Consider the following 121,896-nt stretch of genomic DNA (forward strand, 5'->3'; position numbering starts at 1 on the left):
ATGGATTCCGTACCTCATTCAAATCCCCCATCCAGTGAGAGCCCCTCATACACGTCAATTGATCCTGGAATAGAATGATAATATTTTGCAACTGGAAGACGAAATGTTCGGCATCATCTAACTTTGTAACTAGTACCAAAGATTGATAGCTGTATTTCCGAGTACAGAAGGGTAAATTCCACAAAAAGTGAGTCAATCTTGGGTCTTGGAGTTAACGTCTGCCAGTATAATAAAACGATCTCACTGGGAATTCACGCTATCGCCTGAATCAGGAATGTCGAGTCCCAGAGGTAGTTCTGGTTCCCGCCCAAATGAGCGATCTCGGATACCCCGTGCTCCTCGATTCCTCACCGGGGTTCAAAGAATGGGGGTTTTCGTTCACGTGATAAATTCCATGTTTAAGAAAAGATAAATCCTGTGGTATAAACTCACACCGATGTGGCTGCACACAGGTACCAATGGCTACATTCGCCAAATCCACAAAAGCATGAAATGGCGGCTATCCTGATCCCTTTCCACAAACGAGAACCCTCATAGTATACACCAGAGTCTCAGTGCATTGCATTTCCTCCCTCTTTTCTGCATCCCTTCATCTTGAATAAATTGGAAGGAACAATTTACGAATTGGGCCTGCGAGTTCAAGGTGATCATATTGGTAATTCTTTCTGTGAGTGAACGTAACAAAAAACAACTTCATTTTGAATTTTTTATTTCGGATTTCTTCAAATGTTTTCGATTTTTTATGCCTTCCATTCTATGGAGACCCCCAATTTTAGGAAATTCCATTTCCACAGTAATTTTTACTGGATATGATTGTCACTGACAGATTATGGAACAGGAACGTAATTTTTAAATAATTTTTCTCTCCATGCAGTGGAATTGGTATTATATGATTTGACCACGTTGAGTTACCATGAAATTCCCCGAATAAATATTGAAAAATAAAGACGAACTGAGTGGGACGAAACTCCTGATAAACAAGTGGATCGAATGTACGTAGTTGAGAAATATCAGTGTCTTGACCTTCGAGCGTGAAAAATCGAGAGATTGAATTGTTTGAATCCGTCCTTGACGAGAGAATAGTGTGGTGGTTTCCGGATGATATTTCTCCAGCTCTCGTCTAGTCGGATTAACCAGAAAGAGAGAGGGTATTAAAATAAAAATGGATTATGATTCGATGGGTATATAACAGTGGTGATTCCGTGATTAAACACAGTCATAAATCAATCAACGCACCGTGATGACTGATAGAGTAATTATTTTTGCTGCAATCCTGGCGGTGGCACGGGCGGGTGTCATTGCACCGACAGTGACAGTACTCCAGCCTGCGGAAGTAGTGGGAAGTACGACTTATGATCCTCAGCCGCAGTATAGCTACAGCTACAGTGTTGCTGATGATGTGACTGGTGAGACGTTGACCTCATTCACTTGCCCACCACCACCATATTAGTGTCGTGATATTTTCTTTCCATTCCAAGGGGACCAGAAAGCCCAGGAGGAAACCCGAAATGGAGATGTGGTCCAGGGTAGCTACAGTCTTGTTGAACCCGATGGCTCTAGACGACGGGTGTCCTATGCATCTGATTCTATCAATGGATTCAGTGCTGTTGTTCAGCATGAGCCAAGTGTCACTGTTGTTGCACCATCACCTGCTTATAGGGCTGCTGTTGTCACTGGTCCTGTTCATATAGTTCGTCAATCTCTTATCACTGCGGCTAATGCCAATGTTCAACGATCGGTGAGAAGCTCCAGCAAAATCACAACAAAAAATCAATTAGACGGAAAAAAATATTCAATAAAAATTACTTGTCGTTCCCACAATTCCCGAGAGCAATAACAGAACTGTTACGATTTTTTTTCATAACGTTCCGTAATTTTTAATGAATATTTCTCTCTGAATTTCTCTCTGTACAGGTTCACTAGAATTTTTAACAATTTTTTTTCTCGTTTTATGATATTTAAATTTTTAATTCTATGATATCTTCAGACTTCGGTCGCATCTCTCTCGCCCTATACATCCCAAGATCCTGTTGGACTCAATGTACAAGCCGGTGCCCTCTACGCAAATCAACCTGTCCGTGGACCCTTTGCCCAACAAGCTGTTTCTGAACGTGTGCCAGGACAACAATAGATGATGAAATCTCAATTCACGATGTTCTGGAGAGTCCGGTTGTTAGAGAGTAGATGTTGATGGTAAACCCATAGATTGTCAGACATTAGAAAACACTTCATTAAAATACCCTGGACGGTACCATTCACTCCGAAAAAATGTTCTTTTGAAAAATATATGAAGAGATATCCCCTATTGATCCCAATATTTTTTATTTTATTTTTTACGCGCATATTCTTTATTTTTTCTATGAGTGTAATTAATTGATTTTATTCGCATTCATCAATGTCGAAAGCAATAACCGCCTGCGATGAAATAAATGCAGAAATAGCATACAATTCGAAAGCTCGATCTTGGTGCGACGGTGGCGATGAAATTGGCGGAATATTTTCTCATAAACTTGCTGTAGCCGTTGTAGACACGTCGTACCGAGGGGAGCAAGACTTGGCTGGAGGAATATTTATGGAGATTTATGGATTCGATGTTCAGAATTGTACAGTGCACTTGCTCAACCAAAAAAGTATTTCTACAGAGTTTAAAAATGAATTGTCGATTTACAGCATCTGCTCCAGAATAGCTGTAAAATCAATGAAATCGATTCAATTAAAAGAATTTTTTAATGAAAAAAAATCGAGGAAGTGGAGCACCGATGTGTGAGCCTCGACAACAATTTCCACTTGGTGTGCGGTTTGTGGTCCAGCCATGAGGGACCAGTGCATGAATAAGTGAGCCTGTAACTTCAATTGAGAGAACAGTTCTAGCGCAGATGTCCACTGTATGATGGAAATTTCAACTTGATATCTTTGGTCTATTTCGAGAGTTGATTAATTATCGAGCGAGTGGTATTTCACTGATGGCAGTGGGACATATAAAAGCAAAGTGCCAAATTGTGGCCGGTGGTATAACATTGATATGAATAAATGAGGTTATTCCGAGAACTCGTCGCTCAACTGCACCTCTAACATTGGAGACAATGGGAGAGTAATTTTTAAATCAATGGGTTAATTTCTCAGACACTTTTTTTTCGAAAAATATACCTGGAATACTCCAATACCAGATTTAATTAGATGCATCGGACTCGGATAATTCCGATGTTCAGTGAACAATCTGGCGCCTCTTCCATGAGCCTGCTAATGAAATGGGAACCCCATGCCGCTGGATTTTGCCATGCCATTTATAGTATATGTGTGGAATACGTGGACTTTAATCCGAACGAACTATCTCATTTGAGTGGGAATATTCCTGGGGATGCGCGGCCCACCAGGATTTTCTCATGCGCGTGGACCCGTTCTACCGAGGATTCTCAATTTCTAAGATTAAAATGAAATTGCTGAGAAACGACTTATTAAAAATACTTTTTTCCGGCGTAAAAGGAATAGACAACCTCATTTGAGTATTCGCCAAATGAATTGAATCAAATTTTCCCGAGAATTTTTTTTTTACCGCGTCTCTTTTATTCGTATTATCCGGTGAAATTGTCACAGAAGATTACAGCTCGAGATTGTCTGTTCCCTCGTATGGGATAAACAGGCTTCAATATTTCATATCTTCTATTCACGGCTTCATTTAAATTTATGAGCCGGAAAAAAACGGGCTGTCTTCAATTTTCATTTGTGTAACAAGTTGCAATGTTGAGGCAAGCCAATCTTTACTATCTGAGCAACATAACAGCGTCTTTCCTCTCGCCATTTTTTTCGTACACTTAAAAAATATAGCAAAGAATTGAAGAATTTAAAATTTCCAACAGCGCATGAATTCACATTTATTTTTTTCTTCAAATAAAAATGAATGCCTTCAAACTCAAATAGCCCCTGATTAACGAAACCGTAAATTCTAAAGTTTTCTTATTCCCCCAAGAGGGTGATTCGAGAAATAAAACAAATTATCGAATCACTTTGATTAAAAAGAGTGCCAGCGGCAGAGATTTTTTAAAACTTCGCTGACTTATCGGGAATAAATTTTAGGAATATACGTGATCACCGGTGGGTGACACTTGTGTGAAACTCGAACTAAATCGGAATTACGGGGAAGATTAATGCTCAGTAGGTTGAGGGAAAACAGAAGGGGAAACTGCGAATGGCGACATTCTCTTAATGTTTCAAAATCAATGATAAGTTTTCCTTCCTCTACGTGACTAGGCAAACTTTTTAAAACTCGGAATTATTATTGAAAAAACAAAGAACTCCACAGCAAAAGGAAAGAAAAAAAAACTCAGTTTATCATTGTGGCTGGGGCTGGGGTGAATTAAGTGAGTACTGAGGAACGACTACTGGAAAAAAAGAGAGTTGCCCGAGAGAAAGAACAAAAAGCTCCTAAACTCTTGTATCTATTTTCAGCTATTTATCCTGAAATGTAGTCATTATGGTAAAACCAATTCGACTCCAGTCCAGCCTCCCCTCCTCCTCCCCCCCCCCTTTCTCACGAGCCATAGAGAATTCTGGCGAAAATCCTGGGGCTCTATAGTAGCCGTAACTCTGAGTAAATCCAAGCTCTCTCACTGGACCCCATTTACCTACATCAGCTATTCTCCACTGAAAGCACCAGTATTCATTCGTTATAGCAGCCTCCAACTACTTTTTTAGCCCCCCCCCCCCTCCTTTCTTTTTAACAGTAACCCAGCATTGTATCCTAGGAGAAAGAATTATTCTACCTCTAGACACCTGCACACATTAACCATTGCCCTCTTTTTTCGTTTTAAGAAAAAAGAGATTTCACTTGGAAGGCCAGTGAGGGCAAAACGGGTCCTGAAAAAAAATTACCTAATAATAAATAATGTTTCTATACCATAAAAAATAGAGGAATCCATTAAATTTCCAGTGAATCTCGAATTTTTTGTCTGAGATCATGAAAATATTTTTTAAAAACTCAAAAAAACATTTTTTTTGCCACATGAGACATTCCACCCCTACCTCCCCTCGTCATATATCTGCATTTGAGTTTTGTCATCGAAGATAGTGTCATAAACAAATTGAATTTTTTTTAATACAAAATTTCCTGTCGCTTATGGAGTTGTCACGGGTCACAAGAATGTAAGCACCAATTTCTGGTATGTGAAAGGTAAGTACTACGAATGAATGAAGCCATGCGTTAACTCAATTATTATACGACTGGACGAAATTCCACCGTGACGAGTGAATCCCCTAAATGCACAACAGACAGAGACAGTACCCCTCATCCCCCCCCCCCTGCTTCCGCCTAATTGACAGTTTCCCTGACTAACAAAACTGTCTGTTTGTCGCCAATTCGCACGGGCGACCGCTGTTCGAATAATTACACCGTCGGTTGCACAAAAAAAATACCACTAAATGAAATACATCGGGATCACGAGGAGTGCAGAAGGAGGCATGTCGAGTTTGCAGTTTCAGTTTTTGCACGTCTCCTGTCTCCAGAAATTAGGAAGAGGATAATGACTTTAACTAAACCAATTAAGTGGTGTAAGGTACGCCATCACACCTTATTATGTCATTTGAAAAATTTATGCAGTTATTAAATTATTTATTGCATTATTCAAAATATATTTTGCGAAGGGTCGATAAGATCAATTGCGATCGATGACGAAGGAATCAAGGGCATTATATGCTCTTGGAAATGGGATTAAAACATGATCACACGGATAGTCCCAATTTAATGTTAAAATATAAAACGATTGAGCCATTATCTATATTCTAGTATATTCATTCTACCATCGACCGAAGCACGGATTGCGGTTTTAATTTGTTCGCGCACGTACGTGCTTCTACCTCGAAAAGGCGGGTCGGTTTAGCCCAGTGAAATTCACTATATTTCAACGTATTTCCAGTCTTGGTTCTGTGTTCTATGCTAAGCATTACGAGCCAATTGTGCACTCGCACCGTGAGTGATAAATATTCACCGCAAGCATTGAAGAGTCAGCACAGAGTAAAAGTATTGCCGAGAGCAATTCATCAGGGATGATAAATAAACAGGAAAATCCAAGTTCCAGTTCATCCACTTGCAGTCGTTTGGAAAATGTCTCATTCTGTATGAGAATATTGTGGAACATGTGGATGATGAGTGTTATGAACGCACAGAACCATTGAATAGGGCCCCAGCTTCTGGCTATCCCCGGAAAATTATCATTTAATTGTAGATTATTATCTTCGAGAGTGTAATTATCCAGCTATAGGCATTACTGCACTCCTGCCGCAGGTCTTATGGTTGAGTTACATAAATTCGAGCACCCACATACCATCATTACGAGTCACGAAGCTGAAGTTACTCTGGCCTCTAGCGTATACATTCATCGGGAAACATAATTTGCAATTTGATTGTGATAATGACGTTTTATTGGCGTTTCAAGTGCCGGAGATATAAAATTTAAAAAAAAATATGAGGTAGAAATTTAAAAAATTACGTGACAACTTCCACTTTTTTTTTTGACTTCTCTCAATTTCCCGTTAAAACTGTAATTTTACGCTGAAGATTAGCGGGAAAATTCAAATACCAATATATCTATTGGGAAGATTTGATGGGATTTATCTGCAAAATTTTCAATTCTCTCTTCCATTCACCTTCTGAAATGGAAATAAAACCATGCTATTGCTGTGGATTTATAAATTTTGAATGAGTATACGGTCTTACTCCGAGATGGACTTTTAAAGCACAGCACGTGCTTGAGAGCGGTTCGTCTTCGGCTATTTCCTGGCTTTCCCCTCCGCCGGAGTGCGCAACTTTCTCCATTATGCGGATTTGAAATAGGATCATTAATTCAAACGAAGAAGCCGCTCTCTCCTTTTTCTCATGCCCTTCGATTTCAAATGCTCCATGTTTCGTATTCTCAATTTGCGATAATGGGCTGTGCCACAGTCTCTATTTTAGAAGGATCACGATCTCACCTGCAATACATCAACAACTCTGATGTTGAGAAGAGTAAAAAGGATGACTGTCCCTCGGTTTTTTTTCCCCTCGGGAATTGAATAGTGAATTTAATCTGAGCCAAATGGCACTGCGAATAAAAATGTCACGAGTGAAAAATCAATCACTCGCGACATTTCAAATGGATATATTTTTAAAATAACCGGTGAGTTTGCGATATTTATTAACACTTTGAAAGAGTATCTACTCAAATAAATGATTGAATGAATTAATATTAATTACTGGAAAAAAATCGTTTGACTGACAATGATTATTTTTGTTGTGTCCTTCAACCTTTGGAAAAAAATCTCATTTATATTACATTTATGGAGAAAGTAATTGCCATTAAAAAAACATTATCCAGATAAATTCCAAGCCCTTGAATTATTATACTCACCTGAGGCGACTATCTTCACACTTTGAATGGCTTCAATTTCCGTTAGTTGTTTTTCTCCCCTATTTATTTCTCCCAACGGCCAATTCGCGACTATTTTCTCATTCCAATTTCCGGTCACGCTGAAAATCTCGAGATCTCGCCAATTGAATACCAACGAATCCAGACGCTCGAAGGTATCGGATTTTAGTTCGAATAGCAAAGGTTAATCGCACAAACCTCAAACTCCCCAAGTTTGATAATAGTATAGGATTATAGACCTGTAACTACTACTTTTCAGTCTATTTGAAGAGCCGAGTACTTTTTATCGTTCGATAATTTACGAAAAAACATCATTTTTATGAAACGTTAGATCGACATGCCGTCTGGCCCTTGAGATATCTCCGTCAGGGGAGCACATACGAGACATTAATAATGCAAACCGCACTCAAGTTCAGAACGACAGCCACGTACGTATCCGTCGACCCATCGGTGCGTGAGGCATCAGGTGTCGTTGAAGATTGGTAAAAAGTTTCCCTCTTTCGCCCAATTGCCGACTCCAAAATGGAATGGCCTGAGACAATTTTTTGTCCCGAGTCCCTTTTACACCCTCCTTTTATCTCAGAAAGACGATTGACGGCGAGTAATGCCCTATATCCAGTGATATATACAGTAGACACAAAAGATCAACGCAATTCTTGTCTAAATCTTATCCTGATATAGGAGTTTTGCTCTACTAATGGAACAGAATAGCCTAAATTATTCAACAATTCCTTCAACTTTCAGTTGACAGGGTCAATAAAGCGCAGAGCTCAGTGTAATGGGCACTATCAGGGAAAAATTATTTGTATTTGTTTATGTGGAAAATATTGATTTATTGTGTCTACTTTATAGGCAGCAAATTTCATGTATTTTTAATGCAATATTCATCTCCTCCACTGGTAATCTTTATAATTTTCTCGTCCAATTTCGCGTTAAATATTTACTGAAATCCTTTCTTGCCAATCCTTAATTTAATAATGCCGTACAAAATGTATAATTTTCTTGTTCCATTACTTCTAACTCCTAAATAGGTACTGCTAGTATACACCTGTAGTCTTCGTAATTTCCGAGTGAACACTCGTGTATACGCAAATACAAAGCGAGTAAATTACCCGGAAAACTACCGCGGAAAGTTTGAATTCCTTCCATTTTGGCGAATGGAAAATAAACGAAGGGATGCGCAATAAGAAGGGAGAAAGACTGTCCTTCAAGATCTTCCAGATGCCTTTTTTTCCTCCTCCAGAAGTGCCTGTTTCATTGGGCATGAAGTTGCACGCATCCATCCGAGACACCCAACCCATAGAGGATTTCAGACGAAGTTTGAAAATTCGTTTTTATGTCACAAGATACAAAAATATTTTATTTGTTCGCGTCAATCCCACCGTAAATTTGCCAAAAAAATTTGTTTTTAATGTGACTTTCAACATCAATGACGTAGAACATACTTAAAAATTTGTAATTTTTAAACTATAAATTTTAGGGGCAATTTGTACGAAGCTAGAGGGTCACGAGGCCCCAAAACACACGTTCCAATGATGCAAGTCACAGCCCCTCCATTCAGATTAGAGTCACGAAGGCAGATACGCCGTTAGAACAAAGTTTCGTTTGTTAAACTTTAGAGATGAGATATACTCACTTTGCCTTAAATCTATGTATTATAGTCTCATAATACGACTACGTGTTTTCGTTGCGAGGGCGACGAACTGCACAAGTGGATGAGAGGAGGGTGTGGAATAAGAGGGATAGTGAGGAATGGATCTTGTGCGCTTAGAGCACCTGCGCCACACATAAAGTGAGTGCGGGGTTGGAAAAGACAATTGATGATACAAAAAGAAAAGATCCTCCAGGCGTTCATCCCCTCGGTAACTGCCACTGAAACCTTATCACCCTTCGTCAGAGGGAAAAAAAAATATTGATATGTATAAATGCGTTACATTGAAAACATCTGGTGGAAATAGACATCATTTTCCCGTTTGCGGATAAAAATGGAAAATAATATTTTCCACCCTGACGGGCGCAAAGTGAAATTGCGCGAAAAACGTTTGCACCTCGAACTGTAAATATTCTAATCAAGGGATGTAAAATAGACAATTCCGACCCGCACCCTTATCAATCTCGCTTCCGCCACGTGTCCAGGAATTCCTTACTTTACCTCCAAAAAAAATACACTCGAATTCTTCCTTCAACAAAAATTAAATAAAAATTTGAACTTATTTATCTCCTGCGGCCCTCGACAGTTACCTCCGTCGATCGAAAAGAAGGACGACTATACCGACGGACGGTAGCTTATCAAAACCTCGCTCCCCCAATACCGTACCCACTGTTGTTAATAAAAAATTGGTAGGAAACTAGTTGGAGTGACCGACTACTCGCCTGCTCACCTCTGCTGATGGTCTGTCAGTAATAACAATACCATTACGGTATCGATTGTTTAAACAATCACATATAAACGTCTTGCGCGACATGCTGGTGTTTGTACCACGCAATGCGGAGGCCTGGTGTACTATTATTGCGGGACCAACTGGCTTGGGAGGTGGCGCCATTATTTCCGAAGCTGTCCACCAAAGTCGCACAGAACCAGCGTGTTCGCAAATACCGTGCGTTATTCGATTCCACGGGAGAGACGCTATTTTTGCTCATCTAAGATTATAGCAGCTTCTGAAATTTGAGGCACTTTGAATAAATCAGTCGGTTGACATTGTCAATTGAATCGTCTCTTTTCGCTGCGTTATTAATTGTTAGTGCTAGTAGCATCCGTAAGCCTCGTCTCCAGTGACTTCATGCCAAAATCACTCGTGTAGTCATACAGGCGTACGAATTTTTGCCGGTGATATAGTGCCGGCGAAATTATAACACGTGTAATAGATACCTCAGAGATATTTAGTAAAACACTCTGCTTCTCGTGTCAGCCATATTTCAAGGCTATAGATCTTTCAAGCTGTTATTTTGTGCCCTGTATACTGTGCCCTTGTGATTTTCATCCTCTGAGGCTACCCTTCGAGAGACCATATTTATTGATTCAAATCGGTCGGTGATACTGGAGAGAGAGAGGTTCTGGACAACGGGACGCGGCGTCTTCTGCAAACATGTTGGGGTGAGAATATACCTGAAGAGTCATTTATTGACAATTTATTATTATTGAAAAGGGGGTCAGCAGGAGAGGACGAGTGCCAGTGATAATTCACCACTCGAAATGTCAATTATTTTCGGCGAATGAAAATTTGGAGGTCCACTCGAGGGCATGGTGGACTCCTGAATGACAATGGGGTGGGATTCGTTTGGTGTTCTAGAGGAAAGAGGTAGTGAAGGCGATTGGAAGGATTGAGACATCGAGAGGGATCACATTTTAACGTTCAGGGAATGTGCAGAATGGTATATAGGGTAGAATATTCGTATTGGCAGTACGTGGTGGATATGGAGGAGAAATCGATGGGCTTCCCGGTGGATAACTGACGTCCTTCTGGAGAGCCCCATCTGTCCGTTTCCTAGAGCTGCATGTTATCGACATGCGATTACTCATACATTACATATATCCATTTATTGAACAGGGTTCATGTATATTCGGACAAATATACATGAATCAGTAAATGGAAAATCCATTTGGATGCGGTGGAGATAAAGAAGGAGAGATATTTTGCTGTGCGCGGAGTCGTAAACTGTGCAGTAAAAATTACGGGTCACTTGAAAAATTAATTAATGATATTTTAATGAAAATTACGTGAGAGTTTTGTAAAAATTCAACCCCATTTTGGTTCGGATTGAGAATAGAATACGTCATTTTTTATTGACCATTTCTCTCCCTGTGAAAATAGAATGAAAGCGGCCTGTAATTGACATTCTCTTTTTTCATGTAAAAATCCTTTCGGTGCAGATATAGTAGTCCTTTTGCAATGTCACTCCACTCCATAGAAAAATTCAAGTGGTACTCCCAATTGTTCAGCTACTCCTTTTCAATAACTACGTGAAAGCTATTTAGTGACAATGTTTCCATTGGTGCATCTCACTTTACGCTGAATTTCCGTCGCCATTGTGAGAAAGAAAAAAATCAATAATTGTAATTAGTAATCATCGAGTGTTGAATGAAGCGACTAGTTGTCAGCGCTTAATTTGAGAAAAATAAAGTCATAATAGAGGAATAGAGGAGGAAATAAAACGGTAGAGGAGAATTGGGGGTTCATCGTGAAACTGGTGTCTGCCCCTCCGGCAGCAATTATACCCGGCATTCATGCATTGTGGACACGCTGTCGTTCTATTCACTGTTCTCTCCCTCTCCCATTTTTTTTTACTCCTTTCATTTCACAGACAAACGTTCAAAAATCATAATTGCATCGCCACGCGCCCCCAGCACAGAAGCATAAAAGAATATTGAGTTTTGGTGAGCTTATTTTTCAAGATAATGAAACAAAAAAAAAATTGCCACAATATCGTAAGAAATATTGACCAGTGCATAGGAAACTCTTCAACATTTATCCAACATTTTCTCAGTCCATTTTCTCGGTGAAGTTCAGTCGCTCCTTAGGCTCTGGTAAATTGATTCAATTACCAAGTGCGACAATTTCACAATTGAAACTGCAATTATAACGTGTAATTGACAACAACTTTTTCAACATCGCAATGAAGAATGGGGAAAAATACTATTGAAAAGTTAAAAAGAACAAAATGTGGAACAAAGTTGAAAAGGAGAAAAGCGCAGAAAAGTCTGAAAGAATAACGAGATCGTTTAGCTGTGACTGTAATAAAAATCGCATTTCCATTTGTCCGTGTGCTCGGTATTTCCGTATCTTGTCGACAGTTTTTTTTCCTTTCAGTCGTTTTTTTGCTAAGAGCTCATACAGAAAATTTGCCTCAGGTTTTCTCTGTGAGTCCTTGAATTCGTGATGATAATATACAACATGAGACAGAAAGAGAAGCTGATGCCATGTACAGACCAGAGGGTTAAAAAATATCTAAATGACAATGCTTGGCTCTATATATTTTCAATGTTTTATGTATGCAGACCCAATGATTACAACCTTTCGGCATTCGACCATCAGAATGTATTTTTAAAGAGACTGTTAGTACAAGTGAATTATTACTGAAACAATGTTGTCATTTCATTCGCTGCAATGAATTAAAAGTTATGGAGGTTTTCTGGTCCACAGGGAAGCGACAGAGACAAAATGGGGTAGAGTAGGGAGTAAAGAAAACTGTAACTCAACGAATGACGAATTCACAGGAGGGAAAATTGCTTTCAGCGCTGAAAGAAAAATCTACATAATATCGCAAAAATAATTTCTTGACTGTCGAACAACGCGTTCTTATGTCAATCGTTCCAACGGGAGTCTCTCGATGTTTTTTCAAATTTCAAATATGACTCGACACAGTTTGCCACATATTTCTCAATTTCAACTCAAAATAGTTGATTATATTGTATCGTCGTCCATCCATCTTCAATCAATAACAAAATTACGTTCTCTTGCCCTCGGAATAGATGTTAAAATTCGTACGAGTTAAAAAAAAATCGTGCAGTGTTTTGCGGTCACACCAACCGAGCCGAGAATTTACGATGGCTAATACCACTGCTTTCGGTGCAGGCTATTCCCTCCTCCACCTCCTTCTGCACCTTCACCTGATGAATTCGCCGTTTGTTCAACTGTGCGGCTTAACCGAGTTGCGGCTCCGAGTTTACCTCAAATGCTCTCACCTAGTCTCTTTTTTAACCGATGCTTCTACAACTTCCAATCAATTCTATAACTGTTTGTTATCGATCGATATAATCCCACGTCGACTCGTTGATCCTCACTACCATTAATTTCAAGCAAACCGATATAACCGATGTGCCGTAGCTTTCCGGCGATTCTTTCCTATCCGTTTGTTCATTTTTATTTGTGCACATTCGCTGAACTTTTCAAGATTTAGAGCAACTCGAAGATATACACGTATACATATATATATATACATTTATACATATGTATTTTCTTTTGTTCGGTTACCACCCATTTGTAGTGTTTCTAGGGGAGAAGAAATCACCCTCATACATTTTTTAACGAGCAACAGAAGAATAGAGGCAAATGAAAAACAGAGGGCTAAGCAGGGGCATTAGCATTTTTATCGATAGTTCTCATTCCGCCTGGGTGAGTGTCTTAATTTCCAATGGCTGGAAACATTCTCGTGCTCTTCCTATAATCAAGTACAGCTTCGGATTTTTTCGTAAATATGTCCATCTCCGGCGTGTAATCTCGATGTCGTTTCCGCTTCGATAGGGCGCCATCACCCTCTGTACTATCCCGTAATTTGATTTTCTCCTGTCAATTTGTCCATTCCAATAATATAATAACATGGCAATTTAATCGTTTTGTAAATCCCTATATAGCCATCAATCATCCACTCATTTCGTCGGGATAATTTGGAAGGAATGGCTACTGCACCGTTAAATATTGATACAAATAAATATCTTGATGATGACTTACTGAAAATTTACGTTTAATCCACGCGCTTTCCGCCGAAATTCACGCTTTTGTCGTTTTTCTGGCAAATTTACGACGGGATTGACATGAAAAAATACAACGCTTTTACGTTTTGTCATTATTTCATGACTAGCGAAGCAACGCATGAAAATAATCGCGCCACCACGAAACTTCATGAGCCATTAAATAATAACAAAACGCAGAAACGTTAAATGTTTTCGTGCCAATGCGATCAATAACTCGCCAAAAAAAATAAGAAAAAAATGTGAATGTGAACTGAAAGAGCGTCGAACAATCTGAAAAACTCAGTTTTAAACGATTGTGGAATTTTTACTCGGAAGAACAATGTCCAAACATTTGCTAACATTAATTTCAGTCCGTAGAACTCGCCAATTTACTGCTTCGCGAATTCCCTTACCAAAATCTTAGATTACAGTCCTTTGATATTCGGAATCGATCCGACGGGTAAATAACTTTTGTTTATTGTGAACACGGAACGTTCGGAAGGTACGATGAAGTCACTTCTGGTGGCAAATCGATCCTCACTGCGCATCGATAATCTTCCGCATATACCCACTAAAACCGGAAAATCAAATATTTAACTGCAATTTGGTAATGTGGCTACGAAAGCTAAATATGCGCGATAAAGCGAGGATATTGGGGCACAGAGAACGAGAAAAGATGCAAACACATGATATCTTGTATCAATTCAAACGAAAGAAATTATTTGAATACCAATGGACTTCTGTTTGTGTCGGGGGGGGGGGAAAAAATCGTATATGACACTTGAAAAAAAAATCCAATGTCGGATGAATATACACTGAAATGAGTGAGCGGTGAAGAGAACAACGAATATTGTTAGGATGGATTCAGAGGTATCTGTATAGATAGAAAATATAGGTAAATCCGAAACATCCGCACTGAACGCCGCGGGCTAGTCTGCATCTGACGTTCTTGCCGCATACACTTGCGTGTATTTCCTGTGATGTACGTCTTCGCCTGCAGCATTGCTCTCTACATTCAGCTCATCCTTCACCAGAATGTTGCCAACATCCTTCACTTTTACCCGACTAAATTAAACAATGATAACGCGTAATTTCGATATACCCGTAATTTTTCAAATAGGATTTTATTGGTAATTTTTGATGGTAGCAAGAGCGAGCAATTTAACGAAAAAATTTAATCAAAATCACGGAAAAGAATATCAAAATAACATTCTAAAAAAGCCGTAGGAATGATAGAACGGTACCTCATACCTCTAGCATTCTTCGTTGAAATTTTTTTTCCGATTAAATACACTTTTAATTGAGTAAAAAATTCCTTCCACTGGTCAGAGAATATTTTATTCTCTAACAAGGGATGAAAACAAGTATTTTTGTAAACCCTATCCGTTCATTAATGATCCATTATACTGAAAGTTCGGGAAAGCTGAAACCACATATCCGCTTTTTTTATCGAATACCTTTTCAATCGACGTTTTTTTTTTTTCACTGGATGTATCGAAAATATCAGTCTACCAATAGTTGCGAATCGTCAGGGAATTTAATTTACATGGTACGATAGGAAAGTTGGCACCCGACTTATTAACGAGAGAACTCTCATCTGGTTATAAATGCGCTCAACGCGATGGTTCCCGATTTAATTTCAAACTCGAATATATTGACATATTTAATTGTATCCAGTGAAAAGTTGTGATCGGTTATTTATTGTGGGTATTAATTTTCCTACGTCTCGATTCACTCGCTAGTGAGGTACATTGAATGCAACTAGCCTAATGAGGTCAAGCATTCGGGAAACTTGTTGGTGGGAAAGCTCTGAATATCGTGGACTCATTGAAATGTCTCTGACATATTGGTTACAGCGCTATATTCCTCTTGTGGACCACATTTCATCCCTCTCCACGTTTATTTCATGGAAATGACGGGCAAAATTCGATGATCAGGCAGTAGAGGATTAATCAACTCCCACTAACTTAATTTAAAAAAATATATTTTTTAAATATACATAAAATTGAGTCGGTTTGTGAGACGTATAAATTAAAAATACAATTTTATTTGTAATTTTTCCTTTTCTGACAAATCATTTTACGTCATCGATGTGTTTTTTAGCATCGTTCATCCCTAGTTGTAGACTTTCATATCTAAAATCGTTCGAAAAATAGGCGAGAATACAGAGTTACAAGTCATCCCACAATTTCAAACATAAATTCAATGGTAGCACCGCACATTCATCATATCGTATCAGGGGCTTTGATCTACGCGCAGATGTCAGTGAGTCCATTCGAATTAGTTATTGTTATTGATTAATAGTCTATTCGCGATAATGTCATTTTCTAATGACAATTTAATGCATCCATTAGGCGTTTCAGTCGTACCAAACACTTTGATGTGGTTTATCAAATATCTGCATCAAAGTAGAATAATACGAGGTCAATATCGACGAAAGGAGTGGGAATTTGTATGCATTTTTCAAAAGAAATTATGATCTCTCAGGAAATATTCATTCCTGGCAGTGAATACGTATCTTGGGAATATATGAGACAATTACACTACTGAGCAATTTTTTTTTTGCTTCTTATTCTTCATCTTTTAGATATCACTGTACAAAATTCTCTGGGGATTCCTCTATCTACATAATTAAAAATGCTTTTACAGTTTTTATTTCCTGAATGTTCCGTAGAGTAGATGAAAAATGAATTTTTCATTCTTAATTTCTTGAGTAAGTCCTGAATAATAACAATTTCAGGCTTTAGCGATAATAACAGTCTCCTGAATTAGGAATTGAGATTTTCCATAATTGTATAAATATTCCATTGTTCAATAGACAGATGGTCTGAAGCATTATATTGTTCATAGAAAAGACCGGGGCGAAATAGACAGTACCATTGAGTTACGTATCTCCTTTTATTTCTGATATCTCTAATTTACATAAAATAAAATAGGATTTAATGTTTATTTCAGAACCAATAATTATCACGATAAATTTTCAGATTTTACAGGAGTCTCATTTTGCCCCGGTCAAAGAACACACCCACGCAGATACATCCAGGTAGTAGTTGCGTATCGATGAGGGGTCGGGAAATAACTGGGTGATATTAATATTCACGATAAACTGCGCGAGTGAACATGTCCCATGCGATTCTCCAATCCAATGACTTCACCAGCACCCCATACGCAACAGTGGAGGCAAGAACCACGCCTGAATGAATCCCCGTGACTCTCACCGGAAACAATCTCCCAGCTTTTCTCATTCTCCTGTCTCTTCCAATATCATGTGTATCTTCAATCAACAACATTTGCTTGCATTTGTCCCTGCGTCAAACATTTTTCGCCATCTCTCGGCATTTGCATGATGACTCTATCTATTTTCATATACCTATAATTGGACATCACTCTAACTTTGTTTCTCTTTTGCTTTCCTTTGCAGAAGCCCCCTGCACAGTGGACATAAGGTACAACACCAATTGCACGGACTTCGTGAATCTTTCTTTTCCTATATCACTAGAAACAAAACTATTAGTCTAATAGCAATCTATTACAATTTTCATAAATTTTCCTGCTTTCATCTTTTAATTCCTCTCTGATGCTATTTCAATTTCATCTGTCCTGTAAAGTTTTTATCTCTCTCACTTGACGTCCATTTTCCATCGATTATTGCACTGAAAAACAGGGGGAGGAAAAATAAAATAAGCCCCGGAATGGTTTCATGAACATTTTGCAAATATTGTTGTTGCTGTCGGAATATCGCGGTATGATATTCAATAGCAACAATTCACCCGGTAATCTGTCGTCAAACCAATGACGTTCGATTCAGGAATTACACTACTACCAACGCATATAACAAATACGTAAGTATTATTCATATATCGTTCAATTCGATGCTTAATTCCAACAGAATACCAATGAATAGTCCGTGCATACAATCGAATTATTTTACCCGCACGGGGGAGAGAGTTGATATATTATGTCTTCGAGGAGGAATGAATTATTGATTTGCTGTTTGCACGGCGTGAAATATTCCATAAAATTTTCAGGCACCTGTGCCTTCGATGCAGGTGTAAAGATACGCAAAAACGTCTATGATCATCTCTAGAATTTTCTAAAAACTCCCAGCCCTTCCGGAAGTTCGAGAAACTTCTCGTTTTCCTCGAGTTATCTCGAAATATCCAGAACTTTCAAGGAGTTCCATACAGGACATATTGGGAGGACTATTTCCCAAAATGACCATCGATATTGAATGAAACCCATAAACATATTCACGTGGAAAAAATATCACGTAATTTTTACTGAACATTTCTCTCGGTCTGAAATTGAAATTTAAAAAATTCCACAGTCAAGCGTCTAATGAGGTGTTAGTCAATATCTTGGGAAGCTAACCTTCAGCTATCAGCGGTTAGCCTGGTAATCCCAGGGCTTTTTCGAAACATCAAGACCGACGGATATCCGGATATCCGCTTGCGGGCGTCGGGATACGTTAGAATCTAAAATTCAAATTCCGTACCGTCTGCGTCGTCGCATTTTATATACAAGGAGTGCATACTTGCAGAGGGAGTGGTGGTACGTTAGCCACGGGTACTGTACAGCGGCTAGCCAGAGGGTATATATATAGAGGTATGGGGCAAAGGTGCTTTAAATATGCAGAGTAAAATACTCTTCAAAGGGCCACACGCGAGAAAAGCTAGAGAGAAACGGTAGTGAACGCGAGAAGTCGGTGAACAGTTTGGAGGCTCCTGGCTAATCCATGGAGCTTGATCTCTTCACGCTCTGCACAAGGAATATCGGAACGGACGCCAAAGCTGTCAAGAAATGGACATGACTACACATGGGTCTACCCACTGTGGGCATTTTATTTTGCATTTGGTGCGAGGGGATTACCTGCAGTATCGGCACGTGACAATGGAGCATGAAAGACTGAGGCGAAATGAGAGCTTAATTTTCGTAACGAAGTTTACATGTGATTTTCTTCGACAGAAGAAAAAAATGGGACTAATTCCTCTCATGAAAAGTCAAAGGAAACGATACCCACTTGTTCGAGTACATGCGATTTTCCGAAAACTTTGATAGTCTTGCGGCTTTCCAAATTGGCAGAAAAAAAAGTGGCAACCTCGGGGACCGGTTAGTAATTAATAAACTTTTATTTTTGTCTGAGTGAAATCGACGGGGACGTTAACCACAATGGCCAAGGCACTCTGTGCAAGTCCAGAATGTTGGTGAGTACACCGAGAAACCGCGTATCCGCAAAACCACACTGTGACTTTGACATTCGTATATTCGTGCTTTGTTTCTCAGCGACTTCCAGTTTGCTTATCTTCGTTTTTAGTCCTTCGATGACTCCTGATATGAGCAATGTAGGAGTGGATAAAAAATTCAAATCCATTAAGACATTTCATGGTGAATTTTCAAGAGGAAATTCTCCTTTGATGGAGTTACACATTCCATGTTTTATCGTGGCACTGGTACAATGGTCAAAGGGACGTAGATGATTGGTAATATACTTACGCAGGGAATCCCTTTGTTTGGTACCGAATCGAACTTTGATTTTCCCCGTTTGAATTCATAGGGAGAGAGGATGCGGTCAGTCAATCCTCAACATCCTGATTGCGCGTTCGATTTCGCTTTGTTCTGTGCATGACTTTCCAGTCCATCGTTTATCTCCGATTATGGCTGTCACAGGATCAATATGATGCATAACTGTTTGTAATTACATGCGTTCATTCGTCAGAAGTTGATTGTGCAATGTTCGACAAGCGAATTAACGCGGTTATTTTTGTACAATTCAATATGGCACATGAAAAAAAAGAAAAAAAAATTACAAGCAAGAGCTTTCAAAGGACTACAGTCCGCACAACCAATACTGCAGGTTGCGATACGTATCCAAGTTTTAATACAACAGTTTTGAATAACAACTCGTCGACAGAGTGTACATCAAAGCCATGTAAGGGTACAGGGCCCTTTTCCTAACTCCTGATTGGTTTCATACCGACATTGACAAATTTCACACAGAGAAGAGCTGCCCGTACACCGTAATACCTGTAGATATCACGCATAGAACCAGCAAAGGGACCCCAGAGTCTATGAAATTCTGTGTTATTTCGAGCGTCAAAGTGGCTTGATTATTTCTATGGTGATTTAGTGATGTGGAAAATGACATATAGCCGTGAAATTTATGCTATTTCTGGGAGGAATTTGGATATTGGCATTGCACGATACGACTGTTGGACGATGCATCCATTGTCCTTCGTTGAAATTAAATAGGAGCGTTCATAAAAAAACAACTGGGTCATGGCATGTTCAGTACACGAGTACAGCTGACGTAGATACCGACGGAACAATTAGCCTTCGAATGGCTTTCACGTTTCAAAGTTCAATTTTATTATTCCTCCAATTTTCCCCACCTCCCGAACTCCCAGAAGGCCAATACCAGATCTCCAAAATGAGATGCTGTAGGTTCACGGTGTTAAGACCATTCGTCCCCTATTCTGATGAACTCAAGCGGCCATTACTATCAATTTTTTTAACAGTTCACTTGGAACCATTAAAAAACTCCCATTCGGAGTTAATACACTGAAAATTCATCGTTGAGCCGTTCATAAAACTATCGTAAAGATACGAGATTCTTCACTCGAGTGCATTGGAAAATCCCTCACGGCTACCCAGAGTCAATGTTTTCCAGATTCGTAGCCAAGGGTGCACCTAGGATAATCCCAGTGCCTGCGTAAGATTGGGCTTCGCAGCTTATTAAGCTTCATCGTTGCTCTCTTCCCCCTCCGACGGTCCTACCTAGTATTTCACCCCGGGGCTTTCATTTTCTGCAAGAGTGAAGCCGTCTTCCTGTCGCACAATTCTGATATCTCCATCCTTTGCATCGCTTTACTGTTCTTGGTTTTCCTACACCTGGTGGAAGAACCACAAGACTTTTCGCGGCATCCGCTGTGCGATGTCAGTAGAAATACGTATGGGAGGATGAGTGAGCACTATTCCGTGAGATGAGGGTAATTTTGCGACGAGATTGTTTGTACTTCAGAGTCTTGCTTCTCGCTCGGTTTGGCTAAGAGAGTAGAGGCCTCCATCTGAAGATTCAAGATATGGCATTACATCGGGCTTGCCTGTCTGTACATTCCCTTAACCGAAAACTCATAACGCTATAATTACTTGTTCTTTGGGTATAGCTAAAGCTTGACTAGGTGCACTGAGATGCATATAATTTGAATAATCCATTCTCCTTTATGACAGGTCCTAGAATGGAAACTAGACAGGATAAACGTCGAGTTTGTCTGATGAACCGATCATCATACGGCCACACGAATGTGTTCGATACACTAATGACTATTGTTGTCTATTGAGGATTATCCCCCCAGTGCTGACCCCATCCGGTAACCAACAAGAGCCTGACCCAAATTGTCTGACGTGCAGTCACCAATGTACTGCTACACGAGATGTACGCATCTTGCCAGTCTCTAGTAAGCTCTAAAGCTCTGTTGAACATTATTTCATGATCATTGAAGAGGATATGGTATTTGCTGTTGTCTAGCAATTGCAGGACCATCTGCAAATTATCATTGCTCTACACAAAGTGAAATATTCACTAAAGGATACGGAAATGACGGAGTGCTTCGAAAAATTTTCCTCAACCACATTTCACTCCGGAAGTGACGAGCCGGTGCTTTCATTGAATATTTTACGGGGCTACAGTGGAATTAATGAGTTCACTGTTTTTTCGATGCAATGTTATCTACGAGATTACACACGTTGGGAAAAAAGCTTTCCCCCAAATAAAGTAACTTCTATCTAGAATAATCTCTAATCGTTCCATTTTAGTTCCCCTAAAATATCAAAAAATGTCCACTGGGGCAGTAAACACAGTACCAATTACTTTGTGTTTTCCACAATCATCGTTAAAAAATCGAATGACTCAGTCAATACGTGAAAATCGTGTATGTCAACGGTAACCGTGGTATGAAAATACATCTGATAATGCATTGGCCAGGAAGCTAAACCCGCATGAACTCGAATTTGTCGGCCCGGAGATGAGGCTTTACCTGCATAATTCACAACGCTTAAGTCCAGAGAGAAAACCCTCCGCTGTTAGCAGCACCGCTGCCGCGAGGGTTGCGATACTGTTGACGTATACATACACAGGATAGGGTGTTAGTGTGCAGCACTGCCCTTTCTGCAGCCCCACCGTTAAAACTGGCTCTACGTCACAGGGCGGAAATACGCCCAATACCTGACAAAGCTGTGAGCAAACTCCGATGTAACGCTTGTGCAACGTATCGAGACCGTAGTGCTGGTGGTGTTGATGCATCACCTCTTTTCTTAGATCACCTGCACAGGTGAGTCTTTATTGCACAGGCAAATGACACTGATTCCGAAATTCACTAATGAAAATCAATAAACGAGCCATTTATCCGGTGAAATATAACGCAAAGATGTATACAACGACCACAGTGTATTAGGTCAATAGAGGGGAAAAATAGTGGGTGATGGAGGGGGTGGAGTTCGACAATTAACCTCCCTTCCGCATCGAATGTACCCGTATATTCAGTGATGCATGAAATATACGAGCATCATCGACATGTACATATCGTACAAGAGTGACGCACAACTTTTTTAGATAAAAATCCGAGGGCCACCCTCAGTGCACACATGTAATCACTTGTATCCACTTGTTATCGATTACGTTGTAATTTGATGAGATTTGTTTTACCGAATTCATTCAGGAGGTAATATTTCAGCTTTGGGATTTTTCTAAGCAAGTTTACCTCCCTGTGAATGCACGAAAAGAAAAATTCTTTAAAAATTACGTACCAGTCAAAACAATATTCAGTAAAAATTACGAAACAGTTCCGCACTTTTTCTGTAAACTTTCAGGAAAATGTATGGAATATTCAATAAAAAAATGCGTAACTGTCCCGTAATTTTTACTGAATATTGTTTTGACTGGCTGATCACGGAAGAGGAACGTAATTTTTCAAGAATTATTCCCTCCGTGTGGAGAGAAATTTCATCCTGACACAGCCTACTCGGAATAATCTCACCTAGTACGATATGACCTCCGTAACGCAAAGCAATTTTTTCTCCCACGAACAATATGTCGCATTAGTGCATTGTCCGAACCTTCGAGAACTGCTATCATGCGACGTGGGGTTGAACGACGGTCTCGTATCGTCGGCCAGTAATCGATGCTTTTCATCCAGCCGGGGGTACGGGAAATGCGTTGTGCACATGGGCAATGCCAAAGGTCATTCAATGCACGTCTGCAGACGAGTCTTTGTTGGACAATCATCTTCATTTAAATATGTTGTCTTGCGTTAAAAAACACTGAAAATATTTTCAATATCACGCAAAAACTCTATCAACATCACCCAAGGGTAGTTCAACTGCCAGTGGAAAAACAATTATTCGATTACTAGGTAAACACAGTGTCGCACGTCATCAAAATTATTTACCTATGCAAATGGTCAATCAATGGGTACTGCCGTCGTATACATTGTCCAACGTACAGCAGGACACGCGAGAATTGTACGCATGAACGCGAATGGGTGACCTCCCCGAGGCCATTTAACGGGCATTCGTCCTTTCCGACAACCGTATCCATTTTTTCGCCTTCCCTTTGTACTCCTCTATTTTTTTCCTCCCCTCTGTCGTTCAGTTCTGAACTACTAGCCTCGGGTTGAACAATTTCATTGCTCTTTTTTACTCACCCATACCTGCAAATTGCCTGGTCATTTTCGAACCCAACTCAAATAGGGATGGTACAAGCCTAGTCCAGGCTTCGATCGGTGTTGCCATCATTCGTCAATCAGTATTCACTCTATACAGAACAAATTGAACTTTTTTTTTCCAGGCAATTTTTTTTTTATTTCCCAATCCTTTTTTGTTACTTTTCAAAACAGACAATGGTCTAAGTAAATAAAAGTACCGTGTGCCATTCATGCATAAATTCCACCTGATTCGACTCACAGTTACTCTAAAATAGCTTGGATAGAGCACTCGTATATTTGTCCCACTCGGTACAGTGACGCAGTAAAGTCCGTGGTAACAGAAAAGTTTTTAATGCGATTACAAAGCGCGGTTATTAGTTTGAGTTTTGTAAAGTTTTCGTTGAACATTGGCTTCCCCTCCAACGACTCTGTTATGTGTGTGATAATGGATGTGAATTTTGCACGGTTTTTTTTGGATATTTAGAACTCTCTCTTTTTTGAGATACTCCAACAGTGACCAGAGCAATATTCCGTCCTTTATTGTAAATTCTTCTAGTCAATAAATCACTCCAATCTATGTGGGTGTCATGTCGTGTCATGGCTATATGAGAACATTCAATGAAAAAGAGTAGAATGAGAAAATAACACTAATAGTTAACAATAGTTAATATCGATAGTTTGTATCGCTTAGTTTACTGAGTGATCTTCAAGATGAAGTCGAAACCCTCGAGGATCATTCAGCGACGTCATTCACGAGCTAATAGTAGTAATAACTAGACGAGGAAATAAATAGTACACAGAAGGATGATGTACGGAAAAGAAATGCATTCGGGGTGTCCGGAAATTGCATTGGTTGACTCCTCCTTGGCGAGATCCTCAGCACTATCATCCTCGTAGAGCTCAAAGAATAGTTGTTCCCTTGGTACGGAAACGTTGCTCATGAGACGGTACCAGAAGTCCATTCTGATCGGCAGGAAGTACCTCTCCATCGAAATATCCGGCGATCTCTCCTCCATTCCTAGTCTCATGAATCGGAAATCCTCTTGATATGGCCTCCAATCCGGTGTTAGCTGGGCGAATGGTGCACTGTAAATAAATGAAGTAGATCACCGGATAGCATTTGATAGATTCCCGAAATCCTAACGGAAATTCACATTCAAATATTCCTATTTAATTTTTAATTGACAGATTGGTTTATCAAAGCGTAATCACCCTCTTTTTACGAACGAAGATATCATCTCTGTCATTATATTAATCATTGTTGTGTCCTCAATTGTGTTATACAGCTGTAAATCGGCTAACTGGGAATTTAGAAAGGGAAATAAATAGTTGATATCGTCCCCATGAGATACTCCTGAAAAATAGGGCAATATATTTTTTATTGCAGTACGAAAACTCGTTCAATTTGTAATATTGCAGCAACAACTTACCCAATCTTGCTGATATTCTATTCTCTAAGGTAGACGAAAACGTTCCTTGATAGGAGAATACATACGAATAGACACTTGAATTCATTTTTTCCGCTTGTGTTACCACTCCTTCGTAAGACCAGTAATAAAATAAACCATCACCGAGGAGCTTTAAAATAGTTGCAGAATTAATCACAGTGTTCTAACGCAGGATAAAATAATAATAAATAGTCATTTACCGCTGTAATATTTTCAAAAAAATCAGTTCTGTTCGGCCGAAATCCTTCGGGAAAGTAAAACTCCATCAGCTCTTCAGTAAAAAGAGAAACATCGGCGACGACTTCCTCCATTTCGAGAATGATTGGTATTGCTTCTTCGAGATTTTCTGCTAGAGCTTCTAGCAGTGAGTTGTTAGACTGTAACTCTTGAACAGGGGAAAGAAAAGTCTCGACGATAGTGAGGCCAAATTTTTATCCGGTTTTATCTTCAATATAGCTTTCTGTGTGTGGGTACGTGGATACGACTATGATCGTTCCATCTCTCCCGTGTTAGTCACCTTCGATTTTCGTAAAAACTTCCCGAATTCTCTTAAAAGGTCGGGAAAATTCTCGAGTTATCTCCTAAAATCTACAATTCTCTCGAATTCGAATAGCGCGCCTTAATATTTGTTTATAAACCACAGACGTATCCACGTAAAAAAATGTATCATCAGATGTGTTTCATACCTATCGCCCTTAAGAGACCTTCGTCAGAGACAACACCAGTGATCCAGGGAATATCTCGGAATTCCTCATTTGCTATGATCGTTCTAGGATTTCTAGTGATCAACGCTCCGTCAGAGTCGGGCTCAAGGGTAGGGCCAAAAATTCCATGGGGACTGCCAAACCACTCGTCCTGTTTAATGGTATGGAAAAAAGTATAATTAATTGATTATTAATTGATTATTAATTGATAATCAATTCCCAGAACGTAAAACAGAAGCTTGAAAATTCTTACAAAGAGGGACAGCTTCTCAGTTATGTCGTGGGCATAGGAATTTCTCAGACATTCCAAGATTTTGGTATCCTCCGTAACTTGCTGGATATCCTCAAACAATGTGTGCGTTGTCGGCATGTAAGCGATATCCATTATTTTGTCTCTAGTTGTGCAATTCATCGCGACAGCTACAGCGAGATACCTAATTCGTGCGAATCGGGCTGGATGCATTGCCCAGGGTGCAAGTGCTGATCCTGAATGAGTTATGAGCTGGTGGAATAGACCCTCGGTACGATTAGACAGAACAAGATGGTGGGCCAGTGCTGCACCAGCACTCGCTCCACTGAGTGTCACTGAATTTATATCGCCACCAAAGTCCTCAATGTTGGTCTGTATCCATTGGAGCGCTAGGAATACATCCTTAACCCCGTAATTACCGGGTCCTGCCTCATTACCAGTGCTCAGAAAACCTTCAGACATTTCATTAAACGTGACTAAATATCCTGAAGATTATTCCGTCAATTATTTCGTCTTTTAGAATTTTTGCTTTTTTCAATTGATGATAAAACAAAGAATTATTTTAGTAGATTTGTAGGTCAATGTTTTACGACTATTAGTGCGGATAATTAATCAATAAATGTCGAAATATCGAGCTATCAACATTTAGGATAAATATGAGATATAAATATTTCATTAAAAATAATTAAACAGTCACCCAAAATTCCCAGGCGATAGTTAACAGTTACAACGATGATGCCTTGATCCATAAGATAATCAGGCGCTAGTTCTGTGCTATTGTTGCTACCAGTAATGAAATCCTCCCCGCCAATGAACACCAAGACAGAGAGTTTGGAGTCATATGGAATCTGAGAATATGAGCAGCAGAATTAGGTCCATTGCGTAAGTTATTTTGGAAACAAATAAATGCCACAAAATGAGAGACAAATAGATCGAAGGACGAAGAATATTTTTCGAAAATTCAGGAGAAATAAATAAAATCAGTAGACTTATGCGAGCATGTACATCTGCTCTTCTTAGACATTACCCGAAGTAGGTTTGCGTCGATGAATATTACATTCACACAAGACAACAATGACGAAACTCATTTCACTGCGGATTAATTGTCCGACATATGATCGTGACATTTTCACACCAATTGCGCTACGCGACCTCGTTAGATCATTTACTAGGTCTAATTTTTGTTTCTAGCCATTATTATTTTCAAGGTTTAAAGCTTGATCTATATTACTTCAGTTAGAAATTAATTCAGTTCGCTGTAATACACGAGAATAATTAATTAAATTGACCGATACTTACAGCAGGAACATAAATATTTAAATAGAGACAGTCCTCCTTTCCAATGATTCTACCATCATTGGTTGGTTGAACACAGGGCGGGCCGTCTTCAACCGCATTATGAATTTGTTTCCAATGACCAGTCCAATTCCGGGGATTCTTCAGGATAATCGGGATTTGCGTTAGGATTATGGTGAATTACTTGTTGTTGTAAAATCAATGGAGCTATATACCTCGAAACGAAGCGATCCGATTGGTGGTTCTGCATAGGGTACACCCAAAAACGCAGCAACATCGACATTCCGTACACTTCTCAGCCATTTACCCCGAATAGTACCCAATTTTGTGTGAACAATTGGCTCATTGAGCGATGCCTTTGCTGAAGATATGATGAAACAAGTTGACCACAGGTATACATACTTGTACCACATATTTGGCATATAAAAGCGAATTCAAAGCTACACTACTTCAATCACTCGCAACTGTTGATGGGCAACTGTTTGGAGGATACTGGTCATTCTGTTATTCCATCCTCTGTAATTGACGTGAACGAATGAGCTAATGCCGCACTCAAAAATACCAACAGTGCCGCTGCATTGAATAGCATATCACATAATCTGTTGATAGATGTGTACGAATTTTTTTTTCATTTTTTTTCAGACCTATTTTGCAAGTGGAATGACTGAGCTGAATAAATTTAATAAGAGGGGAGGCCGGAATAAAATGGATAACAGGGGAAAATCCGCCCTGTAGAATCTGACATTTTAGACCAATGATTGACTTCATAGGAATTATTAATGAAATTTTGATTTATTGGTTCAAAAAATTGCAGGTGGAAGGTAATACGAATAGAGCCTAATGTGCAATTTACGATGATTGATAATAATTAAAATTCTATTATGTAGAGCGAAATAAGTAATTTCTTAAGGTGCGTTACACCAAAATTGAAATTAATTAAAAACTCAGAATTAAATTGATTGAAATTACTGTGGTTAATATTAACTTCCAGAGAGTAAGTATTTGAATTTCTATAATCTTAGTAAATGATTATAATTAATCGATTTTTCATGGCAATGCGCGTCGGACATTGAATGGAGTTCTGCTTTCTACTACTCAACTTCAAATTAGTAGTATTCACCGATCGACGGTCAGGCAGGTATAGACTCGATGGTCGAGCTAATGTCATCCCTATCGCGATTATCAATTGGCCCTAAAAATCCGGGAAAATAATGGCACGAGTCATTTTCATTGACTAGTTAGCAACAACGATTGATTACTCTTCATAATACAAGAATATCAGATATCATAAGTCTTCAACTCAACTTGTTAAAGTTGGTGATACTCACAGTCAGCAGTTGTAACTCGACTGTTCTATCGAATTCTCGAGTTTCCAGCCAGATATTGGAATATGTCCGTAAATTCTCCCCATCATTGGACTTACGTGAATTTCCCGAAACGTTAGTTCTTGGAATTTTCTTCATATTACTCGTATTCCATCAAGTGGTAGAATTCCCATACATACGAATGCATTTTTCAGATTTATTCATGCGAAACAAGAGAAATAGAAGTGTAGCGGACAAATAAAGCTGAGTTTGAACAATTTTTTTTATTATTAGGATTCTTTAATGTACTAAGTGGATAAATGTAATTTTATTTTATGCCTCGTCAATTATTTGTAACTTCCTGGCACGATAGAACAGGTGCACGATCAAAAACTTCACGTTATTCCGATGTAATTTATGATTAATAACAATGGTACACCATCGTATATTCATCCACAAATACCCAAACGACTCATCATTAACCCACCCCAGAATAAATAATTCGACAAATACATTAGGAAACGGATGAAAAGGTCAACGACGGAGGGAAATATAAATCACAGCAATTCTCAATCTCAATTCTAGAAACCGCGCGCTGTACAGGACTTAACCGAGTTTGTTGACACGACCCGTCATCGAGTACCGTATCCATTCGGGGATTTAATTTACCTCCCGAGAGTCGAGGTGAATGATGCGCCTCGTGAAACGATCGGTTGGTGTGCACTGCAAACGACACAAATTAATTCCATTTTCAGTAGCCACGCGACCAGAAGCTGAGAATTTCAATCTCAGTTTCAAAAGACATTCGCCCTCGGTTTATTTTATTTTGACATCACTTTGCAAATTAATCCCCTGGGAGAGAATGCGGGAGACCGCTTCGATGGTCAACTGAACATATCTAAATAATAATAATAACTACCTACGTAATTCTATTTTCCCCGTTGGACCGCTTGAATACGGTAATGCGTCTTCATATACAGATTCTAAATGCGAAAAAGTACGATAAAATGGCTTGCAGCGGCTGCGATTTAATGAAAAATTCCATGCATCCGCGAGCGTTAACCGTACGTTCATCTCGACGAAGACCCGAGGGGGTAGTTGCGATGCCCCCACGTGCACGTGCAACGAGATGCTACCAGCGTTAGACTGAAATTAAAATGGATGAGACGTGAAGTTCTCCCTATAAATTAATGACCTCGGGCCTCCTACGAATTTTGTTGACTATTCCCTGAAGAATCAAAACACTTTTGTAGGTTCTTTTCGATCCAATTAGCTACCTCCCCCCAATCAATCGACTAATCTCAAGATTCGCCACAACTTTTTCATTGGCATTCAAAGGCTATCCAACATCACACGTGCGATCATTCTCACACTGGAAAATTAGTATTTAAAAATTTATTTAAAAATATTTTAAAACATCTGATGGACTAACTTAACTTGTGTTACGTTATATTATGGTTTATCATATCATTTGGTCGCCAAATTCGGGATTGTTATTTTTCGTTAACAGTATTGTTATATACTTTTGTCACTGGGCATTAACTGGCGTTGGGGGACTGCATGAATGAATTAATGTCAATTTATTAGCGATTAATTTCAATGAAGGCATAGTGTAAATATTAAAATAAAAACTGTGAATGGCAAGTCGTGGCAATATTTGTGCCATTGATTGCATTAGAAAATTAAATATTTTTTATACATTCGTTTCATCACAATGATACACTACCAGGGAATTATGGAAATGGCAGTCCCCAGTGTAATTGCCATCCCCACAGTCCTTTCGTTAGGTGATGGATCGTTGTGCATATGTGATATAATACTGGTTTCAGGTTAAACACGAGACTAAAGTGGAACAATCGATTCACGTTACCGACTCTGACAATCAAATAGTAATAATTTCCTATCTTCGGAGAAAAACGTTATCTGAATTCCTGTGAAGCGAGGAATACTAAGTAAAAATTAAAGAGCAAAGTTCATTGATAATTTTTATAGAAATGTCAGAGGTTAAAATTCTAGGTGGTAAATTATTTTTACCCTCTGATCCGATAATTTCTCTATCGAGAGAGAAAAATTACAGTCCAATTTATTTAATTTTCCTACGATCCCGGATCACGTTTCTTTATTGTTGAGATTTATTCCGGCAATTTTCCTTCAATTTTCCCAACGCGCAAGATAATTGATGCGAAAAGCTTTTTTATTTGACTGGGGGGAGTGCATAACTAGGCATGACGGCGGAACACTGGCACTTCTCCATAATTCCATATTGCGAAGGGAATAATCATTTCTTTATATGGACAAAGGCCGCTAGAAAGAAAGGAAAAAGACGACCGAGGGATGACAGTAGAGTCAGTGAATGGAAAATCACTTTTCACACTCATAAACTCGTTGTGTTTATCGTTCATTCGTTCAGATAGATGCCAGTATTGGTGGTTATCCGGTCCTCACCTCTCTTCTTTCTCGCTGAATCCATTGAAAATTCTAGCCTCCGAGTGGGAAGAGTCTCTTGAGATATCGGTAGACACCTGCCGATAACATCTCTCGGTATAGAGACTAGAATAAAGGACACAGTTGGCTTGTGGTGCTTCGAACAATCGCAACAACTATAGTTCTCGCACTGTGCAGGAAGTTGAAAGGAAATACAGAGAATCTCGAAGCGAATGGAATAATCGGAATATATGATAGTATATCGTTTCTGCGAAAACATAAAAGAGTACAAATGATTGAAGACTAGCGGAGGAATGATGGATGAAATTTCATATCGATCACTCCAAACAGTATTTACAAAAAAATTTTGATCTTAAAAGTTCAGAGCCGTATTTCAGAAATTATTCAAATTGGTTTTCCGCAGCCCCCACCAAATCCAGGAAAAAAATGAAAAAAAAAGGAGGGGAATAAAACCTGGTTGGTGAGACTCAAGTAGGCATACGTGACCCTCTCCCCTTCCTCCTCCTGTTCTCAGGAACGCACCTTTCCCATAGGTCCCTCCACCCTTGTATAGCAACAGCCATTGCTCAAACAACAATATGACGCATGAGAACCCTCCCTCCTGTTGCTGCTGCAGGGATCCTCATTTTCCCTTTTCATTTATTATCCCTACAGGTGCTCAACTCACTCATATTAAACATGAAATTAACATTAAATTTGCTCTACGCATACAACATACATAATTATCACGAAACCACAATTTTCAATAGACTAAAAATTCAGAAAAGTAACATTCCCCATTTTTCAAATTTCCCGCTTATCAGCGTCATACGAATTTGAAAATTCAACGGAAAAACCTTCTCCAGTTATTTCAAACGTAATTATCCAACGCTCATCTAATTAATTTTTTCCTTTCACAATAATTCTCATTACGCCCACAGTACTTTATAACTAATAATTCACGCGATAGGAACGTAATTGCAAATGTCCGTAGTATAGGGAATATAACAAGCATGTGGTGTATATGGAAAGGACGTGTGAGAGAGACCCTCACCGGCGGAAATCGTCCCCACACACCGAGGAGCGCCTGATTCGAGTAGCAACGAGGATAACCGACGCCAAGTGCCGAGGATTGACGAGGAGTCACGAGCAAAAACGAGCTGGTAGCATCCAGCCGTTGCTGACAATTCTCCCATTCGTTGTGCCCTGAAGTGAGAGACAATTCCCGCCGTGCTTCATACATTCCTCTCACTCGCACTTATTTGCAGAAATATTCTGCAGAATATTTTTCCCTCCGAACGCTCCACTCACTCTCTCTCTCTCACTCGCTCCAATACCCCCTCGGTACACAATCCAACGGCTCTTCCGCCATTACCATTTCCCCTCCGCATGCTGTCCCCCCCCCCCCCTTCACCAACCTGCCGCAGCAATCAGCCAGGGGCTTTTTCTGCTTGCCCCCACCACCAATCATACTCCTCTGTTCGTCTCCCCCACCAACGACGACTCGTGGCAAAGTTTTAGCGTCGTTCTACTCGTGGCGTGTCTACAACTTAGCCGCATCTATTACGCGCACTTTTCATCGTCACAACGTGATATTTCCCTATACCAATTTTTTATTATCATTAACGAGTGTTCTACTGCCTCGCCGGTAATCTATTACGTCTAATTGTCGAGTGAAGGTGATCGTTGCGAATATATTGATTGTTTTCCTTTCTGAATTTACAAACAAAGCGTCGTTCTCGTGTTTTTGTCGTTGAATGTACTCGTTGGATGTAAAATCAGACAGTAAAAATATTTAGTGAAACATTCGAAGGTCAGAATTAATTCGTGCAAGTGCCGATGATAAAGGACATTACAAATCGCATCATAACCTACAAAAGTTCCGCTTGAGTGTAAGTTGACAGACGCGGAATTGCGCTTTCCGTCCTGACGTCTCACTTTCTTGATTGTGTGCCTGTGTGAGTTATTCCATCGTCGTCATCAGCTCGTGTCTTTCTGTTCAGTCAGTTGAGGCGTCGCTTCGACGAGTCTCGCACGCTTAACAGTACATAGGTATATTAGTGCATAAAATCGAGCCCTCTTTGTTTGATTCTGAGAACAGTTGTGAGTAGATATTGCAAAAATATCAACAAACGGAACCGGTCTCTCGTGGGACAATAAAATTTGAAATATCTTTTTCTGTGCCTTGTGAGACAGGACGATTGCCGACAAGTGTCTCGTACCAGCGGAATAATCGTTGATTAACTTTGGTATGTATTGTCATATTTATTAGTAGGTATTCCTGGGTAGTTGATAGTGGATATAAACATTTTATTGCAACTGTAAATACATTTATAAGTGAAAAACCCGGTACCAGCAGTTGTATCAGCGTGGTTACAAAGGCGCATGTCTAGTATGCCAGGCCATTCGACACGATGTTTCGCTTCAACATGCGCAACCGCACACACGTCTAAACGTGACTCAAAATATCCACAACAATGAACGTAATTTTTTTTTCTTGAAACCATTGAGCACGTTCACCTCGACAGTATTTTTCCCACAGATCTCTAATCATTCTCATTTATCTTAACTCTAATAATTCTCAATTATCGTTACTCTTTTATTTGCTGTTAGAATGGTTATTTGACGAAATAAAACCATGACAATCGACAGTGGAAATTTGAAGTGATAAGGTCACAAATTTATCTCAATATTTGCTGATCTACGTCTGTCATCAACAAACTCACAATGTCGCGAGGATTTTTTTTATAACAAGATTGTCTTTATTTATTTTTTTATTCATTCTTTACACTTGGATTTTATTTTGTCGCAATTTTTGGGTTGAGAGCTATTTTGATGAGGAGACCAGAAGTGAAACCCTCTTATAATGTCGTTGCTCTTGTGCGGAGGCGTATAGTTAGGTGTGTCTTCACTTAAATTTACAACGTTGAAACCAGTCACATAGACAGACATAACATCGATAACGCAACACGCGAAGAGTTTGCGATTCTAGCATAGATTGTCCGGTAACGCGTTTCGCGGAATCAATATTCAGTTACATGTGAGTCTGTCACTTGCTTAGGACAACCAAACTTGATACTGCAATAATGCGATTCTCAAACTCGTCACCTTTCAGAATAGCAAAATAGTATATTTGTTAAAGAATACAGGAAGAAACGTTCGCTCCGGCAAGGCTTATAGCATACACCAACAAGTGGGAAAATTCACTTTTTCGTACGGCACGATGGAAAAAAATTTATAAATTCTATAAATTACTCCACGATACTATTTGATAACCACTGTTGGAACCGGAGGGAGCATTTGTACATTTTTTTTTCTCCCATACAATTCTCCCGTTTTTTCACCGGCGATGCTTGGACACGAAAAATCGTCGCCCAAGCCGTGATTCTTTGTGATAATATTACCTACTAGCGTTGTAAAGAACACAAGCCTCGCAATTCTACCTTCAACCGGTTTTACCGTGATTTTTTTGTACTCCAGCCCAATTCCGTTTCATTCCCCTAACTCTTTGTTCTTTCCTACGCAGTTCGTTCTTCTCCCCCCTAAGTCCCTGTTTACGGGTCTGCAGTTTCTTCTTCATACCTTGTCCCGATAATTCTTCGCATAAAAAAAATTCACCCTTCAAATATTTCGGAATATCAGTCCCTAGAAAAAAATCGGGAATCGATACGTATAAAGATTTTCAACGTCTATTGACGAAGGAAGCGAATGAAATTTTTACGCCAAATTAATTTTTCCTCCCACGTGATTAAATATACTGTATCGAGGTAAAGCGTTTTTGAATTTCAGTAAACGTTGAATAACATATTTCACGGGCTACTAATATTGGAAATTGCCACCCAGACCTTGACCAGAGAGTGAATTATTCTCAGTACAGAATATCCCTCTCTCTATAGACTCGCACACATACGAAATGAAGACGAAAGTACATGGAATGAAAGCGAGCGATGAACAAAAAGTACATGAAGGTGATTCGCGAGTAAGTGAGAACGAAGGTTAGACGTTAGGTTAGCCTTCGTTCGATAGCCGTCTGGTGTGGGTTGTGGGATATACCTGAACTCCATCCCCACCATGTTACTGAAATGCCTTCCTCAAGATGGTTTGTTAGATCTTGGGAACCTTCTTTTGCCTTTGCCATCGTCGGCTTGCCTGCAATTTCTCCCTCCTCAGCTGTCCGTTTGCCTGTCCCTTCCCTTTCTGTCCGCTTAAAGATTCCCCCTTGCCGCCCATCTGGCTGCCAATCCAAGGGGAAAGTACATGCCAAACCACGTGGAGAGTCACTAGTTTGTTCATTTTCAAGGTTAAATATTTTCTACGTGTGATTCTCTCGTAATTTGATTGAGATAATTTGAAGGTTCGTTATCTAATGAAAAAGGATATGAGGAGAGCAATTAATGCTCTTGAAAAAACAATGGCATTTATAGATTTTTTGAAAGTGGGCTAAATTTTTCTGTTACGCGGTCATGGTCTGCCGGGACTGTCCCTCGTGTAACCTTGAACGACTGAAACTTGTTTTCGTTAAGAGCTCCGTGGAAGACCGCGTGTAGCAGAGGTTCGCCACCTGAATTTTTATTCTTTCGTGCATTTTGAGATTTGGTTTATTCTACTGTGAGGAGTTTTACGCGCGACTCAGGTAGTCTCCAGGGGTAAATTTTTCCCTCCAAAGTCCCTCACCCATTATTTGTCAGAGGTTCTACTGCTCTATGACCTCGCATTTATGGTCCTATTAATAATAATGCCCATTCCCCTTCTTAAACTATTCCCTAGGTTGAAATTTCACCATTTGAAGCGCCACTTCTGGTTGCAGTGTTCAGGTACAATGGAAAATAGGATTCTCTCTCGGGTTCATTCGGAATAAGAATGTCTCCTTTGTCATGGGATTTGCAAATACCTCAGAATTTTCTGAGACAAGCGCATCATCAATCCTTGGCAGGTGCTTTGGTCCTGGACAGCTGTCGTTATATTGAAGGTTCTCATCGACTATGTACCTCAATGCTCACTTTTTTAAAAAGAAAGATATATTCTTCGTTTCATTGAGAGGTTCGATTACTTGCGCCGATCTCATGGGAAATGGAATTTTTCATTGCTACTATTCTCTCTGGATTTCTCAGATGTCATAAACATGCACGTGTGCATGCGGCAGTAACCGAAAACGAGACGAATAACTCAAATAAACGCTAAGGTCACACATAGACATTTTTTAGTGTAAAGTTAATTTTCTTCACGAAAAGAATGTTAACTTGGTCACTCGGCAACGGTTTGTTATTGACTGACAGAGGAAATTATTCGGTAAAAATGGGAGTGTTTACGGTGGGGAGACCTCTTGATGTCAGATAATGACCCTCACGTGTGGCTAACCAATCAATAATAGTTATTTTGAGGGGTAAAATGCGACCCTCTCTCTCTCTCTCTCTCTCTCTGAATTTTCATTACTCACGGTATTTCCGTAATTTCCTCGGTCTCGAACAACAATTCTCTATTGAATAAAAGATATGAGGGACAATGAAATTAAATGTCGGACTCAAAATACCTGGAATACGTTTCAGGGGGAGCACCGACAGATGGCATTGACAAAAGGGGCATTGTGCAGGCCCATCTTCATGAGCGATTTTTGCAAAGATAAGGGTGCGTGCTCAAGCGTATTCCGCAACGACAGCATAAGCTCATACGATATAATAATAATTTCTATTTTTCCACGGCCAATCCCACTCCACCCTTCTCCATAATATTAGAAACTGTTTTATTTTCGGCAGCATCGTCGCAGTGTTCCTCAATCGGATCGAAGGTATATTTATATGGCCCCCAGACATACTAACACTCCTGGTCATAGAATTCGGTTCGTTTTACGTCACACGCCCGAATATTCGTCGGAAATTTCATTCGAATGATTGAATTTCAATCTTTTGCTCTCGTTTCTGTATCTGCGTTTCACAAAGGCATTTTTTTTTGTTCCTGTTCTCCACTCACTTTTTTTTTTTATTCGCTTTTACATTCATGCACTCAAACGAATTGTCGAGAATACTTAGGGAGTCTACGGCGCATGCGTATTCCAGAACAAAGAAGATGAAGAGTAGGGGCGAAATACAAAACGAGGATAAGGGCCGGATTTGCACATTCCCACCTGCTTGGCGAGAACAATGAAAGTGAAATTTTAAGACATCCGGTGGGAAAAAGTAAGAGTTGAGAGATATGAAAATACGTGTGAGGGAGTATTAGCAGTTGATTTTAATTGATCAGGGATCTGTCACTTTTTTCCTGTGACCGAAGGCTAGTCGATTCAAGTTTCTGTCCTTCTTGTTGTAGACCTTGAAACGTACAGTGACATGGTAGGAGATGTCTGCGAAGGCGTGTGTGTATGTGTGTGTGCGTGTGTGAGTGAGTATGTAGCGCGTGATTGCGCCTGGGACCGCGCTCAGGTTCAATTTTTACACGGATAGAAATAAATTATAATGAAATTTTGATTTTCGGGAGGTTCACGCATATGTTTTATTAATGAATCAAATGGATTTTTTAAAATTTCAATTTTCTTCTGAAATTTGTATTTAATCCTGATGGGATCATGAGAGCTTTCTAATAAAATTCTCCTCTTCTGTTCGATAATGACGCCCAAAGAACGTCAATCATTCGATTCCAAATCAACTGGGAATGGCTCCATTGGTGCTCATGTTCAGTTTTGCGATTTCTTGCGCTTCAACAAATTCCTTATCCCCCGTATTCTCCCGGTACATAGCTCGTATTTCATCCGTTGGGAATTCGGATGAGTACGAGGCCAAATGACTCCCGGGGGCTCCATTCGGCGGGAGCCGTCGATATATTCGTGATCTCGCGAGAAACCGAGATATGTTCTTACCTCCATAGATGTATCTACATGAAGACTGTCGTAAATAGTTAATTAACAATACAGTCACAGCGAAATAAGAAGGGAAAAATGCGGAAATAATATTGTAGAGTTTTTATTCAGTGATGATCTCATGCCAGTGTCTCTAATGCCTACGTCAGAAATAGAATCATCAAGTATTGGCCCGAAGAGAGGAAAATATTTGGTAAAAATTCTGGAAGAATTCACGTCATTCACAGTGGAGTATCGTCTTTCGGTCATTTTTATAGGAATGGAAGACAGGAAAATTGAAACGTTTAGAAGATTCTCAGGTTCTTTACCGAATACGATACGAAATCGTCACGTAATTTTCCAGAAAATCACCTCTTTATTGCACCTTCAAACTCAATAATACTTTGATGTTTGATTCCCGTTGCGACTGACACTTTCCATTGAATTTTAAATTTACAAACGGTATTTTTTCATTAAAAAAATTTTCTTCATGTAGAAGACAAAATGCCACGAAAAATTTCAAAAATTATTTGCAGTTCGTCCGGCCCTTACATCCAATATATCGTATCTCTACAGGACGCCGGTTAACATGGCAACATTGCCCGTCAATTGACAATTATGTGCTCATTCCCGACGGGGACAATTGGACCTACGCTGTACTACTCATTCGATTTCACAGTTTCCTCACGTCTTCTACGAAATTACTGCGGTCACAGTGACACGTACGAAAATGATGAAACAATCATCAAAAGTGATTCGTCGAATGCACCGAATATCTAATATTTTTATAAAAATATTTTCAAAGCTTGAAAATAGCCCCTAAATTTATCGGAGTTGGAGTCGCCAAAAATACAGAAATACGCAAAAGCACAAGTGGCTTTATTTTTTTTTTATTTGAAAATAGTATGCGTAGAAAATTTTGACATCGCCTGTACTGAGATACGGATGTTGGGTGAGTCGCATGTATAGCGAGAACACGCACAGACTCCTACAGCGCGACGGCGACGGGTCGGGTATACACGAATCGTTCTTCAACAAGTGGTAGTTGGCGACCGAGCATGTAGAGAAAACGTATAAGAATTGAATCGGTGTCTGTCTCTGCATTAAGAAAGCTTTTGTCCGTTCTGACAGTGAAAAAAGGGCACAGGGTAAAGCGCCGATCTCGTGAAATCGCTTAAGCCAATGTCACGGTTAACCGGTGACTCCTGATCTCGAAATGGTAACATCCAAGGTTATGGTTTTGTGTGTCACGTGTATTATTATCAATTGACGAGATTTACGGTCATTCGTATTTGCACGATATGCCCGATAAATGCAATCAATTGACATTTTTACGATGCCGGGATATGACATGTTATTCTTGATCTTAAATGCAATTTTCCTGATCAATCAATTGACTCAGTTGATCGGATAAATTCGGTCAGTTAGTGGTGGAGGAATTGATCAATCTGTAATGAATAATTCTTGCTAGTATGGGGGGGGGGGTAAAAAGTCTCTGGAGGTACGATGCTGACAAAGGGGGAATAAAATTCGTTATAACTCGAGTTAACCGAGGCTAGAACAAAGTTACCTGAGAATGGCGAATGGTTAACGAGACGCGAACTCATCGGATGGGACGCCAGGATGCGCCGATTGTAATTCAAATCGCGACTCGGTATGTGGCTGCCGCCACGTACAGTCCCTCTGGAGAATATTGTCGGCTTTTTTTCACCCCAGTGGAGCTCAAATACGTTAGTCACTACAACTCAATGTCATTCAAATTTTACCGGCACTGGGTTTCCTTTCAATTATTTCTTTTTTTGTTGCTTTGGTGGCTCTTGCAACTAGTTTCGATGGTTTTCTTTTCGGAATATTTGAATGAGAAAGGCTGGGGTAAAATGGGCAGTGGGACAAAGGGAAATCTTTTTGAGTTTGATTTATTTTCGGACCAGAGATGAATAGAGAATCTCTATTCCTCGTTATGAGCATTTTTTTTTGTTTTGACGAGACTCAGTTATTTTGGTCATTGAAAAATTTAAACTGTAATGTTGTAAAATTCATTGAGTTCAATCAATAATGACAGACAAAAAGTGGAGCATTGAAATTTCAATTATATTATTTAGTACTTTAAATTCTAAGTAGTCAATATTTTGAACCTTCACTCAGTTTCAAAAATCAGTGCAGATGTATATCCTCTCGGATTTTTACATTTTATTTTCCTTCCCCTGTGGTGCCATGGGACCCCCCAATCGTACTGCGTTTACACAGGGGCAGAGGGAACCCATGAAAAAGCCCTACCATACAGTCGGTCGATAGTGCAGGGGCCCAGTGTACCCTTCCCTCACCCTCGTGCCTTCGGCTAATTGAAAATGACTATTTGATTAAACAAAAAGATCGTCTACATCAGCTGTACCTGTGACATTATTTGTTCAGTCAATTTTGGGTGAGGCTTTCAAGCAAGATATCAAATATCTTAAGAGCACACATGCATGTATAAACTGGCAGTGAGTTATTTAATAATCCAAATAACTCGAGGAACTGCAGTGTATTGTACTCCCAGAAAACTACAAAGTGGTTAGCATTCATGCTCTCAGACATTCTCGTCTTTCAACAAACGTCAACACTTATTTTTAGTCCATTGGGGACTCACTGAGTACAAAGTGATACAGCTGTCTCATTGATGCGACTTGATTTTATGTTTGAATAAACAACCGTAAAATATTAAAATTATCCGTCGAGAGGTAACTCTGGCTCCGTAAAATTTAAAGAAAAAAGTGACTCTTCCAAGCAAGTATCCCCTTATTCGTACTATCTCGTAAATTTATCGAGTGAAAACCGACGCCAGCCAAGTGTCGAAGGTGTCGACTGAAGTCTCCAAATCCTAAATAACTGATCGTACCCATGGGAATATACCGTCTATAATGCAACTCCCCTAAACTCTGACTCTGTATTTTGTTCATCACCCAGACACCGTTGTCTTCTGGGAAAACCATGAGAAATCTAGACGGCATATATACATGTACACTATAGTCTGTGGCATTACGCATTTACAAAATGAAATTGAGTTTCTCAATCTGCAGCCCACGCCCATGCCAATGATTTTTTTATAAGGTACCGCGCTTTACCCTCTCAAGTAATTCTTGGCCAGAAGTAATGAAAAAATCAGGCCTTGATGAATGTCGGTTCGTTCATATTTAAACCTGACGTATCTCCAGTCATGAAGGGGTTGATAAAAGGAAAAAATTGTTCCATGTGTTAATGTTATGTATCACCGCACGATTAATAACTGGGGTCTCGTGTTTGTACGACGAAAAATAATAATTTTAAGAGGTCTACAAGGTTGGAGAGTTTCTCTTTAAATTTGAAGTGAAAAATCGTGAAAGTTTCAATAATGAATAATTTACATGGAATTTTCATACATCTTATCATTGATAAATCTGTTAATTTTTTTTTTTAAATAAAAGGATTGATTTAAGACTGAAAAGAACTGAAAATTGTAAAAAAATCAGGTAATTGTCGTATTGTGCATTTTCCGGCTCTGGAAAGTCTTATGTTTATCCTGAAAAATTAAATTTTATTCAGCTTTAAAATTTTGAAAATTCAAATGTATTTGTCACTGAAATTTCAAATAAGTTTCAACATTTTGTAGTGTCTCAGCATTGGGGGGTAATACTATCGAAATCAGAGGTACTAACAAGTCACTGAACAAGGGATGTTGAGTACTCGTGAGTCGTTAGGACAAGAAGAAAAGTCCGAAAGTGGCGAAAATAGAGGTTAAATTCAAGCTGGTACAACCAAGAAAGCGTTAACGACCCATAACTACAGTGCTGAGTACAGCTCTTTACACTAATCGAAAAGAAACACATGTATATATGTACATAAGTACATAACTTGATGTTTTTTTTCCTTCATCCTTTTTTTTCCCACGCAAAAAAAAATCTGTTCGAAATTTTAATTAAAAGTAGTTGAGTGGGCGCTTGCACGGTGTTCGTTAAAATGAGCGGATAATAATATAGCCTGGGGTTGCAATCACTTAGTGCGCCGAAAGTTGTCGCGACGCGTCAAATTTCTCCCTCATTCGACGGCAAATTGCGATTGAAATAATTGTGACTACCGTGAAGGGGAGTGAGAAAGAGAGAGGAAGAATGGATAAATGGATCGCAGGAGTATTGCTTGTAAAGCGAGCTTTGAAGGAGCTTTTGCGAAACATTTTCTCGAATAAGGAGAAGAACAGGGAGAGGGCATCCGCAGTCTGGGGAAAGCTAAAATTTTGTATCACTCAAGTCAAACTACCGGAACTAGAACTTTCAAATTCAAATTGGAGTTTTCTCATCTCTTTTTTCATTACATTTCTTCGCGATTGATTTTTTTACGAATGAACGACTGGGATTCCCGTAAATCGATTCGCTTGAACGCTAATAAGAGTAAATAAAATCGGTGGAGCCGACGGCTTTGGCTGTAACAAGACGTTAAACAATGTTCACTTTAAAGGTGATGGGGGTGGGGGAATGTATAGTACCTTCATGATACCCCGGGTGTTCCTCTAACCACGTTGGGTTATATTGCAACCCCTGGCGTGCGATAGCTTGCAGCGGAGGTTACAATGATAAAGAGATGTGCTTGTCTAATTAAAACCTCGTGTTTCACTGCTGAGCTGATGCTTGTATTGTCCCCTGAAAAAACCACTCATGACAAGATCAATAGAGCGTTACGCTAGGCCAATTCATTTGTAGGGATTCACTAGTTGATATTTATTTTACACAGTTGAAATTTTTTGGACATTCAAGTAACAGTTGCATTTGAAGTTTTTCTGAAGCAACGAAATTCCGTAGATTCATTGTACCTCCAAAATAAAAGAATTCTTTAACGTTCAACAATTTTTATGAAGCTGGTGAGGTATTTTTGCCTCGCGTTCCCTAAAATTCTCTAAATAAAATTTGTACATTTTTGGCCAGATAAATTTTACGCTGTTTTCCTCATAATTTTTATTGGATTTGTTTTTTGCATAGTTCACACTGGTTCTGCGTATAGTTTAATCTCAACAGTTTGAGAGATAAATAAATAATCAAATGATCGGCTGAAAGCTCGAGCATTGACATCAGTGACTTTTTCAGCAGGTCTGCCTATTAAAAACTAACGTTACATTCCAAAGTACAATAAAAAACCACAAAGTTGTTTAAGTTGCTCCAGGTTATTGCAACAGTTAATTAGATCGAAATCAAAGCAAAAACCCTTTCCCAGAGAGAATAGCCATGTTAACACACCGGGCTACATCTCGTCATTAGTTGAATGAAAAAAAATTAATAGAAAAAAGGATTTTTAGTGAAAACTTTTTTCTGCGTTCTCCTCTTGAACTCTCACAATTTTTCCCTCTACTGCAACGTGCTCAGATTCGCAGAGCTTGTGAATTCATGGATAAAGTTTTTTTTTCCCCTCTTTCTTTCTCTAACCCAGTAATTTTGTATCTTCGGTCCTCGAGTAATTGTGCATGCGAGGCATAGTTCCAGTGAGAAGGGCTAGAATAAACGGAGGAAGGCTCTTAAACCAATGCAGGTGCTCTCGAAAATACCGGAAAGTAATCCAAGTAATAGCACTCAATCGCCAATGGACCTTCAATGAAGAGCACTTTAAAGTTATTGATGTATAATATTATCGTTTTGAGGCTCCAGTAGCATATACAAATATTTTCACAAAGCCGTGTGAAGTACTTTTAACTTTGTTTCAATGGTCCACGAGAATAGCCCAATACCGACCTCCTCTCATCCCCACAAAAAAAGGACTATCACGGAAAATCGCGAAAAGACAAGACTACACATCACATTAAATAAATCAATAACGCACATTAATTTGAAGACTTTCGAGGCGCACTAGACAATTAATTTTCTTTACCCACTGGCATAAAGGTATCAACAAAATAACAAACTTCCCTCATTGCTTTCCAATCCATTACTTCTCTAGTTTTCAATATTTTAGTAAAATAATACTCGATAAAATCAAATTTATTGGCTCGTAAAAACCGAAATCTAAAGAAAAAAAAATACAATCCCCGAGAAAACATAAAAAATACTCCTCTATTCATTCGTACCAACGAACCACGTCTACGTACACGTGAAATAGCTGTTCTTGGTATCACAACTGTCGGAATATGTCAAGTATAGTATAAAAGAATATCGTCTAGAGTTGGCAATTGAAATACACCCGTGAGTTATATCGACAGTTGGCTCCAGAATGGTTGACGTAATGGCTAATTGTTCGATTAACACCGGGACCGAGTCCTCTTCCCCTCGATCGGTAATTATTCAACAAGCTTGCCAGTATGGTACTTGCCTCATCCCTCACCCCCTCCGCTTCTCTCCCCCCCTAACCCTCCCCTCTCGTCCCTGTATACCAAACCACCTGCTAATTCACACAGCGTCGTCCACACTGTTTTCAAAGGGAATTAACGATGAGTCGACACGCAAAGGGTAAACGCGAACGCAGCTCTGACATACAAGCCGCTTGATCAATGCAAGCTTCTGATGGTAGCCCCCGCACTCTCCCCCCTCCCCCTCTCCCTTTCCCACCCCCTCGAACGTCAACTGTAATTTGATACACAACTGAATTCAATATTGAATCCATCCATTACCACGTGTACCAATGAGTTCTCACAGGAATATGTATTCTCAGATTAAAAATTCAGTCTAATTGAGCAAACAAATAATTGATGGAAAATTCGTTTGATCCCGTTGCTACTGAGTAAAATAAATAAAATTGGAGCATGAGGCATACAATAAATGGTTGACCCTGTTTCATGTATGCCAACTTTTTTTATTTTCATTTTTGCTTTTTTTTTTTCTCCTATTTCACTTCACTTTGGGAGTGAAAGAGGAAAAGAGCGAGGGGGGGAAAACAGAGCAGGCAGTCTGAATGGGGAATGGCGGATGAAGTGATTCAAAGATAGGTAACCGAGAGAGTGAGAAGGAGGGAAACTATGAAATGAGACAGAATGACTCGGTGAAGTGGGGGGAGAGGACCCTCACAGGCGTTTTCCATTCCCGAACCCTGAGAGCGTTGAATACGCGGCAGGGAAACAATGGCTGTCGTGGCCCGACTTTTGTAACGCTATCGTCGTTGGCCCGACGATTGAAAAGATGGCGGAGATAACGAGCGAGCCTCTCGTATAGGGACACCGCACAGAGAGGTACTCGTTGAAAACTTTTTCATTCCCTTTGCCCGTTTCCCTCCTTCCTTCATTCGGTTATTATGATTATCGTCATTAGAGTGTCTGTATAAATAGCGTGATTCGCACCGACAAGATGTTTTTTTCTTTTTTTTTTCTATTTTTTTTAGTGTTCAACGTCGACTTTGAAATTTCAAAATTACTTTTTGATTTCTTCGGGGAAACGGAAGGGAATGGCATTAAGGGGCGAGGATTCTCCACGATTTTTTGGTCCAAGTGGTCTCGTTAGTTATCAGTCAGGTTGAACATGGAAACAGTTGTCAGATTTGGTTTTTGGATGTTAAGAATGAGATTCTATTCCTCTCCTGTGCTTGGAATATAAATTGCACGGGGGAAAAATCTCTCGAGTCATTGAAACGAATGAATGCGGTGTGGAGGGTAATTTCCACAAGAATGAAGAAGAATTTTCGATGAAAAGGTCTCTAGTACCCCTGCGGGGGCCATAAGGGTTGTGTACTACAAACCCAGCTATATTTTTGCCCTTAAAACAATCCACCGTGAAGTTTGTCCGCTATACAGATTCCGATATTTGTACGAAACTTTTATTGATATTGAAGAGATTAAAAAATAGGCGCATTATCAAATGAATTACGATAGTCAGTGTGTAATGCTTTCCAAGAATGTAGAATATTTTCAAAAAATTTTCCACTTGATAGTTAGCTTCCGAAATTAAAATTTTTATACTTTTTTCTGATAATTTTTATCGAATTTTTCTCTCCGTGTATATGCAGATAAACCGATTCACTGTTGGAATTTTTGTTAAATTTCAATTACATGTGCATTTCAACTTTTAATATTGAAAAGTTAAATTTAATTAAAAACTAAAATGCTCATGCGATTTCTGATTCATTTAGAAAGTGCAGTAAAATTATTTTATTACGATTAATATTCAGGAAAATTGACTGGTTTATAACCAACGAAATCACTGATAATTTCACGTAATAACTTAATCGCCGTAAAAAATTTCCACGTTTTTTACTTGAAATTGCAAGAATAAATAATTTATCAGTAGTAGATAATGTTATTGTCCAGTTTAAATTATCTTTTATCATCTCGAATGGTGTTGAATAGCCTCGGTTTTCCCTGAATGACTCTGAAAGCCATACTCGATGAGTGTACTGCCTCCTCTCGAACTGAAGTGACGATAAAACCCCAGTGAGAATTGGATTCGCGTGTAGAATCGAAAATGTGAGCTCCATATAATCATCAGAAAATTGAAGAAAAAGAAGCGACGATCCAATAGCCTTGTGGAAAATTGATTAGTTTTAATCAATGACCAATAGAATCCATGAATGCAAGGAATCCTTGTGCCATGAATTTAATCAATTTCTGATGAAGCATGAATCACGTTCACAGAGAAAACAATCAATAAGACATGCACACCTTGGAGGGGGGGAACAAAAATTTAAAGGAATTAAAAATTTCCGCTGCAACGTGATAGACGAAAATTATTAATTAAATAAAGACCGACTACGTGCTGGCTACGATGGCTGATTACTCTTCAATCCTCTTTCTTTTGTAACACGACCTTAGTCTTATGACGATACCTTTTCTTTCCTATTCTCACCCTTTCCCTGCCCTCTTATGAACAATGCCACCTCATAAAGAGTCAAACCCGTTGCCTTATCAAAATTCTTAATTAGAAAATTTTAATTATGTTTTGAAGGTGGTTGGGCCAGAAAGGTATTGTGCATCGTATTGCTGGTTGTTCCCTGAATTTATCAAGAAAGTGCTACGTAAGAAAGCGTTGGCCCTTAAATTAAATAGAAATTTCGGAAAAAAAGTACTGTTCACTTCCTCTACCATAAATTATGTCAAATATTAAATCGAAATATCTCTCCCCCTCTGTTATCACACATTGAATATAACTAGCAACTTTAAACTAGTATTTTTTAAACTCGAAAGTGGATGACCGTCCTCTTAGGTTCTTAAGATCAACTAGGAACAGGGGCAGAAGAGGAGTGATCCCGTCAATGGCTCTGCCACTGGAACCTGACAGACTAACAACATTAACTGTTTAGTGAAGTGCAATTTATTACGTTATAAAGTCACAAGCCCTTCCTCGTACAAAAGTTGATCGCCCTGTCGTTCGGTGCATTGACGAGAGGAAAAAAGAATATTCCCATCTACCCATCGATTCATCGACCTTTCAAATTGTTACTTTTCTTTTTCGTGTCCTCCTCATCCTGGCTTAAACTTTATATAATATGATGATGCGTATTCATGGGGTATAGAGCGTAAAATAAGGATAAGTGACTGAGCAGAGAATCGGGGCAACAGGTCTCCATACTCTGGCATCACTGTCGCGTTACACCAACATGGGATGCGAGTGGAATCGCAACGGCGCACCAAACGGAAAAGCCTCTTGAAAGTATTCGAAGCACGCGCGGAATTACCTCAGGGAAGCCAGGACTCGCTCTGCGTGACAAGGGCCATACCCATCGGGGACCACCAAATGCGCTTCAGAGCCCCGGCGATTAGTGAATAGAAGAGAGATATCCCTTCTAACCTCGATTCACTCGTCCAAGTACTGTCGTGATTTTTTTTTTCTTGACGTGAACAGATCTGAAAAATTACGCGGACGATCCGTAATTCGCGGGGGTGGGGAAAGGTCCAGTAGAAAGAAGTGATAGGGGTCTGTGTTTTTTTTTTTTTCGTTTTTTGCTGATGGGATATAAAATCACCTATTGATTTGGCCATCAGCAACAGGTTAGTCATCAGCCTATAACGATGATGAAATTTGATGTTGTCGTCACACGCTCAGTGAACTATTTGTGGCTGTTCCCAATATTGGTTAAAAATGTAAATTGCCCCGACACATTTCCCTTTGGTTTTTGTTTTTCATTTGTGTTGGCGGAGGCAGGCGTCGCTTTGAGCAATGGCTGTGAAGTATAGATAATTGAAAATACGCGTTAGCCTCCTTGAATTTTTACGTCAATCCCCATTGATATTATAAAATAATATGTGTAGTTCCTCTACACGGCCAAAAGCCTTTTGCTCGACGCCCCCCCCCCCCAATTTCGAAGGAATTGTTCAACATTCAATAATGTTGTCTATCAGGTTCCTCTATAATTCGAGAATACAATTTTACTTCGTGAGGAACATTTTAAATTACCACGAAAATTAGGGGAAAACGATTCTCCCCAGCGGATGACGTGAATTATTCCGTAATATTTTCTGAATATTTATCTCGATCAAACGGAAATGGGAAATTGACATTGGGTATTTTAATTAACCAAATGGAATTTCCAATGTTGGAAACTAAAATTTATATAATCACCGAAATGATACCGGCACACAGTTGCATTTCGAATTAGGTAGACGTCGCGACGTGTGATGACTGCTGTGTGGTGGGTCGTGAGTGCGAGTTCGAAACTTAGATTGCCGTCACGTGGAAAACGAGGAACGAAGGGGAGGATATGTGTGTGTGTGTGTGTGTGTGTGTGAGACAGAGAGAGAGGTACAGAGAGAAGTGGTGTATTCCCCGCTCCTGTCAGCCAATCTCGGGTTTCTGGCGTGCAAGTGTTGACGATGGCTGGCACCACATACACCAAAGGTAGCTGTCGAGCAGGGGCAAGACATGACCGGCTTTTCCCTTCTCCTCCACCCTCCCCTACCCACCCCCCTGCAGCAAATCCGACGTAAGACCGCCGTGAAATCTCTATATTTCCCTCTCGTGTCGTCGGTCCCTACCTCGACTGCACTCCGTTTACCAAGGGCTCAAGTGCCTGGGTATCTTCCACTTACACTCGTGTAAATCGAGTAATGGATTAATTCTATAATTGGCTGCTTTGTAATCGAGGAAGCGGTGGGTAAGCACGCTAGAAAAGGATATTGTGGGTAACCTATATAGTACAATGTGACGGTATGAGTATGAAAGTTAGGTAAAGGGGTGCACGAGTCCCTAGACGCGGCTCAACTGAGATTCTTCTTACTATGGTACATAGCCCCGGGGTAGTTAGCGGTGCAGCCTGGGCAAATAGACCTCTGCAGATCCGTTGAGAATAAGTTCTAGATTATAATGCTTCTATAAACGTATACTCTGCGAGCTCAGCGTGTATTGAACTCGTAATTTAAAAAAAAAAAAATTCCGTACAATGGTTGGCCAAACTTTTTTACATAAGGTTTCATTAATATTTGATATTTTCATCTCTACTCATTGTAATGACTAAATTTGGATTTTAATTTTCAGGTAGGTTAATCTACGGGAGTAATTGTTGAGTGTGACTTGGATATTGTGTACAAGAGTTATTGACATAATGATGATGGCTAATTTACCCCCCGTTATGCTGCCGGCCCTGCATGATTACGGCATGCTGACGCCTACTCTTGGCATAAAGGTAAGTGCTTTAATGGATTATTTGAAAAACAATGCACTGAGTATTGGAATAGTTTGATTAATTAGTTGGATGATTTTTCCAACGCATCGTTCACGCAGAAATCGGACAATCCACAAGTGGGACGTATGGGAAATTCTATTGAATCGTATTTCCAAGTTCTCGTAATGCAATGGTGTAGGCCCCTCTTCACAAATACACGTACAAATTAATCGACGATAAATTTAGCTATTAAGAATTAATGGTGAATACCGTAGGGGAGGGCTTGAATTTTTTTTTCATCAACGAAAAAGGCCTTTTGGGGTAAATTGCTCTTTAGTGTAAATTGGAAACATTGTCGTGTAGTATTTTCGTTGAATTAATGAAAACCAAGCGACGAAATTTTACTCTCTTCTCATTTTCAAGTGGCACGTTTTAGAGTATAACAAAACCATCGTATGTTGGCGGTTTGTACGTGCGTCGTCGATCTCCCAGTGGAATGGTACGCGTGTGTGTTGCCACCATCCCCTCAGGTCCGTGCGGTCCTCCTCGGACCCTCGTTTGCATAGGCAAACAGAGGAGGTTTGAGAGAACACACGACGTGCCCGCAACACCGTTGTGGGACCTGTGCACTGGCACTGGCAGTATGCCCACCACTAGGAGCGTTTATTGTCGCTGGTATACATGTAAATTCAGATGGTCATCGGTGTTAATTGTTTTCATTGATCGGCTATTTTGTTGGTCATTAATCATTTCAATCATGATGTTTCATTTTTGTCACTCGGCTTGATGAAAATGGAATTAGAAACACAAATGCATTTGGAAAGAAAATTCAATTAAATTCATCGGGGGGATCTCAATGATATTGATGCTACTTTTAAATTATTACATCCAATTATTTCTTTAGTAATTGAGGAAAAGTCAATCATTCGTGCAAAACCTCATTTTATTCCGATCCACCCCATTCTCTTTGTAAGTTGAATCTTGTTGAAAAGTGCTGACCACTGTGATGGGCTATTATGGATTGGTGAAGCAGTGAGCAAGGAAAATGTTCACCTATAGAACGAAAATGAAAAAAAATGTATAAAAAGAGACTGAGATTCATCGATGAACGATCCATCCAAGTCGTAGCGTTAGGACAGGTTCACACATATCACCAACTACCAGTGAAAAATTATCTTTACCGTTGGAATTCGTGTACATTATATAACTTGTTTTTTTTTGACAAAGCAGTGATGCTAAATTCGGAAAATTGTCGGTCGAGTGAGTGTTCCATTCTCTCGTTCGAAAAACAAAATTGTAGCTCGAAAATTTCGATTTTTTTTCCCATCGTCGTGAAATAAAATAAGACACGGGAATGTGTAGAACCATTGTCCAAAAATTCCTCGAACTTTTTTACAACGGCCGAGTATTTTCACAGTGAGAGTTACCCAAGCGCGTTCACGTCGTTCAATTGGCAGTTAACTTCTCCCCCATGTACGTGAAAACGCATTTGCTCGGTTGTTCAGTGTATAGGCCAAATGGAAAATTGAGTCCTCGTACAATTTTATTATGGCACGTGCCGGGATCTGCAGGACACATATTGTATTGTTGTTACAAAATAGAGATGCTCAAAAACAAGCATTGTACTCTACAACCAATGGCGGTCTTCCTAATGCGCATTTGAATTCACATTACGATGAAATGGAAAATTTTTAATACATCCACATATTGCATGATGGCTACCGCTAATGTCACGGGATATTATGTATTTATATTTTAATGATTAAATAATAATGCTGAAACACAATAGAATCACCATAAATTTGTGTTTGAGCCTGGCTGTTGATAATGTATTACCCATACTGTTGTGCTTAATTGTATTAGACGAAATTCAAGAGGCGTTTTGAATTGCCGAAGCACAAAATTATTTGAGCTTTACTAGTCTCTTTGTGAATGTATACCTGTCACGTGTATTTGCATGTATCAGTGGAGAAGGAAGGTGAACTACGCAACATTGGTATACGCATCAGGGACTTGCCACGCCCGACTGAGTCCACCTCTACTCCTCTAATTTCGTTAGCTTCAAACAAACAATTCGGTTACAGCCATATAATTGTTGGTAATCTGATCCACTAACGCAGTTTAACGGAAAAACTATGTAGCTGTGTAGCTCTCTGCATATCCCCGTCGAGTCACTAAACTCCATTTCTCTGTGTACTCTCGCTCGAATGTACACTTGATTGTCTGCTAATGAAGAGTGCGATTGAAAAGCTCCCTCTCTCGTGTGCCCATTAAATTCAATATTTTTCTGAATTCAGAAGCAACTTTAATTTTTCCTATTTACCCACAATTTATCGTTTCTTTCAAACTACTGTTGACAATATTTCTCGAGCCTATTGAACCAGTAGAAAAAATATTTGTGCATAAGCACAAACACATTCAGTCTGTTCACTCATATTTTTCCGTTGAAATAAGATTTTTTTTTTTTGAATTGTGAGGATATGCTGTGCATGTCAATGAATCATTCATAGCGCAGGGAGAATTGCACTTCATTGCACGTCATTTTTTACGCTTTATCACTACTTCATTCAATTCAATATTGTTTTTTTATTGAAAGCCTTTTCGAGTGCACTAATCGATAGAGGACACATGGTTTCATCTTTTCTCCCTCCATCGATAACTCCCAGGGCTTTTCATATATATCTTTTTCACTTCATAAATTTAATCGGCTTCGGCTTTATTGGATTTCAGGGTATATAGTCTTGTATAGGGAAGTTCACGTTCGAATAACGTCTCCATGTGAGCTCAAGGAACATATCCTATGTATACATGATTTTTTTCTTCTTCTTTTCATTGGCAGTGTCTTGAATTTTGCTGTGGCCATTTTCCAGCCACAGATACAACATCCTATATCGTGAGCTGTATTGAAATCACTTTCATTAAGTTCTTTTCTTCGTAAATTGATCCACAATCGAAAAATGTTGTTTCATTGAAGTTTCGTTTGATTTTTAGATCGTGTGTGTATACATTTATGCATAACGATGATGAAAATAACAGAACTATTTACTATTTTGCATATTAGCAATGTGATGCTTCATATGCCGGTGTATCTCGGTAAAAAACGAGGAGTCATAAAATAAAAATAAAATCTCAGAATTCATCTTCAATAGTCACTTGAAATTCTTCATAAATAAACCTATTTTTTATAGCCTCACGCCAGATTGCGAAACGATTAGAGGCGAGTTGCTCTCATTTTTTTCATTTACCCCTTTAAACTTGGTTTACTCATAAAGACAAAAAATGACAGCAATATGAATGGATCGTCTGTTTTGTGCGCTAATACTTTGCAACTTAAAGGGTCTTTAAATATTTAATTTACATGGGGTGAAAAATGAGTCAATTTGTAAGGAAATCTTCATATTCAAAGCTTTTAAAAAGCCTCTAATGTGGCTTCCTTCCACTCCACCGGCAATTGATCGTATTAACTTCAATTTAATTTTTTTATCAATGTTTTTTTAACCTGGCGCTCTGATAATTGGCTTTTGGGTATAGTTAAATTGAATGTCACGGGAATGCACCACTCCGCGTACGGAATTAGGGGGCAAACTTAATCCTTCGAAATAGTGTAATTTCATGATCTGCATAGTGCATACGGCGGGGTAATTTGCTGAAGATGTAGGCAATTTGCCTTGAGGTGGGATCGTTTACTCATATATATTAGATGTTATCATTTCGGATATTCGTATTGAATGATCATAAATGTAATTACAGAATTATCCATCATTATTTTTCCTCTCGACTCATTAGATTTGTAGATCTGTGATGGAATGATTTTCCAAGTTTTAATTCGGTCCAGTAATTCACAATCGCCATTAGCCTCTTCTCTACATGACGAAATGCCTGTTCCATACCATTCCTTTACCCTTTCTGTAACGGGTAAATTAACGAGCTCAAAAGTTTGAAGACACGCATGGTTTGCTCGTGCAAGAAAATTTTACCAAGACAAGTTTCATGGAGGGAGAATGGCAGAGAAGTAAGAAGAAAGTAGGGAGAGATGAAGGAAGGCTCGAGGGTGAAACTACTGTGAGATATCTGCTTTCCCACATCGGCATCCCCAGGGAGCATCTTCAGGCTCTCGTAAGCCATGGCATGGATTAACCACGTTACCTGTGGTATAAAGTTACCATGTGTACGTGAAGATATTGTGTATACATGCAATCCTCAATTCAAATGAGTTATTGATAAACTGATGGTGCATTTTCATTCTGTTATTCGGTGGAAAAACTAGGGGATGATACAACCATTTTTTAAAAAATCTTCATTCAGCGCACGTGTAGAGGATATAATACCGCACTATATCGTATAATTATATTCCCTTGAAATTCACCAATGGAGATATGGCACCCTTATTTTTAAAATATTTAATAAAGTTGCGTCTCATCGGTGAATAACCTTCGGGCGCACCTGATCTTGACTAGTATCACTGTACAGTAGATCAGGCGCAAGTAGTAAGACATTGTCCACTGTTGAACAGAGTGATGTGATCTCGTCTTTTGCCTATTCCCCCATTCTCCTTTTCTCCTACCCCGTCATCCCTTCTCTCACTTCATCCCCCCCCCCCCCGCGGGTGTATATCACAGTGCGTTGTAGTTGGAGAGATGAAAGAGACCTCTATCCAGTGATAACTTCGTCATTTTTTTGTCCGACATAAAAAAAAAAAATAGCAAGAGAACCTGAAAGGAGTAACGAGAGAAATAAGAGGAGGATAATAAAACTAATGAAAAATGAAAGGATGGAAAAAGAATAAGAATGAGAGCTCGAAGGTCGCAAAGGCAGCCAAGCCTTTCGTCCGTTTCCTGCCGGTCCGAGAACGCAGGAGCCAAGTGATTACATCCGAACCCTTTTTCTTTATTTATTTTTCCTCATCATTCTTTCTTTTCATCGCGTTCTACTAGTCCTGCACTATCAAATCTTGTAGCCACTCTTCCCTCGTCATGGCAAGACAAGAGTAATCTCACTGTCGAACAAACACTTGAAATTTTTCCTTTACCCGGCGAATCTTGTCACGTATAAAAATCGGATGAGAAAATGTATGAAAAAACAAGTTGATCCATTGATCATTCTGATCGGCGAGGGCGGAAAAAATCGTTTGACTAAAAATAACGAAATATTACATCGTAAAAAGAAAGTAAAACTCTCTCATCTCCACTAATTTTCTACACGACACGAGGCAGCAGGGAAACTTTTCACAGGTCAAATCCACCTACTGGAGCAACAGTGAAAAAAAAAAAAACGGGTGGAAAAAAAAAGAGAAATGTTAGCCCAAAGGCAACACACACCAGGCGCTAGACGAAGCGGTGAATAAAAAGTACGAGGAATTATTAATTTCTTGAGAGAGGTGAGAGAGGATGAGAGGAGAGCAGAGGGTTTAGGATGCACGGGCTCGAGATTGTAAGCTGTTCCTCTTCTATATATGCTGTGTGGCCAGGTGACGTCGGTGGACGGGGTGAAAAGAGACAGGGGGGGGGGAACGAGGGTGAGTGATGGTGAGGGGGGTTGAAGGGCGAGTGAGTGTTGGAGACGGGAGTATGCGCGATGATGGGCGAGCTAGAGAGTGACAGACGTGAAGAGAAAGACAGGACCATGAAGTGGGATAGATATTGTACAGAGCACTGGTGAACGAAGCGCGAACTGAGGGAGAAGCAGGTGGAATGGAGAAGTGAAGGGAGATATATCGGGTTTAAGTACAAGTATATATAGGTTTTGCTTGGGAATGGTGTTGGTATGGAGTTGCAACGAGAACGCAGACTCGCTTGTACTCGGTAAACTCCGTTGGCCGATTGGCTGACGGTTAGTCATGAGGGTGGGAGGACGAGGTGGTTTGAAACCCGATGTACATGGCCCAAGCGATCCTCGGCTCAGCTTGCGCGGGTCACCCGGCAGTTGTGTCAAGTTAGGCGATCGAGTAGGACGCTCTTTTAATCGTTCCACATCCAAATTTCTATTGTCCCAATAACTGATAACCCGCCTATTTGCTTATAAATATTAAACGGAACTATTCATATATTGAAAATAATATTATATATTAAACAATCAATGGAATCAATCGTGTGCACAATCAAAAAATAATCTATTGTACAATACAATCGTAAATTCATAAATTCAGCTTCTATATTTTAAAATAAAAATTATCAAAAACATTTATCTATACACTGCATCGTCAATCATCACACAATAACTGAAAAAGATAATTAAACGAGAGCTATTATTAGTGGCTGCAAGAGAGGGAGGGTGCGAGAGATAGAAATAGAGAGTGAGAGAGAGCGAGAGAGAGCGATTGAGAAGTAGAAAAAGGTACAAAACTGATAGCCAAAGATTACTGAGTATTACTGACTATATTAATTGTGGAAAATTCGTCACGAAGAATGTACAAATGAATCGTGGGTTAACGTGTGGAGATTGTGTGTGATGTGCCTGTAGTCGCAATCACGTGAAAGAATACAGACAACGTTGTATGTAATAATATCCAAGGAGCCGCGCCACGCCGTCTCGACAACTGAACTGGTGGGTGTCACGAGTGAGATAACCTAGCGATTATACCGACCGAGAGGTACGTCACCAATTTGCTACCCCCTTCAGGCATACGCACGAGCAGGGAAGAAAAGAATAATCATTTTAACATAAAAATTACACATACTTTTGCTTGATTCACCAGTGAGACAAGAAAATCACTGAAACTTTTCTTCCAATTATTCGGATAGTCTCGACTCATTAAGTATAAGATAATAGAACCAATTAAATTCATCAATCGAATTATCCCGGAGGGAGGAAATCATTGCAAGACAATCAACACTTTTACTCAGAGGTGAGAACATTCACAGAACTTGAAAAAAAGTTGATAAGAAGTGAATTAGGGAAAAAAACGAGCACAAACGGAGGGAGAAAAGACGTGCGTCAGAATTTTTTTTCTTCAATTTTTATTGATTTATGAACGAGTTGGAGCTTATTGAACATGTGATATAATAAACAATTATATATCAACTTATAAAATATAAACATATCCACGTAATTTAGTGGGGGGCCTAGCTATGAAAAAAGCTCTCTCATTCTAAATCTCCTCTTCTTCGTTTCAATTGGATTCAATCGCACATCTTGGGTTTGTGTGGTTTGATGGGAAGATATTAAATAAAAAACAGAAGATAAAACAACGGGAAAAAGTACAGCCCATGCAGTGACAATCATTATCTCAGTATCATCCGTGAATACCTCATATCACAACTACTGCTCGACAATCCCGCTCAATTGCGCGTACAAACAACACTGACTTTACTCATACGAAAAGTTATACCTAAATCTTAATAATATCAATAATAATAATAATAATAATAATACACATAAATAAATTCGATGTGTGAATGTACAACGTCAGAATCACGAGGTTACATAAACGAAATCCTAGATTTTTCATCGTACCTACGTCGTTTCAATTATTGCGTGCGTCAAATCAATCAATAGGACAATTCTGTCCATAAAGTTGAAAAAAAAAAATTACTAATCTCATCTATAAGTACTGTCAATGAAAATACACTGTTATAAATTGATCTGATCGGCTGCTCTGATGATCGATGAAATTTGAATGACATCAACAAAAGAGTAGCAATTGAGGGACACAAAAACAATTATAAAAAATAAAACCACTGAACAACCAACGAGAGTGGTGAAGCAAGGACTGCAAAAGAGAAAGGAAGAAAGCTCTGAGACAGGGAGGGGAAGGAGTAGTTTGATGCGAGAATTTTATACCGAAGGTGAAAAAGAAGAATAGTAGGACAAGGCAAACAGCCTGACAAGGAGACTGAGCTTGGAGAAAGAGAGAAGGTGAGCATAACATCAAACTGTGGCGGCCAGCGAAAAGTGGATCTCCAGAAACTGACGTAACGAATAAAACAGTGGGTAATGATTGAATTGATAAATTGAATAACACTCCACTACGACAATTTGAAATTCGCACAATTGGGATCAGTTATCCCACCTGAAATAACGTGCATTGGATCGTTGTATTGAATCATTGAGATTATCAGGAAAAATAGTCTTGTATCGGTGTTGAGTATCACCAAAGACGAAGAGTTGAAAGCTGCTGAAGTAGTCCCTCACACAATCACCACGTATTTTCATTCGTATTCGTTTGTGCCGGGAGGTGTGGTACCCCTGCCACCGGCACTGCACACAGCAAATCCCGGTTTCACCAGTCATCATTTATTTGGCCAGCAGGGCTGTAGTTTAGCCTGCACCTGCACGTGTACCTGCACAGCAAGCATCGTATCAGCGGCTGCTGCTGCTGCTGTACATCATCCACAGTCGCATCATCATCCACGCACCCTAGGCTCACACACATCAGCAACAGTCTTACTCCAACCACTGGAGCACGTTAAGGACGCTATGGTGAGCTGCTCCTCAATATGTGTTATAAATTATGTTATCGGCTCGATGAGCCATTTTTACGTCTCTTTAGTTGTTCGTGGGCGAGATGAATTTGCTCTCTTCGTGCAAGAATTCATCAGATTGTGGGTGAATTTAGCCGGTGGAAACCCATTGGGATAAATTAGTAGCATCGTTTACCGTGTAAACACACAAGTTCGTCCACACCGAGTAAATCTACATTGACTATATTTACCCTTTTCTCCCATCAGTATTTGCCACCTATCACTCTATCCACTGGTGGAAACTTCTTGAACATTCAGTATCAACGTCCGCTGAATTTTTAATATCGCGATATGTCTGCCATATTTTTTATCCATTTTGCATAAGAACAATGGCAACATGAGTAAGCAAATCAATGGAATATGCAAGAAAATGCCAGGTCCTTGAAATTTAAAACCTAATTTTCCAACAGCAATATCGATAAATCTTTTTCCACCCAAACCTGCAATCTCCCTGGAAAAATATTCCTTCATCTTCTTTGTTTATCTCATTTTTTTCGTCTCTCTTCAACGACAACGACTCGCTGAATTGCAATCTTCACGAAGCTTGCATCACTTGAAGTGTCTTGCAATTAGCAATTCCTCCAAACTTACCTGCGTACTTTCCACCCAAGAATCTGTCCGTTTTATGTATACTCAACCTAGGTCGTTGTTCCTCGCTCTCTTCAAGTACCTAAATTTTCATTCCAATGTCATTTGAATTTACAAGAAGTTGCATCTCGATTTTTCAACAACGAACAATTACGGAGTTTTAAATATTTCAATTTCTCATCCACAGTTCTCCCTGATTCTTGAGTAAATTACAAGTTTTCACCACTGCAATGAATAAATCTTCATCACTCATTCATCAATAAATGTCCATCTGTTACTGTCCAACTTGTTCTCATCGTATTACATTTTTTTTCGCTTTATTCAAGTATAAAAAAGCTTTCGAGTATCAGAGGCATTCCCCCCCTCTCTCCTTTCGCGCGTGGCATTCGAAGATTAATTCCCTCGAGTGCTTCTCCTGTTTCCAACATCGAGTGCTCCAGTAAAGAGCGACTTTGAATACCTGTGAATGGGTCATTAGGTGCCTACGAATCGAAGCGAAATGCCTCCAACCGCAACACAAGGCGACACAAACCTTCCACCAAAGGGTGTGAATATTGTAGTTCTGTTGAGATTTATTTTTTCTTACTTTAACATCTCTCAGTATCTACGGTCCTTACAGTGAGACTCCCAAGTGTCTCGCTATCTTATTTTTCAACGAATATCCATTTTCCCAGCATTATCTCCAATTTTACCCTGATGCTTTTGATTCTACCGTGCACACTCAGCCAAAAATACATTGTCACCTGAGAAGTTCAAATTGTTGCCAGAATTTTCGCCCTATTATCGTGATATATCCACTACTGTGAGTGTAGGTAACCACATTTTGGAATATGTAGAAAACCGTTAAACGTGGACGATTAGAGATTTAACTCTTCCATGAGAATTTGTTGGCACTGATGCTGAGCTGGTTTTGAAGCCTGGGTCAAGGAAACCACATAGAACCTCATTATATCTTCCGTATGTACATTAATATAGTGCCTAGAGATCTGCTGAAATGCGAATTATGGTGGCATAGCGCTTTGGGTAAGGGTAGAGAAGAGGATCCACTGTGGTAAGTTAAATTAGCCTGAAACATCGCATCTCCTATCCGTTTGTCTTGGCTCATATAAACCTCTTTGGAAGGATAGAATAGCGGTTTTTTAAAGCTTTTCAAACTTTGCCACTTTACCCCACATCTTCAATGTACATTTTCAATTTCACACTGAAAAAAAAAGAATTCTTTTCCGTGAATTTTTACGGAAATCTCTTTTTTTTAATATCAATTTCTTTGTATGAGATGGAAGGGTAGATATCTGAGAGTGTAATTTCCCCCAAATGAGCGAACCTTACAGTAAATTCTCAACCGATTGCCCCTTCATAATTATAAAATCTTGAAAGTTCGGCAACGTTTATGAAGTCGGTGAATTATTTCTACGTTTCGGTCGGTAAAATTTTTCAGCCGGGAAAAAAATTACGGAACGAACTGCTTCCGCAGTGGCGGGTCATCAAACGGGTTTTCAATGTTCGCGGAACAAATTGTAAAATATACATCAGATTTTTTCATACCTTTTATTGAATTTTTGAAAGACAAGATTTTTTTTGTATTTTTTGACCATATGTTGAACAATTATTCCATCATTATCGACATTATAATTTCATTCATTCGTTTAATTTCATCGAAAAATTAACACACAGAATGTGCATGATTATGTTGTTGTATACATGAAGATAGACAAGAGGGTCAGGTTTGGTACATTATCTAAAGCCCTTTCTTTCCCGGGGCACTCGCCTCGTCCGCTTATTTCCTCGTTCACCCTGGCACAACTCTCGAGCATGCGGCTCGGCACGTATCTAATTACCTAATGACGTTAGTTAGAGTTGGATAGCCGAGGATTCACCTTGGGCCTCGCTTTTCACAATAGGAGAGTGAGAGAGTCCGCGTGATATATACGTATATCTTCCCACTCTTTATCTTCTTATCCCGTACTCTCATTCATGTAGACTCTCTCTCTCTTGCTCTCTCTGTCTTCTTTTTTGTTTCTCTTTTTCTACCAGTGAGTACTCGAGCTTGGTCTCGTTACTCGGTCATCCCTCGTTGCCCACTCTGGCGGACGAAATGGAACGCGCGCTGCTTCATACTCATTTTAATTAGGAGTCGCATATGAACATATAATCCAAACGGTATAATTATAATTTTACTTTAGCCTCCTTGTCCTTCCTCAAAATTCTAATGCTTCATTCGCTTAATTTTTTATTCCCACAAAAATAAAATGTCAATTTGGGATTTCTCCTCTCCCCGAGTGGGACAAATTGACCTCTCCCAAACTTATAAAAAGTATTTTTAATGATTCCATAAAGTATATACTTTTTAAATAAATATTCCAATGAGAAGATAGCCGATATTCCATTACTGATTAGATGAATCTTTTTACCCCTAATTTAATGTATTTTTCTCGGTGTCTCCGGAAAAAGTGGGAATATTGTCGACAACGTAATTTTAATTTAATCAAAAATAGCCGAGAAATGACGGCATCATTCTCGTGGGCATCCGCGGTCAATCGTTACGCCACTGTTGCACGGTATTACGGGTGTGCGGTACCGAGCCGTCAAGTTCATATTGCCGGTTTCCTGTCATTAACGTGCCGCAACCGAGCGCTACCGTATGCACATGCTAAGCTTTCTGTGTGTACATCGTAACCATACTCCACACACTTCCACAACACATTTCACTCACCACACATATACACACACACCCACACATTGAAGGAATATCTGGCCTATGGCTCGGCACTATGTACTATACTTGGACGCGTGGTTTCGAATGGGTATGTGCCAGTCCATCCGTCTACTTGTCAACGTGAACGTCATTCGGATCAGAGGCTTTCAGCTTGTAGGCCCAGCTCTGCTACATTCCCTAGGACCTAATCGCCTTTTCCATGTATATATACCAAAATCCTATGATCGGAGCCTGGAAAATTTCACCCATGTACCCTGTACTCGAACCAATTTAGTGACTGAAGCTTTTTCACTGTTTGTCGTTGGTCGATGTTTATTCTATTTTTTTTTTCCTTTCTCGTTCTTCTCTTTTTTTTTGTTCACAATTACCAATAATGGTAACGGTGAAAAGATACTAGAGCACTGGGGTAGCAACAAGTGCGGTTGCGTCGAAGAATATATGGGATAAAAAGAGTCAAACTTTCATTCTACCTTCTTGACTCGACGCTTTTTACCCTGTATTTTTCTCGAGCTTTGGACTGGGTCGTCACTGTATTCCCTACTGTTCGTATGAATTGAAGAATTTCCTTCTGTGGAATGAAATTGCTTATTCGGGCAAGTCTGGCTTGTTCATCTTACTCCGATTTCTTTGTAACCTTTGCATTTGGTCGGCCATTGAGAGAATGTTGAATATCTGGGCAAATGAGATTGACTAATATATCAACGGAACTTTGAGGGAGAGATGAAAGGTGAAGATTTTCTTATCGCCTGGTGATCCTTGGGGTAAAGGAAGGAATTTGTATTTTAGTGAGAGATTATTTGATATCGATAGGATTTGGGACATTCGTCGATATAAATTTTTTACGTCCGTATTTTTGTCTTGATGGTTAAAATTATTTATCGATTTTCATTATCAGGTGAGTCAGATTCACCGAATTTCATTGAATACTACAAATTTCAACTAATTGTTCAGTTGAGAAATCCATGAACATTAGAAAACTTTTACTCGAAATTTCAGACGTAATTTTCTGACAAATATCATTTCATATTTTATGGGTTGTTATCATACAGCGAAACGTTGATTGTTTACATCTGCATGTTAATCTCAGTTGAATCATGATTACGGTAACGGCCATTAACATGTAAAGTTTACTCCGGAAATAATTTTCTTCAGTACAGTTTGGAATATTAAAATTACATGGAGAGAAGAGAAAATAAACCAAATGGTCGTCACATCTGTGGTGGTCGTCTTGGGATCTTGGGAAATACGAAAGCACTAAGACCAACGTGTTTCTTGGCTGTCACATTAGAGGGTGACGGTACGATAGTAGTCGTGCCATTTATTTCAGTTTCATTTTTTCTTTGTCGTGTCCTTCGCTCATTGATCTACTGTACTATATAAAAAAAATCAACCCCTCAAACAATGAATAATTTGTACTGTCAGAAAATTGCTCTTGGAACTTCGAGTAACAATTAAAAATTTATCACAACAAATAATTTATCTCCAATTGTTACTTCAAATAGAAAAAATAGACAATATATTCGTCATTTGGGAACGAAAAATGAGAGAAAAAAATCAGTAGCTATTCCCTCAATAATAATGATTGAATCAGCAATAACTAAACATTGATCATCAATCAATCTATCTTATTGTGTCAATCCAACAGTGCAATGTACATATGACTGGCACAGAGAATACAAAATTGTTTATATTGTCGTGTGCAGAAACAAGGTGATATCAATATTGCGGTATTTGCTGTGGATGTATGAATACCTGTCCGTTGATGAAAAAAAAAAGCTTCATACAGGTATAAGTGTGTAACATGGTTGCGTGTGCGTTCTATCGGGTTATGGAGGATCGTGCGTTCTGTCCATAAAAACATGGCTCGGAAATAGCCAGGCCATAAAAATAGTTAATGCCCTCTGTGTTATCCAGTCTAGAATGAGCAAGGGATGGGGTTGAAGGGGTTGGCTTCAGGTCATAGTGACGAGAGTTACATCGGCCTTGGACCGAAGTAAAACCATATTGGCCAACAGTACACTATCGTTATCCTGTTACGATGTTTCGGTTTGACGAGAATCAATGCCGAGTTTATGGCTGCTACACTCCTGGGCATTGGTAGTCGTTGGAAGCTTCTGCGAGGGAGTTAACCAGCCTAACCATTAGCCATCGAAAGGTCATTAAGTGCTTTCTTTGTTAACGGTTATTGGATATTTTTTTGAGAGCTTGTAACGCTTCAATGTCTTTATAATGAAGAATTATTGACTTTTCTGTAACTACTAATGAAATGCTTCATAATTTGTGATAAACGTATTGCATTCCCCTAATTCATTTTGCCCCACGGGTCTTGCCCAGGACGAAATTCATCCAAACGTTACATAATGTCGGCCAACTCTGCAGATTTTTTGGATTTATATGAGATATAAATTTTTCAACGTAGATAATTCTCCCTCGCTGTCTATTTTATTTCAGTTGTACCAGTAATTGGATTTCATACGATATTTTTGAAAAAACAGCACTGAAAAACATGATAATATTGCGTTATTGTTCTCTGCGAAGAATAAAATTTTCCAACTTCACTATTGCAGCGAAACCATAACAGTATAAGTGAGTTGATAGGAGTTTCTAGCCCGGAGGGAGGAATCCTCACGATAGTTGTAGTTACCGAAGTGGTAAAGCTTTGTTGAATGACCACGTAAATCGGCACAGAGACAAACGCACATCCACAAGTCTCCTAACATTGACGCACATTCATGCCATCAATTGACCCATTCCACATTACCCTAGCTCTCCTCTACACACTTCTAATTCATACCAAAACTGAAAATCTATCATTTCAAAAAGCCATTGAGTTTATAAGTTGATTATTAACAAAATTTTAAACACATGAGATAGCAGTCATAAAGTCAATTTGCATTAAAATTTATATTTCTCGAATTATTGACGTTATCATTTATTCATCAAGGACTTTGGTGCTTCTGGTCGATATTGGATGCAGTGAATGAGATTTGGATAATCCCTCAGCGTGTCGAATTCATCGAGTGATCATTCCGAAATATTATATTTGTCATAAAAGTTTAATCTGTTTCAATAATTATTGCATGTCCAGCGTTAATTTTTTATGGAGTTTCCATCCTTTCGAGTAAATACGAAATGAAATGAGCTTTATTTCCAATCTCGGGGTAAATTATTCCTGATAAACTTTTTCTTATTTTGGGTAGGTAAATAGCAACAGGTCGTGGTACAATTTTTACCACAAATATATATTTACAATAAATAACTGCAGATAGTTATCAGCACTTGGCATACAATTGGTGTTACACAATGTCCCATCACCTCTCCCTCTCTCTCTCTGTCTCTCCTCTCTCCAGCAACCCTTCTGTTGTGGCATTAATTGGACAAGGAAATTTACTTAGAATTCCGACGTGCTGTGCCACGTCACCAGGTGCATGAGAAAGCGTCCGCGCGGAATATTGTAATGGGGGTTAAAATTCATTCGGGCGTTGTATATATTACAAACGGGGGGTAGTATATACGAGAAATACAGTGTGAAACGCCCGGTGAGGCGCGACTTTGGCCAAACAGGGACATAGAAACGAGCTAAAATCTCTGCCTTAATCCCCTTCCCCTCGGCAGCATTGCTACCAAACTAACTCGCACTCTCAACGGGACGCGCAATAGTCAACTACCTGGGGAGACTTTCCGCATACCCCGTCAACCCCCTTCCCATCCCTTACGTATCCTCCCCGGCTGTATCGACGCAAGTTTGTCTCCCGATTAGACATTTATGACCCGAATGCCAACTACCCGTTAAAGACGCTAATTAGCGTCGTCGTTAGAATTTACTCGCCCGCGCAAAATTGTTGTCACAAAAATGGTTAAAATCTACTCAAATTTCCAGGAATTTCTTTCTTGTATGACTGGCCAATTTCTAAAACATTAATATTATAATTAATTCCCAATCTTTCTTTAACGATTGAGACATTTTACAGAACCTGACGTTCACGAAAACGACGCTTCACAAAAATTTGGAAAGTGTTTAATATTTTTTTCTATTTTGACGACCCAGGAATTAGGGAGTCATCTGTACGATTTTTCTTACAAAAAAAAAACGCGTGGATTTGTGGTGAATTTTTTCCCCGTCGACCAAGTAATATTCACAATGAACTTGACAAATTCAATAAACCGACTATGTCAATTGACAGTATCAAATGTCATTCTATTCATCCACTATCCCATTTTCCTTTTTTAGTGTCTTTCACTCCAGCTTATAATCACCTCCAAGAGTTCCCCGAGGATTTCCAGGGAAATTGAAAGGGGAAAAAAAGAGGAAAGAAACACAGCATGGTTAAGGCAACCAGTCAGAAAGAAGTACTTATCCTCGAGTAATTATTGTAAGAACTCCCTCCATCCCCTCTCTCGGTCTTCTTCTCTCTCTCTATTCCTCTTTCCCACTTCTTATTGCATCTCGGTGAGTAATGGCCGACATTGCATTTCGAGAAATGGAGAAAACTCGCGGCTTCTTCTCTATGTCCGACCACATCCAACTGACTCTCCTTTGTCCGAACAAAGTGCCCGGATTTTCTTTGGCTTCGGTTACTTCGGCCCTGGTCTTGTCCATCTAGAGCTCCATAGACTAACACTATATTGTAATTCTGTCGTTGTGTAAGTTGTGAGGCATTTCAAGCCGATTATCGGAACATTGTTCGAAAAACAATGGAAACTCAGGGGGTAGTTTTCACCGCTTCTGTATTTTCCTTCCATTTTCGGATTATTGATCTTCATAGTTATCCACTAATGCTCTTTAAAAATTTATAATATTTTTATTCCTCATATTCTATATTTATGCGGTCTGTGATTTACGTCCAGGTTCATCATTCTATTCCAGTCGTCTTTGATCCTTTGGTTATTATTGGTGGAAATCCTTGTCAAGTCTATTCAAGGTCCATAGGTATATTCAACAATTTTAATAGGTCAGATTTCTATCAAATTCGAGCAGTTGAAATCGGGACAAAGAGAGCATTGTGATGTGGCAGTGAGTGCTATCAGATATAGCAAGTGATTCAACTTTTCGTTGAATTGAACTTCACACGTGAATTAAATTTTCACATTTTGTGTTGCGATTTTTATCGAAATAGTCTCCCAATGTTGTCGCAAATTATAATTACCTTCTCAATGATCCATAGCTAATTTATCGAGGACTCAAAGCCATACGGAAATTTCGCTCGATTAGTTGGAAATTCATGGGAGCCCGCCACCCCAACCGTTGCTCGTCCTTGTATGACTCCCAAGGGTGCACTTGAGAATGCATACCGATCGCCTAATAGGCTCGTACCGAATACTCCAACTACTACAGTGTATTCCTTCACGAGGTTTCACCTAGACACCGATCGATTACACGGAGTAATAGAAAGAATGTAGAATCAAATTGCTATTTTACCGTGTGAATTAACCGCCGCAAAGTTGGCGGGTCCATTGCTAGATATATATTCGCAGACACGTAGCAGCTATTAGGCGAGATGGCATTACCGATTGCAGACGTTGATAGGCCGAAATTTAAGCAGTCGCTGAGTGGGCATGTATCCAACCCTTGCCCATCCCATCTTATGTATCATACAACAGCTCTGTTATTATTAGTTTTTATTTAAAACTGCGATGTTACGGCGCCGTTAAACGTGATATCACTCACTTTTTTCCGGAAAACTGACAAAATCACGCGCGCAACTGGAATAATTGCCATTCTCTCATTATCTTCCTCGTTCAGACGTACTCAATGAATATCGAAATGACGAAACTGAAGAATAATTCTCCCGTGCGAATTACGCAGTTCGCTTATGACATGGGGAGAACATTTCTTCAAAAATTATGAGCCTGTTGGGTAATCCGTCCGTCAAAACATTATTCAGCAAAAATTACGGTATAGTTACGCATTTTTTTCACTGAACGTTCCATCGCGAAAATAAATTTGGGAAAAAATTAGAGGTCTAGAGGGCAAAACGTACAATCAATCACTTTTGGGTCAAGTTTTATTGGAAAAAATAAACTTGGGAGGCTAATTTTTGGGATAAAAGTAATGTTCTTCCCTCGTTTCACCCCCTGGATGTCTAATTTTTACCTAAAATTTCTGTCCGTGTACTGCTTCTCCTCCCTAATTTTTACCGGAATCCTTCGACAAAATTCCCTCACAATTACATAAAATTTTTCCAAGAAAATGCACTATTTTTACTGAATATTTTTCTCCGTTGAAATTATCAAATTTTTCATACCTACAGGGTAGCTTATACCACCCCTACACCGAGTCACCAAGAACGAGACGAATATATAAGTAAAAATAGAGTCGCTGGAATCTGGCAAAGTGTACTCGGCACCCTGGATGACTCCATTTCGACCGCGATTCTATTACATAATCTTCCGTGACGTATTTCCGAGTACAAAACTCTTTCGTGAATCCATCCTCTCCATTTTCCTACATCTCACTCCTCACCATTTTATTTTCTCTTTTCCTCTTATTTCATCATTCTCCTCCTTTCACTCTACTCCGTCATCGGTGGGAGAGGCTCGAGTGTCGCTTCTCGTTGAGCCAAGAGGCGCGTAATAAATTCGTTTTACCCGATAAACTCTACCCACCTCTCCTCCCCCTTTCCGTGGATTTCGAGTGATTCCCCGTGAACGAGAGCGAGTTTAGAAAGAGGGTGGAGTTATCCGTGACGAGATCGATTTGAGCATGAACCGATATCACGATTGAAAAATAAAAAGCTCCTTTAAGGTACTGGAGTTTGAAATAATCTAATCGACAAGCGTTATATACGTCACACCGTTGTATTCTTCTTTTTACACTCGGGGAGGTTTTTTTTTCCTTCCTCTCTTCTTCATTTTTGTTTGTTTTGTTCGACAAAGTTTATATATAAACCTGTAGACGTTGCGGGACAACGCGATCGTACTAGATAGCAGAGAAATGGTGGTGGGGTGTTGATCGGGTACGGCCCAGAAACCCAGGGAACACACACGTTACAGGCGCGTGTTATCTATTAGTCGGGGCGTGATAAACGATTCGCTTCCTTCCTCGGCAACTTGCCGAGTAAATCCAATACTCAGGCTTGGGTTGTGTTTCTACCTTCAGACTCGGAGGCTTTATTAAAATGAATATTTCGCACAAAGGGCTCTGGTAACGAGTCAGAACTGATAGTTTTTTTTTTCTTCAATTAAGAGAGAAAAGAAATGTAAAAAGACAATTGGGGAAATGGAAATTAGCAATTCAATTTGATATCTCAATCGATAGACTTGACTGGGTGTTAAATTCAAGCATAAAGTACAACACGGTGCCGGGTACTCAACGGCATTTAACGTGGCAAAGGGGCATACCAGGTGCTCCAAAAAGATAAGCCATACCGGCCTTCGACGACCATACATATATCAGTTGTATGTACGTACATACTAGCTAGCCAAGTATAGAGAAACGTCTCTTGCGTCCGGTCGCCAGTACCTAGTCTCCACCTCCACTGTGTACACATAATGCAGCCGACTTGAGAATGGGGCCACGTCATTTTATATTCGATCTTGTATTGTTTCACACGCACGTTTATTGACACAGAACTGTATCTCAATGGAACTGCACTTTTTTTTTGCTTTGATTATTACATAGTGAGAAAAAAATTCAATTTCATGGAAAGCTGTCTATTAATTTTTCAAGCTTAATAAATTTTATCAAATATACATTCGTTAATTATTAATGAATGAACATTTGGTGGAACCAAATGAACCCTAATTTACAAACGATATCCATTTTATCGCTGGATGAACTTCCAAAATTTCTGTCGTATTTTGTGAATTTTCTCTTCGTTCTTAACAGTACTGCCACCATTTTGAAATATTTTAATTGGGTCAGTCTAAGACTTGTATTTTGCCACTAGGCTGACATAAAAATTCTCAAATTTTTCATATTTTTCTCGGTAGTTAAGGGGTCAATTATACCATTGTATAAACCTCGAAACTCCGACTACTGAGATTATTACAAATTTTTTTTTACCGCCAACTATTCTGTCGTTATTTCCCTCCCTTTTCTCCATCTTCTCTTCCTTTTTAAAACCACGCAACTAATGGCAGAATTGCGGGGGTTAATTGCTGACTGGCTAGAGATGAAGTCCTCCTACAATTTCGTGGGAAATGAGTTGTAAGGGAAAGCCCCTCCCCTCAAACACTGCTGGACAGATTCTAATGAGAATAGTCTGGTTTCATCGTTGTTAATATTGTAGTCATCAATCACTACCATAATCGCTTGGGCAACAGGGGAGCAAAGTGAGATTGTTACTATTTGAGTATTAAATTCCCTACTTACATGCTTGTAGGGAGTGCGAAGTACAGTAATATGAAAAATATTTTTCCCAAACCGTGGAAATATGAGGCGATTATTTCAATCCGTTTAAAGGATCATTACAAAAGCTTATTACAATTCCTCTGAATAATTAACGGATTTTATTTCATAAAATGATAAATTTCTCCCACATTTATTACGATTCGAGGTAGAAAAAGAGCGAAATATCACAATGTAGTTTGCTATTTATTTAATCGAGATGATTTTATTAAAGTAAACTTCGGACTGTAATACCCGGAATTGAGATTAAAAGTTTTCCCATTCTACGAGAAAAGGCAAAAGTTATTTCTTTAAAAAGCGAGCTTTTTTTCGTGACACAAATTCAAATAAATATGCCAGCAATGTATACCGAGCAACTGTGCTTCCATTCCACATGAAATTATTATTTTTATTATTATAAAAAGTTGGTGAAACATACATCAGTTGAAAAAAAACTGATCTCCTTGGAAAAATAATTGTACCCGGCTCAATAAGTTTTTTTTTTTTTGTTTCTATTGGGCGACACATCTTGTTGCCATCCACTTTTTTCTCTTTATTCCGAATTATACGGGGCCCCTAATAGATTTTTTTCCGGGCATTTTTATTTTTTTGAGGAAAAATTTATCTCCTGCAAAGCCCCAGGAACATCCAAAAGATCGAATGCGACTCTGGTAGCAGATAAAATATTAATACGAATACGCTTGTATTGAGGCGAAAATGCGATACTACCCTTTCACTCCCTTCTCTCTCCTCTCCATTCGTCGTTTCGCTTATTTCGTACTCGCTCTTCCTCTTTACTCGCATCGGCGCATTCAAGCGACGAGTATTACTGGTGTACTTGGAATGTACTGCTAGGGAATATTCAATGACCTGAGCCAAGTAAATATTGAATGAGCCAGCACCGACGCGCAGGGCGAGAACGCGACGAGGTCGCGAATATCGGATGCCGTGAAATTTCACACTATCCACCATTCGTATAGTCGAACTTGGAGAGTACGACTCTTTAGTATACTATGTGATACCTTTGTATGTACTTACGTTTGTTTCTCTCCTTCTCTTTTTATCCTCTTCGGCCGAGCAAATTTGTCGAGTTCATTCAGTTTCAAATTTTTTAATGCCACGGACGAAAAGCTAACCATGAAAGCGAGCCGAATCAACTTTCTCTTAGTAAATCTTTTGAAGCTCATTTTAAGTTAATTTGTAATAACGTTAAGGTTAATGGTTTTAACTTTTTTCAAATTAGAGCTTATTCCCAGGCAATTTCAACCTGTAGTTAATTTCTTTTTTAATGTGCATGTTTCTGAAATATCGCTTTGGGCTTTTTCGAAATTTATTATCTAGCACTTTTGAATGACTTAGTGAACTCACTTGGGACTGTACATTATTATTAATAATTTCAATCAATTTTTATTTGGTGGGTTTACCAGAAATATCTCAGTTTTTTTCTTCAATCTCCTCGATAGAATTCGGTAGAGGGTTTAAAAAAAGTAGTAGGTATTGTTGGTGTATACATGTACAAGAAATACGATGATCCACGTATTTTATGAAAGGTTCACCCACATTATTCCGCCAATTTCGTTAACGGATTTCTGAGCTTCCTGCTATAAAAATCACTGAGCCCCCACACAAAAGCAGCCGAATAATGGAGCATATTCAGCGGAAAAAAAAGAATACGTCATTGGTTGTCTAAATTTGACACTTAGATAGGGGAGATCGATGAGTGATGAGATAGAGATAGATTGATGAAGATGAAGCAGGAGAATATCTTTCATATAAATATGGAAATTTTATAAATTGAATCGACTTTTGGAAGCCCCTACGCCATTTGTTGTTCGTTATTTTCAATGTCGGCACCTTGAAAATAGTCATTTTTATGAAAACGCAATTCATCAAGTTAAATCATCAGCCTATTTTCACTTATCTCGTTCTAAAAAAATCATTGAACACCTAAAAATAATAAGTAACTTGCCAAATTTTAGCATCAATTATCCTTCATTCTCAAAATATTTACAACAGTATGACCTGTCAGTTATTAATGGAAAAAAATGAGTAAAATTGTTGCCACAATCGAGGGCGACGGTGTATAATATACGTCCATATTATATATCAAAATTGGTCTGCCATATACGTAAATGTTTGACTCTCGGAGCGTTGGCAGGCGCCGTTGGGATTTTTAAATTTGATTTACTTCTCTCGCGGTACTCGTAGATTCTCCAAGTCCCCTGCTTTTCCACTCTGTGGCTCCTATATATCCTTCTCTCCCTTGCCCTCTTTTGTCCCACTCCACCAATTCCTCTTTCCACTTCGATAATGTACCGTTTTCCTGATCGTAAATCTTTATGCAAGCTATCTTTCTCTCTCTCTCTCTCCCTATCCCTCTTTCTTCCATACATATGTCTCTATATCCTCACAAATTTTCTCTTCCATTCAAAATCAATAGACATTGCTTTTTTCATGTTTTTCTGTTTATGCCAGTGTTGCCTTGCTCCCCATAACATGTGTCAATCGCGTGTTTCAAGTTTTTTGGGAGGAGAGGGGAAAAATAAGAAATATGTGAGATTTGGTTCAGTTTATTTTGATGAAATGGAAAAGGGCAGCACCGAGGATTCCCTCACGCAATCCTCATTTATTATTTGCTCACCCTGTAATAGGGGTAACTGATAGTTCAATGCTCTTCAACACGGCATATATGTGTTTAAATAATTCTTCCGATGGATATAAAAGAAAATTGATGATACATAAAGCACTTATCTGAAGAAAAAAAAAGTGTACTTTATTGGAAATAGGGGGAAGGGCCTCTTCACAATGAAATACTCCTAAATTAATTACAGTGTTCAACATGTTCCTCCAGGATACAGGAGAGCCGATAAATTTTTAGGACGAGCTGGGGAATGAGTTGCAAAAGAGGCCAAAAAACTTTTTAAAGTCACAAATTGCTTTTAGAAAATGGAATACAGATTCAATTTTGTGAGTCAAGTGCTGCCACCCCACGAGGTCAGTTGACGTAAAGTTTTTCCTTTCCAGAAGCAAAAGAACGTTATATCCTGTCACTATCCTTTGATGATAGAATTTTCATGGAGTATCCGTACATTTTTTTTTCACTCTCCCTCTAGACAGGGTTTCTTTGTGAGTTTCATTTTGTTATTATAATAATGCACTTATAACAAATTCAGCGATGTTTAACTGGATTAAATACAACTCAATTATCCAAGATCTGAAATACGTTAATTGAAAATTTGCTTTGTCTATACAACTTGAGGAGTTTATTCATAATAGTCGAGAAAGAGGAAAAGGAGAGAATACCGTGATGCGAGGCACACGATAATTGAATTATTTCATAGAAGTGTATATTATTATAGGTGGTGGAGTGGTCTTTCATCTGCAACAATACATAAACAATTTTCTGAAGATCACAGTCATGCCTGCAGCATTATAATTATTATCTTCTTATCTTAGTCCTTAACAGAAATATTCTACTGATTCCCCCATTTGTAGTTTCTCTGTCGTTGTTCCTTGTTTCTGCTTTTGTTTGAGAATTTCATCTTGTTCCATTTTTCCAATTATTCTCAGACCTTTGTCAGTAAACCGTTGTATATATGGAGAGAAAAATTCACTGCAAACTACAAAAAATCGTAATATAATTATACCTTAACAATTTTATAATGTGGATTTTACAAAATAATTCCCTCATATTTGTGGGCAGTCCATCTGGTCGCTGCTGGTATTTACTTGTCATTTCCATTCTTTCAATTTTCCTTCACTGACTTTTTCTCTCTCTCACACACACCCACACACCTTTGCCCACACTTCCACGAGATGTTTATAAAATTTGAAAATTCATGAAGTCGGTGGATGGAGACTTCATGACCATGGAATAGCCAGGGGAACATCCAGGAGGTGATATAAATCTGCTAAGGTTTGGAGTAGATGCTCTTGTCTCTGTAATACTCCGCCACATGCGTTTCTATATATAAATTAGGTAATGCACATAGCGACGAGTTGTATCACCGAAAACGCAGGCTCCTATTCTTATTTATTTCATTTCATTCATCTGTTACCGACGATATTGGCGAAATTCAATCAAGTTTGTCGCTTTTAATAGACTTTAATGACTTGTATGGAGAAGAAATAGTTCTCGTATTATAAATAATAACACAGCATGTAGTTGACAAGGATGAGGTAGCAGGCATGTTACTTAATTTTATATGTTCGTGAAGAAACACGAGCTGTGTAATTTTCGTGGTCGCCCCCGTCATCATTATCTCCAGAACTGAGCATGTATAATCCTATGCATCGCATGTAATACAGAGGATAGGCACCACTACCCTCTGTCTCAGTGTGTAACAAGCAACGCACACCAATAACGAAGAACCTTGCCATTAGATACTCGCTTGTCATAATTATTTCGTCGAGATATACCGCTTAGCGTTACAATCCACCCCCTCTCCAAATCGTCTGCACTTCATGACCCCCATTACTATTCGATGTTGGGCTCTAGATTATCCTTTCTGCCTCATGATGGTTAATATTATGGTCATGTTGGGGATAATGAGGCCGGGCAATCAATGAAAATTCCATGATTACACGATATTGGGGCAATTTTACCAGTGGTACGGTGAAAATTGTTTATCACTTATTTTTAGTTGTTCCATAATGTTCAGTAAAAATTTAATGCAGCTGAACAATTTAATGAAATTTTTACTGAACATTTGTTTGCGTGCATTGAATCTCATTTACTCGCGGATTACGTTTCCAAACGTAATCATTATCCGCTGTTTTCTCTCTTCCTGTATTCAGGTCAAATAATTAAACTTTAAAATAAACTTTAAAGTTCAATTCTGAGAATTTACTCTCGTGTATTACAAGTTATCGATATTTTTGAATATATGAATATAGCATTTCATCTCATGTAATATCACACAACACTCTATGTTCGTAGTTTTACTCTTGTTGTGTCTCCAACATCCGGGTCGTTGGAGTAACCTCCTGAAATCCCTCAGTCCCTTTGATCTGCTATTCCGTCTCCTCGGCCTCTCAAAAGGATAATGTTCTAAAACCCATTTCTAAATCTTTTCTCTCTCCATTCGTATTTTTTCCCCATCCATATCTCTCAAATGTAACCTTTTATAAATTTTTCAAAAATAAATTTTCCATTTCGATGAAAAATATTTTGATAGCAAAGAAAATAAATGAAAGGGGAAAAATAATAATCAACAGACAAATATCTACGTTCTCTCGTTGATAAATAGAGCTACCTTTTAAGAATTTACTTAGTGGTTTGGTTTTACCCAGACACCCTCTTCACTCCCTCCCCTTTCCACCATTTCGTTGCCTACAGTCTATTATTTATTTCATCATTTATTACATCCATGAACCTATACAATTTAGTACCGGCATTGTATATTTAACGCGCTGCAAAAGCAGCGGTGGCGGCTCACCATTATCCCATCCGCTGAGTTTCCACCCCTCGCAGATGACTCCTTTTTAATAAAATACCACCCCATATTGTCCACTGCTGTGTTAATCCCGTGTTTTTGTTTTTTACTTCGGAATTAATATTGATATGGTGTATATACACTCGCAAAGAGGAAAAACTCTTTGAAGCTTCAGTGCTCGCACTGGCTCGTTATTAATTTGCAAAGAGAATTAAAATTTCCATCATCTTTTTCAATTGTTTCAGCGAGGAAGCGATGAACTTTTGTCGCAGAGCGGTGCAGTAAACAATGGTGCTTCAATGAGCCCCCAGCCGCATCACACTGCTGACAACAACAATGACGCCAAAAAGGTACGTTTTTATATTTTGAATTTTTCTTTTTTCAATATTTTTCACGCGTGAAAGACACTGGTCGACGTGGTGTTGTACAGGCTAATGCAATATCACATGTCCTTTGGTGTAGTCGGTGGTTCAACGGTGTTTCGATCGATGAACCATTGCCCCTCGGTACACGCGTCAAATATTTCACGTACGCCCAGAGAAATGTTTAATTAAAATTATTCCGGTCATTTTTATTTTTTGCATTCATTTGCTGGGAAAAATAGAAGGGGAAATTACGGTTATGTTGGAATTTTTAGGAAATTGTAAATTTTTAATGCCGAAATGTTTCACAATTTCCGGAATTCGGCACGAGAAATTTTGATAAAATTGTTTTACAGTTAAAAATGTTGAATGGCCAGGAATTTTTATGCAGGTTATTAACATACTTTATCAATTATTGAATCCGTGTCTAATGGTGTAAAATAGGTATCTCGATAGGTTTGGGATTTTTTTATTTTAAACGCAGAAACAAAGGCTCCAAACCAGCGATATACAAACAAAGAAAAAAGGAAAAATAATTCTCTCATGTGGAAAAATGCAGTACAGTGTAGGAAATAACTGAAATATCTGCCGAGCCGGCTAAAATGCGTCTTGCAACTTTTAGGGGAAAAGGTTTTTGAAGGGTGAGAGTCGTGATATACTCCAGTCACAACCATTCAACCTGCAATTCAAGAATACGACGTGAGCTCTAACAACCATTAATATTGCCGCTGCACACAGCCTGAATAATGATCTTTTCTATTTTTCTCTTTTTGTTTTTCGTCATTCCATTATTCGATCTGGAAGAAAATGAGGAGTAAGCCCTTGTGGCTTGTCATTTTTCATTTCCTGAAATACATTCCATAAATATACTTCTAAAGTACACCGATTCATTAAAATTTCGGTAAATTCTCCCTTGAAAGAAATGGAAAATCCCATTGTTGTTCTATGCCAAGAGTATGAAAATCAATAAACCGCTCGAAATTTTAATTTAATCATTTCATAAATAAAATTTCATAAAATCCAGAGAATAATTGATAACTAGTGTAATTTTGTTTCTGATTTTTCCTACTTGATTTTTTGTAATAATTTTCCCTTTGAGTTGAATGCAATACCCTTATCACAAAAAACACCTTCATATTTCCCATGAAATTTCAAATTATTTCGAGCAGTAGAGACTGACTCCCCCAAAATTATCATTCCTATATTATCCTCAACATTTGTACAGAATTATTCTTCATCAATTGCAACCAGGGCACATATTTTCCATGCCATATCCATTTCACATGCAATATTAACCGAATCACACCATAGATAACCATAACTTAAGGTTATATCTTGGCTAATATGGGACTTTGATGCATTGAAAACTGAGAGCGCATCTATGGGAGGCTATCACGCGCTCAACCTTTTAGTGGTTACACATATGCATTTACAATGATACCTGAATTTGAATTCCAAAGGACCTCGAAATATGAATGATGTAAATTGATTCGCCAAAGCACACACATGAATATTTGCGAGAATAAAATTCTTCAATCGTGTTTTTTTCGGTTTACCATCGTAATGTTCATTTTTCACAGTGGCAAAAAATAAAAATGTTGATATACAATGAGAAAAAAATGAACATTATTGATGGAGTTGGACCACTTGAGTTTGTTCGGCCAGATGGTGGAGAGTGTACGGGTGAAGACAGTTGACGAAGGTGTATGCACCTATATACGTTTACAAACTGGCACAATGTGCACTTTTGATTAATTGCAGAGTCTTATCTGTCCCATAATACCAGATTACGACGCTGACGTGCATTTTTGTGCATAAACGTTCAAAGCCCTCTAGGAACCCCTTCAAATACTCCATAATTAGGAGAGTTGAAGTCGTATAAACATAATTCAATCTGCTAATAAATGTTAAGTCTTCTTTTACTGAGAACTTTATCCTCTAGAACATCAGAAATTTCGAAAAATGAAAAATCATTAACGAATTTGATCCCAAGTTCAATCCAAGATAGATAATTTTGGTAAAAGCAAATATTTCTCTCAAGTAAATAAATATTTGTCAAGAATTATTTTTTTATCTTATTGTGGGAGGAATTTCTTATTTTCAAATCGAGAACTCACTTTCCTACTTATGTAACCTTTTTGGAGGAGGACTCTTTTTACCCCGATCTTTGTATTCATCTCATTTGAAATGGTTTTCGGACCAATAACACTAGGGTGTTTGTTGCTCTATTTTAAGAGGTGGAAATCGCGTTATCTATCTCACGGGCGTTCGAGCTTTCTCTGGGGGGGTTTAGCTTTCAGGGTGATTGCACAGCAAGCCGTTAAGAGTTTTATAGTTACCCTTCCATGTAACGACGCGATCTCACGTAAGGGCTCATGGGGTAACAGCGGTTTAGTCTTTTACTTTCTGGGTACAAGACCCCTCATCAAAGGGTTATGCACACTTACTCGTTTGTACACCATATATGGCATATTCTGTCAGTTAAATATGTGTGTTGGGTTAATCGTCCCTCTCTTTCCTCAGCGCTGACCCTTTTTTTTACTTTTATGTAAAAATGAATTTCAATTTCCCTTAATTTTTCCTTGTTAAACGAAATTTAACGCTTTGCGTGGGATCATTTTGAGTGTTTTTCCACTAAAGTATTTGCGATTTCAACGTCGTAACTATTTCATGAATTCATTCAGTTTTACTTGATATGAGAAATCTCTCTCTTGTCATCAGGAAATTGCTCTCCTCTTTAAGACAACTACAACATTTCTTCGGGAAGTTTTTTTTTCCTCAATCCCTTTTCGTACTTCTGAAAACAATTTTCTTTTTCCGCCTATCACCGAGGGGCCCTTGTCCTATGAAACCATTGATTTGAGTAGTTGCATTCAAAGCAGAAGAACCACCAAAATTGTACACTACATTTATGTGATCATCCTCTGGATGTACTGTCCCAGCCAAATCAATCAATGGAATAAATGGAGTGCGATGGTAAAAGAATCGAGGAATGAGCGATTGGTTTGAGGGAAAGATGGTATGAAAAATTTGAGAGGGTGAGGGATAGAAGAGAGAGAGGGACTTCCGAGTGTACAGTACAGTTGGTAGGGTAAGCGCATAGCCAAAGTGGACTCGGGCCGTGCAACCAGGAGCTTGACTGGAACGACGAGCTCAGTAATGCATATTGACGTTTTGCCGATAATTCAAGCGGCGCCCTAGTGCGCGAGAGAGAATCAACTATAGGTTCAGTCTATATATACTGATCGAGGGTGGTGGAGCTTGGTATATAGTGGTTACCAACGATGCCTAGTCAGCCAACCGAAGATAAAGAGAAAACGTGACAACTAAACCGGCCCAGCAAAATTCAAGAAGAAACACAGATGTACTTTTCTTCGTTACTACTTGAGATATGTTTCATTAGTTTTTTTTTATTTATTTATTTCTCTTCGTTTGTGTTCATTTGCGGAATAAAAATGTTGGTGATGGGTATGATTACCGGAAGCTACGTCTGTTATCGTTAAATACAATTTCAATCCGTTCTGCAAATAGGGTTGCGATCAAATATCTGATTATTGTGTAGATTTTCGACAGGACAAGGTGATAAATAATTGGTAAATAATTATGAGTGATAGCATTTTTATGAGATTCATTAATTCAAAGTAAATTTATTTGTATTAGCGAGCAGTGGGTTATTAACGATCGCCAGGTTTTGCAGAATAGTAAAGATGGGGAATTATCGTATCAATCAATATATTTTGATTATTTTTTTTTCAAAGATCTCCCAGGGCGTTTTCCCATGCTAATGTCCGTATATATTTTTGCCTATATTTATGGATTGTATGTCATATTCCTTGTTTTTTTCCCCACTGGTTACGAGTTTTATTTGTGACCAGCACGATGGAAGTCGGGGGCTGGTACACACGGTGACCAATTAACCGAATGTTTCTCGTTACGTTACTGGCCCGTTCTTTTGATTGTTTACGGTTGGAAAATTGAATCATCGTTTGCTCGTTCAGAGGCGAGTTCACAGTAGTTCACACATTTGCAATATTTCAGAGAAAATAAATACGACGAGGGGCATATTTGTGAGTGATGAATTTATTTTTACAATTGAGAAAAAATCGAAACCGTAATAAAAATTTTAACCACTGAATTAGTACTTTTGTTTAGTCACGTTTTTTTCAGTAGTTTTACGGAAAAAAGGATAAATTTATTCCTCAATTATTCGTTATATTCGCATGAGAATCGTTGATGCCTGTGATAGGAATGGGTGAGGACATTGAATGAGAGTGTTGGGACGAGGGACGATATATACTCGGCCATTTCCTATAATCGATTTTCCGCGAATTGCCTCCATTATGACCAATTATCGACAGGGATGAACTGAGAGAGGGATAGCGAGGGGTCAGGCTGAATGGGCTTGGATGCGTGCAGGAGTGAGATGGCACAGCCCTTATCAAAGGGGAAAGGGGAAGCTCAAGAGGAAGTGAGAGCTGTGATTGCAGCAGCGACTTGACTGTCTGCATAGTCATTCAAGTTCATTTCAGTTGCATTAAAAAAAATTGAAAAGTAAATAATCCGGAATATTGAATTGAATACAGGCAAATCGAAGCGTACACGCAACCATTGACAAAAATAAATCATCGAATACCAATTCACTTCACGTAAAAAAAAGTCAGTTAAAGTATATAATTTTTTTGGAATAATTTTCGTTAATGAGAAAATCGTAGAATATGTTTACATGACTCTGTGCAGTAAATGGCGAATTACGCACGTCGTGAAGTAAAAATCTGGGTGAAACACGTGCGGTATAAGTTGTCTGACTCACGTGATTAGAAAATTTGCCTACGGCCCTTTGTCCAATCTCCACAACCCTCAGAAAATCATTACCGCACTTGTTGCGTAGTGCTATTATTAGACGAGCAATTTACCTTTGTCGTTTTCTGTGTGTAGAGAACCTGTTGAATTTTCTGAGACTATTCATTCCTAGAGTCGGATGAATTGTTAAGTCTTGTTTAACAAATTTTATGTTGGACATATATTTGTGAGAATTGGTGCGAGAAGAGCACTCTATACCATCAGTGGGGAGTCGATACCACGCCGATACGGCATGTCAGCCCGCTAATCCGATTTTATTGTTAACGTGGTTTTACACCCTCGAGATTAAACGACCTCATATATAACCGCTGAACCATCTAATAGACCACAAAGAAATTAGCTGCTATGAAATTGGTAAAATTACACAGTATATTTTGATGGGAAATAAACAAGCGCAAAAGAGACAAAAAATAATCAATCAATGTACATGCGAAAAAAGGGGTAAAAAGAAAACAGTGAGAGTAGTCGACTGGTGGATTTGAGTAGATTTACCTGTGATTGAAAACTTTGCCTCCGGCTGAAAATAATCGATTCAACGTGCTGGTTAATCGCAGTAGAATCTGCAGAAATATGAATATATTTCTGCGCAGACAGCACACGATTTTTGAATGGCCTTTCTACACTCCCAATTATACTGGCCATCCTAATAATTATATGGCCCACGATGATTTCAATTTTCATCATTCCAAAATGACAATTCGTTTAATAAACTCTCCCATTGAATATTGTCCTAGTAAATGATATTAATCAAAGTGGGTTGTTTTACAGGTGAAATTGGATAAAAGTCACAATGGTAAACCCTCCAAAGTGGTCCACATTCGAAATATCGCCAGTGATGTCCTGGAGTCGGAAATCATTCATCTAGGCATGCCCTTTGGAAGAGTGACCAATGTTCTCGTGCTGAAAGGAAAAAATCAGGTAAGCTTTCATTATATTTTACAGACTAATTTTTAATTACGGCAAGGTAACAGGCTCCTATTCTGAGGATTCGAAAATTCAGACGTAGAATCATATATTTAGCGCAATTATTATTATTGTTACAAAATCCCATACATTTTTCTCCAATATATATGTTAAAAATATGATATTAAAAAAATTCCAATCGTGAAAGAATTAAAATTCATCATTTGATCGCATTTGCCATTATGAATCTGTACACTATTTGCAAGTATAATCACCACGGTTAGATTCGAATGAAATGAAAGAAGGAAAAAGTTTATATTTTCGTGGATTCTCTCTGCAATGAATAATAAACAGAGGATTAAATTTTCAAAATTCGTATAAATTCACCCGACTTAACTCAGTTTTTAATATTTTCTTTTAATGAATAATTATTTTATTTCACCCAAATATTCTATGTATTGAATTGAAATAGGGTTTTACGTTTGATTATACAAGTGCACTATTCACATGGAAAACATTTGTTAATTGATCCCGACGGAGCGTGATTTGGCCGAGAATTAAACGAATGAATATACCCACCGTGCAGCGTAATTTAATTCAGGCCGTTTTTCCTCCCCCTCGGCAACCAGTTTCCCTTGCTATTTCTATCTACCGGCATTGTTTCCAGTTTTGCCATTGTTTATTTTTTTTTTCTTGTAATTTTTTTTTCCCTCAACCAACCGGGGAAACCACCCTACCCCTGACCCCCTCCCGCCCCCTTCTACTCCCCTCTTCTATTCAAACGTCTGCTCTTGTTATCACATATCACAATGTAATTACATGTTAATGAGTAACTAGCCAACTGAGAGCATACTTTTCTCATTCTCGGTGAGTATTTCGCATAGCTTTGTATTGCGGGCTTATTTAGGAAATATGGGAACAACGGGCTTGAATTAATCTCAAACTGCACGAGTATGGGTAAATATATGAATTGTGTTCACTCGAGTTTGTATTCAGATCATCGGCATCATCATAAACGGACACATAATATAGTGAATTGGTTTGGCGACGGTGATGGTGAACGGGGGACGTTATAATACGACGAGCAATTCACAGTATAAGCTTGTGCTTTGTTTATGCCAGTATGGATTAAAATAATGAACTCGATGGGTTGCAATTCACAGGCAAATATTCGAGAGCCAGATGAAGAGATTTACCTCGCGGAAATTACGCGCGCATTAGCGTTCGCGAGGCACCACGTGAAGCACAAATGTCGGGGAGGGGTATTACAGTGAGGAGTGAGACAGGGGGGGTGGAAAAGAGAGAATGAGAGAGAATGGTGGGGTGATTGGGGGTTGAGGGTAGGGAAAGCGGGGCTTGATGGAGGGTCACAGAGTGTGCGCTGAACGGCAATATTCGGGTTGTCGGAAACCATCGATATACATAAATGTTGACCAGGCAAACTGTGTACCTGAGAATATGGCCGTACCTTTGCCAGGGAAAATTATACGAGCCCACGAAACTTTCGACAATTTCATTCGTTTTCTTCTTATTTAAGTTCATTTCAACTGTGGAAACTAACTGTTGACTATTTTCATTATATATTCAAGTACATACTCACATAAGATACACACGTAAGATACACGGTATATAATAATAGTTTGGAGAAGTTGAGATTGAATATTATCGTTATGATTAGACGTATTTTTACCCCTTTCGTCGGCACAACGGAATGTCTTTCTCACGATTCTGTGCTGGATAGAGCGGCTTCCTTTCTCCTTGAAAAGAAGTCTATTACGCTGCAATTTGATTGCACCGATGAGGAATAAATATTCAGAAAAGTAAAGTGCTATAATTTGGAAACAGCGTGTACATTGTCGAGTAATTTCATAGTTGTACAACCGCCGCTGCGCAATGGAGTTTCACGGTGTGGTGAAACATTGGCAAGCTTTGTAGACCAAGTGATAGCGTCAGAGGGTGGGAGTGAGATATATGATGACCTCTGCTCCGACGGGCACTTTCGGCATATTTGCTTTGATTCCCCAAGTTTCACGCAAGTTAGTTTACCACGATGTTACCATTCAACTTCATCTCCTCGTCTAGTTCCATCAATCCAATAATATTCTCGGTGTCTGTAGGTACGAGATATCATCTTGAATTGAGCCTCAATGGCAACGTACCATCCGTTGACGTTTCAGTTAATCTACCCCTGTAAATCAAATCCAACCGAGTGACGTGCTATGGGCATCTATTTAATTTAATTCAGCTACTTCATCTTACATCTTGCGCAGTTCATTATCATTGAGATGTCGGGATTAGATGGATCCCAGAAAAGACAGTTATTTATTCTTTGGTAGATTGTAAAATAATTTTTGTTCGTGATATGTACACAGAGAGCTAACTTTGCGAAAATAAAACATTATGCATTAATTAGTTAATTAATTAAACATCAAAGGACAAAGGCTCTGTGTATCGAGTTGGGGTGGGCCTTCAGTTATCACCAGGTAGCTACTGTGGAAAATGGTGGTAATGAAACGAGACTCGTTTACCCTGTGTTATACACCTCTATTATGGCTGCCACTTTTCAAATTAATATTACAAATTCAATTAAACTTCTGACCCATATATTTCTCCGGCAAATAATCTACACAAAATGAAAGAAAAATCGAAATAGTGCGGAATGAAGTGGATTTTTTTTTAGTTTTCTACTCCCGTTTTTCGTAGAAGTAATAAACAAACAAGACAACATTAAATTGACCCCCCAGTAATATCACATTTGGGATACGTACCGAATTTGTGACCCAGAACGATAAAACTCAAGCGTACGTCTCCTTTGGTAGCATTACACGCGCGTTGGTACTCGGTACATCGCACCACCTGGAGTTTACGATGTGTCACGCCGACCTGGCCATCCAGGATGCGCTCACTTTCCGGTACGTTTCCCACGCATTCAAGAACACGTCGCACTGAGGAAAAAATACTGGAAGAATAAACAAACGAAAATCTCTTTTATTTCACGTTTTGCTGCTCCTCATTTTATTTTATTAGTTTCGGTTTTATCTTCTTTTTTAATATCTCGTTGTCTCCTTTGTCTAGTTGCACCTGAGAATTTTTCAATACCTGTCTTTCGTGTGTATTAGTAAATAGTTTTGACTATGGAGTGGAGTTATTTTATTCTCTCATTATTTATGAACGGAGAAAAACGTTGATTAGCTGTTGAAAAAAGGTGATTTTACTTATTAATCCGTTGATTTTCATCTTTATACGAAGATTAATCCATTTTTTTCTGTGGGTGAACCGAAATGGGGAAAGGATTGAGGTCACATAATATACAAAGTGTATATATATACTTCTCCGCTTGTGTGTTTCTGGATTTCGGCTGCCATTAGGTTGACAAGTGGACGAAACGTCACGCACATACACGGGTTCCCTTCGAATTCAAGACTTTTCTGCTTAGGATCGTACCTGAATGGCGACCGCTATTCGAAGTAGTGAGTGCGTTGAATAGAGATCCAAAAAAATGACAAGTACCTAATGCTGGGCTATTTCTATAGGAATTTATTCAGCTGTGAACACTCCTACCCATTACGTCCAGCTTTATTCTTGACCGGAAATGAATTTGCTTGCATTTCAAGAATTTCCGAATTTAATAATTTGTACTGCATAGAATAATTCACAATCTGGTCCAATTCGACATTTTCGTAGTGTATTTTGTAGAATAATCCAGAATTAAAATTTTTCATTTTCCATACGGATGGGTCGTATGTCATTATTTATTGAATACTCAAAAAGCTCTTCAAACTGAATTTTGTTCACGATGTTGAATGAAACAAGGGTACTTTCATAAGGGATTGAGTAAGTTGAGGATTATAAAATTGACCGATTTTAAAAATTCATTTCGTGGATTAAGAAAATCCCCAAGTTCCGCAGTGAGGGAGTTTCGTAAAGCTTCCGAAACTGCGATAAGCCCCGGGGCTTATTGGGTTGTAGCATAAATTAATTAAACCGAGGCCGCCATTCTGCGTGTAACGTCATTGAAGGGCATGATGTACGCATCTACAACCAAATCGAACATTTCCACCAGCGGCTCCAGGAAATATTATTCACCCAATCTCATGTACTCGTACTGGGTAAATACATCACTGTTTACATGAGATGTATCGATCTCCGATATTTCCTTATTATTGGAGTTATTTAAATCTAGATTTACATTGAGACAAAGCTTGTGTATCAAATGCGTAGAAATGAACGAAATAAACGCATGAGTTGCAAAACAATTTTTGACTGGGGAATTGAGCAAAAGAAACATTCTCAAGTGATATAAATATAACAGCAACATCGTCATACGGATACGTATATTGATATATCAACAGGAAGCAACGGCGAAGCAATGGCAACCGAAGCCACAAAAAGCCTGTCGTAAATTTCAAGTGACTCTACCTCCACTCAAATAGCGTAAAAGAGAGTCAGCAAAAGAGAGAAAGCCGTGCAACGTCACTGGAATCCATGCACTCATCGTGTTTCGTGCAATGTAATTATATAACGTTAAAAATTTCATTCACTTTGACCCATAATTGTTGAAAAAAATACATTCGATCGTCAAAAAGTTTTTTCCTTTGCCTCCGGTGTAAAAAAAGCTTTATATTGGAGTTTAGAATTTTCAAACGTAAACAACAAAGAAATGAATAAATTGCGGAATTAATTGAATCGGGGGACATTGAAAATGTGAGTGTATAGGTACACCGATAGATGATGTTAACAGCAAGCAAATCCTCGAATCTTTTCTATGAGTGTATGTTATAATAATGAATTCACCGCACAGGGAGGATTGGCCCAGTGTTTTCTAAACGAATCCACTGTGCAGCGGCTAATCCGCTTTTCCTCCAGTCCGTATTAATTTTGGAACGAAGCCGAAAACAAGGCAGAAACTGTGAGAGCATTTGATCGACGACAATGGTTGCGTGGTATATCCTACGTGGAGAGAAATATTCAATGAGTATTACGTATTTTACATAATTCCTGGGCCAAATGTAGTTCTAGGCAAATGTGCGGAGCTACAGTGGGAGGACAATGTGGACCATGTGATTTGAACCAAATCAAGGATTTTTTTAATGTATTCACAAAATATGCAGAGAGAAAATTCTTGAAAAATTATGTGCCTGTTACATAATCTGCCAGCCAAAACAATGTTAGGCACAAATTACGGAACAGCTACGCACTTTTTCAGTGAAATTTCAGGAAAATACACGGATAGAAATATTCAAAAATCATTACGAAACTCGCAGTTTGCTTACCGATTACGTAATCGGCGTGGAAATTTTGGCACGGGAATTCAGAAAAAATTACGGAACTTTTTTGTTTTGTATTTTTTTATGAATTTCTTTTCTATGTGGAAAAATTTTGCTAGAGTGGTCTATTCGTAAATTCTAGTGAATATCTCTCTCCGTTCATTCCCTGCTCGTCAGCAGATCCACAAACTCAGTAATCCCGGAACAATGTTACTTCAACTATTAGGTTTTCAACAAATGTTTTACGTTGATGCTGACTCCAATGTCTTTGTATCGGTTGACAAGTACCATGTTTAACGATCGATATCTTACGTACTTCCTGAAGAGCGTAGCTTGTTTCAATTCAATACCAAAGAAATTCATGTTATACTGGAGAAAAATATATCAACTATAAAATGGCAATAAGCAAACGCGATTATAAATGATATAATATTTCTTTGATTCAGTCGGGGACACAATATCCTCCAGAGAAATGCATTTTTTATGTTTCTCTCTCTCTCTCTCGTTCACTCTCCGTAATAAGGCTTGCGTGTAGCTCTCGGCGACGTGCGCCCAAGCTCTTTTAACCAACCGACAAGTTCAAAGGTATAGTTTGAAGCCGAGAAGCCGTTGCATCCCTTCAGCACTAGGGATAAATAATATTCATACTATTCTGCTTTTGCCTCCTCTCGAAGAGGACTCACTAACCACTGTATGACTACTATCGTACCACAGCGGCAACTCAACGGAGTACTTGAAAACCTCAGGCACAAACCAGTCACTTCGATATTTGAATGGAAAATTTGCTCTTCCAGTCGACTCGGGTTTCTAGAAATATTTCCCAGACTTTTAGATTTTTTTCAAATTCAAGATACCGCACTGAGTCCCTGAATTTTGAATACTGCGAAGTCACTCATGGAAGTCCCGAATCCACCATAGGAATTCAATTGATTGAATTAATCATTGAATTTCCACGATCTGCACTCATTTTTAATGAGGTCTGAATCTGAGAAATTTAACTTCATGGAAATTTTTCTCCAAATTGAAATGCAGAGGATCATTCCCAACAGCGCATTATATTTCTCACAACAATAACCCAGATATCATTGCATTTTAATTAAATTAAATTTGATTCACAACCGGAATTCTTCATCGCATATCAACTGCTGTAGAATTTGCCGAGGGAATCTGAGAAATGCGCAGATTGCGAAGTTCATGAGAATTTTTTGATTATCATGAGTGAAGATATTTCGCTTTATTACTTCATTAATTTATTTATCAATTTTTCTAGCGAGAAAACACGAAATTGCGCGCGTTTCGTTGCCGCGCGGTTAAAACAAGACTGGGAAAATAGTAAAACCCCAGTTGAAAAAAAAAAAAAGTATAAAAGTTGAAGAGGTTGAGTATGTGGGATACCAGCAGTGAGTCAGAAACGCGGGATATTAAAAATTCCTGACGAACGTTGCGGGAATAAGTGTCTTCTCAAAGTGGCTTCGAAGTATGACCACCGGCCATGATTCTCGCATGTTTGAAAATCCTGTTGTGGATCCGATAGCATGAGTGTAATAGATATGGCCCGGTGAACTAACCATACACATGCACATACATATAATATAGCTTCCAGCGGAATTCACACACCGTTGAGAATTTGGTTTTGGTTTCGTAGGAATACACTGAACCTGATGCGTAACAGTACCAGTGGCGTATCAGGGATGGGAAAGGGATTGGATGGATGGGGGGTAGAGAAGGGTTAGTTGTTGTCAGAGGCCTATAGCACTCTCATCTCCTGCATAATACACACCATGAACCATGTAAGAGTGTACAATATCATCACAGAAGCTCGGGCTTTTGGGCCGAACTAGTTTGATGTACCGACGACATCGAGAGAGTCCAGAATCCCCCCGGCGGCTGGTTTACGCAAACGCAATTCCATAGAGCGGTTCTATGCTTCATTATGAGGAGACCTAGTGGAAACACGTTAACTGCGTTAGCTATACTGAGTTCGTCCATCCGCGACATTATATTGCGGCATATCCAGCCAAAATACAACTGAATCTCTAACGTTGTTCGGCTATGTGTATAACCGCAAAGCCCCAATAATATCAATCTTCTCTGATTCTCTTCGACGTGTCCCTGATTTTACGACGGATAATACGATCTTTTGATTTGATTATTGCAACTGCTATTCAACAGAAAATTTTATCAGAGGTGTGCAATACCTACCCTAATTGTCATCGCCATTGTCATTCTTCTGTACCAATGGTTTTACAGTTATTCGATGAGTTTTCCACAAAAATTTGTAATCTCTTTGCTCTATCCCATCCTATCTCGCTTCTTATTTTCTCGTCCTCTTTTCCTCCCTCTGAACTGCACACACCAGTGGCGAACGGTTAAATCGTTTCTGTATAGTTATAGATATACACGTGGATATATTCCCCCGCCATTGAATTTTTGTCCTCAGGGAAAAGCCCGGGCGAGCCGCAGCTCGCCCCTTATATCGATTTCATTCAATAAAATTAATGACAAATTGAAGCAAAATTTATGTCAACAACTACTTTCAACGTTGTTAAATAATACTGGGAATCTTTTCAATTACAGGCGTTCCTTGAAATGGTTGATGAGAATGCTGCTACAACGATGGTTGGATACTATGCAGCAAGTGGTGCATCACTCAGGGGTCGTGCTGTTTACGTGCAATTCAGCAATCATCGAGAGCTGAAAACTGATCAGGCCCACAGCAACGCGGTCAGTAGCCCAACCACAAACATCATCGCCACTGTCAACGTCAGTATCTATCATTCATTTATTTTTATTCATCATTTTTTTCATTCTTTAGATTAGTCTAACTCAAGTATTTTATCTAATATTTTTTTTCTCCCTTCTGAGTAATTGTTGATTTCCCTTTCAAGCTGGGATGTACTATTGCAGCATTTCTTCATCTAAATCAATTTCTAATATCCACCATACGCCCACTGGCCCCCGACATTATTTATCCAAAATAGAACATAAACGCCTCAGAAACTGTCTTCCCAGGTCTCTCCCCATTTAACTTAGACCGACAGACATAATTTATATCCGCAAAGTAATGTTCAGTCAAAATTCAGCGATTATGAAATCGCCTCGGGAAATTTACAGTATCATAATTTTTCACAGAAAATTTACGAAAAGACGCACTTCTATTTGAATATTTCTCTTCACATAGAATTATTGTTGTGCCTAGACTAGATGTTAAGGTGTAGCCAGGTAGTGTAATTAGTTGGTGGTCTCATATATCCCTTTAGAGATGAAAAAGACACTCTAATAAAAATGCTCTTTGGTGGAAAAGAAGACGTTGGTAGAAGCGTTTAAATTTACCATCCACTGCCATTATCTTATCCACGGCGTTGCCTCTAGGACTACGTGAATTAGACGCTCTTTATACATCTAGGTGCTTCCAATTTTTACTTTTCACCATCTGTTCAGCTCCTCTCCTCTATTCCATGCCTACGTTGTTTGATAATTAATTTAGCAACCCTCCGGCATTATTTGATACCAGCTTATACACCTCTTTCTCCTTTGTGTCGGCTCAAAAAAATGTTTGAAAATACAGAAATAAAATATTGGAGTAGCATTACACTGCAGCACTACCACACTAATGAAAATTATTAGGGGGTAAAAAGCAGTTCCATAACAGATATTCATTGTGTAGGTAAATTCAAGATATTTTTCACTATATTTTCAGAAATATAGAGTTTTTGGGGATGTAAAAGGGATGGAAAAGGGGAATTTTCATTTTGTAAAATGTTTTTCTGATTTTTAGTCAGGGCATCTCAGGATTTTGCGGGTTGAGTGTAGGGAAGAATGAAGAGGAAATGGGCGCTCTTGTCGTGGACTGGTATAGTGTACGCTGATCCGGGGCCAGCCTCCCTTATCCTCCTTCTTATCCCACTCTGCTCCAATTTTCCCGCTTTTTCAATTCTTCTCGCTCTATAACCCTCGAGGTGTGCATCTCCCTTTCTCTATTGCAATCTCTCCTCCTCGACGTCCATATGAATCGTGAAAGTGTAAAAAACAATTTCATGAACGTAAATTTACATTTCAATTTTTCTATGTGAAATTGTGATCTGGTGATAGTCGATATATACAATGATTTAACCAAGTCTCGAACGAGTAGTATTAGACATTTCTCCTTGCGAATGCAACAATAGCCATCGTTGGCTTTGGCCTCGTTTTTCCTTCTGTCTCTTCGAGTGCAGCCCAGTTTTGTGGAGAGAGTGAAAGGACTTGAGACGACGGAAAGCTCGTTGCTTCTCTGAGTCTTAACGGCTTGCATATTTCACACCCTCCCAATGTTGGATGTACAGCTCTCTCAACAATGGCACATTGTTATTCGGCCTGCTCACGAAGAGAACGCTACGCGCGGGTTTGTGAAGGGCTTGTAAAAGGATGGCCGAGGAGGGGGAGACAGAGTAAACGGCTGCACACTGAATGAATGAGTCGGAAAAGGAAAGGTGAAGGAGCTGCAACCAAGAGGGTGGTTACACGGCCAAGATGGCGTAATATTTTTAATGGAGGATGTCCTGGGTGATCTACGACACCGCATTGTTTCTCGGAGACGGCTCATATATTATTTTATCTGACTCTGTACTCCTTCAGCTTGCTTTCCCTTTTTTTTATTTTTATGATAATGTGTGCATATTATATTTCTCATTATCAGCAATCGTTTTTTCGTTGCGCTTCTCATTTTCTCATAATAATATTTACACGAAAAAAAATGTAGCCTCTTGAACACATTTATTGCTCAATGTAATGAGAAGAAAAACAGAAAATTGCTCGGGTTATTGCACATTTGCACAGTTGCTCAAGAGAAAAGTCCTTTTGACTCTAATCCGATAACGAATTCCCCTTATTCAAAACGATCAACAATTTCACAGCGAGTGGCACAGACTACACTCATTACTAGGGGAAATTTATGCGATTGCCCACTGTGTAAGTCCTCGTCCATTGTCGTCTTCAATATTCAAATTTGTTTCTCCTTATTTAGCCACGTTATTTTGGAATACACAGGCGACCCCAGGAGGGGATAGACTAGTTACAATATAGTATTTACTCTCTTGATAAATTGACGGAGTACAAAATTCAATAAAGGTTCTCGGGAAAAATGGAAAATGTAAATGTCGCGCATTACATGAACAGTTCCCTAATTTTTCACTGAATGTTTCTCTCCGTACGCACAGGAGAAAATGAGACCGATCATTTTAATCCAAATGCCTGGACCACTTCCACAAATTTATCCATTAATTACAAAATACTGAAAAGGCCTCCCTGTGGTTATTAAAATGAAAGAGGGTAGTTCTTAAACTCCCAGATATTTCAGCCAGGTGAGGGAAAATAAGAGAATCTTGAGGAAAAGATGCAACTCTCGTAAACGTTCATTGTCGAATGAAGCTATTGAAGTTAGTTTTTATTTGAGATGTATCATTCCAAAAGTATAACCCTAAAATTTCATATAATTGTTTGGCATCCAAGAAAACGGAATTAAAGTTCTTTGTAAATGAAATGTGTGTCATAAAAAAAGAGATAAAAGGCCTTTTCTCTCAGTGAATGTGTTACAATGTTGATTCAACAGTACCGAGTACGGAGTATACATATAGAAGAGATATATATATAAGCTCTTTTTGAACCACGCTGAGGATGTACGTACACTTCGGGAGCCGTTAAAAGCTCACGCGCTGCTTGCAAGGAAATCATCTGGTATAATGGCGCACGTTGGAGTGTAACAATCGTCTGGGCCACACCAAACTGAGCTATCAAAAGCATCGCAGAAACGAGAATTGTACGATATGGCCCTGCTGGAGTGCAGTTATATCAACGGAACTAACATTTTGTCTTTTATACTTTCGTACTTGTGCACTACAATGAGAAATGGATGGCTTCTCACTTGTCAAATGGAAATTAACTTCTCTCTTTCAATTCATTTCTAAATTATGTTATGTATTCATCTATAAACACAGAATGATGCATTGAAAGACTTTAGATACTCAGTTCAATTTCATTTGCCTCATTAATTTCAAAGTTCACTGATAAAATCATCATAATAATTATCATAATACTATGTAAGTGAATACTTGATGCATAATCAGAAACTCCCGGGTTCGAATCCCGATCTAAACTATCCATTTCGTCTAGTAGCAATCTCTTGGAAATTTCATATTGATGATATGCTTGGATCCCATCCTACCTTATCCAAATCCTATCCTATGATATCCTGTGACGTCACACGAAGATGGATACGGATAATAATAGTTGTATATATATTTAAAGACAAAAACCTTAAATGAGGGAGCAGAAAACAAATGAAAAAAAAAACGAATTAACTGAATAGTCACAGGGAAAATAATGCAATATTAAAAAGCGTACTTTTCTTATCACTCATGTTTCTGAGCACGACTGTGCATTACAATACACCTCGTATATGGAATCTTATCCAGAGTTACGTCAATGAACCTAATGACGTTTATCAGCTGACATTAACGATAAATAATAAAAATATTGTGGTATTTTTTTGTCTTCAGAACACCAACACACAAGTGGCATTGCAAGCAGCCCAAGGACAAACTGTGCAGAGCTCAGTAGATACCCAGGGTGGCCCGAATACTGTTCTAAGAGTCATCGTAGAGCACATGATCTATCCGATTTCTCTGGATATTCTTTATCAGGTAATTTAATATTATAAAAAAATGGATATAGCTCTTTATTCACGTAGTTTAATGTCTCTAGTGAATGTAATTTCACTATTGTTTCGTTGAAAGCGATAAAATACTTTGAGCAGCACTTGGCTCTTGATTATTTATTCTTTACGATAAATTAGTGGAGAAGCGGTTTATGTTGAGATAAATGAATATATTATGGAATTGAGTGTTAAGAGATTAGCGGTTAGTTAGTTGGTAGATAGTGTAGTTGAAACTGCACCACCGCTTGTATTTTCATAAAGTCAAAAAAAAAAAAGAGTAACAACAAGGGAGGGATAAGTAGCTCTACCACGTGGTTGCGTCATTAGGGACGTCGAACGAAAGCCTCGAGATCCCCTTTGGGGAATGATGCAGGGCCTCCACAATGTGGGAGAAGGGATAACGGGAGTGCTTCCGGTTCGAGTTGAGTGGTCCATGCATTTTTAAACGTTTCAAAACCTACTATTTCTCTTTTTCTCCCAACTCTGGCGTTTTCTCTCGTTGCAAATATGCGACCCAGAGTTTATATCAACCCATACCGAGACCCCAAAACACGGTGAATTATATTAACGCTGTTTAATAACTTATCCATTGACTGTGTATTTTTATTCCCTCGATAATCGTACGATATAACGTTAAAAGCGTACTTTTCCGGAACATCTTTAATCTCAGCTAAGGGCTGAGCAGGGCTTAACCAAAGACGTAAAAAGGTTTCTATGTAGAAAACGACCTAGTTGTATTTTCAGTCACTCATCACCCCCGCGTTCCTTTTACCTTTGCACCTGACAATAGTGAATAGGCCGAAAGGATATTAAAAAAGCTTTGCTTCTCCCTCGATCTATTCAACTTTTCTGTTCTTTATTAAATATCGTGATCGTCACTTCTACAATATCATCTGTAGTATCCGCCGTCTGACCATTTTCGTAGTTGTACTACTTGAACTGAAACTAACTATTATCATATGTTACAGCAACGAACACATGCCTTCCTTCTACTAATATAGACGGCAATTTCTAATCCCACTTAAATTAGTCCTGCATTCTAGACTGTAGTTCCACCCCCCGGCAAATGGGGCAGCTTGGGTTTGATAAGCACACTTGCCGCTGGGTATCTAGCCTTCAGAGACTCGGAAATAACTTTCTCTACGCTGCTTGAGTTAAATAACCAAGGAGCTTTACTTGACGCTTACAGAACAATCCTCGAGAAAACAACAATTCATCGGAACTACTATGAAAAGCTTTTACACAATTTTCTAACCGATCTTTTTATCTCGCCATCATTCATCCAATCTTTTTTTTTTGTCCCGCCATTATTTTGTTTGTCCTCCGTACGTGAAAGCTCCAGCTGTGGTTTTTCCCTACTGGATTTGTCCCGGGCTTAATTTATATCGACGTTTTCTGGATTTTTTCCCCTCTTTTTTTTTCATTCTCAATTTTCCCCTCCATTTTTTTCGTTCATTTTTCTATTTCTTGTTTTTCCGATTCACCGATATCCAACTTTATGATCCTTTCGCGTCCTGTCGCGATCCGAGAGCCCTCCGAAAGGGAACGAAAAGAAAAATATTGCGGGAAAACACTTAAGGAGAAGACTTTCCGGTAAAAGAACAAAATCATCGTTCTAATATTCAATTTACCACTCGACGAAGAAACTTTTGATAACGAATACACATCAACGAATGGGTAAAAACAGAGGAGGGAGGGCCGAAAGGCTTCCATAATGCTCAAACGAAGAAAAATAAAGAACAAGGTGGAAAAATAAAGTTGAATTGTTTGTCTTTAAAATGTAGAAAAATTTGTTTTCTCTGCACTTCACCCTAGAAACTTTCGTCTGACTGAAAACTTTGACTTTTCAACGTTCAGGCAAAAGTTACAAGTGGCATCAAGTTTTCGGTTTATATACAGTTGAATGGGTATATAAATGCTCCCTAGTGTAGATGTGTCTATGGAATACCACCTGGGACTCAACAGATTCTCGTCACTTTTAGAGGGTTGGGAGGTGGGGGAGTAACTTGCCTTTTGCCTGATGATTTCACCCCTCACATCACCATTTCCACTTGTGAAAAGTTATCTATCAAATAATTATATTAATCCAATGCATCAACAATTCCATAATTATTGATCAGTTTTATTTGAGGGCTATAATAATACGATTCACCTCAATCTTCGATGATAAATAGGGCCATCGCCTTATGTCACAAATACAGTATTTGCGTCAGTTTCATATGATGTCTAATATTTTCTTTGCATTACGAGGGATGAACGACAGAAACTCATATATCGATATAATTCAACACCACGGCAAATTAATAACTGTTGCGGTGGTAATCAATAACGAAACGACATTGACGTGTAACAAGCCGCGCGCACGTATACTAGACCCGGTGCAAACCATATACCATATCGTGGTGATACGTAATCCCTGGCGTCGATTTTCCAACTGCCCTTGCTTTTCGCCCCCTCTCCCCCTGCTCACACATGTCTGGATAGTAGACGAATCGTCGTAAGCCAACCGATACACATATAGAATTCAATTTCCAATACAAGCTTCAGGGAGAAGCTTTTCTTATCCCTCCTTGTACAGTGTGCCGAGAAGGCGAACACAAATGTTCAACCTCTGGCCCCGATAATCCGCTTTCGCGATCTTCCAAAAAATTGGGGGCGGAAAAAAAAAATCTTCACCTATATGGAGACAAAGCGGTTAATTTAATGGTGACAGATTTTTTGTGAAGGTTTTGAAAACTCATTTTGCCCTGTGAGTCTCGTGAGTGTTAGCATTTGCTAAATAATTCACATTTCTGGTATCAAATATAAATGAATAGGGTAATTAATATCCGTTTGAGTGAAATGAATTGATGAGGAAAGGGCAATAAAAAGGAGGATCGGATCGATGAAAATATCAAGGGAAGGGATGTTGAGACGATGGAAGGAGAATATTATGGTGGGCCGAGGACGGGCGGAAGCTATCGGGTCGACGGCAAGATTGCTCGCGTGCCGTTGGCTTTTCTTGCGATTTGAGAGACCGGCAGAAAAGAAATGGGTGAAAAAAAAAAGAATGAAAAAAGGGCAGAGGGCGGAAAGGAGGCGGCAGGGTCTCGAGTGAAAAATTCTCAAGCGCACATCACGGCCTTCTTTTTTTTCTCAATGGGATTTTGTAGCCCTGTTGCCCATTTCCTTTCCTCTCATGTAGCTGGATCGAAGCGGGGGAAACAAACGCCAATGGGACACGAGCCAAGTGGAAACAATGACACGATAAAACCTGGGGAGGTAGAAAAATAAAATATTAGACATATCTTATGGGTCTGGACCACGAATGACAGCGCTAGAGAGGGCAAAAATTCAGTGTCTCATTGGACAAGTTTTTCTCTATTTTACAATTTCCAGTGGAAATCTAAATTTTTATTTTGTAGATGTTACTGTCAGACAACTATCTATCTCTTTCTATTCACAACAGGCCAGTATCACGCGATAGTCTGAATCCTGAAACACGTTTGTGAGCGTTTTTCCGCGGCAAGTTGATTTCCCACGGGATTTCTATCCACAGGATAGGCGTCCGAAAGAGGAAAAAGTGATAAAAAAGAAAAGGAAATACTGCGGTTACTCCATTTTTAGAGGCAAACCAATTTTATCACTATTTCCCAAGATATTTCCAAGATTTTTCGAGCAAATTACAAGTGTCATTGTGGATTATGACAATGCAAATAATTTGAATACCTATCGATGTCTGACCAATTATCTTTCTTGCATTTTTCCCCTTGACCCTATTTTTTCCATCTACCCAATCGTCCCTAGGACCTTTATTGTTATTAATATAGCCCTGCTAATTCGAGCCAATGTGATCGATTAGAACGAAATGGCCAGAAAAAGTATTCAGATTAAACCATGTTTAATTACAAATATTCTATATGGTGCATGTCAAGAAGAGGAAAACACATTTGCGATCATAACCAGGCAATATCGTTAATGAACGTGACTTATTTACTGTGAGTCAATTAAAAACATACGCCAATGCAGGGGGAAAAAATTCCCTTCCGCATACTCGTCCAAATCCTAAAATATCGTTGCATATTCGTTGTAATAATAAAAGAAAATCATTAATTACTATAATGGATGGGATTGTCGGGCTCATATGTAGATTGAATAATATTTGACGAACAAACGTTACAGTAAATATTTATACATTGGCTCTGGTACCGAACCTACACTGAATATATATACAACTGCTGCAATGAGTTCATTGTCGGCCGCTTAGTTAGCAGGTAGACCATTCGTGATAAGCAATATGTTTATTAATTTCGCACGCTACGGAGCGCAAAGGGTTGATATATACGCGTAACCATGCGCACCCCTTTTCATCCTTGTATTTCATGTCTCTCATTGAGTGAGATGAAAACGCATGCTGGGAGTTGTCTTCAATGATATAGAGAGAATGCAATGACTACTTGAATTCTGCATTCATATATGTGACCCCCCCCCCGCCCCCCTCTCGATTCAGCTGATCCGGGCGGCAAGTTACGTGTTCTCATTACACATAAACCAATGCACTTGTGATCGATTTGACCACGGGCTATTTTTTCATTCGTTGGAGCCCCAACTCATTCCAAAAATCTGACAGGAATATGAAATTTATGAATGTTCTTCAATCATATTGATGTAAAAGTACCTCGATTAATGATTAAAAAATTTTTTTTTTTTCAGATATTTACTCGCTTTGGAAAAGTCTTGAAAATAGTAACATTCACGAAAAATAGTAAGTATCAGAGTATACATTGTTTCAAGTGAAAATAGGTAGTTCATACGTATATGTTGTGTTAGAGATATTCTGGGTTGAGCTTTCGCACCCGTTAAAGTTCTTTCGATATTGCGTCCCAAGTATAGCGAAAGCCCCTGAAGGGCTGTCTCCATATATACCATCATATACTCCTAGAGTAATACATAGGTGGCCTTTCTTCCCTGAGCCTGCATCTCTTTTGCTACATTCACTGGCGTAGTAGTGGTCCCGTCGTCGCCTTTCGAAAATTCAATTTTCCATCGTGCAAACGAAAGCCGTACTCTTGGATGTGTATGCACTCATACCTTTTTTTCCCCCCCTCTCTTTCTTTCTCTATACTTGCTTCCTTTTTTGTTCTTTTTTCTTCTTCACTCCTTCAACTCCAGCATCGTATGACTAACGTTTACCTTTCTTACTATTACAATAAAAATCTCATAAATTATGGAGACAGTCACTGGTGCTATTCGTCGAGTTTATTCAATTTCGGTTTTTTTCTTTCTCTCTTGCGACTTGGAAAAAAAGTTTGACGTATCTCATCTATTTTCAACTATGTACAAGGCCTAATCCTTCACCATGAGTTCAAAGCTTTTAGATGTATCTCAACGCGTGATATTTTTCATTCATTAAAAAATGTTTTTCAGGTACGTTTCAAGCACTCATACAGTATTCGGACACAATGTCTGCGCAGACTGCTAAATTGGTACGTATAACAATTTATTTTTTCTCCTGCTCTTGTAAATATACACTGCCTCCTTAAATTTCCGGCATGCACACGTACGATTCACCTGCCGAATCCTTTGGGTGGGATAACCACCTGGGAATATTCTTCCAGACCCCGCTGTATTCTCAACGTCCCTGCATGCATTGCACAATGTAAATTAAATATCATAGCATTTCAAGTTGTTCAATTCATGCAAAATCCTTCCGGAATTTTCAACAACGCATTGCACATTTGATAAAAAAAATACTGAACATATTGACGAAACATTACAGAATTTTGATTTCTACCTATCGCACATAAATTCACGTTCTTTTTATTTTAACAACCAATGTTTACCAAATGGATGAAAAATTTTTGATGCATAAAATTCGAAAACCCCCGTGTAACAGCATTAATTTTCGCGGATTAATGGTTAACGTGTCTTCAATTTTTTAAAAACCAAAAATAAACAACGGTATAGAGAAACAAGAGAAACAGAGAGGGAGAGCAATAGAATCTGCAATATTGTAGTGCAAGTGAAACCAGTATGATACCGAAACTGCGTGGCCTGTTCGAAAATTTATCAGTAACGCACGTAATTATGTACGAAATTCATTAGCACGTACAAATATGCACACTGGGATTGTATATGGACTCGTCTATTTTCAACCACTATACAACACAGTTAGTGAGGTATACCGGGTGTGGAACGTTATAACACATATGCTCAGCATTCAGAGTATATAGAAACGCCGAGTAACCCAAGTCAAACAAAGGCAGTCCATGTTTAAAGCAAGTGCCTACAGCTCAGAGAGTGCACAGTTTCCAGTATTGTGCGGTGGGCATGTTACTGGGTTATTAATGAAAATCAAATATCGTTGTATACACGCATACCACTGACTAGTCACCAGGGATACATAATTGTAGTGTCACTTGATCTGTCAGCTGATGTTGCAAATAGCAGTAGTCAATTAATTGCTATAAACAGACGTTTGTAATTGAGAACGCAAAATTGCAATAAACAATATGAAAATTTTTCAGTCACTCGATGGACAGAACATTTACAATTCCTGCTGTACCCTTCGCATAGACTTCAGCAAGATGCAGAGTCTCAATGTCAAATACAACAATGATAAATCACGTGATTATACAAATCCAACTCTTCCTACTGGTGATCCTAATTTGGATGCAGCATCGCTGGCACTCGGTGGTGAACTTCTCCCCCAATTGCTACTTGGTGCAGCGGGCTCACAGCCGAGAGCACGTTTACCTGGTCAGTATTGAATGTTACATATTAACTCATAAACCCAATTTCCACTTGTCAAAGACGTGGGAGAAGTGTCTGAATAATGTAATCTCATGAATTGCTTGAAGTAGATTCCCTTACAGGAGGGCCAAGTGTACTTGCATCTCCATTTGCTGCGATGCATGGATTACCATCGCCTCTTGGTGGACCTTATGGAAATGGTGTGGCAGCAGGCGGCGGTATCGCTGGACTTGGTGGATTTAGCCTGGGTGCGGGTTCACTTGGAGTCAGGGTTCCTGGTAGCCCTCAAATTTCAGCTGTGCTATTGGTCACCAATTTGAATGAAGAGGTAAGTAAATAATAAATTCCTCCTAGAATTTCTACGCCGATCTCCTACTCTATCAATTCCCCTCCTCGTTGTGTTTCTCCGACTGTACAATTTTCAAAAAAAAAAATTGTTGTATTCAATTAAAAACTCCCCATTAAATGTGCCGCTTGGTCAAAAACGAGAATTCCTTTACACGAATACTTAAGAAATACCGCATTTTCATTTAGTTATTTCTTCATTTATATACTGTTTATTATTTTTTCCTTCATTTAAATATGAAAAATTGTGAAGCTAATTTTCCTATTTTCTTCCTCGCCCTGTAAGCTCCATGTCATGCAATAATTAAAGATGGCTAGAATAGGCGAAATTCATCACGCAATTCCTTGTCGAAATACTTCAAAAATTCTGAAATTTATTTTTGTAATTCACGAATTATTACTTGAATTTACATAATTCCTGAGGTTTACCGAAATCGCCTATAATTTTAGTACACTGGAAGTATATTCAACTAATTGGTATTTGTATTATATTCATTTCTTCTCTCCGTTACTGAATATTGTACATGTAATACGGTTTTCGTTTTTTTTTTTTTTTCATTTTTTCACTCTGTTATAATTTTTTTTTCCACTGAGCCTATATCTTTTCCTCTCCTCTTCCCTTTTTGTTCACCGATAATGTTCACTATCCCCATACTATCAATATGTCATGGTGCTCGGTGAAAACCACAATTAAATATTCAAATGTGAGTAACATTTTCAATTAATAAACAGAAGTTGGAGTAACATTTGTGGTATTGATACATTTTAAAAGAGAAAAAAATTTTTTTTATATAATAGCCACCGGGTACCAATGGCAACCATAGCCAATTATTATTGAAAAGCATTTCGCAGCTGCAATCTGTCACTACTATTACTATAACTGTGTGTTTACTTACTATTCATTCGTTCGTATCGTGCGCACAAGCTTCACGATTGTTTCAATGATTTTGCTTTGTCATTTTATTTCCCATTTTTTTTACCAGTTTTCATTAATAATTAATTTCCTGTACTTTTCTGGCATTCTATCTTCATTGCTATCAGTTCACCATTTGATAAATCAATAACATTTATGTTGTTTTTTTTTCCATTTTTTTAATTCACTCGAGAAACTTGTGCGCTCTTGTTTACACTATTTTTACACTATTTACATTACTGACTGGACTCTGTCTGTTCTCTGTGTAGATGGTCACGCCTGACGCTCTCTTTACCCTGTTTGGTACGTCTCCACAATTATATTATTAATTATATTACATTATTAATTATTATACTGAAAGTAATTAGACAATTCACTTTTCATTTACTACTGATTCTGCTAAAATATTCCAGTTGCAATTGGAAAAATAATTAAAATAAAATAGATCATTAGCCATTTTAACGTTTCAACTGAAAGTCAATTAATTTTTATTATGTCAATTTTTTAACAATAAATCATGGTCATATGAGCCGCAAAGGCGAGTCTCGAGGCTTTGAAGATTATTAAATTCATAACTGGTTTCTCGTATTCTACCAGAGGCTTTTAATACATCCAGTTATGCTATTCTCTTGTTCATTATTATTTTTTTTCTCTCGTCTGTTCTTCAGTTATTTTAGTTTCAAATCCACATTGTTCCTATTCATTGTCTAATAATCATTTTAATTGTTTTATATGCTTAATCATTAAATTAATTTTAAACTCTTACTATTGACCACTGCCTTCTTCAACTGTTTATCGGAATAAACAAACCAAAATAAATGCAAACATCACTTCTACAGCTACCTATGGTCATCAGTTATCAGTACTAGGAATACTATAATTACATTCCCTTTTTTCCGTCCTTACAAACATTATTTCATCTCATCGGTGATTCATCAATTAATATACGTTCTAGTGACCTTCATGTTGACATAAGCTTTTGCTTTCATAATACTTTGTGATTTCCTAGGAGTTCATACCCATATTACTATTATTCGATTCATTCATGCTTGTTGAAGTCCTTATGTTTATATAAAATTATAGAACATGATAAACAGTCACGCATGATCTAAATCTCGCTCCAGTCGTACCCAATAAACTTTTTTTCCCCTCGTTTGTTTTGGTTATTCATATTTCTCAATAAACTTATCATCCCAACTGTCATTAATTTTATTTCTTTGAACGAGCAACGATCGATGTTTTATAAAAATATTTGCATGTTATCAATTTAGGCGTGTATGGCGATGTACAACGTGTGAAGATTCTGTATAACAAAAAAGACTCTGCCCTCATCCAAATGGCCGAACCCCAGCAGGCGCATTTAGGTAAGCTACTAATTGCACAAGTAACTGTGGATTTTTCAATATCTGCTCTCTGGTATATGTTCAATCTATATGAGATTTTTTAAACTTTCATATCAGCTATGACTCACATGGATAAGCTTCGAGTGTTTGGAAAACAAATCCGGGTTATGATCAGCAAGCATCAAACTGTTCAGCTACCGAAAGAGGGTCAACCTGATGCAGGTCTTACCAAAGACTACACAAACAGTCCTCTTCACCGATTCAAGAAGCCTGGCTCGAAGAATTATCAAAATATATATCCACCAAGTGGTACTTTGCATTTATCCAACATTCCGTGAGTAACTGTTATTGCTTATTAATTTTATAACAGTTCAATGTCGATCCAAGTATTTATTATTCTGATATTTCAATGATAGAGCAACGGTCACTGAGGAGGAGATCAAAGATGCATTTACCCAGAATGGATTTACAGTGAAGGCATTTAAATTCTTCCCGAAAGACAGAAAAATGGCACTCATCCAAATGCCAAACATGGACGAAGCTGTTACAGCGTTAATTGTACGTTTCCAATTATTATTATCAATATTATTATTTTTTGGATAATTAGGATGCATATAAAAATAATGCCTCTATTAAATTACAGAAAATGCACAATTATCAATTGAGCGAGTCAAATCATCTACGTGTATCCTTCTCGAAGAGCAACATCTAACAAGATAAGTCAAGTCATCATCAACCCTTTGAGTCACAGTGGTTTCAGCCGTTCACCCTTGTCCACTACTGGTATTCCAGTGCCCTATACGACTGATTGTCCTACAGATTAAGCATATAATTATGTATTGATTCATCAATATTTTTAACATTGTAACTGAAGCCTTGTGGCCGTCGAAAGCCGTGTCTATGGAACATGGTTCAGCAAAAAAAAAGTTATTTTCATCCTATCCGTCGCTGTTTTGTCACATTCCGATGTTAAAAATTATTTCTGCATTCGTCAACTCTACGTATCCAATTTATTTGGCTTTCGACGTTTGAAAGCTTCACATGGCAAAGGAAAAATCACTACTAGGCAGAAAGAATATTGAAAAAAAGTCATGAAAAAAAAACAACAAAAAAAAACAAAAAATAAAAAAACAAAAACAGTTTGCAAGATGCAGAGTTGACAGAAATATGGATTAATTCTTGTAGAGGGTTAACATTTCGATGATTAAAACGACTACGCGTATTCTTCTAGGATTTATCACAAGGTTGCTATAGCGCCCTAAATGCAGTTGCTGGTGATTATTATTAATAATAATTATTATCATTATTATTATCATCATCATAATTATTATTAAGAATTTTTAATATTAAGTAATATTGACGATGAGCAAACTGATGAAAAGAGAATTCAATCGCATCTCAATATAAAAAAAATATCATTTTCACTTTGCTATAGTTTAGATGTAAACGCGAAGTGGAAATGATTAATGATAAGAATGATCTAAAGCCAATTCTTAAACGGGACCCTTAAAATTTTTTGGAGGTGCTGAAGAAAAAAGAACATTTACCCATTTGAATCCAATTTATTCATCTCTTTCAACTGCTATTCAAGGATTAATGGATAATCTAATGTTCTCCTGGTCGATCATTGATAACCAAATCTTTAAGGAGACATCAAATTAATAAGAAAAGGCAAAACAAAAAAAAAATGCAAGACAATCGTGTCGATATTCTTTTAATGCATAAAATTTGGCACAAATTGTACAAATGAGTCCCTCAAATTTGATTCTTCGTCCTGTGCTTCTTTCTCTCTTTTAGTTGTAGGTGATTTTTAAGAATATTTTCTGTGAATATTCTTATGTAAGTAGATATATACGGTCTGCACTTTAAAATTACCGTAGCTTCTGCCCTTCTCTTTTATCACGATCGCCGTTGTATCGTTCTTCCCAACCCTTTTTCTTGTCTTTGTGCATTGCCAGTTTTTAAGAGTTTTATATTTACACTTTACTTTTTTTATCATTACATTTTTAAGGAGTGACCGAAAACATATCGTCGCGTTTGAATTTTCAAATTCGTCGGATATATGAATGGAACAGAGTTCGAGTTCTTATTTATCAAAAAAAGAAAAGACAAAAAGAATATAAAGGAATAATTGTGGGTTGAGGGATAAACTGTTTAAATATACCAAACATGGCCGTGAGGATATAATGAAAAAATTGTCTTCCACCATCAGCTGAACACACAATCATAATCCTTTAATTTCACATGATATATAGTTAGCGATAAATAATTATTCCAAATACCCTTCCCAATTTTACAATTAGTTGAGTATGTAACATTGATCAGGGATGATGCACGTTTAAGGAGTGAGAAAGCGAGAAAAATATTTAAAGAAAAGAGAAAAAACACAAGTAAATGTGATTATTTTGACGAATACTTATATTTTGATCACAAAATGTCCAATGCCATTTCGATAAGAACAGCAATCATTATACCTGGTAGGAGGGAAAACTCATAAAACAGCGCTGCAAATCTAGCTACTTATTATTTATTCTCATAAACTGGCCTAGCTACACATTCTTTAACAAAATAAACAAATTACAAAATGGTGCGATTAGTAACATTGTAGAATAATGAACAACCTTCGACGTTATTCGACAAGGCTTAGATGTGGACTCTGATAGCCAGGAGTAAACCTATAAATTTAGAGACAAAAAAATAATAAAAAATTAAAAAAAGATAGAATGAGAGAGAACATGCAAGTCTTTTTTTGCGACAATCGACGAGAGTTTGGGTCAACTCATTGACGAAGAAAAAGAAATAAAGTTAACAAAAACACAAATAAGAGGAACTATATATACAAATATACATAGCTACATTTCGTCTAATAGACATGACGTTCTGTTGGAGTCAATTAACATTTCAATGGTACTGTAATTACGGGATACAACAGCGTGAATCCAGTGTAAATGAAGTGTGAGCGCGATTATTTGCGTGCATGATTTTGAAAAAAAACGTACATCATGAAGAAAAATTTATTGAAACAGAATACTATCATAAGCGAGTGCCGGCACAAGTAGTGGTTTATGTGCCAAACTAGGCTTATAATTCGATTGAGAAATAACAAGAGATAACATGGAAATGCCTTGGTAATGAATTTCCTAATGTTGGACATTATATATTTGTGTATCGACCAAAAATCACGATAGCTGAGAGGATAAAAAGAAATATGATAATGCATCTTACAGTAGCCGGCATGAGCGAAGGGGCCAGTCTTTGAATTCATGATCTGTGTGTTTAGAATCTCCAATTAATTGAAAATATGAAAGCGAAACGTAGTTATAAAGTAATATTCCTTAAAAGTGTAGCATTAAATGAGACGAACTTGAGCCGTTTATTAAGCACTCATATGAAATGAAGAGGAAGAGATGTAGAGGTAATGAAATTTGGAGCTGAATTAGTAATGAGGACAAAGCGAGTATTCACACACGCACACTCACGAAAATGCATCTATTTCTAGTATTATTACTTCCAGCGGTATATTATCGATAATCTTTTCCAACTTTATCTGTGTACGTTGAATTTTTGTTCTCAATTATTAATAGCTGAATTTATGTATCCCGAAATCGGTGATAATTTTTTATTCCTGCATTTTATTATTATTATTAATATTATTATTATATAATCAATTATTTTATGATTATTGCCGTAACTACTATTTTCGGTGCTTCCTTATACAACAAAAAATTAAAAGATAAAAATTATGATTCTGATTTTTTAAAGTTTTATCTTTTTATTTTTGCCTATATCTCCCACTAATGTTTTTTTTTTCATTTGTATTTCTTTACTTGAAATACGTCTCCCATTAAGGACAATATTATGAAACTAACCAATTGTTCATCTATTTCAGTGAGTTGTAGGTAATGAATAGGGAAAGATTCGTGTAACAGAGCAGTAAACAACTTAGTCAATTTCATTATTCATGTATTCATGGCAAGGATAATACAAAATTACCCAATTTGCCCACTGAATTTGATTTCAATGCCATGTAAAAGAAAAAACCTGAATTTGAGAGGATCGACGTGAGCTGGACCTTCAAGGGCCAAAACGAGAAAAGATAACAAAACGTTTTCCTTTTTTTCTCTCTCACAATTATGATGTTGACATTCTATCGATCTACCTGTCAGATTCAGTGAAAAAATATCCACTTGAGACTATAATTGAGAGGCCTGACTGAGTATAACACATAGGAGATCAACTTGATTAAGTCTGAGAACGCTAAATGAGAATGAAGCCACTGTCGAATGGATGATTTTCAATTTTCTTGCAGTTAAATAATAGCACATCGCGTGGGAAATTCATTTCATGTGCGGAATTGCAGCATCCATTATGCGTATCTATTTTATTAACAATGAGATAAAGCATAGAATGAATTTAAATCGCCAAGTTAAATGGATAGAATTGAAACAGACACTGGCAGAGACATTACATAGTCGGCTATGTCACTAGGCATTGAAAAAAAATGCTTTTTGCCTGACCGCAACAAGTGAAAGGAATTAGTAAAATCAATCTCCAATATTCTTTGATTACCAATTCCATGTCAGGGTACCATAATATTAATAGTAACACAGGAATAACTCCAACGAGGGAAATAAATATGACAAATGAAAGAATTCAACAACATGGTTGTATTGATCAAATTTCATGTATGGCGATTAAAGTACTTCCGGTATTCGTAATTGCGATGGTCTCATCATATCGGCAATTCGGGGATTTACATGACTAAACATTCGTGTTTCGTAATTCAATTATTTTCAATCGTGAATGAAAAAACAAATAGTGACTAATGCAAATTAGCTAATTTACAAAAAGTGAATCCATAAATTTCGATATTTTTCCTCCTCCCAATGATGAAAAAACTTTTTGCGTGAACATTGATGATTAATGTCTTTGGAGAAATGAAATCTGAAACGCAATTGAACGAGAAACTTTGTGTTTCAGTTCAATTTTCCAATGAGGATGGGAATAAACTGATAGTAGTGGATTGAAGTCGCAGCATTGTAATTCATTACAAGTTTTAAGTCTCAGCTTCGGTTTCAGATGAAACAAAAACACAAGAGAGAATCTATATTATTATATATTAAGAAGACAATTGTCGTATATAATGACTATAATTGTATTAACTTTAAATCAATCAATGTCTCTGTAATCGGTGTTGGATTTTAATGAAAAAGAAAGTGATAAAAAGCGAGATAGTTCATCTAGAGTTTTTTTCCAGAAAAATAATGAGATATAAATAGATTTGGGCAATTTCAGCGGATTTACAACACAATATATTTCCCGAAGCCTCACATTTTTCGATAATATTAAGAAATAAAGAAAAATAAGAAAAAAATAATAATTCGAGGAATAAATCGTAGAATTTTAGAATTCAATTAGTGAAGAATGCCATATCTATCAAAGTAATGAAATGGATTTACTGTTTCCAAGCTCTGGATATACAAATGTGTATAATTAAAGACAATCACTCTCTATCAACTAATTGATTAGAGAAAAAAACCCTAAAGAAATGTTCAAGCTGCCACGCACCACTCACTCATTCAATTTTTGCCTTTGACTCTGACAAATCTCTTAGATTTTTCGAACAATTCTTTGATTGGACACGTTTGAAAATATGTGTCTATATATATATATATGTATATATGTGGATATATATTTACAAGTATTGCCAACGTGTCTCCGGTCCTCACCTTTTTTTCACTCTTCCTGTTGCCCTTCTGTTCTCACTTGCCCCGATAGACTGAACCATTCCTTCGATTTGTCGTTGGCATTTTCTTCATTGATACATGAGCGTAAATCTCAGAGTGAAATATATTTTTAATGAAGACTGTCAGCGATATTTTGAAGGATTTTGCCTATCGATATTTTCCATTGGATAATAAAAAAAAATTACGATGAAAAATTAAAGAAGAAACCAATTATTGGGCCAGGAATTGCGTTGCAAATCACAATCAGCTCAGCTCCGGCAAGACAAGTCATTTTTTAATAAAAACGAGAAATAATTGTCCGAGCGGGCGTTTTACGTATAAGCTATTAGTATGTTTATTAAGATTAATAAGAGGAAAAAAATATGAGAAATTCAAAAGAACCTTCTGAAAAACAAAAGCGTGTACATTATTATTATAGAAAAGGAAGAGAGGGAAATAGAAAGAGAAAGAGAAAGAGAGAGAGAAAAAAAAGAGTAAAACAATATAAAGATTTTAAATAAAACATACACATGTACCTCTCGCTACAAAAGTGTTGAACTGCAACACGCGAGACGCGGGTATTACACATGCTCATTGAATTAGTTTGATTATTGCAAAATTGTACATTTTCAAATTGGGAGAGATTGACAAATCTCACTAAGGCATGTGATTGGGGGGACCACTGACGAATTGGGATATTCGTGGGAGATTTTTTCACTTTATGAGAGGCAACAATATGATTCTGAATATTTGCGAACGGTACAGTACAGTTTTATGATAATAAAGGGGCTGCAAATCTCTGTTATTATTTTCTATAAACCCCAAACACACGAGGCGTACGCGTAGAACCACACTACTGCATTTCTTTCTCTATTCTATTCTTCCATAGTATTAATTACACCTGTCTCAATATCTTCTCACTGATTTACTCTTTTCTATATTTTCCTTATTAACATTTCGCTTTGACGTTGCAAGAACATTGGGGATAGTACATATTCATAGATGTCGTCAAGTTATTCATTTTCTAGGAGTAAATGGAGTAAAACAAATTTTTAACGGTTAATGTCACCTGACCAAATAAGATAATTCGGATGAGTCGCATGGAGGAAAAAATTGGATAAACAGCGTAAGAGTTAAAATAGCATACGAATCACCACAGAAACTCTACGATTTATTCCGTAATTTCCATGACGAAGAACACAAAGGCATTTCCGTTCCTAATAGTAGTTGATCCTTTTACTCCATTTACCGCTTGACATCTACAATATAGATTGTACTAACGGCATTATCAATATCCATAAAAACCCAATAATACGGAAAAAATTCCATTCATTATATTCAGTGTAACCGAAAAATTAACAGAATTTGTAACTACATCAATAATAATTGAGCAAAAATGTGAAAAGACGTGAAAATGCATGATCGAATCATTAGGAATTGTGCCTAGATATTCAAAGACATATTATATGGGATCAACGTCATCACTTGTAACGAAAGAAAGGCATTTAGAGATGGTTTATACTGTAAGATTTTCATTGTCATTGTATTCTGAGACGTCTTACCATAAGGAATTTAATTTCAAATGATGATAAAAACAATACACATACAAAAGCCAAAAATAAAATTAAATACGACAATCGAGCTCCGTATGTTGGGTATAAGTGTGTGGCATAATTATCCGATATCATAATCATTAATCGATGTAACAGGATTCAATATTTGAATCTGAGCCATGTAATGCATTGTCCCTAGTCGTTGATCAACCATAGCTATGAAATATTTCAATCTCTTACTCTATATTTATTTCATAAATATTACATAATTATTGTACCTAATACAGTCTCTGTCTCAGCATCTATATCTCTATGTTTCATGTTTTTCTCTATCCTCCTACTGCTTTTCACCTTTTTTTTTTTCTCTTCTCGACTCGCATTATTTTCTCTATATTTACTCTTCAGTGGACTAACTCATTCGAAACGACCAACAGCGCTGGCCTCTACTCCAACGGCTGTAGTATTCACATTGAATAATTCACGGATTAAACCTGAGCCTTTCCAGTACTTGGTGTGTACGCGTGCGCCTTGGGGCCACAAATAACTGAAAATCTCATATGTTCGTTAATATAATAATATCACATAATATAGAATAATATAAATTAAAATGAAAACACAAATGGGGAGTAAAAGATATAGAGTGAATGCAAAAGCTCGGTAGTAATTCAAAAAAAATTATACATTAATTGACTGCAAATATAGTTTATACGGATATTGAATGGGAATTTTTGATTAGTACTTCATATATACCGTAATAAAAGAGGCGAGGGTGCACTTGAATTTATCAAATAATTAAATGCACGAGATTAATCGTGAATGATATCCGAATTCACCAAGTCTTAACGTTCCAACAGTCAATTTTTAATGAGAAAAGATAATTAAGATATACGATGAAGGTTTAGAAAATTTTCAATAATGCAGCCAGAATTTAAGAATTGTAATCGTGGGAAGATAATTATTTTTATAATGTGAAAAATAGCGAAAAAAAAAATTATCAACGCATTGAATAATTAAAATGTATAACGGACTTACCGGTTTTCCTGTCTCATATTAATTTTTTTTCATTTCATGGTATCTAATGTTCGTGTTCTTTCTCAATTTATTGTTTATTGTTCATTTTCTAAATAAAAGCAATGCGATGCATGGTGGAATTGTTTTTATTTTTATATCTATTGCTATTGATTCATTTAATTTGATCGATAACAGTCAAAAACAATGACCGAAAACAAAACACCTACACCCACACAAAAAGGCTCCCCATTGGTAGTGTAATTGAAAAGAGAGCTGTACTACGAGGATAGAATTAATGCATTATTGAACTAATAAAAAAAACTGAAAAATGAGACATAAGCAGCCATTCGGATGACAGCTTGTGAATCGAACATATTTATGAATGATATATAAATGAATCATCAAGTTTATCACCTAATGAAATTTAAAAATGAATAAGTAAATAAATTAATAAATAAATACATAAATAAAACAATTATGCCGTGATTGGCGAAATTGAAGAGCAGATGTCAATTGGAAAATTTAAAAGAAATGAGTATTAAACACACTTAGGGATATAGCGTCAATTTACATTACTAACTAAATTGATTAAAACATAGCAACAATTGATATTAACAATTAGTAGATAGATTGAAAAGTTGAAGATTTTTGCGCCGACATCTTGACGGCTCAAACTTTAGTTACAAAAAATATGACTAGAAAGGTGAAGTTAATTACAAGAAGGGAAAATTAAAACGCAATGAATTATTATTTCCTTTTGATGAAAGTGTATTTATATATTGTTTCCTAGGCAGATCTCTCTGCTGTTTGCTGTTTGAAAAACAAAACAGCTTGTCACTCGTATTTGAAATAAATGAGAATAAAATACCGCCCAGTACAGATTATAAATTCATAAGTTGACTTAATATTATGTGCATAATATACAAAAATATATTACGGGTTCATCTTGCAGATTAGTTTCAATTAGGAATAGTGACGGAAAAGAGAATTTCATTATTTTTATTTATTTTCAGCCCCTCAACGAATGCGATGGAGCTGGTAATAATGAAGAAGAAAAAAAAATTTTGAGTCGATGACTGTAGATTATAGTCAAAGCGTAATCTACGCAAAATGTTATGACTGTACTAGAATTAATATCACGCATTATGCAAAATATCAATATTATCAAATGCATATGATAATTAGATTTATATATAATGCAAATAAATGAGATACAAAAATTGCATAAACTCGAAAAACAAAAGGATTAAATGAATAATCTTGTGTTACTTAAATCTACAAAATGCATCTGATAGTAGAGAGATAACAAGAGAATTAATACTAGAAATGAAAATCGTCAGTTAAATATTCACGATTTCGTAGAAATTATTCAAGTTGTTAGACAGAAACTATTTCGGAAAATGTAGAATAAGAATTTTAATAGCATTATTGAGATTAACTTGTTTTATTACAGAAAGTGGTTCGTATTCTACGTTCAGTTCATGAGTAAGATTTTATATGTTACAATTATATGATTGTGGAGATGGATCAGAGGAGAAAAATAAATTTGTTCACCTTAGTTTCATTTTTGTAAACAAAATAAAAGAACAAGTATCATCAAGTTTAAAAAGAAATTGTATTTAAAAAACAAATACAAAAGTCCATAGATTCGAGATGGAAATTTCATTCGTCGTATTCATCAAAATACAACTTCTTTTCGTACCATTTGCGATTAATGGGAAAGGCGATGGCTCAGAAAAATTGGGTAATGGCAGGTTTAACATTATAAGGAGCATACGGATGAAGGAATTCGGTGTAGATCGACGAATACGGCGAGTATCCAACAAATGTAGTCGCAACGTCAGCATCTCCCCTGGTATTTTTTCCTTCGGCAAAAATATTACCTGGAGGGATTTCTGCAATACATGATTATTCTTATACGTGACCCTGCATGAAACGCCGGAAAAATTTGAGAGTAACTTTTGCACTGACCTTGCAGGATTGTAGTAAGCGGTGTCTTAGGTGTGAAGCCCGTTGGTTGGACTTCTGACTGGCTTTGAAGGTTTACGTTACTTTTTTCGACTGTTAAACTCAACACCCCCGACGCTTGCTAATATATTATTGCATATTATTATTATTTTTCAGGGAGCATTCTCAATCATTCTTACTTCAACTAAAATTTCATCAGTTATGAAATTCCATTTACACTACATCTTTATTTATATTTTACCTGATGTAATTTTGATCTTTCGATGTGTTCCTTTTCCGGTAATTTCGTATTGCTATCGATTTGGTGCGTCAATTTTTGTTCCTCTACTGGCATTATTTTTTTCTCGTTCAACGTCATATGCAGAGTTTGTTCCTTCTCATGATTATTTGTCGAAACTTCCAACTTGTTAACTGTCCCGTCATTATTTTTTAATGCATCTTTGGACCTTTCAATTTTGGTAATTTTTTTAGCCTCTGCAATGGCCTTAAGATGCTCTTCACGTGCAGCAACAACATCCGGTGTATCATGTGGTGCTTCTGCCAAATACGTAGCTTCAATGCGAAAACCATTCTCACTGTCTGCAGTGTATTTGGCAGTCTGGATAATTCCAGCAGCATCTACAAAACTAAATTCACCCCTTGTCTTTCCATCTGCTGATCTAACTTCCGATCTCGCTGATTCTGGGCTGCTGTATCCAAAACTATATTGACCAAGGCTGTCCTGATATTCTGCTAGAACTGCTCCTGGTGTTGCCAAAATACTTGACACCAGGTGCAAGATCAACAGACAATATCCCTGAAAATTAAATAATATTAATCAATTGTATTGACCAGAGAAAAATAATACTTGCCAGCATTCTCAATATTTATCGACAGAACCACCCGATAGGGTCTCTTGAAAAGCAGAATGCCCTCGAACTTGATCCATGGAGTTTATATACTTCCACCTTCCAGAAAAATCATCGCTTGAAACTGGTTATTTCTGCGAGGTCAACATTGTTAATGCATGAGCCCCTCTAGAAGTTTCCAATTCTTACTTTATTTTTTAAAATAATTAGTGCACACCGAAAGAATAAACAACTTTGGCAAGGGCAACTTGCGATGTGTCAGTGACCCCCGGTATCTGTTCCAATTGATACTCCAGGCTGAGCTTCTACCCGAAAAGACTAGTTAAGTATCAGGCTCCACCTCTGTAGCACCTTCTAATTATCAAGAGTTAATTTTGGCAACTGCCCCATCGACGGGGTCGACAATCCCTCCATCCGGTCCAAGTGGTCCACCTACAGCTGAATCATGAAGTCTCGCAAGCACAAGGGAGTGGCAATGAGAGTAGGCGATGCTGATGGAATAGACAGCACATCGATGCAACAACCAATCACAATTAGTGATTTCATTGTACTCAAGAAACTCTGGAACTGTGGAATGAGAAAATACACTTTTATACCCGTCAATAGCCTCTATAATTTGAAATATAATATGAAATTCGATTAAGTCAAGGCAATATCGACCGCACCATTCGATACTCATTGATACCGTACTAAGTGACACTCGTTGTTCAGTAATTTTGTACATAAAAAAATGAGGGCTGATCTCTCCCTCTTCCCCGATAAATCCACCTTCGATTTCAAGGACGACCTTTGTCTATCTGTATGAATTAAGGGAGAGAGGATGTGGCCATTTAACGATCCAGACTATTTCAATTGGGATTAAATCAAGGGCATCACGAGTATATCGCCTCCGGCTGCAGAATTTTCAATGCCGAGTACAGTGGAAATTGATGCAGTATTGTATGTCTTGGATGTATATAAAGCTGAGGTTTTGTCAGAATTGCAGCAGTTTCTCAGCGAGTACTGATTATCAACGGTAGCGCTTGAGTACCTCATATCATCAATCACTATGAAGACTACCGTGAGTTTGACAAAAATTTGATTGTTCCCCAATTATTACTGATCGTTTAAAATTTTCAGATTATTATTTTGAGCTTTTTGGGCGCTGTACTTGGCCGACCATCATCATTACCAGCTTATGTTATACCAGCAGCTTATGCCAAATTGGAAGCTGGTGCTCCAATTGGTCCTGACGGACGTGTTGTTGATACTCCTGAAGTATCTCTTGCTAAAGCTGAACATGCTGCGGCTCATCTCAATGAAAAACTCAGGAATAGTTCGCCAATTATCGCAGCGTATGCTAATCCAACGATAGTTTCCCCACTACCAGTCATCACTAAGGCCCAGTCTGGCGCACCAATTGGCCTTGATGGTAGGGTTGTCGACACACCAGAGGTTGCCCTTGCCAAAGCTGAACATGCTGCGGCTCACATCAATGCTAAATACAATGCAAACTACCTTTACCTGCCGTCGCCATCAATACAATACTACTATTGAATTATCGAGGATGAAAATACTCCATAATTAATAAAAACATCTCAAACGATTTGTAAAAATTCACCGTTCTGATTGTAATCATAAAAATTATTCTGAACAACCAAATAAATCCTATTTCACGATAAGTTACAAAAAGTCTATTATCATTATTCGAGCATTTGTGTTGCGAGTAGAGGCACGAATTAATCAAGGACGACGGATCGGCAAAGGATTGCGACCCAATTGATGCGGGTGTGCACTCAGGTCTCCAGGATGTGGTAATGTAATACAATACATGGATCGGTAGCTAGGGCTGTTCACAATGTCATTATCCATTCATCAGAACTTTGACGACTAATCAGAACAGAGTTGACCTCTGCACTCATTTTCTCTTCAGAAATTATTTTCCATTTGATATCTTTGGGAACATTGTTGAATTGACTTTTCTAACAATTAAGACAACTATCTTAGGGAAGAGGGAGTATGATATGCCCCAGAAAAGAGCCCCTTTGTCTCCATGCAAGAAAGTTCCTGCGGATCCCTCGGAAAACTTCTCCCTCACATGAACAAGTATTAAAATTCTCAATGAATGAGGTGCTTGATGCAACTGGCCCTCCACTCATCGTACCGAAGACTAATGAAGTATACGTGGAAAGATCTGAAAGTACTGATAATGAAAATATTAAATGAACTTGATATAAATAAGTGGGCATTGGCCGATACAGAGTTCTCTCATGCGATGAAAATGTCAAGGGCAAGTATCGGAGTCCAGTGACAAAGGAGGTAGATGGGCGGAAAAGAGAGCGGGCTACACCGATTAAATTTTCAAACCGTTCCCAAGTCAGCTCTGTTAGTGTACATAACATGTAGGCCCTGATGAAAAGCGGGTATTTGAACGTTTCTCGGGGGGGAAGAGATAATGGTAAAGAGCGGGGAGACAGCAGTGCTATATAAAAGTAGGAGCATTCACCAGGAAGACAAACGCAATTGAGTCTTCAAAGGCTTTGGATTCAAAGCACATAGCGAGTACTGGTATACCAGCAGCGCATTATATTATTCATTTAAATACCGAAAATGAATCGTCTGGTGAGTTGTTGAATTTCGCCCACCGATAGTTTCTATGGATTCGTCGATATCTCCCCGCTGCCAGACCATTGTTTTTTTATATTTTATATTTTTTATTTTCAATAGATTATTCTTGTGACAATGGCAATTGCTTGCCAAGCTCAGTATCCGGGCTATGGTGCTGAATATCATCAAGCGAAATTCGAACCGCCAGCACCAGTGGGACCCGATGGAAATGTAATTGACACCCCGGAAGTGCAGCACGCGAAAGCCGCACACTTTGCTGAATTTAGCCGTGCAGCACAGCGTGCCGCACAGCAGAAGGATCATTATGCACCATCAGCACCATCAGGACCATCTTACCCCGTTCACCAAGCCTACTCTCACCCTGCCCCTGCCCCAATTCCAACCCCTGTCTCACACTACAGACCGGCACCACAGCATTACGCACCCCCCGCAGCAAATTATCTTCAGCAACAGCACGCACACTATGCTGCACCAAGCAAACAACCATTCCAACCTGCCCCACTTGCTAAGGACGGCACTGTCATCGATACTCCTGAGGTAGCTGCACTGAAGGCTTCCAGACTCGCGGAACTCGCCGAGGCCGAGGCTAGGGCTTATAAAAATGCTGGACCTCAGGACGAACACGGTAAATATTTTTTAAAGACAGTTACGTTAATTTTTCATTGGTGAACTTTATTGTCAGAAGAATATATTTATTTTTTTCATATTTTTCTCTAGCGTACGGTGCTCCTCAACACTATGGCTATACAACACCCCAGGCGTACTCAGGATACCAATCGCAGCACCTGCTAGGATCTTACTAAATACGAGTGCTTTTTTCCAAACTCGATTATTTTTTTTCCAACCAATCTGAATATTGTAAATAATTTAGGCCAATAATAAATTGCATTTTCTACGAATATAATTTTTTTTGTACACCGACTTATTCCCTTTGCATTGACAGAAGAATTCCTGACGAAATAGTAAAGATATAAATACTTACGAAAAATAGTTTGTGGATTGAAAAATCCGCGGTTGCAATTTATGGTGGTAAAGACAATATTGAGTCGGCTATAAACCACAGAGGATAATCGCACAACTCGTTGCAGGTAATGATGGATGGGAAAAATTTTCAAAGACGTGATTATTATTCATGATTCACCGATACATTTAATTATGTAGAGACTATAAAATTCGTAAATATAAATATAGTAATAGCGGAAGAGGAGTTTAATATGCACGCTGTGGAATAAGGGCCTTTGTGCTGAGATCCAACACAATTTGCATTGCGAAATAGGTCACAAGTGCGAAATGGCTCATACCAGCGGAGAACAGTTTGGAGAGGAAGAGTATCCCGAGTATCTCGAGCATCATGATCTGAAGCCTTCTCATCCAAAAAGGTCACTCACCGAGAGCATTATTGCAGAACTCCTACAACTATGACGTTGCAAACGTATTTCAACGCTACAATTACAGACAGATAATTTTCCATTTTTATATTTTTTTATTTCTAACACGATATTAGAAATAATACGGAGTTTGTTTTACCAGTATCATTATAGCAGGATAATTGTAATCCTAGTTGACCAGTGGATAATATAGTTCAAGTTTATTAGGGGGAGGACGAAGAGAGTGGAGAAGTTTGAAATCGAAGTATGATTTATATTTTTTTTTACACTCTTAAGATGTGGTATAGTTGGCCATGGATGACCACAGGACGTACGGACGATATAAAAGGCTTGAGGACACGATGTTATCGGTGCACTCCTCACTCGAGCTGTGTTTCACAAACAATTATCGAAGATCAATATGACAACAATTTTCGTAAGTACTAAACATTGATTTTCCATCGGCTAATTTCTCATTTATCCTGACTCCCCCGAATCCAGGTGATTTTTCCACTACTGATTGCATCGATATCCGCTTCTATCGAACACATTGGACCCTACGGCTATCGTGGACCCCCCGCGCCACTTTCCAACGATGGTAGAGTAATCGAAACACCGGAAGTGGCCCACGCAAGAGCTGCACATTTAGCTGCATATGCAGTTGCTGCTCAAGCATCGATCAGAGCTCCGCCGTCTGATTCCGGGAGTGATTTATTATTGAATAAAGATGATACATCAGAGTCTAGTGATGTATCATCGAGTGAACCATTTACGAGTGCGTGGGATGAGCCAGCTCCCCTGGGAGAAGACGGTCGCGTCGTCGATACAACAGAGGTTTGTCTATTATTAATAATTTTGTCCCGTAAATTAAAAATAGGCACTTAAGTCTATTGTCATTTAAAGGTTTCCCGGGTCAAGGCCGCTCACCTGGCTGCTCATGCTGAGGCATTAAAAAATATTGAAAGCCCCTATCGCGAAGCTGCAATTTTGTGGAAGGACAATGTCGATGTTAATCGCTTAGTTCTAGTGCCTTCACACGTTGCCTTCGCAATTCATCGTCGAAACTCGATATATCGTGGCCCATCGGCACCATTGGCACCGGATGGTGCCGTCATCGATACGAGAGAAGTTGCTGAAGCCAGAGCTGCACATCTTCGTGCACATGCCGTTGCACTTGCCAATACAGAACCGATTAACGATAATTGTCACTGCTGAGAGTTTAACGCACATAAATTTCGTTCCTGTTACCTATCTCTCGGTTCATCTATTGATGCTGTAGCCAATAAGAGTGAATAATAGTAATAGCAATAGAGGTGAAAAATGTGACATTGTCAATAAAAGAAAGTCTTTGTGACAGAGAGATAGGAGTGGATAAGTGCGGCCTTGTCAAATGCAGTAACTGCCGTGTTCCCGTGATCGATAATTGATTATGCACCGTAGAAATAACAGAGAAGTAATACAATATCGATTGACCGTGACGACCCGTGAACTGGCCATGGAGTTTATTTCACCGCACCTTCATAATAAATTATCTACCAAATTCTTATAATCAGATAAGTGTATTGATTTTATTTTCAATTTGTTGGTCAGAATCAGAATAATATCTCAATTTACAGAGTTGCTATTCAATTGTAAGAATGAAAAAAAAAAGAATAAAATATATGCGGAAGCGCGAAATGTTAAATTTGACGATGATTTACTAGAGAAAAATTTTCGTATGTAATTTATACTTAATCAGAAATTATAAAATCGAGATCACACTGATTGGAGGCACCAGTAGGTTCTTCCTTTGAGGTAGAGGAATTAACAAGACCCAAGTATTTGAATGACGAATAATGGATGAAACAATTCAATAATTATGCGCATTCCATGAGCCATCATGCGCTGGTCCGTCCCAAGCTGGATTGTATGCACCGGTGTCATATTGACCGTGAGGAGGACCACCACTGATAGGAGCACCAGCAGCTGGTGCATACTGGGCGGCAGCATTGTAGAGGGAAAAATGATGAGCTTTGGCTGCAGCAACCTCGGGTGTATCAACTACTCGGCCATCGGGGCCAAGTGGAGCTGGGGGACCGCTGAAATAAAACGAAAATCCTCCCTCAATGAAATAAATCCGGAAATTATAAACAATCACGTTAAATTCGATTTTCTGACGAGCAATGAGTACGTGAATAGCACATAATAATTTAAGCACTCGGTGATTATGGAATATGGATGAGCCTACTGATAGCGTGTTCCATACTGTGCGCCGGGAGCATAAGGAGCTGGTGATCCATTCCATCCACGATTCCATTCATTCGAAGTGTAACTCGATGGTGCACTTCCAGCTCTAGCAGAGGCATCAGCAAGAGCAGCCAAATGTGAAGCTTTTGCTGCCTGAACTTCCGGAGTATCCACGACCCGGCCGTCGGCTCCCAGCGGTGCAGCACCATGATGACTTGCATACTGACTACCGTATCCCCACTGAGGTTCGCTCAGGACGAGCGTAATCAGGCAGCCGAAGTGTAGAATCTTGAAGAATCGTGCAAAATTACTTTAACATCTTTGACTTGTCCATTTGAACTCCAAGTGACTTTAATTATTATCGGAGAGTACTTACAAAAGAAAACATTTTCGATGAGATTTTTATTCAATTGATGACAACGATAGTTGCAAATACAACGTCCGCATGACTTGTCTCAACAACGAATCGCTCAATTTATAGAGATTCGCAATGAATTGCCCCACCTCTCCTGAAAGATATTGGCGACACACCCAACAGACAATGTGATCTCCTTCCTACTATCGCGAACTCTACCCCCGTAACATTTACCTCGGTCATTAAATTTTTTTTAATCACTCACATATATGCTCGATAATTTTTCATTTTCCATTCCCCTTCCTGGAGAACATTCTAGTCATTAACATTGACATTTAAACTACTAATGTTCTCGGCACTTGATATAACACCTATTTAAGCTGAACGACTTCAGTTTATCCAACAAAGTGTGTGATAATTATTGTAAAAAAAAGTTTTCACATACTTAGCTTCCAAATGATGTAATTACTAGGGAGATGGAAGAGCTACAATAAATATGGCAAAATCACGGGGAGAAAAACAAACAAGTGTTTAATGATAATGAGGACCATTATGTTAATCGATTCACTGACTATTTCTGAATGGAGACAATAATCTTAATTTGATAGATTACGCAGGATTTAACGCAATCAACGGCGCACAGGTGTCGTAAGAAAATGATTGGAATTCAGCCATTGCAAAACAATGTACGTGAGCATTATCGCTACTTGGAGTTAAACTTATGTTGTATAAGACTGCTGATCTCAACGAAAATCATATCTATCAATTGTCCTTTCGAAATGAAATCCCATTGTGCAATTAATTCTTTCTCTATTGATTAGATGAATAATTGACCGTTTTAATGTGTAGCATTGAATTTCTCAATGTCCAAGGCTTTTGGCATCTGAGACTGATATATTTTTCGGAATATGATATAACAAATGAACAAATAGTTGGAATATTGAGAAATTGTCTATCGTAATATGAAAGTGAAGCAAGATTTTTAAATTGACAGGAGCAAGAAAAAGTCATTCAGCCGACTCCCACAGTAATTCCTTTGACAAGTTCACCGATGAATAATTATGTATTCGGGCAATCGGAACGAATTTGAAAAATTTAGTCAATATTCAGTCGGGCAATTGCACATTTACAAAACTATTTATAAACTCGCGAAGCAAATGTTCCCTCACCTCGTGATTGATCACATGATTACATGGGATTGAAATAAATGTTCTATTCTCTTATAAAAAAATCCTGCGCCAAATCTCGAATCAAATCAAAAATATCTGACTATGTCGCACTCAAACCTCATTGACTGACATTTATAGCGCGTAATTCAGAGCTACTGGAAATAACTAGCGCGCGAATCGTGTTGTAGTGAAAAAAAAACAAATGTTTATCAATATGTTTCGAACTGACAACACGCAACCGACAGTGGGTTACCGCAAGAAACTATTAAGAAACTATAATATTGAGGTTTTGGATTCAGAATTTGAAAGATTCTTAATAATGATACGCGCTGGTGATCAGTAAGACAGGGAAAAAAAATCTTGTAAAGAGTTCAACGCCTAAGCTGACATCACGGATTTTATAGATATAAATATACCATAGCGATCTATGCGACAACTGATACAATAGAAATTCCAGAGTGATATCCGCCTCTGTACTCTGACATAGCTGGGGCACACCTTTACTGCTATCTTATTGCATTTATGAATGAAAATTTTAGTGATCCGCCTTGTCTCGCCATTGTACTCTTTCAAATTCCTCATCGTATTTTTTCTTCATTTATTATTTTTTTCATTTACTCGATGATTGAAAATTATATCCGCTCCTCCTGGAGGCGATTGAGGGTGGCGCGTCGGGTGTGCCGGAATCATTAAAAGCGCATGTATAAACGATGAAATGATGATTGTTTCAGAGCCCACCCGAGGAATATCACGGGTGATTTATCATTAAAAAACCTATGAACTTTGATTTCTATAGCACTACACG

At 38.3% G+C, this 121,896-nt stretch overlaps 6 protein-coding genes and 1 long non-coding RNA gene across 12 annotated transcripts; 3 read left to right on the plus strand and 4 right to left on the minus strand.

The window, feature by feature from the left end:
* Positions 1–877: 877 nt before the first annotated feature.
* On the plus strand, positions 878–2,233 carry LOC135163292 (larval cuticle protein A2B-like). The gene is made up of 3 exons (XM_064122600.1): positions 878–1,406; positions 1,479–1,738; positions 1,988–2,233. The coding sequence occupies exons 1-3, from the start codon at positions 1,241–1,243 to the stop codon at positions 2,129–2,131; spliced, it is 570 nt and encodes a 189-aa protein (XP_063978670.1). The 5' UTR covers positions 878–1,240; the 3' UTR covers positions 2,132–2,233.
* A 21,443-nt stretch (positions 2,234–23,676) lies between these two features.
* Positions 23,677–27,743, minus strand: LOC135163298 (carboxylic ester hydrolase-like). Its single transcript, XM_064122609.1, has 9 exons — positions 27,460–27,743; positions 27,248–27,385; positions 26,646–26,796; positions 25,952–26,400; positions 25,681–25,849; positions 25,195–25,379; positions 24,977–25,124; positions 24,759–24,900; positions 23,677–24,632 (listed from the first exon to the last, which is right to left on the minus strand). Exons 1-9 carry the CDS (start codon positions 27,664–27,666, stop codon positions 24,320–24,322), a joined length of 1,902 nt encoding a protein of 633 aa, XP_063978679.1. The 5' UTR covers positions 27,667–27,743; the 3' UTR covers positions 23,677–24,319.
* Positions 27,744–32,492: 4,749 nt separating this feature from the next.
* On the plus strand, positions 32,493–106,022 carry LOC135163441 (polypyrimidine tract-binding protein 2). 5 transcript variants are annotated; one of them, XM_064122887.1, is made up of 15 exons: positions 32,493–33,221; positions 49,192–49,339; positions 75,091–75,195; positions 80,836–80,985; positions 88,815–89,000; positions 92,771–92,914; positions 97,621–97,672; positions 98,335–98,393; positions 99,435–99,666; positions 99,783–99,988; positions 101,188–101,221; positions 102,190–102,282; positions 102,379–102,595; positions 102,678–102,819; positions 102,905–106,022. In XM_064122887.1, exons 2-15 carry the CDS (start codon positions 49,259–49,261, stop codon positions 102,971–102,973), a joined length of 1,770 nt encoding a protein of 589 aa, XP_063978957.1. In that variant the 5' UTR covers positions 32,493–33,221; positions 49,192–49,258; the 3' UTR covers positions 102,974–106,022. The 5 variants fall into 5 exon arrangements, with proteins under 5 accessions (XP_063978957.1, XP_063978958.1, XP_063978956.1 ...); XM_064122888.1 differs by having other exon boundaries at positions 88,815–88,961; positions 99,771–99,988; XM_064122886.1 differs by having other exon boundaries at positions 32,494–33,221; positions 99,771–99,988.
* LOC135163451 (uncharacterized) lies at positions 81,762–92,538 on the minus strand. The gene is made up of 3 exons (XR_010299119.1): positions 92,437–92,538; positions 83,739–83,929; positions 81,762–83,158 (listed from the first exon to the last, which is right to left on the minus strand). It is a non-coding gene; the product is annotated as an uncharacterized LOC135163451 (long non-coding RNA).
* Positions 106,023–111,998: 5,976 nt separating the features above from the next.
* On the minus strand, positions 111,999–113,376 carry LOC135163958 (uncharacterized). Its single transcript, XM_064123864.1, has 4 exons — positions 113,371–113,376; positions 112,761–113,315; positions 112,523–112,640; positions 111,999–112,446 (listed from the first exon to the last, which is right to left on the minus strand). Exons 1-4 carry the CDS (start codon positions 113,374–113,376, stop codon positions 112,283–112,285), a joined length of 843 nt encoding a protein of 280 aa, XP_063979934.1. The 3' UTR covers positions 111,999–112,282.
* Positions 113,377–117,665: 4,289 nt separating this feature from the next.
* On the plus strand, positions 117,666–119,855 carry LOC135163448 (uncharacterized). The gene is made up of 3 exons (XM_064122899.1): positions 117,666–117,777; positions 117,843–118,175; positions 118,245–119,855. The coding sequence occupies exons 1-3, from the start codon at positions 117,763–117,765 to the stop codon at positions 118,554–118,556; spliced, it is 660 nt and encodes a 219-aa protein (XP_063978969.1). The 5' UTR covers positions 117,666–117,762; the 3' UTR covers positions 118,557–119,855.
* On the minus strand, positions 118,882–120,481 carry LOC135163449 (pupal cuticle protein-like). Of its 2 annotated transcripts, none has more exons than XM_064122901.1 (3): positions 119,944–120,481; positions 119,587–119,855; positions 118,882–119,419 (listed from the first exon to the last, which is right to left on the minus strand). In XM_064122901.1, the coding sequence occupies exons 1-3, from the start codon at positions 119,953–119,955 to the stop codon at positions 119,191–119,193; spliced, it is 510 nt and encodes a 169-aa protein (XP_063978971.1). In that variant the 5' UTR covers positions 119,956–120,481; the 3' UTR covers positions 118,882–119,190. The 2 variants fall into 2 exon arrangements, with proteins under 2 accessions (XP_063978971.1, XP_063978970.1); XM_064122900.1 differs by having other exon boundaries at positions 119,569–119,855; positions 119,944–120,454.
* Positions 120,482–121,896: the final 1,415 nt, after the last annotated feature.

Source organism: Diachasmimorpha longicaudata, chromosome 6 (genome assembly GCF_034640455.1).
Source record: "Diachasmimorpha longicaudata isolate KC_UGA_2023 chromosome 6, iyDiaLong2, whole genome shotgun sequence".
NCBI classification, from domain to species: domain Eukaryota; kingdom Metazoa; phylum Arthropoda; class Insecta; order Hymenoptera; family Braconidae; genus Diachasmimorpha; species Diachasmimorpha longicaudata.

What these genes read in the sequence shown, in the direction of transcription:
- LOC135163292 (XM_064122600.1), top strand. Translation starts at nt 1,241, where the DNA reads ATGACTGATAGAGTAATTATTTTTGCTGCAATCCTGGCGGTGGCACGG. An exon ending in TGTTGCTGATGATGTGACTG is followed by an intron (nt 1,407 to 1,478) that starts GTGAGACGTTGA and finishes TTCCATTCCAAG; the next exon opens with GGGACCAGAAAGCCCAGGAG. An exon ending in ATGCCAATGTTCAACGATCG is followed by an intron (nt 1,739 to 1,987) that starts GTGAGAAGCTCC and finishes TGATATCTTCAG; the next exon opens with ACTTCGGTCGCATCTCTCTC.
- LOC135163298 (XM_064122609.1), bottom strand. Translation starts at nt 27,666, where the DNA reads ATGCCAAATATGTGGTACAAGTATGTATACCTGTGGTCAACTTGTTTC. An exon ending in TAAATATTTATGTTCCTGCT is followed by an intron (nt 26,797 to 27,247) that starts GTAAGTATCGGT and finishes TCATATTCTCAG; the next exon opens with ATTCCATATGACTCCAAACT. An exon ending in CTATCGCCTGGGAATTTTGG is followed by an intron (nt 26,401 to 26,645) that starts GTGACTGTTTAA and finishes AAATGTCTGAAG; the next exon opens with GTTTTCTGAGCACTGGTAAT.
- LOC135163441 (XM_064122886.1), top strand. Translation starts at nt 49,259, where the DNA reads ATGATGATGGCTAATTTACCCCCCGTTATGCTGCCGGCCCTGCATGAT. An exon ending in CGCTCTCTTTACCCTGTTTG is followed by an intron (nt 101,222 to 102,189) that starts GTACGTCTCCAC and finishes TTATCAATTTAG; the next exon opens with GCGTGTATGGCGATGTACAA. An exon ending in ACCCCAGCAGGCGCATTTAG is followed by an intron (nt 102,283 to 102,378) that starts GTAAGCTACTAA and finishes CTTTCATATCAG; the next exon opens with CTATGACTCACATGGATAAG.
- LOC135163958 (XM_064123864.1), bottom strand. An exon ending in AAAGATCAAAATTACATCAG is followed by an intron (nt 112,641 to 112,760) that starts GTAAAATATAAA and finishes ATAATATATTAG; the next exon opens with CAAGCGTCGGGGGTGTTGAG. An exon ending in GCTTACTACAATCCTGCAAG is followed by an intron (nt 112,447 to 112,522) that starts GTCAGTGCAAAA and finishes CATGTATTGCAG; the next exon opens with AAATCCCTCCAGGTAATATT.
- LOC135163448 (XM_064122899.1), top strand. An exon ending in GCGTCGTCGATACAACAGAG is followed by an intron (nt 118,176 to 118,244) that starts GTTTGTCTATTA and finishes TGTCATTTAAAG; the next exon opens with GTTTCCCGGGTCAAGGCCGC.
- LOC135163449 (XM_064122900.1), bottom strand. An exon ending in CAGTATGGAACACGCTATCA is followed by an intron (nt 119,420 to 119,568) that starts GTAGGCTCATCC and finishes GTTTTATTTCAG; the next exon opens with CGGTCCCCCAGCTCCACTTG.